General features: G+C 45.6%; 1 protein-coding gene across 1 annotated transcript; it reads left to right on the top strand.

The window, feature by feature from the left end:
• Positions 1-25508: 25508 nt before the first annotated feature.
• Positions 25509-138978, top strand: PRKCH (protein kinase C eta). The gene is made up of 14 exons (XM_058827789.1): positions 25509-26072; positions 52520-52583; positions 71636-71786; positions 72598-72632; positions 73579-73667; positions 75274-75403; positions 76285-76412; positions 78553-78696; positions 79445-79618; positions 93886-94040; positions 119056-119194; positions 120177-120365; positions 136431-136574; positions 137981-138978. Exons 1-14 carry the CDS (start codon positions 25713-25715, stop codon positions 138125-138127), a joined length of 2049 nt encoding a protein of 682 aa, XP_058683772.1. The 5' UTR covers positions 25509-25712; the 3' UTR covers positions 138128-138978.
• The last annotated feature ends 3945 nt before the right edge of the window (positions 138979-142923 follow it).

Genomic DNA, 142923 nt, shown 5'->3' with positions numbered 1-142923 from the left:
GGTCTGGATTCCCAGTGGGTCTGAGTCAAAAGCTCAGAAAATCATTCTGAGCTTTCCCTGTGACTCCAGTTATCCTTGGCTCTTGTTCAGTGAATGGGGAGTCAGTTGACTTGTAATTCTGACCCCAACTTATTTTTATTTATGATGAGTGGACACCAGCTGCTTCTTTGTTGTCTGAAATATACTGTGTGCCCTTGAACTTTGACATCTTCCTTCCAAGAGGATGATTTAGGCTTTGTCCAGGGTTTGCCAAACCAGCAGGCTACCCCATACTTTTGGACTTCAGGCAGACCACGAGGGACCAATCCCCCGCCTACCTTTGGAGTGATACATAAAGTGAAATAAGGAAAACATTAACGAGGCCTTATGAAATGGAAGTATTGATCGACGGGGCCACAGCTTGCGTGCTACCTTTGCTGATATGTTCAATTAACAGTCCTGTCAAGGAGAACCTGGCTTTGGTCACTCAACCTTACTTCATTTAAGTTGATAACCCTCGATATCCAACAGTGGGATAAACCAGATTCCTCAGCTTTGTTTGTTTTGGCCTACCGTGTCTCTTTATGAGGAAAATGGTCAAAGTAAAGTGCTTCCTCTGTGTATTTTGACAGGAAACAGTACTAATATGCTTTCCTTTTGTCGTATGCCTTGCTCTTTTCTCCCAGTGTTGTTTAAATATTTTCAGTCCAATGACATATTTATTAACCCACCACTCTCTGCAGGGGGTAAGACTTTGATTGGCCCATCTGTAAAGACTCTCGATTAAGGTGGTTTTTTCAGCGAGAGTTAATAATATTACTACTATTCACGTAAAACTCTGAGACAATCTCTTTAAAAATGGAGCACATTTATCTAAAACAGCTGGTTCAGAGAGCATGAGGGCCCAGCTAGAGTCGGCAAGGTCGGGGGTCAGGGTTAACACCAATCTCTGTGGAACTTTGAAGCTGACATTTTACAGATTATATGTGTCTCAGTGCACAGTGGGCATGGCATATAAATTGGTCTTAGAGGCCCCTATTTGTTCTCTGCATTTTTATGAGCCCACAGAGTTGTTCTTTGAAGCAGCACACACAGAAAATAAAAACTCATTTTAATGTTGTGGAACTATTTGCAGTAAATCATGTTAACATCCTGGCTTTTCTTTAGAGAGATGCAGGGTGTTTTTCCATGTTCTTGGGTGCTGTGATTGCCTCTGATTTAATCCTGTATTTTTCCTTCTAATCTCACTTCATAGATCTTGTCCCCTCTCCTGTCCCCAGTTTGGTGTTTGCACAATTCTCCTGCGTGCCTGGCTGATTTTAAACTCCAAGGACACCTTAATTTTGCTTCATGCAGTGACTTAGTTATTGTAAGTGCTTACCCCCTCCTCTATCAAAAATCCCCTGGCACTATAAATCCCTTGCTATTGTAAGGCACTGCAGCCTTAGAAGAAAGCATCTGATTTCAAAGAGACCAAGTTCCACTCTGGAACTAATTATATCATTTATTTTATGATTTTTTTTTTTTTTTAATTGCTAGGTGTTTTAACTGGAAAATGCTGAATTGTGGAGAGCCACAAGGAATAGACACTGTTAACAGAATCTGCTGGAGGTATTTTAGCCACCTAATTAATTTTCAATAAATGCTTCCAATAGGTAATTTGCTTCTGGCCAAATGTAAATCAACTGGAGACAAATAGGGTTAAAATTGGAAATGTGTGATGGGGACAATGTTTATGGACAAAATAACCTGGCACTCCTAGAAATAACTTGCTGACAGTAATAGAAAATTGGACCACACAGATGTTAACAAAACCTGAATGCTGTGTGTCACATGGTCCTGGCAGAGTTTCTCCAGCTGGACACACAACTGGCTCCTGAGTGTGGGTCTCACCACACGAGGCCTGCTTATCCCAGTCTTCCTTTGGAATAGATTGGGCATGAAATACTTCAGTCTTCTTGTACCTGGCATCCTTCCTAAGGTGCCTTTTCTCCATTCTCTTCTGCAAAAATTGACTTTATTGTCCTCTTGAGCCTCCACAAAACCTCAGAGACACTGCAGACAGTACAAATATCCTCTGCAGAGCTCCAAGCTTCTGTGTTCCCAAGGCTTAGAGGTCATACTTTCAGAGGTACATAACAGGTGGAACACAGACAATTGATGAATAAAATGTTCTAATTTTTAAATTAATAATGGTACTAATCTACACCATCTTCTGAGATAAACATAAAGATTGAAAAAGTATAAATGCTTCTTGCATATTTTCTTTTTTTTAAAGTTTCCTCACCCCTTTCACATATTCTTTGCTTCTTTTAATTCCATGATAAATCCTATTGTCTTCTCCAGAAAATGAAAGTCACTCTCTGTCCCTTCCCAAAGGGGCTGGTAAGAGATTAATTTTGTACTTCCCAGTATTTCCATGCCAGGTGGCCCTTGGACAAGGCTGTCTCAGGGCCAAGGTCCCCAGTGAAATAACACACTGGCCAAGTCCCTCCCTGCCCTTAAATCCAACCTGGAAAAAGTCTGACCTGAGCAGAAACAGACTCTTTACCCATGGAAACCTTCATAAGAAAAGAGAAGCATTAAGGTTTGATGCCTTTTTATTATGGATGTTAAGTCACTCACCTTTATAATTTAGAATAAGTTAGATAATTTGGTTCAGAGACAATGACAGGATTTATGTTGCTTGCCTCTGCTGTGCCTGTGGGTACTGGGAGAGACTTCAGAGCAGATGCCAGCTGCTGTATGAGCAGGGAAATCTCCCAAAGCTGGTGCTCATGGGCAGACCAGCAGCAGCCCTAACGAGATGTGGTGGAGCTGCAGTGACATTGTCATCCTGAAAAACAGGCCACAGACAACTCTGTGGCATGAGGTGTGACAAACAGGCTGCTGCCAAGTAAGGATAAGGACAAGAGACCTTTGGAGGTGTTGGACTGCCCTTCTTGCTTAAATCTTGAGCACTTTCTGAAAGCAAATCTTTTATAAACTTCTCTAAACATAAAGGTGACAAAACAAATTATGATAATTATCCTGCCATTTTCCTAATCTCTATAACTGAAAAGGCGCTCACATGGCCTCAGCATTTCCTTAATTTGAGTGGATTTAGGTCTGGTCAAAGCCTATAGGTAGGATCTGTGTCAACTTCAGGAAAACGGCTTGGCAGCAAGTTTGTTGGTTGATCTAGCAAATCTTTTAACGCTGTAGGATCATGAGGGGGTCTGGAAAATTTTGTTCATCTTTTTGAAGTCCCACAAAGTTTATTTCTGTCACTTTTATTTTTCCGTGATGGCCAGTGTATGGAAAATGGCAACGTATCAGGCTCCATTCCTGTCTCAAGCAGCCCCAAACAAGGCTGTGTGCTGGCTCCCACGCTGCTTTCCTTCTTTTTCTTGGCTGTGCTGGCAGAGGCGTTTTGCTGACACTGAGAGAGGAGTATTTATTTAGTTCTATACCAATGGAAAGTTTCTCCATCTGCAGTGCTGCTCATCAGAGATCTTAGTTTTTTGGTATTTTTTTCAAATGGCTCACTGCTGGCAGTGTCTTCAGTCGATGACATTTGCTCAGTGTCCCTTTTGCTGAGCGGGCAGATGAGTGGGTTTCATGACTGGACAGCAGGATGGGCATGTCCATCCTGCTCCTGCTTCTCTCCAGTCTGGAGAGCTTTGCTGGGTGGTAAGAATGCTGTGACAGGAGCTGCCCAGGAGATTAACCACTGCAAGCCTCTGTGTTTTGGCTGTGGCCACACCTCTGTTTCAACATTGTGAAACTAAGCAGTAATGACAATGTTTGTCAAAATGTCTGGCTCATACTGTTCCTTCCTCCTGGTAAGACACACTGTTGCTCCATCAAAACCCATCCTAAAGAGCCTCCATGCTTTGGTTTCACCTATTTGTGAGACTGTGTGCTGGGGTGAAATACCTAATACACAAATCCTTGTCTATTGACAAATTGTTCTCGTTGAAAGCAGAAAAACACCTAGAGACCTGACTATACGGCTTGAAAATTCTTAAGGAAATACTTTATGATCAACAAAACCAAACCAGCTGTTCCCATTTTGCTGGGATAATGCAAACCCAGCTGGAAAGTGAGCTGGACTGACCCCTGCCCTGAGGAGGCAGCAGCCCACAGCAGAGTGGGGTGGTGGCATAGTGCTGTAAACATCTTTGCAAGAAATCCTGAATTGTACAAAAAGAGAGCACCCTTCCTTGACTTTATAATTCTCTTTTTTCCACATCTAGCTACTCTAAAGACTTGTGCATAGCTCCAGTTTCCATTGTACCTGTCCAAGTTGGGTGTTTTCTGCACTCAGGTGTGCTGAAATCAGTGTGTTTCCCTCATTTTTGATGAGATAACAAGGAAGGCAAGTAAGAGCTGAATTCAACAGCATTGTGCAGTTTGATGCAGAATCCCATTACAAACAGATATTTTAGATGTGTTCCCCAGAGCAATATTCTAAAGTAGTTAAAAAATGGATAAAGGAAATAACTGGGCAAAAATATGTTGTAAAGACGAGGACAGATTCTCAGCTGGCCTAAATTTCTGTAGCTCTGCTGAAACCAGTGGAGCCTTTTCATACTTTGCTATGCTGGTATTTCAGCACATAAAGCTGTCATTTTATGTCCATCATTAATTATGAGCTGTATTTTTGAAATTCCTAGGCAGACAAATAATTCTGTACTTAACATTGTGGCTTAACCTGCATTTAGGGTTGCAGGAAGAGGGACCAGTTAATCCAAAGACCAATAAAAGTGCAATTCATATGAGGAAAGAGAAGCTGATTCTGCATGGCATTTTAGGAATTTTAAGAATATTTTTCTTCTGTATCATGAAGCAGATTTATTAATTAACCCTGAATTACATTTAATAATCAAGTAACCAATTATATGTTCCAGGAATTCTTATTTTATGACCCATTTCCCTATAACAGCAAATTATCTTTACTAACTGTGTTGGAGTTCTCATAAATTCTTTTGACTGCTAGAAGAACTGATGGTCATAACACCAGACAGATCGATCAGTTTTGGACAATAATCTTGAATTTTGGAGGAGGACAGTCCTTCTACTCCTAGAATTCTATTAAGATAAATGATAGCAAGTTTTCCTTAAGCCTGGTTCTACCCAGTAGTACAAGCTAGTTAATGAGGGACTTAGAAGTCACTGGAAATACTTTATTTTTGAGTTTATGGACATTTGATACAGTGCTGAATCCATATATTGCCTTTAAATCTAAAAAGCATAACAAAACTCTACATTTTCTGCATTAATCTAGATGTATTTAATTAGCAGTAAAGCACGAGGCTGGGAGCCAGGAGGTCTGGGCTGTAACTGCTGTGGGGATCCTTTGCCAGCCTTGCCTTTGCCTGTCACCTGGGAATAAAAGTCTCTCCAGGGAGCATTTGCCACAGTGGAACTTAATTTACTGATGTTTTTAAAGTGCTTTAAAGGACTGAAATGGGAGGCACAGGAGAAATGAGAATTGTGAGGATCCATTGTGCATCCCAGGACCTGGCAGCTGTTAATGATGGACACATGGCAGAAAGTTTACAGAATGCTTAGATAGCCACATTTTTGGGGACTTACCAAACACAAAGGCTGTTCCTGCTGAAATCAATGGAAGTCCTGTGCTAAACCTCATGAAAGCGAGACCAGTCCTTGTTCTCTGGGTCTGTGTCAAAAAAATGGTGCAGAGACATGATGTCAGAAAATTTTCTCACCAGGACTGCCTTCATCACATTGAACTAGAAAGTGCAAAGGAAGAGAGAAGCAAGATATGTATCTCTTTAAATTAAATAAAATTTCATTTTCAATCTTGAGACAGGCTTTTCTTGATTCCTGTGCACAAATTTGTTTTACTTTGCTATTGCCAAATTTCTTGAGCTACTGCCAGTCGTAATTCATCTGAGCTCCCATGTCATGATTACACACGTTGAGTGACTGAATGAAGATGGGAAATGCCAGTGAATATAAATCACAACAGACTGACAGTTGTTCTCCATTTGCTTCCTCCTGCTCCTCGTTGTCTCCCAACACCCATGATCAGTGCTGTTTCCTGATTGCTTCACTCACATGTGTCCTGATCCTGCCTTTCTTACAGCTTGGTTTGCAAAAACCTCTCTCTTCTTCTGCCAAGTAATCCTTGTTTCTGGGGAAAGCCCATCTGGAACACTCAGGTGAGTCAAATCCAGTGGCTTCCATTGCCACTGCAGGGATTACCACACCAGTGTGAAAAACCACCTGGAACAGCCCATTCAGTTTGACATTTCAGCCTCCAGAGAAACTCCATATCCCTCTTCTCATGGCTCTACCCCAGCAATGGTTCTCACCCCAGGCCAAAGAGTCTTTAAGCTCACAGCCAGTGGAGGAAAGTGCACAGAAAACTGGAGCTACATTTCAGCCCAGGCTGATGAAGATGATGAATCGTGCTCTGGGCTGCTGGCAGCTGTTTCTTCCTCTGGCAGAAGGTCACAAAAATGATAAGCGAAAACACTGAAAAAAAATGGTAAATCACTCCAGGAAAACTACATCTATTTTGCTTTGTCCCGAAGTGTTTCATTATAATCATAAACTATAAGGTGTTAAAGGGGTTAACAGGCTCTCAACTCATTGTCAACTAATTATCTTTAAGGTGTTGTCATCACATACTAATCGCTGGGTGAATGCCAGTCCCACCACGGGGAGGTGCCCAACCCCAGGGTGACCTTCTCTCACCTAACAGATGCTTACTTCATTAACTTCAACCATCACTTGCACGGAGAAAAAGCTTTCAGGGGCTTTCATCTTTTTAAAAGGGCAGGGAAAAAAAACCCTAATAAACTGGTAGCCTGGTTAGCAGTAGGGGACAGCTTTAGCTTCAGGCACCATGGGTGGCTAAGATGTATGAGAAACAGATGTAAGGCCTTTGGTGATAGGTCTGCACTTTCTATTTATTGACAAATGAAACAGGCAATAGAAGGCAATTAAAAGCCAATGATTGCACACAAACAGTGCAAACCACAACAGCAGAGAGGAAAGAAAAGCAACAGCACAGTGCAGCTCAGCTTGTTCAGGGCCAAGTGACATCGATTTGGGAAGCAAAAATGTGATTTCTTTGCAAAGAAAATGTTTTGAGTTTAGAGCTGAAGAGGTTTGATAGCTGTTCTTGCTTTTGTATTTTGTTTTTCACAAAAGGCTGCCCAGTTACAAGGTACCTCCCAGCTGTGTGATTCTGGTTTTCTCTCTGGTGTTCAAAGAGGAGTTTTGGTATTGGTTTAAATTGATGGAATGGATAAGAGAGAGAATCAAATGTGAACAGACAGTAAAGGGACAGTCCTCCATTGCTGTAGCTGAATGTGACAGTGTTTTGATACCAAACCTCAAGTCTGATAACCTCTTTATATCTTAATGTTCTCTTAATGGGCAGCTGAGACCTGGACACGAAAAGGTAAATTCAAATTCCTCTACTCAGGTTCTCTAGAGAGACAGATTTATCCCTTTCCATTACTAATCTTCTGTCCTCAGGAAATCAGCTTGCAAGATAGTTTATCTCTGAAAGAGCTTGAGGAGTGTGTGTTCTGCCTGTAGGCTGATCTCCCTGATCCCAGAACGTACAGATATGTAATGCAGGGAAGAGGGGATCTTCTTTGCAGGCACTTTAACAACCAGACCTGGGATAACACCTACTTTTCACTTAATACGATGAAGGTGCAAATCCATAGGCACAATTTAAGTGAGTCTTTATTCTGCAAACTATAATTTTGCACCAGAGGCAAGGAGAAAACCAGCTCACCCTCACAGGATGATATTACGGCCGAGCAGAATCTCATTAAAAATCAATTCCTCATGTCCATAAAACAAGTTTATTTTATCTTGTGGGAGCCTGCTGTTAGCACTCACACAGTCCCATTGTGTGGAATTCCTGCCCCTAGTTGTATGCCAAGCTGCACAGTGTACCATTAACAAGTTTCAATTTTATGCTAAGCTTTTCAATATTTTTGGTGTCATTAACCGCAGGTTATTTTGCCAGCATGTGGTGTCTTATAACATATGTTATTAATAGTGATGACATGTTTAGGTTCTGAAGGTTTAAACAAGACCTCCAATATTTACATTTATAAAAGAGGGAAATGATGAGAGCAGGGCTGCCATTGGCCACTGAAGGCTCCAGCTGTGCAGGTATTCATCCTAACCCTCACAGGTCAAGGCTTGCTGGCCAACTGTTACAAAAACATAATGCAAAACACATTTTATAAGCACCACAAGACAAGCCAATACATGTTAATTATCTATGAATCTGCCCTTTTTGCAGAGGGTGACAGGAGGGACATGTGTTGACCTTGTGCTTTACAGTACCCCACCCACCCAAGGGATGATGGCACCTGGGTGATATGGGTGCCATGGGCTCAGGTGTCCTAATCATTTACACTGGCTTAACACCACAGAAAGTCACAGAATAACCTGAGCTGGAAGGGATTCACAAAGATCAATGAGTCCAGCTCCTGGTCCTGCACAGGACAGCCCCAAAAATCACATCTTGTGCCTGAGAGCCTTGTCCAAACACCGGGTGAACTGTGGCAGAGCTCAAGATGCTCAGCAGCACCTCTTCACTGAGACCACGCCATGAAAGCAAGGTAAAATACACTCACATCTCAAAAAGAGAGGTCTGAGTTAATGCATTTTATGCCTTACTACAACAGGTTAAGAATATGCATGTGCTCAGTAAATAGTTTTGCTGACCTGTGATGATTTAAATTTCTGTAACTTGATTGTGTCTCTGGGCCTTTCATCTACAGGGCTTTTACATCTCTCTGTGTTCTGGTTGAAAAATGACATTTGGGATTTTTAGACACTATTGTAATTAATGAAAAATGGTTTCATAATAGTTTAGAAATCTCACTTTTGCACGCTGTGAAGAAAACAGCATATATTTAAAGTATTGCTAATATTGCCTCTGTGTGTGTTTGGGAAGAGAGAAGGAGGGAATTGCAGTCCTTAGTTCCAGACGTAATTAGGATGATTAGTCAGGGCTGACTACACTGCAAATTATAGGGAGCAAAGAATGGTGCTTGAGTGATGCTTTGTGGTGCTAGGAAATGATTCATGTCTAGGAAGGATAAACACAGAGTCTTAAATGAATTATCATATAGTGTATTTAGTTATAGTGACAAAGGGGGTCTAATTTTAATTTTTTTAAAATTTTTGGTGCACCTAAAATTGCAGGCTTAGGATTTTCAGAAGGACACATCTATTTAGACAACCAAATAATTGACTTTGTTTACTTGATTAAATTTCCCCTAGAAATTCCAGTGGCACTGGTTTAGGTTTTTGGTTCACAAAAAAAGTACAGACATGGAAAAATGCTGCTTAAAGTGGAATTTCCTGTGAACAGAGAGTTGCTGTGCTTGTAACAGGTAAGTGTAGGCAGCAAGAAGTGATGGTCACAGATGCTGAAGAGGACCTGGCATGGGCATGGGACCTCCTGGGAGAAGACATCCACTTTTCATTCTTGACATAATGATTGTGCTTTTTGTAACAGTGATGTTATTTGCTGTAATCTCAAATGCTTTAATTAAAATGCAGGTAATTAAAAATATGACATGACCTCATGCTGCTGTCTCTGAAATGAATGGTCACAGCACAGACAAGAATTTGGTGACACATCAAATGTTTGGGTCACCAGGGAGCCCAAGATCTCTGTTCCTCAAACATGTCTGGGTATAGGAGATGTCGTGATTAGTCAATTTATTTTATTTTCCTGTTATTTTCAATTGAAATTTCACAATAAATGAAGTGAGGGATAAAATAGAGCTGAAATTATCCTTATGGTTTTGTATAAGGAAACAAACAAAATTACCTAATATATCTTATGTTCCCAGACCTGTATTATTGGCTTCCACTCATCAAATAAAAGCTGAGTGACGTTTTGAGGGAATTTCAACCAAATCAGACAGAATGAAGATTTAAAGTAAGGATTCACAGGAGATTCCTACAGGTTTTATGGAAAGAGGTGTCTGTGTAAAATGAAATGAAAGCTCCTTTCAGTGCTTCAAGGGAGCTTACAAAAAAGAGTGAGAGCAACTTTATACACAAGCAGATGGAGATAGGACAAAAGGGGAATGATTTCAACTTAAAGATGAAATGCTTAGATTGAAAGAAATTCTTCCCTGTGAAGGTGGCAAGGCCCTGGCTCAGGCTGCCCAGAGAAGCTGTGGCTGCTCCATCCCTGGAAATTTTCAAGGCCAGATTGGACAGGGCTTGGAGCAACCTGGGATAGTGGAATACTTGGGATAGTTCCCCATGGCGGGGGAACGAAATAATCTTTAAGGTCCCTTCCAACTCAAGCCACTCTGTGATGATTCTGTGAAAGATGTAAATAAAATCCCCCCCTGAGAGAGAGAGGCAGCAGCACAGCTCCTGCTGTACTGACAGAAATGGGAAATACCTGTGATACAGTCACGCTGAACACCCCAAGAAGAGAAGAAGTCTGTGCTGGAGTTCATCCTGTGTTAGACACAGGGTGATCCAAGTATGAGACACAGCCACAGGTTTTAAAAGTTATGGTGTTTACAGAACCCCTTGGATTTAGACCCCCCACCCCCAAAAATTAAAGTTCTATTTGAATTCAGCATCATAAACTAGCAGCTATGAAATGGAATACTTGCAGTCTGGTCAGGACCCTGAAGAATGATTCTATTTTGTTTAAAAGGCTTGTTTTTATGAGTTCTCTCAAAGGTTACACACAGAAGAAATAATTTGTTGTTAAAGTTCTTAAAAGTCAAGAAAAATCACCCAAATTTTATATTTTCTAGTTAACGAATTTCAAAATAATATTCATTGGAGTTTCTCAAGGCAAATGGGCAAGTTAGGCATGCATCTCCTGCTGGCTTTCAGTTTCAGCAATTCACTGCCATATTTTTTCTTTAAAATTCTCCTCCACCACTATGCAACTATTCATTTGGGCAGGACTGATTTTGTATAGAAGGAGTGCCAGAACATTAACACAACTTGTAAATAACCGAGGGCTTAGCTGGGTGGTGAACTAGGTCCTGTCTCACCATGCTGCAGCCCCCTCACAACAGCTAACCCTGGATTCAGGCATTCAGCACTAGGAGTGCAAATTGAGAAATGCAGCTGGTGACTTTTTGCTTCATTTTTATGATTCTCCTCCTCTTAGAAGTCTCCAGGGCAGCTGGAATTCCACAGCAAGGCCCCCTGCAGACAGCAGGAGCAAAGTAGTTGGTGGAGTCGAAAAATTTTGGAGAACCAGAATGATCCAATTTTCATTGTTGATCCTCTTTGGTTCATATTTATTTCTGGTTTGGGAGTGTGTCACTGCCTCCCTACAGCATCTCTTAAAGGTCACCTTTTCAGAATTTTAAGAGCCCTCAAATTTCTCCAGTTCATCTGGTGACAAAAAGATGGGATGGCACAGTGCCCAGGAAGGCCTGGAAAGAAAGTGTGACCTGGACTGGGGTGTGCCAGCTGCTGCTGGGGCAGGAGGGCACTGAGCTGGCTCTCCCACATCCTTTCATTCAATGAGCTGAGTGGGGTCTCTGCCCAGCTCTTAACCTCAGCACAGGCTCTTGCCTCTTCCCTGACACAGGATTTACAGTACAGCAGCTGAACAGCCTCAGGACCAGTCATTTTCTTCCTCTTTACCTAAAACTACCCTTTCCAAGGGCTCTAACCAAGCAGGTCACTATTTCAGAGGAACACACAGAAATCTGGGTTTTGCAGCAGGTTCTAAATTCAATTATTGCTTTGAAGTCATTACAGGAATCAACACCAAAAGCACACAGATGCACTTCCCTGCTTTCCTCATTTTGGGGATCGAGGCAGAGCTCTTGCAGGTCTGGCTCATTCTCACTGTCTTGTCTTCAGGACCTGGGAGACTTTTCTGATTCTCTCTTGCAGGTTCTTTTTCTCAGCTGGTCCTGAAATCAACATTCTTCAGGAAAAAAGCAATTCCTGTTTCCTGCACATGGTGTCTTTCCCAGAACCCACAGTCTCTTTGGTCTCTTCATTTGCAATTCCCTGCCACTGTTTTCTGCTGTTCCCTCTCTTGTCAGGTGGCCTCGAGCAGAGTTATCCAAGTCCCCACCTGATGATCAGCAGCTGAGTCTTCTTCCCTCCCAGTCCCTGAGATGTTCATCATATTAAGAAGTGAGGTAGCAGCTTTCTCCTTATCCATGGCTGTTGCAGAGGAACAGACTTTTGGCAGCATTTAGTGACCCCCTTTTTTAATAGCCCTGTGAAAAGGCACTAAAGTTTCTCTCATCACCTCCTGTGGATTCTGTGACACTCTAAGCCTAAGGGAGCCAAGAAAGAAAAAGATTCCCTGCTCAGAGTAGGTTTTGTAGCCCCTCAGACATGCAGAGAGAGTCCCAGAGAGCAGCAGAATTCACAAGCTGTGTGTGGAGAGATTGCCCAACTTGTCACTTAACATGAGATTTTACAGTCTTTCCCTAGGAACGTATATTACTTTAACAAAATAAAAAAGATTTTCCCCTTATCAAGTATTATTCTTTTACATTTACAGTTTGCCTGACATACAGGAGTAATATTCCATGGTTTGCTACAACTTGTAAGTTTATGACCCTTCTGTGGCAGATCAGACTAAACATAATTCATTCACAGCTACTTAGTGTTCTGGGAAATAAACCCCTGAACTTAAATAACTATAGTGTGACCTCTGTAAAATATTATTTATGGGTTAAGAACTGTTATTATGTACATATCAAGATATGCCAAAGGTTATAAAACAAACACTAGTCAGCAAACTGCACTGTTTACTGGCCGTGTCACTCGTGGCTTGCTTTCTGGTTATAGTCCTACAAATTCTGTAAATGGAGAAAAAATATGACTTGGCTGCCTTGGTAATTAGAATGAAGTTGAAGCTATTGACCACTAAGGATTTCATAACAAATAATTCTCTGTCATAAACAGAATGCCAAAATATAACCAAGCAATCCAATGGAAACACCTGGTGTTTTCCATTAAAAGAGCATTGATTGCCACGAGAGTGCAGCCACCGTCCCGATCAGCAGGGAAATGCCAGCCCTTCCTCCGCTACTCATTTTGCAAATCAGTCAGGAGAAAGCTCCAAGCACGTAAGTAAAGCCTCCAGAAGGGGATTTCAGGTTCTGGTTTTGATATCTGCCATCCCACAGGGAGCTTGGGGAGCACGTGGGGGTGTATTCATTGCTCTTGTTCGTGTGTAATTTACCTTTGTCAGAGCACATCTTGTGCACAAAGCTCCTGAAATGTTTTACAGGCAGGGCTGTACAGACACATAGATCAGAAATGTTCATATCAGTCAAAACCACATCATATAATTTTATGTGAGAAATCTGTCATGGTTTATTTCCCCTTCCCCTTACTCTCCCCTTCCTCCCCCACCAAATAATGATAATGACAATAAAAGAAAAAAAAGACAAAAAAGGTTTGAATGAAACATTGATCACCAACTTTATCTGGACAAGTCTTATAACAGTCACATTTAATGTCATAGGACAGACTCTTCTATCCCTTTTTCAGACAGAGAAGTTCCCCAGGAATGTCAAAGGGAATTCAGTAATTTCTGCAGGAAGGACAGACCTGCACACAGGTTTTCCTGGCTCTCACATCAAATCCAGTAGTGCTCAGCTCACAAAGATTCCTTTCAGCTTGCTCTTTAGACATCAGGGAGGGTTTTAGGCATGTCAAGTAAATTAGTATGAGGAAACCAAAAATTTTTAGCCCTCTGAAGAGAAATTTTTTCTGTTATTAACTCAGGGAACTTTTTCTTTCCTTGTTTTACTACAAAACTACCATATAAAAGAGCTGGTACCATAATAGCCAACAGCCCTGTGGTTAGGACAACCCTTAGAGATGGTGAAGACTGAAATTCATATTCTTTTGCAAACTTTAGATTTGCACCTTGGTGTGCCACATCCCATGAGAGTGCCCAGCCTGCTGACCCTTCTCTGCTGACCAAAATCCCATTCTGGGCTGAGCCAGCTTTTCCCCTGGGAGCCAGGAGGGAATCAGCACCTTTCACTGGAATGTTTCAACCCATTTTGTCCAACAGTTCTCTTCTGCCCTTCTACTTAATGCTTCTTCCATAATGTTTGCTGTGAGGGACCTCAGTCTGTTCCACATCCTAACATTTTCTTCCTGACTCGATCCCATTAGAGCAGTGACACCCTGGCAGTGACTCTGAGTGTTCACATAAACACCATTTTCATTGGATTGAGGCTGTGGACAGATCCCAGTTTAATAGAAAGGAGAAGCCAGGTCTTGCACCAATATGATGTAGAATGGGAGGAGTGAGTTTGCTGCTGTACTGTCACTTCTAGATGGAGTTGCATGAATTCCAGGATGATATCCCTGATCTGGATGGAAAACTGGGTGTTAGCATGTGAACCAAACTCCTCACTAAATCCCTCTGAGCTTCCCTTAGAATATGGTAGGGGCAGACTTAGTGCAGTCTCTGGGGATATGGGAGGTGCTGGAACAGGCAGAGTTTGAAGTGCTGGGTGTATTTTTTTTTTTTTTTTTTTAATTGAAAAATGGCATTTCCAAATATTTGGTTATTTTTGCTAGGTCACAGTTTAGGTTAATGTTTACTCATGCTCAGCCTTTCCTGTGACCTGCTTTAGTTGAGCTGAAGCAGAACTGGGGGGCCTGGCTTTCAGGAGAGCTGTGCATCCATGTCTGTATCCTAGGAGGGAAAACCCAAACCATGGCACACTGTGAGCACAGAGCATCTGAGACAGTGTGAGCCAAGCACAGGGACCCTGGCAGGGGAACTGTGTCCCAGTCCTGGCTCTGTCCCATCTACAGGGTGTCTCAGGCCACCACTCTTCCCCTCTTTGGTCTGTTTTCCTTCTTCCCTTATGCACTGACTGTTTTGATGGCAAGCTGTGTGTTTCTTCCTAGGTGTTCACCCAGGTCCTAGTACAGGGCAATCCTATGCTTATTTCACTCCCCTAAGGCACCACTAAAAAGCAAATAACATGAGAGGTCTGAACATTTTTCCTGTTAAGTATTTAATAAGATTAAATATGTATTTTTAATGTGAGTTCCTGTGGGTCTCCTGGGTTTTCTTTCATTTACACCCCAGAGTAATTTTCGTGTTTGATTGCACAGGAGGCTGTAATGTTTATGTCCTTGGAAGAGGCTGGAGCTGGTAGTTGAAAGCACAGCCCTGTGCTGCTCAGTGCAGTCCCAGCCTGCCCAGGGGGCTGGTCTAACTAACCAGAATCAAATTAAAGCGCATCATAAAATTACAGCATGCTTTTCTGTAAAGTTTTATTTTTACTTTCCTGGGCCTGGCCTTCAGGTTTCATTAGGAGCAGTGCTCAGCAGAGCTCCCTGTGGGCTGAGGGTACCCTCTAGAGGAACAGGCACTGGCAGCAGTGAAACACAGGGATGCTCTGTCTTCCCAGGGGCTTTTTTAAGGCTGATGAGAAATTAGGGAATATGAAATTCTGACTCTGGATCCTGCCCATTTGTGCTGCTCACTCTGTGCAAGGGTGACAGGGTGCAGGTGGTTTTAGGGTCATGTTTAAAGGGAGATGTGTGCTTCTTCAGTCCTCCCAAAATCAGGGGATTGTGGCTCCCCGGCCTGGTGGGAATAGTGCAGGGCAAAGAGGGACAAAACACCTGGTGTTTCCTCCTGTGCATAGCACAGTGCTGGCAGAGAATCACTTAGGTTGGAAAGGACCTTTTAGGTCATCAAATCCAGCCATTGTCCCACCACTGATCCATGTCCCCAAGTGCCACATCTAAAAGGTTTTTGAACGCTTCCAGGGACTGTTATTATTATTCCTCCACTTCCCCAAACAGCCTGTTTAGGGCAGTTTAACCACCCTTTCAGTGAAGAAATTGTTCCTAATATCCAATCTAAACTTCCTCTGGTGAGGCCACTTCCTTTTGTCCTATATTTTGTTCTCTGGGAGCAGAGCCTGACCCCCACCTGGCTCCACCCTTATGACAGGGAGCTGTGGAGAGCCAGAAGGTTCCCCCTGAGCCTCCTTTTCTCCAGAGAAAGAAAACCCTCCAGCTCCCTCAGCTGTTCCTCATCAGACTTGTGCTCCAGATCCTTCCCCAGCTCCATTCCCTTCTCTGCACCAGCCCCTCAATGTCTTTCTTGTGAGGATCCCAAAACTGACCCCAGGATTTGAGGTGTGGCCATGGTGGTCCCCTCAAAGTTTGTTCTCTAGGCTTATGGGATCATGCAGGCTGAACAGGCTGTCAGTTCTCTTCAGTCTGCCCAGCCCTGCTGGGAAAATTGCTTCCACTGTCCATGGAATGGGGCAGGTCTTACTGAAATGAAGCCCCACTTTATGGGAGGAAAAGGAGTTCTTTGTTATCCAAATTTTTGCAGCCTTTCCCTCTTCATAGGGATATTCTTCACATTCAGATCTCAGCACTCTCCAGTTGAATCTGCCTCTTCACCCCCAGTTGGAAGGAGTGACTTTTCCAAGCAAGGGCATTGGCAACACAGCTGGTTTCTAAAAGAATTATAGAGAAGCTGAGAGTATCCAATGAAAGCACAACATGTATGCAAAATAATGCTTCCATTCCATTCTTCCCTTGCAAATGCCCAAGTTTTATATTCCTGCTGCCTTGCCTTATGGCAGTACCTCAGCAGCTCTTGCTTGGTTTGAAAACAAAAGAGGCAGCTCCATCTAGAGGCTTGTGACAAGGGAAGAAATCCTGGTTTTCATAGCTCTGCTCTTAGGAGCTTCTGTTGATGCAGCATTGTGTTTGTGGGAGTGCTTTGTCCCGTTCAGCATGGCTTTTCCTTCTGGTTTCTAAATGTTTTTTAAAAGTTCAAAGATTTTTGGATAAAGGTCTTGAAGTTTTAGAGCAAGCCTCAGCTATTCTTATTTCCCCATCTTATTCAGAGTGGGCTGCAGCTCAGCAAAGGCATCCCTGTGTGTAGTTTGCTCTCTGTGTGCAGAGTTTGGGACAGAAATGGGATGGTCAGGGAGGTCCTGAGAATTGTTTCTGCATGATTCTTTACAGACATCAGAGAATTTCTCCATGCAGTGTGGGAGAGAGGATTGTGCTCAAGCCTGCACTGGTATTTCCTGGCTGAGTGCACACTCTGATCCCAAAGAAGGGAAGAGAGGGCACCACCATGGAGTGGGGATGGGGACATGGAGGTAACTTTTACTCGTAGGTGTGTTATTTTTATTTTATTTTACTCAACAGAAGTGTTATTTTAAGTAATTAGGAATCTAACAGTCTGACTCAAAGGGTCCTTGGGATGGCATCCTCATATCCCAGAGCTCTTGTGCTTTACTGAGATTTTAAAGATCTCAGTAAAAGTACATGCAGAGGTTTTTTTCTTCCTCTCAGTGATGATTAAAGCAAAACCACAGAGATATCCCCTGCACAGCACATCCCAGAGTGCAGCTCTGCCACAGCACTGCAATCCTCTGCTGGGGGTTGTGTTGGGCTTTGGTTCTGAACCAAGAGGAGAGTTCTTTGTAATGGACTGAAGAATAAAAATCAATATTCCTTAGATGGAATTCAAAGGTTAATAATGCCCAATACCTCCTATGTGTTTCTTCTTCTTCCTGTCATCCAGTCCAGGTAATTGTTCCTTTCTCCCTTTGAGCATCCTTCATCATCATTATATTCTCCATAGTGTACGCTCATTAGAATGTTTTAACTCCATTTTTTCTAACCCTCTCCTGCTTCCTTTTCAACTTACATCTGTACCATAGGTAATGAAGATGATGAATCTTGTGGTTACTATAAAATGTACAGATAAATAGAAATTATTGGTCAGTGCCTGAATTTCAGTAGAACAGAGTTCAGATCTTGAAGAAAGAATATGCAGTTCTTGGCAGATGGAACTTTGTTCTAGTAAAAAAAAAAAATGCTAAGAGAGACATGACAGGAAACTGAAAGATCAGGCTCAGTCTTGACTGAAAAAAAGAACTTTGAGAGCTTGTTGATCCTTTGCCAGTGTTAAAGAAGTCAACTCAGTTAAGTATTCTTAGCTAATATAATGAGTCTGCAACATGTAGTCATAATAGCCCCATAACATTAATACATTTGGTTTTTTTTCCTCCTCTTTAGTCTGCTTTAGTGTTAAACAATGCCTACTATTGTTTTAGCTCAGCTCATAGTTCAGTCTTCGAAGAACTTAAAAATTTGCAAAGTTAAATTATTCAGGAAAAGAACAACACCCTACTTCTTAAGGAATAACATTTATATTAGATACACACTGCAGTGAGCAAGAACATCTTTAACTAGATCAGGTTGCTCAGAGCCCCATCCAACCTGACCTTGAATGTTCCAGGGATGGGACATCCACAGCTTCTCTGTCAGTGTTTAACCACCCTTGTTTAAAAAATTCTTTCTTGTATCTGATGTAAATCAACTCTCTTTCAGTTGAAAACCATTACTCTTATTGCAACAGGGTTTACCAAAAGTTTGTCCCCATCTCTCTTCCAAGCCCCCTTTAAGTATTAAAAAGTCTCCCTGGAGCCTTCTTCAGGCTGGACGCCCCCAACTCTCGCAGCAGAGGAGCTCCAGCCCTCTGAGCATCCTCATGGCCTCCTCTGGACCATCTGCAACAGTTCAATGTCCTTCCTGTGCTGGGGATCCCAGAGCTGGATGCAGCACTCCAGGCGGACAAAGACTCTGGTGCCTCTTCAGTGTTTGAACTCTCCTGCTGTTCCTCACAGAAAATCCTGGGATTTATTATGTTCCTCATGGAAAATCCCAGGATTTTTATGTTCTGAGCTGAAAGAGGCAGAGATGCTCTTTTATTCTACCCAGTTTCCAGAAGGTAAATGCACACACCTGACAGTCTGGGGCCATTCCCAGCAAGCCTCTGCTGCTTAAGAGCATAAAGTGCACATCCTTGGGCTCCTAGAGTACTTCTGAATTTCTTGTCCAACCGGTTCTGTTGCACAACATGTTAGCACGTGCTGGCTTGGGAAAGAGGGTAGGAAGGAAGTTGTTATCAGAAGCTGATAGGAGGGAAGCTGTATCCCAAGTGCCTTGTTTATAGGCAGGAGCAGATAAGCTGACTCATATCTCTGAGTCTCCAGCACTACAACATCCCCATGCTCATACCACGTGAGACACAGGCATGGGCATACACAAGAGGCTTTAACCCCTGCCCCAGGGATGACAGCAGCACTTTTTAATCCTTGGTTGTACAAACCAGCAGCGTCTTGAGCCTGTGCTTAACAAAATCTCCCACCTTTTCCCTCTAGATATTGGATCCACTGTCTGCCATAACATCTGAATGGGCTTGCAGGTGGCACTGGCCTGAGGTAATTTGACCAAATTTGAAGTCCATGCTTGTCCTCTAACCACTCTGTGTGTAGTCAGGCCATGATAAGATCCCATTTCACAAGCCAAGCGGGAGCAGGGCTGGTGAGGCATCTCCAGTGCAATACACTCAGATACTGCACCATGAATCACTGAATTTGGAGGAGCGTGACCTCTCCTCTGCAGAGTTAAGCATCACATCTGCCACCAATAGCTTGTGCTGGTTGTGGCCCAATCTGATTGACCCAAGCCTTTAGTGAACAGGCTGGGTCACCAAGACCAGGTGTGCTTTTGTAGGAGAGAACAACTTTAAAAGTACCATTAATAACTGCAGTGGGGTAGGAAAGGACCAACAGCTCAGAAATTGAGTTATCTCAATGCCATTGAATATACCCAACGACACAGAGGGAAAAGCACAGCCATTTCACACATCTCCACCTCTGAAGGGCTGATAGGTGTCTTGCAACACAGGCTGGGTCCAGCACTGATTGGAGGGAATCCAGAAGATCCTGTTCCCAAAGAGCACTAACAACGCATTTCTGGGTGTCTCCTCCCTCATTTGTGCACCATGGCACTGCAGGTTGAGGAACGCTGCTCCCACTGCTCCATGAAAGCCACTTCCATGGCAAGCTGCTGCCAGTCCTTCATGGCATTTTGACACTGGTGCTGTTTCTCCATTGTTTTGAGCTGCAAAAAGGGGAAGAAAGCAGAGAGAAAAGTGGATCAGGGGACTTCAGCATTCAAAATGTGGAAGGGAAGGCCTTTCGTATCTCAGTAATGCTTGGCAATATTCCTCATGCCCAGTCATCTGCAAGACTGTGGCTCTAAGCTTGTTTGTAAGCCACAAGACCAGAAGAGAACTGTACAATGATCTGGACTAAACGTTAATGCGGGACAGAAAGCATTCACCCTCAGTTGATGCATGAGTCCCCATGAAGAGGAAATAAAGGACGTTTTTAAACTTGAATGTTGGATTTCAGTAGATTAGAAAAAGAGAACCATGAATGAAGCAGAAGACTTTCCAGCCTCCTACGTACATGTTACTGGATCTTTTACTTAAATTCCGTTATTATGTATGTGGGTGGAAGCTGCTGCCCAACAAAAAAATACAGAAAAATCAGAAAAGCAGAGGGCACTGCAGATGCCTGGTGCCCCAGAGCTCTGTGGTTTAGAGGAGAGGTTTGTTGGGCTCAGGGGTAGGGGGCTGGCATGTGAACTGAGTGTCCACATGGATGCATTGAACCCATTTCTGAGCGTTTCCATCATGTTCGGGAATAAGTGAGAAACTAAATTATAAATAATAGAGCAAGACTGCTGGGAAAGAAATAAACTGCAGTAAACCAGAACAATCAGTTTGTTCTCCAGTGTTTCCTGTACAAGTAATAAAATCTAATAACTGAGTTGCTGTTAACAGTTAATGACTACTGCATTTGTTAATGAACCCAGACAAATGAGAGCAGTTTAATACAACAAACAGGCCATTAGCTGTATTAATGCTTGGCTTGTAGGAGTTAGTGCTCTTATAAACTATATTCTGCAGTTTATAATACCAGCACTTTATAAAATGACCTGGTGTTTTCCAAAAAATAAAAAATAATAAGGATCAGGTGAGCTACAATTTAGTAGTGGAAAATCAGTATGCATGGCAACAAGGAAAAGCTGATATTAGGCTACAATCTCTTTTTCTGTTTTGCACTGGAATAAATCAGGATCAACAGCACACATAGGAACGAGGGCTGATTCTTGTATAGCTTAAATGAGTGGCAGCTTTGCTTTTGACTTCAGCGAGTTTCGGATTGATCCTATAATTATTATCATTAGAGAGGAATTTGATCTTTTCTTTTTTTTCATTTCTCCCTAGACCACAAATGATTCCACATATGGGATATTCAGTCTTCAGCAGCTGTCATTGTTTAAAGGTTTAACAAGCAGTCTTATAGAAAGAACTATAAAAGGGAAGTGGTATAAATAGACTAAAATTAATAGAGGAACAAAATACAGTTAGTTCCTACTTCAACTGCCTCTACAGTTCTCTTAATTTTTGGATTTTTTAATAGTGTATTTAGCTGCAGTTTCAGTTACAGAAAGTGTCACTGGCACTTTTTGCAATGGTAATTGTTAAAGACAAAATTCTTCCATTACTTTACAGACTCACTGCTGAACTTAACCAGTGTCTGGCAGAAATTTAATGTGGAACAATTTAAGACTTCGCCCTTAACTTGCCAAATGAGGATGATACTAAATTATTACAGAATTATAGGTTACTGGGGAAGGGAATAACACACAGTTTGGTAGGAAAAACAAATGGAGAATTTTACAGGGTGCATGATTGGGCTCTAATTTGTGTATATCTGTAGTGTGAGATGAGGCCAGGCTTAAATCGTAATATTACAACACGACTTGGCCAAACTCTTTGGCTTTGTTTGTGGAGCTGAACTGGAAGTTTTTCAGACAGATTCCAAAAAACATAAGAGATAAGTTGCATAAACTTATCCTTAAGGTTACTGTGACCTGAAGGAGGAATGCAGGAGTAAACTTAGGGAGCTGTTCCCATCTTTGACCACCTGCAGGGAATGGTGCCTGAGCCAGCCTAAGGAGGTGTCATTCTTCAGTTTTTTACTTAAATATGGGAATTACAGTACAGGGCCAGGGTTTACCTTGTGGTTAGTAGCCACTATTAAGTCTATTCTCCATTAACACCTAGTCCTGGATAAGGCTGTTTATATTTCTGTCCTCTGTTTATTGCAATGAACTCTAAATTATAACTATGCATTCTCTGAAAACGCATTTGCTTCTGTATGTTTTTAAACCTCTGACCTTAAAACAATTGTGTCCTTTAGGTCTTGGCTGGGAAAAAATTAAAAATCCTTTCCCATTCATACAGCTCATGTGGTTTATGATTGTACAAATCTTGCTCATATTTTCCTTTTCATTCATTCATTCCTTCCCAGATTTAGAAATATCACTCTCTTTCGCTTCACTACTCTGCTTCCTGCCTTTCATCACCTTTGTCATCTTTTTCCGTGCCTTTCCTAGATTGATTCTGCATGTTTTAAGATGGAGGTAGAAGCAGGTTTACACACAATAAATGGTATGTCATTTATACAGTGCCTGGGTGACAGTTTTGGCATTGCTGTCAGTTGTTTCAAACAATTGCCAATAGTCTGCTTGTCTTTTTTATTGTTGGTGAGCTCTAAGCTGGTTTTTTTTAACAGGTGGTTTTCCACTACTACACTAAAACCTTCTCCTAGAGTGGCAGCTTAATTAGATTGCCTGTAACCTGGCTTGTTTATCCTGTAATTTACCCATAATTCAGATTGCACTGCCTTTCTGCTTTATTTCCTACTTGTTGCCACTGCACGGCTCCCACCACTGCTGCTCTGGCACATCAGGAGATCTGTTCACTCTTCTCAGTGGGTTCTTGAACAGCTCTGTGTCACAGGCTGACTGCTCAGGGAACCATCCAGCTTGGCAGGAAGTTCTGGGAAGAGCTCAGCCCCCCTGAGCACCCGAGGGCACAGAATGAATCAGCCTGCCATGCCTGGAGCCTGGTCTCCAAGGTCCTGCTGGGGAAAGGAAGAGAATCCACACTCCTGCAGACCTGACTGGCCCCCAGAGCTGTGCAAGGAGGATCAATGCAGCCATCACCAGATGGTGCTGCTGCATTCAGCCTTGCAAGGTCATGGTGTGCAGGGATGTTCTGATTCTTGGAAGAAAATACCTAACTGGGGATGTTTTTCCACTGCACGGATGTCTGGAGAGTAGGCAGGGTATGTTCTGACTTCTTGTCGCTGCTCAGTTCTCTTTGAGAACAGGACATTTGGGCTTTGGCTGGGAGTTCAGAATAGGGGTGTGTTCAGATGCTGTTTGAGATGATCTGTTCCAGACTGGTTTGAGTGGATAAACAAAATTAATTAGATTCACATCATATGAGTCCACGGGATTGATTTTTTCCTCCAGCAGAAAACTGGCTTGCACTGCTGTTCACCAGCAATACAACTGTGGCTCACCTGCTTTTTTCCATGAGTTTTACAATCCCTGTTAGGTTTTTTTTTCAGATCTGGGTAGTCATGTTATCACATGAGATTCCAATGAACCACTGTATAGAAAAAGTTCTTTAAGTCCTCGTTCCTATTGCTATTATAGATGAAACTCCAGCATGGCAAAGTACTTCACCTTGTGTGACTAAGTAGAGGAGATGGCTTTGTCTGAGCCTTTAACCAGCAGATTTTTGTCTTCTCACTGTTTCTGACAGCAAATATGTGAAGCAATCATTACTTCTAACAAGTCCTGCTTGGGATGACTTTCATCTCTGCCTGCTCAGGAAACTGAGGGAAAGGCAAAGAGAAATTTTGACAGTACTATGGTAGCCTGTGATTGTAATTCATGTTTACCTTTTAATTATAGTCTCCTAGTGCTGAACATTTTTCACTGTTATTGTACTGAGCCCTTTGAAAGGGCTCTAAGTAAAGTAAAATCTATATTTGATGATTTGGAATTTAGAGAGTGAGTGCTCCAGCCTTTATAAGGCCTTCAGCCTTACACTTTGGGCACCCATGCTGGTGCTTTAAAGTTTAGGCTGTCTTTGAACCTTGTCTGCAGCCCTGAGTGAATCCTGGTGAAGTCTTCTAAGAACTCTGGGTTGCCCATGATGGTCAGCATAGATTCTGCCCTGGCTTCAAGGGACAACTCATAACTAGGAAGGACAGAAGTGGTGAAAGTACAAAATTATAGATACTGGTGCTCTTGCAAAGGTAAATGAGGGGCTTTTTTATTTTACGGTATCATAAAAGAAGAAGTGGTGAATCCAGACACTAAAGCAGTAGCAGATATACAGCTGATAAAAGGAAATATTTATTTCTGACCAGGTCAAGGCTGTGGGATACCAGAATCCAAGAAGGTATGAAGATTAAAACCAGGGAAAATAAAATTACCTCATATGATCACAGCTAATGTGAAAATGCATTTCAGAAGGAACATCAATACAAAAATCCTAAATCTACAAGTCTTTGATGAGAAGAGAGTACTCTGTGTTTACTTGGCCATACCTGCTGTTAAAAGATTTGGAACTAATCACTCCTGGAAACAAAACCCCAGAACCTGGGATGGCAATTTCTAAAACTAAGCCTGTATTCCTCCTCAGGATGAGCTGTCCTAACCAATCTCAAAAAAATCTTAAACACTTGTCTTCTCCAGTTAATAGTGACAGAGCGAGGAACTTAAAAGCCTTGAAAGGAGACCTGTCAGAAGCCTCATTTAAGAGTCTACAAGTTTTTCTGGGAGAACAGTTGCTTCCATGTGAGGAGTGATCACATTAGTGAACCTGTTCCACCTGCTCTGTCCAGAGGAGGCAGAGACAACCTGCTCTGTCTGAGGCTTGGAAGGAGCCTTGGCTTGGTGCTCCTGTCAAACTTGGGAGTTCTAGAAGAAACCAACGTGGAGAAATGGGCAAGGGAGGAAAGGGGATGGGAGAAAACAGAGACAGTCCGCTAGGGAATGTGAAAGATGGCAGAGCAGAGGTGAGAGCAGGGGTCTGGAAAACAAAAAAAAAAAGGAAAAAAAAAAAAAAAAAAGAAAAAAAAAAAAAAAAGAAAAAAGAAACACACCAAAATAAGAGGCTGCAAGCTGTCAGCCAGTCCTGGCACCATCCAGTTGTGGTGGGGTCACTCAAAGGACCTCATCTTCGGGAACGCAGCCTAATTCAGATGATGCCGGCTGAACAGTGCCACCGGGAAGGCAGGATTTCATTGTTCCCAACGCAGCTCACGCCGCTTATGCTGTGAAATCTGCAAAGCAATTAAAACTAATTAAATGCCGGCTTTATTAAGTGCGATCAAACCCCCGAAGAAATCCACCCTAAAACCAACCCTGCACGCCGAGCGCCGGGCAGGTTAATGACCCTCAATTAACCCGCACACGGCGGGGTTGTTACAGCACGGCAAAGGCAGCACATCCCTGTGTTCTCCGCGCGTTCTCTCCCGCCTGAGCCGTGAGGGGAGCGCCGCCTGCCCAGGGCGCTGCTCTGCCCCAGCCCTTCCCGGGAGGAGCCGAGCAGGGGCTCGGAGCTCCCCACACCCGGGGGTGTCTCGGGGCTCGCCCGCGGAGCCGGGTCCGCTCTCGGGGCCGGGCAGGGCCGCACCTGAGCAGCGGCGGGACTGGCAGAGCCGTGCGCTCACCGCCCATCCATCCCCGCCCTCGCTCCGCGGCTCCTCCCCGCCCGCCGCCCCACGCCCAGGTGTCCCCGAGCCGGCTCCCCGCGGCAGGAGCGGCCGGGCCGGGCCGGGCCGGGCGGCGGAGCGGCGGGCGGGGCGGTGCCGGAGCGGTGCCGGAGCCCCGGGGGCGGTGCCGCCGGCCGGGCCCCTCAGGAGGCGCGGCGGGGCTGCGCCGGCCCGGCAGGAGGGGCTGGGTGCCTCTCCCGGCGGGAGCGGGCTCTGGCTCTCCTCCCGGCTCCCGGGAGCCCCGGGGGCGCGGCCATGTCCGGAGCCATGAAGTTCAGCGGGTACCTGAAGGTGCGGATCGGGGAGGCGGTGGGGCTGCAGCCCACCCGCTGGTCCCTCCGCCACTCGCTCTTCCGCAAGGGCTACCAGCTCCTGGATCCCTATGTCACCGTCAGCGTGGACCAGGTGCGCGTGGGGCAGACCAGCACCAAGCAGAAGACCAACAAGCCCACGTACAACGAGGAGTTCTCGGCCACGGTCACCGACGGCCATCAGATCGAGCTCTCCGTCTTCCACGACACCCCCATCGGCTACGATGACTTCGTGGCCAACTGCACCTTGCACTTCCAGGACCTGCTGCGCTCCGCCGCCCCCAGCGACACCTTCGAGGGCTGGGTGAGTACCCGTCCAGAGGAGAAGCCGGGAGAGCTCCTCTGGGAATGAATGAAGGGCACCGGCGGAGCCGGGGCTTGTCCCTGCATGCCTGTGCCGCAGACACGCAGCCCGGTGTGTGTCTGCAGGTACACAGGTGTGTTCCTTCACGCATCTGTTTGTGTCCCTCTGCTTCCCATCTGCTGTTCCCTAGGGATTCTAAAGACCCTCAGCCGTCGTAGCTTGAGGGTGAGAACGCTGCAGTGGAGGGCTGTGAAGTCTCTCCTCCTCTTTGTAAATGAACAGTGAGAAGACCTGTAATACATAACTTGCAAACTATGCCAGCAAATTCACACAAAGATGTTCCTTCCTCCTTTTGTTCGGCATACACACAGAGGCGCGCTTGGAGACTCGGATACCTGGGCTGGATGTATTTCTGCCCAGCTCTACACATGCTTGCACAATAGTTTGATGTGTGCATGCGTATTTCTTTGACTTCTTAGCAGAATGGCAGGACTAGTCTTGTGTCTGTTATGTACACCGCTGCTCTGGGTCAATGCAGTTTCACTCTGAGCTAATTCTAGGTTATATCCAGGTAAATGTCACTTGTGTGCAGCCCAGAGAAACTCATGGATTAGTCCCGATGGTGAGAGAAACGGTACAGGCTCTAAAGGTGTACCTTTGCTTCACGTCTTGTAAAGGAGGAGGAGGTGACTGCACAGATCCAGACAGTTTGCTGGTAAGAGTTAGGTTAATAAAAAAAGGCATTTATTCTGGGTAGAGAAGGTGTAGAAGAGCAGAGAATGTTCAAGGCTATGATGGGTATAAACTTTTTGAGGCCAAGAAGTTCAGGATGTGCGGTCAGATAACCACCACAATAAAACCAGATGTTGAGGAAGGAGAGCTGACGGTGTAGAGAACAGATAGACATCTTGATCCTATCACTGGGGAGAATGCTGGGACTTTCTGCTCTCAGTGTCTGTGTCTGTGGCTGAGCTGTGGTGCTACACCTTTGGGGTGATTACAGGCAATGATTAATAAATGTATACTGGGGCTATTTTACTTAGGGACCTTGTGGATAGGTGTGAGGTTCGTGCACTGGAGGTGTTCTCTCTCAGACAGTCCCTAGTGCGATTTCTGTGTTGGACAGAAGGGTCCCAGCCAGTCTCCAGTGGCTTGGCTGAGGTGCTGCTCCTGACAGCCCAGCCAGAGCTGAGGTTGCAGGCTTTGCCTGGTGGATGTATGCCCAGCTTCCCAAGCTACCTGTGCCCCTGGAAAAGTATCTGCTCCTGGGATTTGTGCTAAACCAGTTTCAAATACAGAACAGACCCCTATGAGCAAGGCAAAGGTGTGACAGAGAGCTGGGATAGAGCACTGTGGTTTTGAGGGTTTTCATGATGTTTGAGTTGCTGGGGATGTTTGCTGTTGAGAGAGGCCCTGTCCTCCAGCGAGGCTGGAGCCCTGGTCACACTGGAGCTGGCTACACATGGGGTGGGACTGCTGCAGAATGGCCTTATTTACATTACTAAAATACTTACCTAATACAATACTAAAATACCTGTCATGATACTGCTGCTGGTGTGGATGCACACACATTTCTTTCATTTAGTCCATTCTGCAGTGCTGATTTTTAGAGTAGATGCAGACTGTGGCCTGAAATCCTCATCTGGCCTTTGGTGAGGGCAAAGTTTCTAGTCCTTGCAGGGTAGACATGTGTTTTATGAACTCCTGTACCTGTGAGCTGGTGGGTGCAATGGGGTGGGAAATAAGTGAATTCTTTTAGCTACGTTGATGTAAACTGATTTTATATCTGGGCATGTGGACAGAGGCTAAAAGCTGCTGCTCTTCCTTTAAATTAATGTCTGAAACTTACAGCTAGGGTGTATTTAGTGGGGAATGAGCAAATGTTTGTCTTCTGTTGCCTTTCTTTCTCCCCTCCCTTCTGATTTGCTTTGTTAGCATCTCGCATAGCGTGCAGCCTGGGTCACATGATGACAGGGAACAGCATCTTGCCCTGATAATTTAATATGTCTTGATAAATACAGCAAGGCTGTCACGGGAGTTGGTGTAATCAGAAGGATAGGAAATGCTGCTTTGTACTAACCCAAGGTCTATGAGCTGCTGGCACAATGCAAAACACCACAAGGAAATGTAGATGATTTGAAACACCTCCACTCCAAATTCCTTCATTTCTGTCCTTTTTCCATCCCCAAAATAGAAGCACAGATAGGCAACTAGGGAGTGAATCGAGTGAGAAGAAAATTGGTGAATCCTCTCAAGTTTAACCTGGCTTACTTTGCTATGCACATTTTTTCATTTTGATTTGAAATAGAACTTCTATGTTCACTTTTCAGAGACAGGGAAAACAGTATTTTCATAAAATCCAGATGATTACTAACAGTAAAACGGGGCAGTTGGCTGCTTCTGCTCCCTGAACTTTCCTCCTGAGAGGGAGCTCTCGGGATTTACCTGTGTCAGTTTTGGCATCAGCTCTCAGGCTCATGGCTGCTCTGTTTATAAACATGGATTTTATTTTCTCCCGCTAAAAAAAAAAAAAAAAAAGAGGAAAAAAAAGAAGTAATCAGTTGTAACACTGGTCAGCACCTCTTGTGAGAACTTGTAGGAAGTTTCAGCGAGAGGCAAGGCGGAGCAGTTGGTGTGTAAGAGCTGGTTCTTCCCAGATGACTTGCAGGTACATCCCTGCAATTATGACCCTGAACACTTATGCAGATGAGTAAGTGTATGGACATGAGCTGTCTCATCAGTAATGCTTGTACACCTGAGTCATCCCGCTGGGTGCTGGGACAGTGTTCTCTGTTCATGGTTTGCTTTAAAATTCATGTTTCAGGGACTTCAAAACGGCCCCTTTCTCACCATTTGGATTGTTTTCCAAAGTCTTTCTGGTAAACACGTTAGCATAGTCTGGATATCTCCTAATTTCCCTGTTAGTTGTTACACACATTTGACTAGTTTCCCACAGATCATATTTGCAAGAGCTTATTAACTTCAAGACCCTTCTTGCTGTTTCCCCTTTCTTATATTTACTTGTCAGGTTTTGGCAAGGTAGTTTGTATTAATGTTGTCAGTTGAGTGCGGTCCTGCCTTCGGTGTGCTTTAACGCAGTCAAAGCTGAGTGTGATCTCCCTGGTGCCCTGTTCTGTCTCTGGTAGGCATTTACCTGTGTGGGTGTGAGATTGTGCAAACCTGAATGGTTGCATTTTACACAGGTGTGCATGACCAGGTGCAGGGCAGGAGGCAGCTGAGCTGCCTGCTCTCTGGAGCTGTTTGCTGGGATTTTCATCAGGGCTGAAACTTGCCTCTTGAAAGTGTTTAGTTTTGCACTAGCCTGTGCTAGGATCTTTGTACTTGACAAATGCACCTTTAAACGGTTTTATCTCCTCTTTGACCATCTCTGACTGCAGTATAGAAAGCTGTCACGTATCAGTGAAACAAAAGGAATACTCAGTGTAGCTGAAATGGGAGATGTTTACAATACCTAGAATTATTCCTGTGAGTTTTATGTAGTAGTTGAAGTAATTTTTAACCTTGGGGAAACATTCTTTACAGATACTGAATGGCATTGTTACAAGGGAATTATTTAATCACAATTGTGAAAATTGTTAGTCCCTGGGTGGAGATGCCATAATTTCTAAGACTTTAACAAAGAGTAGAAATTTAAACCTTGATCTTGAAGTAGCAAATCATGAGAGTACACTGAAGGAAATCACATAACAGATGGGCTATAAGATTAATGAGCTACTAGCAACTTCCTGATGAGTTTGTTGCCATTTGCTTGTGTGCAGGAAGAGATAAAGACAATTCTTGAGCGTTCACTTCAGCTCTTTTGCCTGTACCCTTCCCTATGATTTTTTTTCTTTCTTAAGGCAGTATGGTTATATACAATTGTATTTGCTGAATTTTAAGCTCAAGAGTTAAAAGTTGAAAGAGTTTCCAGAGCATCATGGCAGAGAGGCAGGGTGCTGCAGGTCAAATATGACGTGTTTGCTGCTTCTTTTGACTCCTGCTTGGCTGAAGAGTTCTTCAGGTGAGCAAAAGTTGCTTCAGGAAGCCAAAATACTTTGCAGTTCTTGACAGAGGATTTTGTGGTGCGGTATTTTGTGTCTGGCCAGCTGTAGAGAAGAATTCAGCTTGTAGAGCTGGAATGAGTGGTGTCTCCATCCACAGGGCAGGAGCAGACTTGGGGTGAAGTTCATTTCATTTCTGCTTCCACACACATGACAGTGATGTACACAGTGCAGAACTCTGATCTGCATGAAGATCACACTGCATATTAACTAGGCTTGAGTAAAATGAGCTCCTTCTCTAACTTTTTGGAAGCTTTAAGTTGTTTCTGTAATTGTTATTGCTGATATGCAGTTATTATGTTAAATAGGACTTCTGCAGAGAAACACCCACTGCAGAAGGTGAGATGGGTTTGAAAGCTACTGGAATTTCAGCTTTTCTTTCTTTCCTTTAGCATACAGTTGTCCTTTGGCCCTGTGAACAGATCCTTCAAAATGCCAACAAAGTCCCGTGCACCACAGCTACCTGAGAGTGCCTGCAGCCTAAAACAAAGCCTGTAATAACTAAGGGAAAAATTGTTGCTATTTGTCAGGTGTTTAATAGTCTGTGGGGGGCTGTGATGCTAAAAGCAGTTGTTCTGATTGAGGCAGATGAGACAGCTGACTGTCACAAAGAGCTGCACACACACTGCCCTGTTTCAGCATCAACAGTGGAGCTGTTTGGAGTCCTGTTTCTTGCTCCTCCCCAGTAAAAGGCCTGCCTGGCAACTCTGAGAATCTTTGGAGAACATGGACATTTTGCTTGAGGGTTTGTTTGGCTGGGAAGATTTGACCCAAGCATGAGAAGAGCCAGTTTCCAGTGGTGGGGGCCATCACTGGATGGGGTGTGGGACTGGAGTTCATGTTCTGGCTTTGAACTGAGTGTAGCAAGATGTGGGTTTGGCTCTCAAGGTTTATTTGAGTTGTAATGGGGCAGCCATATGTGATGGGACAGTGTTCCTGTCCCCTTCGAAGGTGTTGTCACTGCATTCATCTGGGACTGTGGCTGAGGGGGGAAATTCTGTGCCTGGGGCAGAGCCAGAATTCCAGGAGTGCAGGACAAGGCAGGATGGAGCCCAGGCAATCAGGTGCTGCAGTGACCTGCAGGGAAATGCTCACATGGGTAACGGGCACCCTTTGGGTACTCTTGCCACCAAGAGCAGTGGCAGTCACCTCAAGGGGGCTGGAATGATGTACTGGAATACTGCATCCATCCCTGGAGCCCCCAGTAAAAGAAGAACATGGACTTTTTGTAGGGAGTCCAGAGGAAGCCACCAAAATGCTCGAAGGACTGGAGCAGCTCTGCTATGAGGACAGGCTGAGAGAGTTGGGATTTTTCAGCTTGGAGAAGGCCAAAGGGAGGCCTTATAGCATCATCCAGTGCTTAAAGAGGCTGAAATAGAGCGGAGAAGGATTTTTGACAAAGGCATGGACAGACAGCAAAAAGGTAATGGCTTTAAACTGTTAGAGGAGAGATTTAGATTTGAGGTAAAGAAGAAGTTTTTTTACAATGGGGGTGGCACCAGTTGCCCAGAGAGGTTGGAGCAGTCTGGGGTCTCATGGAAGGTGTCCCTGTGCATGGCAGAGGGTGTGGAATGAGGTGGTCTTTAAGGTCCCTCTAACCCAAACTATTCTGTGGTTCTGTCAGGCCCTTGTTGATGTGGTTGGCTGGAGTGGGAGCTGACTTTGATGCCAGGGGTACCTTGAGAGTCCTGCTGATGGCGTTGCTGCTGAACCAGTTGAAAGCTGTGGTTGGAGGGAGAAGAGGCAGCCGAGGGCTGATGCCCACGTTGCCTCTGGCAGTGTTGGACATGTTGGAAGCTTGTGAGATGTTTGCAGACCTGCAGCCCTGGAGATGCTCTCTGCAGAGAGGATGAGGAGGGGGCAGCAGGGTGACCGCAGCACCCCAGGAAACTCTGTCCCCACCCCTGCACCCTGTGGGCCTCGCCTCACCCTGTTGATGGTTTATATTTAGCTTTTTCCACAGGTCTCTTAGTAAAGCATATTTCACCCAGGCTGTCAGAGGCTTTCTGTTTGGAGTATTTTCTGAGTAATGATTTGGTTTCTGGCCATTTTGAGCTTATAGGCAATAAACTCTGCAGAATGGATTGTCAAGGGGGCCATTTGAGCTATTGAAATGCCATTAGAAAGTCTACTGATTTACAGGGTAATTCAATATGAAAAACATATCCCTTACTGAAGTGAATAAGACTCCCACCCTTTCTTCACAAACTATGAAAGCTCCTTTGATGTTTTAGGCTTTAGCTATTGTGCTTTGCTAATACAGCCAGGAAACGGGGACCTTTTGTGTAACCATGGAGAAAAAGATGAACAGCAGAGTTACCACATGAAATGAGTTACTGGCAGCTTTTATAAGGATTCTGGATCAGCCATCGCACCTTTTTGCCTCCCAGATTTCATCCTATTTAGGCATGCAGTTAAGACATGTCAGACCATGCTGCAAATTTAATTTCTTCTGGAGACAATGAGCAATCTTTGCTCTGATTGCTTGCTCCACCCCTGTGCTATTTGTGGGGCTGTGCTGGACCCAAACTGGAGTCCTGGATAACTAACCTGGCGCCGTGTCCTGGTGGAGATCACCACGTGGTTGTTCCTCTCCCAAGCCATGCCCTTTTGCTGGCTGGCTGTGGGGGAAAGACCTGCTTTATAATAATGATATCAAAGATAAATGTGTATCTGAGACAAAGAGCATCCAGAAGCGTCCAATTAACATTGCTAAGCCACTTAGGCTAAGCCAGACAAACGACTGTATTTCTGCAATGCCAATGATATTTTTGTATGCTTTGATATCATGAGATGTTCTCATCACTTAGGGAGGTCAATTGCTGAGGAAACCATCCTGCTTTAATTTAGAAGCCGGCACCACGAGCAGATGTGAGCCAGCTTTTGTCGCGTTAGCGCGATGCCGTGTGGGAACAAGCATCCCTCAGCAGCTCCTGTGCTCTTGATATTCAGCGTCCGTCCTGGGCTCAAGGTGATGGAAAAAATTGCTTTTTCACTGCCCCTGCCGGACCTTTTGTGCCCTTGTTGTGCTAGAGCAGAGGCATTTAATCAATGTCCAGATCTATCCCGCAGGCTGCCAGAGCAGTCTGACCGGCCGATGGCCCCGCTCCCTGCACTGCTCTGTCCTGGGGCTCCTCCAGTCAGTCCCACGTGGGGCAGGTTGCAGGCAGAAGGGTTATTCTGGTAACTGCCAGGGTTTTTTTTGGCTGGTCTTCCTTGTGAGACACACTGCATCTCCAGAAAGCCTCGTGCTCTGCAGCCCACCAGTGCTCTGTGTCCTGATGGAGAGATGCAGCCCCCAAACTAGGCAGAGAGGCAGGGGATGCCTGTGTCCTGTCAGATGGATGTTACACCCCAGGCTGTCTCCTCTGAGTGCCACATTGCAAAGCAATTAAGCCCATCCTGGGGAAGATTGCAATGCTGGGCTGCAAAGCCACAGGGTGTTTGGGATATCGGGTCTGGGATAAGATTTTCTCTTGTCAGCTGGACCTCCGTGGCTCTGGATGGGAATTTCTGTGCTCCATCATGTGGTGTGGACCTGCCCTTTGTGTCAGCACAGCTCACACTGCACCGAAACCCAGCTGCTGTGACTGTGCTTACCCAGGAGCTTTGCCAGTACAAAAAAAAATGTTGGCAGGGAAGGAGGGAGGGAGGTATGAATCTGTTAGATGACATTACATAAGGGCTTTTTCTTGGTGTTCACCTGCCCAGTTTTGTAAGTGTTGAGTTTTGAGAGTTGGTTGTATTTGTATCAGTGATACAGTGGTAGCTCTCCAGACTCCTTCCAGGAGGGATCTCCTTTCTGTGGAACAGGCAGGAGATAAAGTACTGGCGCAAAAACACAAGTTGGGCAGCTATGGTAGCTGCCTTCAGTTTGTGAAATGGGAGATAGAATAAATAATCTATTTTTTTAACCAACATGAGAATGCTATTTTGGCCCTAGTGGAATTTCTTTCTTATTTTTATTTTTTTTTACTTTTTATTGCAGTACAAATATTTCTGTTAAAATGGGGAGAGGAGGAAAATGCACCCATGCAAGACACATTTCTAAATGTGTGATTTGCTGTATGAGTGTTACATGCCTGCTGTATGTTGAGAAAAAGATCAGTACAATCATTTGCAGTGTGAAATCACTTAACAGATCAGTAGAGCCCAGTAATTTCTCAGAATGAGGCAAGTGAGGGACAGGATGTGAGAAACAGGCTGTGTGTCTCTGCTGTCCCTGGACTTCACATCTAATAGAATCACAGTGCCAGGCTGTTTGATGATGTGCATCCAGGGGCTGAGGAGAGGTTTGAGGTGGTGCCTCCTTATCTGACACTGTGGTGTTTTTCCTGCCTTTCTCTCATAAATGTTCTGTATCAGCCATTCTCAAAGACAGGATTTGGACTTGCCAGCTGGTCTCATTTGGTGTGAAAAAGCAGCTCACACCTCTCTGTAGCACCTCTGGTTTCTAGCTCTTTCTTGCTCTCTGGCCTGCTCTGTGGTTTCTGTCTTGCCTTTGCTTGTGTCTTTTCTTTAAAAATTTTAATTCCTTGTCATTAGTCTCCATTTTAGCATAGCATGGTCTTGTGCATTTTTTCTCATGAGTACATTTAATTTTATTCTGTTACATAAGCAAGACATCCCTTGGAAATTAGTCTTCATGTGCACCTCTACTTGCTAAATTTAGTGTCTTAAGCCTCCTATGACAGCAGTGGCATCTTAGTTTGGGAATCCTTTTATCAGTTTTGGCTAGAAGAATGTTTGCCATCATTCACAGCTTTGTAGATGCTGTACTGGGTTCAAGCAGGACCAGTTGTAGTGGTGCTGAGTGCTGTGGGTGTGAGTCAGAGGGAGAAGTGCACTGTCAGAGGGATCATTTGGGGTTGTGGCAGCTCTCTGGTGCTGGCTGGCTCCACAGTCAGGATGGGAAAGAGGATGATAGTTTAACTGTGACAGTAAAAGTCAGCATGGGATGTCTGTGCTTCAAAGTGCATTTGTCTGACAAAATAGTTGCAAATCAGTGCTGTAATAGCACTGGAGCTGGCTTGTCAATGTGTGTTAGTTCCTAGAGGGATTCTCTCCACCTAGACTGGTCAGTGTGCTCATCCCATACTAAATGTATTCAGTTCTGGGCTTTGCTCCTTCAGAATAAAAAAGGTTGTCTAAATCAGGAACGACTAATGAAAGACTAGCTTATCCTGTTTCAATTCCTACTTTGTCCTGCATTTACTTTCTTGGTAAAAAAGGACATAGAGCTTGTCAGCTTTGTCCCCAGGACTGAAGAGCAGAAGAAAAACAGAGTTCCAAGTAGTGAAATTTGGGATTGATTTACTGCATGTTTTCTTCTATCTCATATCCTTCAATTCTTTTAAATTTTACATGTTTTAAATGTTATCCTTCCCTCACATGTAAACTGGCACACACATGAAGCTCTCCATACCTCACTTCTTTCTGGCATCAATTTTTAATAACTTCAATATGAAAGTTGCCTTCCTCCTTTCTTACTTGTTCTTAAAAAGTTTGCCTGTGTGTTCTGTGAGATTCCAGCAGAACAGGAGCCTGGTGTTTGCTTCTGCTGTTGCTTGTGAGGTTTACGTCAGTGAATTCCCATGGCTTCGATGGAATTATGCTGCCAGCTTTGCACTGGCTAACTGGGAGAAGAACTGGACATGTTTCCTTCCCCCTTCTTGCATGCAACAAGAGTTGATAATGATGGCTGGGTTGTACATTATTTATTGCGCACGGCGAGTGCCCATGGTGCTCTGAGAAAGAGGAAGGAATTGGCTTCCATCAATGAGTTTATTATCTAGGTCATTCACAGACTGAGGCATCTCACATTAATGTATTCAATGAAAATTTATTCTCTGAGGCAGTTTGCTCCTGTGCCTGGCAGAAAATATAAAACCGTGTGAGGAAAGTGTTCCCGTGTGATCCAAAGTGAGTCAAAGTTACTCATCGGAACACGCTGTTAATACAAAAGCTACAGTGGTGCTGAATGTGTAGGGTGAGCCTCCATCTCCTAATAGGGCTTGGTGGGATTATTGTTGCCGATAATCAGTTTTCTACACAGAGCCCCACACTTAATCACTTCGTTATCTGTTTACTCAGTAGCAGTAAAAAGTCCAGCTTTGGGTACTTCCCAAGAGCTGCTCCCAAGACTGGCTTGTGAGGGAGGGCAATTTACTGGAGATTATTGAAAATGACCCTGCAATCAGTCTCCTTATTTATAGGTTTCTGTCCCTTGTTCCTGATGTGGCAGCTAGGAAGAAATGCTGCTTTATTTATTTAGTCTTCTTGAACGTAATGGGATGTAACTGTGGTCATTTAGTAGCTACTCTACAAGCAACTAAGCTGTTCTCAGCTTAGAGTGGAACTGGGTGGAAAAGATAAGCCATCTTCCTCTCAAAAATTAGCCTCTGTTACAATAATCCTGTCAGTACCTAATGATAGTAACTCATTTTGACCACGATTTCAAATAATTACCTTGAGTAACATCTAGCCTGTCTTGCCAATAGAGAAGATGTTTTCCCCTGTTTGCTTGATTCTAGAAAGGAACGTGTTCTGCTTTCCTCTTGCTGAACGGTTTGTCAAAACCTGGATCTGCAAACTAGTCTTGCTCATGTCCAAGAAAGGAGCAAGGTCTAGAGCTGTTCTAATGAGCCTAGACAGTTGGGCTTTCTTCTTTCCCTTTGAGGGACAAAAAGTGTATGGTGTAGGCAAAATAAATGGTACAGGAATAGATAAAAGTTTATTTGGCATATTCCATCACGTTGAGACATCTCCAGCTCTACCTGAAGGACAGTGGAACCCCCCATATTTACTGTTAAGGAGCTGTCTCTGCAGCCCAAGACTCACTGTATCCACATCCTTAGGGCTTGTCATCCTCTTGGAGTGACAGTGCTGAAATGAAGAGCAGACTCCTGGACTCTGGAGGATCAGGAGTAAAGTATCAAAAATCCAGGCTGTGCTGCACATCCTCACAGAATGTTTTTCAGCCTGTTGTAGACAAAACAGGTTCACGTACTAGTATGACCCTTTCCATCTGGGCTAATACAATAGTTACAAAGTCATCCAGTGCAGGAATGAGTTTTGTGTTTAAATGTGATGTGATGGAGCACTTTTTCAGCAGGCCTGACTTGTGGGCTCTGGAGTTTGTACAGGGCAGATCTAGGAGGGCACCCAGCAGGATTTTGCCCTCTGTGCCACTGACAGTGGCTGTGCAGCAGGAGAGGTGGAGAGCTTCCTGCTTCTCACCTAACCCATTTCACAGCTGAGCTTGCTAAATAAACCCTCAGTCAAAGGCCAGGCAGCTGTGGGGGGCTGTCTGCTGTGGTTTTGAGTCGTGTGAAAGCAGCCGTCCATTGTGCTGCCTTTGCAGAGGAGTGGTGGCGGCCTGAAGAAGCGGTGGGGGTGGAATTTTGGGGCAGCTGGTGTCCTTAATCTGCTTTTGGGCAAAGATTGATGTCAGGATGGCTTTTCCCTGTATTTTGTATCTACCAAAGAACTTGGTTAATGATTTATCAGTTCATTGAATCACAGAATGGTTTGGATTGGAAGGGACCTTAAAGCCCATCAAAGTTCCAACCCCTGCCATGGTCAGGGACACCTTCCACCAGGCCAGGTTGCTTCAATCCCTGTCCAACCTAGTCTGGAACACTTCCAGGAATGGGGCAGCCACAGCTTCTCTGGGTAACCTGTGCCAGTGTCTCGTGCTCTCACAGGGAAGAATTTCTTCCTAATCTCTAATTTTTACCTTCCTTCATCTCAAACCATCATCAACCCTGTGCTTTCCCAGCAGTTTCCGATGACCACTGTTGGACATGTACCAAGCCCCGCTCTGAGGTTACCTGTGCTCTGCTGAAGGGGTGTTGGGAGCCTTGGCCCCTCTCCTCTCTCTGCACATCTGCAGGAGAGCAGGATGTTCATGCTGTGGTGTGCAGCTGCCTGTGAGTGTCTGTGTGCTGTGGCACACAGAGGACACGTCACACACTCATTTCGGTTCTTGCTTGGCGCTCTGTCTAGCAAAGAGAAACCCTTTTGGCTGGTTATGTTCTTCCTGGTTAGTGCTATCTTTGTTATAATTCCTAGAATTAAAAGCTTCAGAAATTTGGAGAAGGAGCTTGGAACAGAGAATTGAAGCTGTATCTAAAAACATCACTTGATTCATTTTAGAATTGCATGATTCTGATCTTGTCAAGAATAATGGTGCAGGATCTGAATGGATTTGTTCAAAGAGGGGCAAAGATCATTCGAGTTGTCACATGTTTTGGCTTATGTGGATGTGATCTCAGAAGGTTTCTGGTGTGCCCTTGCAAGTTTGTCATTTCCCTTTGTCATGGAGAAAGCTGTGTCTGTGATTAATGCGAGGTCACTGGTGTTATTTCTATATATAAATAAGCTTAGTGCAAAGAGACTTGCCTCAGCAATGCATATGCAGTACTCATTGTTTTTAAGCAATGCACTTCTTATTTTAGTAACATTTTTGAAGTGCCTGTTCCTGTTTTGAATATGAACATTAGGTGAGAAAAGAGTAACTGAGCTTGAAGGTTTTAAGCAGCCCTTGGTGTCCCTGTGTTTGGCTTCTGAAAGATTGCTCTGAAAACATCTTTGTGGCCTCAAAAAGCTCATCAGCATTTTCTCAATATAAGTTTTGTGGTTCAATTCTAGGCTGACTAAACTGTGTTTTTATGTCAATAGTTCATAAGAAATTCCATTTGCAGAAAAATTTGCAGATCTCATTTCTGGAAGTGTTCAAGGCCAGGTTGGATGGGGTTTGGAGCAACCTGGTTTAGGTAAAGTGTCCCTGGCAGTGGCAGTGGGGTAGGAATGAGATGATCTTTAAGGCTGGTTCCAAGCCAAACCATTCTATGATTCTATAGCATTTGGGTTTGCTGTTTATGTTTGGCTTTCTTTTGCTTACTCCAGCTGCACAAAAATATGCAGCTTCAGTGCCTGATAATGTTTTTCACTGTCAACAATAAGAACAATAATAAGAACAACAATAAGAAAAGGATTTTTTTTTCTTTTGAAAAATATATTAGCCAGTAAAAGGGTAATTGCAGAATTCTGTACACTTAGAGCATTTCTTCTTACTCCATTTCTGACAACATTAAGCAAGTGTTTCCACAGGAACAGTGCTCTTTACAATAGACAGTATTGTGGCTTGCTTCAAAGCCACAGCCAGAACATGTAGGTGTTTGAAGAGTACCAGATCTTTCCATCTCTCACTGTGAATTTTCCAGTGGGTCAGTACTTGTTCAGACTTTCTATCTCAGTATCTGAACCCATCCTCCTGTTTCATGTTGCTCTGTGGTGCCCCAGAAGCCTTTCAAACTCTGCTGGGCTGCAAGAGGAGTTTTTCAGAATCGTGAAAAGTCGCAGTTTGTGGTGCAGCCGAGATCCAGTCAGCAGCTCCAGTTCAGGATCAATTGTTTAAGGCCAGTCTGGACAGGGCTTGGAGCAGCCTGGTCTAGTGGAAGATGTTCCTTCCCATGGCAGGAGGGTTGGAACTGGATGATCTTTAAGGTTCCTTCCAAACAAAACCATTTTAAGATTTATTTTATGGTTCCATCAAACTCCTTGCTACTATAATCTTATCTCAGGCTCTTTCAATATAATGTGGACTGGGAGTTGAACAGTGTTAGGTGTTTTATTGTCTTCCTTCGGGAACTGTGTTTGTGATATTTCCCTTCACTGAATGTGGGTCAGTCATTAAAAGGGACTGTATCTCTTCATTTACTTCCCTCCAAGGTGGTTGCTGAGGGGACAGGAACTGAGTGGCTTCCTGGCTTTGTATTATAAGGCTTGATAAATCTTAAAGGAGGCAAGTGATTTGACTTTATTTTCAGAGGAGACAAATGCTGTCCAAGGGATTCCTGTCCTCAGCTGGTGAGAATTAAGGTAGAAGACTAAAACTGATGTGACTTTTCCCAGAGTGAATAAAATCTTGTTTTGGGAATTATGGGAATGTGTCCCCCCACACACAGCAAGGGCTGTTTGTCAGCAGGAAGAGGAGCATGAGATCCACATTAGCAGTGCCACCCAGGTGGGGATGTGCTTTTCTCCTGGAGGGTATTTATACTTGAAACACATTAGTGTGCTGGAGTTAAAAGCATGTGTGTTTGTATATAAAACACATGCAACACTCTGGCACAGATAAAATGCCAGGCCTTCCATTCACAAAGAAACTAAACATTTGTCAAGGAGGGAACGTGACAACAGTTGTCCTAAATATGACTGGCTTTGTAAGTGAGCCTGTCCTGTTCTTGGCTTACCCAGGATTGCCATGTGCTGGGGCTTGTGGCAATCCTCAGCAAAAGCTTTGTTTGAAGAGCAGAAGGTTTATCTGCAGGTTTGTGGGTGATGCTGAGTTTTGAATGGGAAATGTGGTTAGCACCAAGGTATGTTCTTGATTGACCTGTGAGCAAAACCACTCCCACCATGTTCTGACCTTTTCCTCTAAATGCCCTTTCTGGGTGTTTCCACCCTCTGATTTATTTAATCCAAGGTAAATCTTGGCCACATTGGTTCCTCATCTTGAAACCACACTTTGGAAAGGGAAAAAGAAATACTAAAAAGGGGAAATACGTGACAGTGTGCTGCTGGTAGGTGCCAGCAAGCTGCCTGTGAGCTTGCAGTTGTACAAAAAAGCTCTGGAGAGCTTCCTGTCCTTCAGAGGGAGGTGGGTGGCTGGGTCAGCTGAGCAGCAGATCCCAGTGACGAGGCACCTCGTCACCATCCGGTGGCTTGGGGAGGCTGGAGGCTGGTGCTGTCCAGCTCCTTCCTGGTTCAGCCTAATTGCTGGAGTCACAGCTGTGACTTGATGGTCACAAGTGGGTAGTGAGATCATCTCTCTCATGAGGTAGATCAGGAAAACTGTAATCACAGACTTGATGGGATTAAAAATCGCTTGGTCTTGGACAGTCTGTCTCTTATTGCAATGCTTGGCCTCAGGGTTTCAGGACTTTTTTCTTTTTTTCCTTATTGTTTTTCATACTGATATCCAACCCACCGTCCTTCCCCGTGAAGAACCTCACCTCTGCACCCTTTTTTCTAACTGCTGTTTCACAGAAATATTTTGACTGTACTCTTCCATCATCCCCACCAAAAAGAAAAAAAACAACCCCAAACAGAAAACCAAACCCATAAACAAAACCCACTCTACAGATAGGATATGATCTAACTTGGCAAACCAAATGTTGGCAGTGGTGTGTCCTTTCTGGGTGTTGTCAGCTACAACCTACATTCTTTTTGCTGCCTGAAGACTTGATTGTGGCTCCCAGCACTGGACCTCGTGGGATTGGAGTAGAGACGTGAGCAGTAACATCTGGACACCAGGAGCAAGCATCATACCTTCAGGAATGCTGGGGGAGTGCATGCCTTGGCACTCCTTTTTTTTTTTTCTTTTTTTTCCTACCTTTGGAAACATCTAATTGGCTATGCAGCCAGAAACTGCTGCTGCTTTTACATGATGTTCTGGGATGTGTGTACCAGGGATATGGAGTAATCCCATAAATGGTTGGCAGGGAATGGGAGAGGGAGTATGTGGGCTAAAGTACTTTAAAACCTTTCTTTTCTTTCTTTTCATCTTTCCCTGTGTCCCAAGCAAGATCTCTCCTGTGAGATGCCACTCATCTCACAGGAGAGATCATCACATCATCATATTTGATAGTTTTGCTTTTCATCCTACTGCCCCAAATCATTGGGCAGATCATTTTGCAACATAGAGATGGGATGTGGTGGATTAAGACTGGCTGGATATAAATGTTAGTCCTTAATAATTTCAGTGCTAAGAAACTGCCAGGTGAGGAAGTGAGAGGAGGAAGAAGGAAGTCACTGTGATTAATTCCAGATCTGGGAAGAATTATCAGAGTTGAAGTGCTCAGGCTTCTCCATGGTGTTACAGCCCATTGCTAAGGTTGAAAGTTGCTGGATTTAATCTCTCCTTTTTGCATCCTCACTAAGGATGAGTTATGGGATTAACACTTTAAATGGGAATGTGAGCTGTGTTGGGAGCTGTACTTCTAAAGACCGGCATACCCCTGAGACATGCCATTTGAAATCTTAGGTTTTGCCAGGAATATTGCTGATAGCTTGATCCTGCACATAAATTAATTCATGGTGATGCTGACAGGGGAGGTGCTGTGTGCCCCTCAGTGCACTTAGCTCAAGGCTTTAAAGTCACTGAAAAGACTGAGAGTTCTGGTGCTTTGGAGCAATTGACTCTTCTTGATGTCTGGACTTCTGTGGAGTCCAGGTTGCTTTTGTGGGTTTTGCCGAGTTTCCCTTGCAGTTTCCCAAGCAGTGTGGCTGCTGTGCAGGGGGTTAGGTCTGTTTTTTGAAGACCCAAAGCCCTGTTTCCACCTCTGCTCCTGCCATCCCCGTAGGTTCTTTCCATTTCCGTCAAACTGATGCTGTAAGATGCGCTCGACACCCAGAGGGGCTTTGCTGTCTCTGTTTGGAAAGGTGGAGCTGTGTGGGATGTGTTTGATGTGGGTGAAGTGTTGGGAGTGCACAATCTCGTGTGCAGCTCCTTCCCTGTCACGTTGGTTTTGGGACAGATACGGCAGCAGCTGTAGGAATGTCACACCAGGATGGTGGCCTGGTGACAGCCAGCACTGTGGGCCTTCCTGAAGCTTCTGCCATCCACGTTTTAGGGTTCCAGCTGTCTCCAGTGCAGTAAAGATAATAAAGATCTTTTCAAGATTTGATGTTGAAGGGAAGGAAGAAGGAAGGTGCCTGTAAATCAAGCCCTCTGCAGAGCTGTTGCTTTGTGTCTGTGCCTCTGTGTCGTGGAACCCCACCTTCCTGGCATCGAGATGCTGAGCACATCTCACTCCAGAATCCTTCCTTTTTAGTTTTACAGTGCTCATTATTAGTGATCAAGCATCATAAATAACTGAACTTTTCCATCAGATTGCCTTTTGCTGGCACCACCAGGACTTAACTTTTAACTGCTGTTGAAAGGAGGGTATTTGGCTCTTCAGTATCTGACAGAAATGGAGCAGGAGAAAGTTGTGACCTTTCCCCTTTCTACCTGAGGTGTTGAGAAATTTGATGGATTTTATCTGTAGGACTAATGGATTTTAATGGTTCATGATCTCATCTGCTGTGGCCTGGTTTTAGAAAGAAGAAAGAGCTATTGGATAAAAATGGAAAAGCAGCAGTACACCAAATGAATTACATGTAGTAGGAAGATATTTTAAAAATTGTGACACACCTAATGGAGACTCAAATGAGAATAATTTCTTAGAAGTTTAGGATTATGCAATAAAACTTATGAATAATGAAAAAATATTTCCCAGCACTGAATAATGGAGAACAACACAAGTAGGTGAGTGAGCAAAGTTTTGGGGAGACAGCTGCGGAGGGGGTCTCTGCATAGTGATGCAGCTGGTTTAGAGGTCCCTGCTCCTTGGGTTGGATCCATGAACAGGGTATTGGGGGCTCTGCCTGATGCTGTACAACCCAGTGGATTGCCCCTAAGTTACCCCTGAGTGCTGTCCTGCTGTAGCTGTGCAGTGATGGTCCCTGGGCAAGCAGGAAGGGAGCCCTGGACACAGAACCTCAGACCGTGTACAGACTGTGCTGCTTAATGTAAAGTCATAAATGATTCATAAAGTCTGCCTAGAGTTGTTAGGGAGGTTAATTAAAGCTGAAGGTGAATGCTGTGCCTTGGAAGACTTCTTAAGATTGAGAGAACTGTTGTTTCTCTGCCCAATCTTTTTGTTTCTCCTGTGTTCCTGCCTGGTGCCTTTTCTGTTCCTCTCTGGGCCAAACCCAGTTCTCTGGTGTGCACTGTGGTACCTGGGCTTGCATTTTCACTGCCCCTTCCTTCCTGGGAGCATGTTGCCTCTGTTCTAAGCTCAGCTATATCATTGCTTTACCGTGAGGAAGCTCTGCTCAGCACCTCATTGTGGTGGCCCTTGGAACATTTCCATGTGGAAGTGCCACCAATTTGCCTACTTGGCACCAGTCAGTGAATTTATTTCTTTATAACTGTGAACAGCAAAAGTGGCACAATTTCCTGGGTTTTCTGCCAATTTATATTGGGTTCATGCAGGAGACAGAAAATCCTCTAGTTGATAATCTCCAGATCCTGGAGATAAAGAGGGCAATCCCTGTATTGTGTGCTCAGTGATAGACCTATAATGTGAGCTGTCAGGATCATCTGTTTGCAGCTCCAGCTCTACAGCTATTGAAAGACTTTTGTTTTGCTGGTAATAACTGGTTGCAGAAGTTTATTGATATGCTGTCACTGTTAATTGCATGGAAATAGAAGATTTTTGTTGTTTGTTTGCTGGTCAATGCTCCAAAATCCCCTCAAGAGCAGAGACCCTGTCCCACTTTTAGCCTCTTTCACCTGCAGTTGCACACACAGGTGTCTGCAGGCAGATTTCCATACCTTGCATATGCAAAGCTGATAGCCTGATAGCAGCTACTGAATGTGAACATGGGTGTATTTGCTGTAATCAAGTGTTCAAACAGCTGAAAATGAAGCCCTGCATTTGCCATCCTTTAATTTAGTGGTCCTGCATTGATGCCAGTATTTGCCTTTGGGAAATTAAAGTAATCTGTGATTTTCCTTCCCATCCCTTTAAAAAAACGAGCTGTAGGAGGAGGACAAGAGGAGTTGGAAGGAAAATACAGTGATGGACTGGACATGGTGGTATTTGGCATGGTGCTACAAAGATGTATGCTGGATAATTAAGGTTTAATTGTGCTCAGCAGAGCTAAAGCTCTGCTTGGTATTCTTGTGGTAGGGAAAGGCAGCATCCGTCCTGCCCACGCGATTCTGGTTTCTCACGGGCTGTGGGAGGGAGCTGGGGGGGTTCCTGCCCCTTCTCTCTGCAGGGGCTGCTCAGGGAGGCTCAGAGCAGCCTTTTCTCTCTGCCTGGCATCTCTCCTGGCCACCACGTGCTGTCACTGGGGTGGCTGGAGCAGCTTTGCTGTTTGTGGCAGTGCACAGCCTCATCCCACACTTCTGTGCCCTCAGGAAATGGACCCTCACTGGTAGGGTCTGCTCACCTTTCACATTCTCTTCTCAGCCTAGTAATTTCTTCCCCCACACTTATAAGAGATTCTGGATGAAAGCTGTCCTCTGTTGCAGACTCCAGTGTGTGCATGACATTCTTAGACTCTCCCATGTCCCCCCCCCCATTTTGTTTTGAATTTCACTCAAATTTCTTAAGAAGTGGGTTCTTACTCAGTGGTGGTACTGTTGGGGTCAGGGCCTTGTTCTCTAGAAACTTCAGTACCATGGGATTCATAAACAGGCAATTGGATCCTCCCCCCCTGCCACATAACTTGGGAAAAAAGGTAAAAATCCCTCTGGAGAGTTGTTGTTCTTGTTTTTCTTTGAAAATATAAGGAGTACAAAAACATAATGGTTCCTGAACCATTCATGTCTGTGTTTCTCTTTTTTTAACTTTATAACATTAATTGTTTTTTCAAATATGCTGAAGAGCATCTTCTTACAACCATTACTTGTAAATCATTCATTGCTGTAGAGGTATTTCTCAAAAGCAATATAAATTGCTCTAACACCACAGGAGCAGGCTCTAGCTCCTGCTTTTGAAAGTTTTGGTTTTTTTTCAAGATTTGAAACATCATTTCTTTATCTGTATTATATTTGTAGCTCTTCATGCAGATTTGCTTCGCAGAAATTTTCACAGGATAAATAAATCTTGCTCCTACCTCAGCAAATCTCCTGTAGAGATGGGTAATCTCTTGGATGAAACCAGACTAAAATTGATTAAAGAGTCCAGGATTGGCTAAGACTCATTAGTTATGCATGCTTGTTCATGGCTGGTGCACATCTTATAATTAGGCAGCTTGAACGAAAACAAAAGTAATATTTTAAGCAGCTGTCCTGAAACAAAAAATTAGAATGACAATATTACAGTAATAGCTGGAATAACTGGTTATAGGAGTTTTGAGAGAGACTGACTTTCCACCCATGTGTGAGTTTAGCTGCAGAGCACGAAGCTTTGTTCAGGTGTGCTCAGGGTCTGTGGAGCTGCTGATTGCAGGTGGGATTTGCAATATTTTCCCAGTGCTGTCCATGTCTGCCCTGGCACCTCTGGTGGGAATTACTGCCCTGAGCAATTGCCAGCCTTTGCAGCAATAAGAAGATACTTGGTACCCTGTTGTTTGTGTCTTTGCTGTTTTTTTTTTTTTCTTTAGGCACCCTAATTTGAATCCTAAAAAGTGCATGCTGTGCATTTGTAGGAAAAACACTTTAATGTGTTGGTTTGGAAATGCAAAATCCCCTTTGTACTAGACAGCCCTGAGGATTTTAAAAGGTGTCTGACTTGACAGACAGGTGTCTGTCAGCCTCAAAAAGTATAAGAGGGACTGATTAATCCAGACACTGTGTGCTTGGCTGAGAAAATTGCCATTTGACCTGTCCAAGGAGGTGCTACCTTATTAAAATACAGAAAGATCTGACATTCCATAAGCGTGATCTGGTAAGAGCTTAAACAAGAAAGATGACAAGAAATAACTAGAGGCATGTGAAAAACCAGCTTTAGCCTAACCCAGATTTTCAGCTCTTTGGACTGAACAGAGCCTTGGGAATTGCCTCTGCAAATGACTGATTACATATGCAGTTCTGTTAATTAAAATTAAAAATTATGTAGGAAGTCAAAAGATATAGCTACTTGTTTAATTAAGCTAATGAAGTCCCTAGGTAGCTTTTATATTTGCTTTACTCACTGCAAGTGTCTGGCCTGTTCTGTTTTTGAAGGCATGTCAGCATGGACATGCCATAGAAAAAGGCTGTACTTCTAGGATGCTTCTGGATTGTGCCTGTGGGGAAGGAAGGACAAGGCAGCAATGGGAGAAAGGAAGTTCTAGGCTCCAGGGTAAACACAGTCATCTTTTGTGTCTGATCCAAACACAATAAAAAGATTCCCACTGATTCTGATGTGCTTGAGATCAGACTTTGCAGACTGGATTATCTCTTGTGGGGGTGGGAGGGGGAAAAAAAAATAATCTTGTAAACGTGTGTTTGTGAGATTGAATGCTCTTGCCAGGTGCAGTGTTGAAGACACATTTTCATCCTGGAGTCCCACCTTATCTACCTCATCCAGATTTTGGAGAGTGAGCGGCTTGCAGGCAGGCACCCTTTGGATCTGCCTCTTCCCATCCTTTCCCAGGGGCAGGCTGGGCTCTCTCAGAGGCCAGCTCACTATACCTGCTCTTCAAGTTCACTGGATGCTTCAGCTGGGTGTTGATATGTTGCCTGAGAGATTACCCTCCTTCTGAATTTGTTTTCCAAACCTCTTCCATTGATGAATCATGCACGACCAGTTTTTATTATATGTGTGAAGGCATGTGATTAAGGAGCCCTGTTTTGGTCTCCCTGCATCTGTTCTGCTCCTGAACTGGCTTATTTTTTTATAATGTGGAGAAGGGGAGTAAATAACACCTGCCCTGTTGTTGGGAGCGATGTCAGCACAGCCCTTTTCTGGGGAAGGTGTGTGAGGTGGTTCACTGGGGCCCCTCCTTGTGGGAAGCCAGTCCCTGGCAGCTCCCTTTGAAGTCATGTGGAGCAGCCCCATCCCAATCCCGGCAAGTTCAGGCACGGGGCACCATGTGAGTGGTTTGGGTTAGGAGTGGAGTTCCTAACTCCCAGCACACTGTCCTGGCAAAGGTTTGTGCCTCGCAGTGGAAGTGTAATGAAACCATGGCTGAACTCATCATCCTTGCCTGCCAAAATCCTCCAGCACTTGTTTTTCCTGGTATGGCTGTGAAGTTCAACAGAAGTTAAAGTGTGTGCTTAGCTCTGGGCCAAAATCCTGGGCTGTTCTTACAGATACACCTGAGCTCCAGCAGTTGATCTTTTCCACCCCTTGTGCTGTGGACAAATGTGCTGCCTTCATTTCCTTGAGGGTGACTAAAGGATTTACTACACTGATAAGCACACTCTCCTCTCCCAGTGAGCTAAAACTTGGCCAAGTTACCTCTAAACCAGCCAGAAAGTCTGTTTTTCCTCCTGGTTCTTCCCTGGGGGGCCAGGCTGAGGATGAAAGTCCTGGAAAGAGGGCTGGGTGATGATTGTTTACAGGTCTACCTGCCAGTGGTGTGATGCTGCATGCCACCAGTTTAGTTTGATTTATTCTGAGATCACTGCACCTCACAGCATTCCCAGTACCAGGCATGCATAGAATTTCATACTTCTCCTTTGGTTCCAATACAACAGGACTTTCCTTTGGCTTTGATACTAAACCTTCCAGGCATAAGCCTGTGATTCCCTAAAATAAGTTATCCCATGCCAGATAGATCTTGGCATTAGGAAAGCTTTCTCTGTGTGTATTACTCTTTGATGATTGTGTCAAATACATATGGATGGTTACATTCTTGTATCACTTATCTCTTATATTATGGTGTAGGAGTTCCCCCTGAGCATCACCTGTGCTGCCTTCAGGCTGTTGAGTTTCTCTGAGCCTCTCCTGCTTTCTTTAAGAAGGAATATCAGCTGTTTTGTTGACCCAAGCTGATTTCATGGTCTGCTTTGGACTTCATTAACTCTGTCAAGATTAATACTGTGCCACCCTGTTTGTCTGTAAAAATGTAGGGGTTTTGCCTTTAATGTCAATGCTGGGAAATGAAAACCAGAAAGGAAGCGAGGAGCAAAACTTGGCATCTGCGTGGTGCTTGTGTTACACCCACGCTGCTGTTGGGAGGCTGGATCCCGGGGGTGTTTGCTGGTGCTGCGAGGTACTGGCATCACTGGAGCTGTGCCAGCATGGAGCCAGGGCTTGGGCTGCCAGCCCAGGTAGGGTTATCCCTTCCATGGCTGGAGGGCCAGTCCTTTGGAAGCTGCTTCCTTTTGAAGTGCTCAGGTCTTATTAAGTAACAGAACATGGCGAGAAGCCCTCTCCATCTGTGAAAGTAGGTGCTGGTGGTGGAAGTGCTTTGGAGACTGGAAAGATTGAAGGAGGGCTGATATCAGGAGTTCCTCCTTTTGTGGAAGCAGTGGGGTACCAGATTCCTGATCTGTGGGTGTCTGTTTTCAGATGGTTCTGGGTAATTCCTGCGTGCCCAGCTCTGGCTGCAGTCGCTGGGTCAGTGGAGTTTCCCAAAGCGTGTGCTACGGCTACGGCTGCACCGCAAGGGTGAAGGTGATGCTGAAGGCACGAATGTGGTGCTGAGGGTGTGAAGCAGGGTGAGGAGCACGAAGGGGCTGAGCTGCAGGGCTGTCTGGGGTCACCCCCAGGGCCTGAGCGAGGCTCTTGCTGTTCACACCCAGCTCAGCACGTGGGGCTGCACCAGAACCGCGGGTCCAGTAAGTGCGAGCAGCTCGCAGGCGTCAGCGCTGCCAGCACGAGGCCGCTCCGGTGCTGTGGCTGTGGCTCAGGGCGTCCCCACGATGGTGGGAAACACATCCTGTCAGGCAGGTGCTGCTCTTGGGGAGCTGCTGATGTTTCTCAGGGCGGCTCAGGTCTGTGGTCAGACATTTCCCTTTCAGTTTTTTAGGTCAGGTGTTATTTTCTGTTTCGGGCACATTCCACATGTCTGAGAGTTATGTCAGGTACTGAGTTGGCTGCTGCTTAGCTGGTCAAATTCATCCTTAAAGGAGATCACAGCGAGTCCAAAAGCCAGACTTTTCCCTGTGGTCTGTTATTATTTCACTTAATTTAATTTCATTGTATGTTATCTTTTGTTGTTCTGTTGCTATCAATTTAAGGCTAGAGAAGCCCTTAAGACTGTCTGGTTTAAACTCTTGTCTAGGACAAGAATTCCCCATTGGAACTGCACCCATCAGTGTTGGTGTGCCAAAGTTTCAGTAGCTCCTGGTATGCTGGGGCTTCAGCCTTGTTTTGGAGCCTCTCAGCTGTAATTTTGAATTAGATCCCCCTTAAGTGTTCTGTAAGAAGATACTGGGTGTAACTCAATGGCTGAGTTTCATGCTCTGTGGTACAACATGAGCTGCTTAGTTGGTGTAGGGGATTTGACTGGTCTTTAATCTTGGAGTCTGGAGGGGAGAGAGATTATTTTATAACCCTCATAAATCTCCTGCTATTGCTTTCTGAATTAGTTTGTCTCTGTTTTGTAAGAGTGCTGTAGGCAGAGGACTGTGCTGTGCTAGGGGCAGAGGAATCCTCTTCGCAGGGATGGAGAGCAAGGTGTGTCAGGACTTTGGGCCAGTTTTGGTCTGTACCCTGTGTCGAAGGTGGGTGATGCTTTTGTTGCATCTCCTGGCCTCATCCCAGATGTTTGAGTCCTGACAATCCCTTGCTTTTAAGACTGAACAAGGAGTACAGGATTTACTCCACATCCCACCAGAGATACTGTGTGTCAGAAGGGAGGAAGGATCCTCTTTGTCACTGTGGAAGCAGGAGTCTGACATATCCTTTATGGAGACTGGCAGGAAAATGATAAGCACTGAAGAATGATTTTGGAAACCTAAGTAAGTAAGGATTTTTCCATAAAACCTGAATTCTTGGTATCACATAAATCAATGTGCATGATTGTATATTATTGTATATTATTATATATTTTAGAAAGAACCATTTATTTACAAAGCTGAGCATCTCTCCAGGGAACTGGAATTTAGGGAAAAATGATGCATAATATTGCTGAAGTTGGAATCTGTTTGGGGAATGTCTTCAATATTAATGAAAACAGAGGGCTGTTCAAACACAGCTTCCTAAAACCAGTGTAATATGCAGTGCAAACAAGCACAAAGTTTAATATTGAGTCAAGGCTAAATATTTGCTTTAAATTTTCCCTGTGAGACTGATTAAAATTATTATTTTTTTATTTTTTTTTTTAGTGGAGAATGTAGTGTCCATAAAATCAGCATTTTGGTAGGATTTTCCCAAGCAGTTGTGGCTTCCCTATTTTATGTCCCACTGATAAAAGTGCGTGCGTGGCACCTCGGAACAGCAGCTGGAATCATGTAAATGAGATGTTTGCTCATTCTTTTTCCTGAAAATACTTCTTCTGCAACAAACTGTAGGCTGGAGAAACGTATGGCTGTCCGTGCTTCCCCTTCACTTACCCCAGAAAGATGTTTTTTCTGGGTTGTGTCAGCATTCTGTACCTTAACCCTGCAGAGTCAGCCCAGCTCAGACACCTCCTCCCACCTACAGCTGTGCAGGTGCTTTCCTTCCTTTTTTAGCTTGGCTGTTTGGCTCCTCTTTGGGGTTCACCTTGCTGTTTTTCCAGTACCTTAATATTATTGCCAGTTTGGTTGGTGGCAGCAGTGTTTTCTGGAAACCACGAGCAAATGTCTGGGTTGGGGGTGGTCCATAGCCCTTGTTGTGGGGCACAGGTTGATGCTGGGGGTTTATTTCAGTGATGGGCTGTGTGTTTACAATGGACAGGGATCAAAGAACTCACAAGGTACATTGTGTGCTACCCCAGAAAGGGAGGCAGCCTGAGCTCAGCATCCTGTGCCTGTGCAGGAGGAGCAGGGGGGGTTTGGATGAGAAACCTTTATTCACCCCCTGGAGAGAGCTCCATTTTCAAAATTCCTGTTCTGCACAGGTGATTGATACCCACAAGGTGTGAAGCTCCTCTTTGCTAATTTTAACCTTGAAAATTGTGGGAAGTTTGGGAGGTGCCTTGTTACTTCTTTCTTTGTTTTCGTTCTTTAAGAGATTTCTGTGTGACAGCCTTACTCAAACATCCGGAATATTTAGCTGTGATTTTAGCTGGTAAAAAAAAAAAAACCAAACCAAAACAACACCAAAAGCAAGACCTTTATTAAAAATGCATCTCAAAATGAAAAATCTACTCACCAAAAAATAAATGTTTTTTTTCAAGGACAGGCTGACAGCGGGATTGAATCTCTGATCCCTAAAATTATGTTCTCTATCTCTGTCTAATTTAGATTAAACGACAAGAAGTCCTTAGGTAACAGCACTAACAGTTTTCTATTTCCTATGGTTTAAGGCTAAAAGGTGATTTATGTAAGAAATCAGCATTTGCCTCAGTACTGATGGTATTTTGAGAGACTGAAACCATTTCACTGAGATAAAATATAATAGAGAGGAAATATCCATATAATTCTTGAAACAGATTGCACATTGATCTTTTCAGAGAATTTAGTGTTAGTCCTGCTTCATTTATCTCACAAATTGGAACAGTATAAACTGTATTTTATTTTTTTTAAACTTCTGTTTCCTCTAACAAGGTTGAAACTGTTCAGCACTTCCAGGAAAAAGGAGCACTCAAGTTCTTTATTTTTTATGGAGCCCTGAATGCTAAACAGTTTGGGTACCAGATGCCTGATTTTATTTTTTATTTTTTCGATTAAGGTGTGCATGAGAATATATACATGTTCAAATATTATCAAAGGTTGGCAGGATTAGTCGGGCAAAATCCTGAGAAGGATTTCTGCCTCAAAAAAGCCAATCTTCTAACATTTCCTTTCCTTTTTTTTTTCAGGTGGATTTGGAGCCAGAAGGCAAAGTGTTTGTTGTGATAACTCTTACAGGAAGCTTCACAGAAGGTAAGGGAGAGTTACTCTGGCTGGTTTCCATTCCGAGCTGGACTCTGGTCTGTGTCCCTGCCATCAGTTCCAGAGCAGTGCAGATGTTTGGATGCTTCAGGGGCCACATGCTGTGGTGTGCCTGAGATTTCTTGAGTGATGGGGGAAATGTGGAAGGGGCTGCTGGTGACAGCTGGAGCTGTGTGTGCCCTCTGCTCCCATCTCAGACCTAGGGAGCCGCTTTGTGCTCGTCTGCTTTTTCTCCCTGAAGCTGTACTTCAGACAGATTGCTTTTGTCACTCGTGCTTTTCACCTGGCTGCCTCTTGAAGGGCAAGCTGAGGAGAAAGAAGAGTGTGTTTAAAACAGAGCATGTTTAAAACATCTGGATGATTTTTGTTCTGTGATGGTTCGCATCTACTTCACGAGCATTTCTTCTTCCCGGGCTCACTTCGCACAGGAAGCTTGCAAGTTTTCAGTGTGGCACCTGCCCCAAAAAAGTATCTGGGCAGCCTTTTTTTGGTGACTATATTTTATAGTGTGATGGTTTTGATGTCGCTGTTCTTTACTGTGATACCATTTATGAGCGTGGATGTAAGCTGTGCTGCAGCAACCCAGGAAATCTTTCTATTTGTATCCAGAGAACAGGGAGAATGCCAAGGTGTGCTGGGGAGTCCTGGAGGAATATCTTGCTGGGATGAAAGGAATGTTAGAAATTGGCTTTAATTTCCTATGACAGGACCAGGGATGGAAAGAGAAGAAACTGGAGGGCTTTGACTGACTTACATCCCAGTTTGTATCCACATGCAGGAGTGCCATGCTTGGCCATTTAAAGCAGGGTTGAGCAGGGATGGAAGGCATGAGCATAAATCCAGAGTGTGTTTCAGATCTGTGCTGGTGGCTAAGCGTGTTGCCAGCAAGGTCTCAGAGATGAGGAATGAAGAACTCAGATGTTTGTACAGCTACTGCTTTCCAAGGGAAATGGGAAATGTTAGAAACAATTTACTTCTCTTTCCTCTGTTGTTCTTGAGGATGTGTAGAGTTACAGAGCAAGAAGATCAAAGATGGCTGTTGGGTTTTTTCTTGTCTGGTTGTTCCCATGTATGGTCACATTTAGAGTTTCCAAGAAAAGACTTAATCCAGGGCAAGCCTGATTTGCAGATACTGACTTTTCCCAGTCATTGGGTAACAGAGATACTCATGAAGAAGGGGTTTCCCTCTGATACACAGAGAGGTCTTGTTCATAACACCATATTTAATTCTACTTTTGTCCCTTTTGCTGGAAATGTGGAGGCTCTGAATTGTATTTGAAATTTTAAGGGTTGTTTTAAGAAGTCTGAGAATAATTCACTACTTGAAAGCTCAAATAGCAGCTTCCCAGTTGTTCCCCTGATCTGGAGGGCAGCCACTGCCACATCCTCCTGCTCCCTATGACTTCCTATGCTGAGCTAGTTGTTTAGTTTATGGAAATAGCCAGAGTCACAAGGTCTCAGGCACCATCTACCCCCAGTAAAGTAAAAGCTGAAAAAGTGAGCAAAGAGAGGGAGGAAATAGGGAGGATAAGAAGAAAAATTAGAAAAACCCAAAAAACCCTGACAAAACAATCGACACTGGGGTTTAGTCCCACCTGAGACTGCCCTATTTTCTTTGTCCTATTTTGTTTGCCCTGTTTTGCTTGCTCAAAACAGGCAGTCCTGGTGGTGCTCGGACTTTACCTTTAGGAGTGGTGGTTTTTTGGTTTGACCAAAAGTTCCTCTGACCAAAATCTTCATTTGGTTCAGCAGGGGTGGGGGAGCAGGGTGTCACTCCTGCAAGTCTGACAGAGGCATTTGAGTCCTGTCAGGATGTGAGGGCAGGAGAGGAAACACACAGCTGGAAGGAGGTTAGTCCTTTGCAGGTTCCCACATGGTTCCTCTGCCCATCAGTGCTGCCCTGCTGTTTTGAGGCAGGGAGACATGCCTGTTTGATGTGCTAAAAACACATGTAGTTTTTCAGAAAAAGGAACAGAGCAATAGGAAGTGAGGGAGGCCTAGAGAAATTATACCTGCCTCTCTTTATTTTCTCTGCTTGGATATACTTGCTGTGCTAAGCTGTATCTGATTATATTAACTACTCTCATTCAGCTGACGTTTCCTGTGTAAAAAGCAACCAGTGCAAAATTAAAATGAGAATCTCCTTACCTTGTGAGGAGATTACCTCTCACAGAATACTCTAGGGAACCCTCAATGATCAGCAAAGTCCAATTCCTGAACTCCCCAAGGGTGACACATCCCTGGTGGCCCTGGCACCCAGCTGGTGTGGAGGGAAGCACATTCTTCCCCAGCCATCTCCCTCACTGACCCAAGAGCTGTTTCAGTCCAGGCTGTTTTATAGAGAAGGTGAGGACTGACTTCTGCCTGCCAGATTTCAGACATTGCTTAGGGTTTGATTTCCCACCCCTTCTCAAATGAATCTATTTACTCTTTTCTGGATTTTCTTTATTTCACCCTATTAGGATTACTTTTTCAAGTCATCAAGTGTTTTTCAAGTCATACAGTTCCTTTTGAAAACTTTCTTATTCTTTTTACTCTGGATTATAAATAACATTATAAATGTTTTCCCCCCTGAGGAGCTGGGAACTGGAGCAGGGTGCAGTGTGTGGGACCACACCAAGCTCTGCCCAGCCCTGGGGACTGCAGGAGCTGTGGTTTAACAGAACCCAGAGTCCTGCTTCCTCCCCTCCCTGTGATCCCATGTGCGTGCCAGGAACTCTGAGATAATCCACAGGACCTTTGAGATAATCCATGAGATCTCAACACTTGCAGGCCCTTGTAAAGGAAAAAAAAAAATCTGCTTTATTGCTCTTTTACACACGTAGGTGCTCTTGAGGTGCCCCAGAGGGCATTGCTCAGCTGGTGACACGAATTCAGAGCTGCTCTCCAGTGCTCTCCCACTCAACATTGGTTCCAGCTGTGAAAGAGCAGACCCTGAATTAGCTCTTCTTGGGCAGGAGATGATTGATTTGAAATAAAAAGCCTTGCAGTGAGTGTGGGTGAACCACTGCTGCTGTTTGTGCCTCTGGACCCCTGGGAGAAGTCAGAAGAGATTCCCCAGGGCTGGTGATGGTGCCTGGGCCAGGCTGTTTGGTCAGGCTGGACACAGAGAGGCCCCAGGTGTGTGCCTGGATGGACTGAACCTCTCCCCTTGCAGCTCTGGAGTCCCAGAGCCAGCCCTGTCCCCTCGCAGCTTTGCCTGCAAGGTGTGCTGAGCGCCCTCAGTTTGCCACCTCTCTGTTTGCTCTATTTAATTCTGAGCAAAGCTAATTAAATTAATACTAATGAAGGATTTGACTGAATTAATGAATGAAGCAAGCCCTGTAGAAAATAGTGTTTCTATTTTTACCCCTGGAATTTGCCTTTTTTTTTTTAATTTTATTTTTTCATGTTGTCACTCAAAGTGATAATTCTGACTTGAAGTTCAGTTTTAATTTCATCGTTCTGAGGTAGGTAATAGCTGTTTCTTTTCTTTCAGTGTCAGCAAAGACAATGACAAATTTGAGTTCTGGGCAAGAAACAGAATGACAAGAATATTGAAAGGCCTAGTGAGTTGGTAGTGCAGATATAGCACCTGTTACTAAATATTTCATGTTGGTAGGGTTTGCAGCAGCAAGGAATCATATTGGAAGGGACCTTTAGGAGCGTCTAGTTCCATCCCCCAAGGGGGAAGCTGAACCTGCTTACCTGCAGGTAACCTGAAGCAGGTTCAGGAAGGCCAAACCTGCTTCTGGACCAGGAAATGCTTCTTTGATTTGCAACTGGCACATTAAAATAGTTTGTCCTCAGACACAGAGACTCTTGGTATTTTGGTGTCATTTTTCTTAGAGTACATTTTTCTAACATTAAATTTTTTTAAAGAAATAATATTTTCTCTGACAGGTACCACTAAAGATCTGCAGCCTTAAAAGTGGGACATAGGTATTGTGCCAACAAGATCCTTGCTCTGCACTATAATGTAGCCCTTCAGCCCCATAAAGTTTCTATTGACAGATCTGTTATCAGCTTCTTGCACAACAGGGAGGAAAAAGAGTTTTACCAGTCCTCTGTAAACTGCAGTAATGACCGCTTTCAGCCCATCTTTTATAGTTAAGGGAATAAATACTGGAAACTAGGAACCAAGTAATAAAAAAATTCCCTGTTCTCATCCCCTGGTTCTTGGGCCACTCTTCTCTTTTGGTTTACTGGCTCTAGCAGAGTTTTAAAGCTTGAGGTAGACACCACCCAGAAAACCTGCTGGTCCAAACAGGCCATATCAGTGCAGAAAGTTCTGCTGCCTTTGGTTCACAGTCTGGAAGGACATGGAAGTCTTTAATGTCTAGCCCAAAGCCTTGTGTGGCAGAGACCAGCAGGAGACATGCATTTCTTCTCTTGTATTGCTTTTTTTTCCAATGTCTACACTTTTTTCAGTGCTTTACACTTGTCACACATGCTGCAGGCAAGGGATTTCCAGATCCACTCCATGTTGGTTCAGCTCTGCATTTTCAGATGGAGATAGGTCAGCACAGTGTTGAGTTCATGGGAGAGAAAATGCACCCAAAGTGTGCCCTGAGAAGATTGAGCTCTTGCAGGGACCAGGAATGTAATCCACAAATGCTGTGCATCTCTGTGTGGCAGGCAGGTGAGCTTCAGTGGATCCCCAGCCTTGCTGAAAGATGTCAGTCAGGTGAAAAAATAAAATGCCAGGTTAAGAAATAAAGGGTTCCAGAGGCTGATCTTGAAGTCCTGAGCAGGTGTTGGTCTCCTGGAGGTCACACCCACACCCTGCACACCCCAGCAGAGGTTTGTCAGCCAAGCCAGGGGGAGCAGGAGCAACTCTGTCCTTGTCCCAAAGCCTCCATGAGTTCCTTTTTTTTGCATTTCAGAGTGAAACTTCCAAAATGTGCACGTTGCATTTCATGTGTAAATATTGCCGAGAGAACCCGAGTATTCTTGCACCCTGGAGTGCTGATATCTCACATATGTCATCTCTCTGCCATTAAATAAAAGAAAACAAGGCAAGTTTGTTAAATTCTGAAATTTCACAGAGAAGAAATATTTCAACAGGAAAACAAACAAACAAAGCTGTTTATTCCTGGTAGCAGGAAGAGCCAGACCCTGGGAAATGTGATTTGCTTGATGTTTATGGAGGGACTGTAATGCAGAGGCAGGAGGAGAGCAGCACCCCAGCCTGACACATACCCACAAGACTACTTTTATTTCTCAGAAAATGGTCCATGTGAGCCCTACAGCTATTGCAGTGTGTCTGATGCCAAGAGGTTTTTGTCAGTAATTTGTGACTTGCCAAGATCTGCCAACTGCAGAGGTACCCAGGCAGTGTAAAAATGCAACAAACAGCAATATCAGGGTTAACTTCACTTCCTCAGTGGGCTGTGTTTTGTCTGAGCTCTGAAACCTAGAGATAAATATTCAAGCTTGCAGTCAGCCCTGGGATTTCAGTGTTCCTGGCTGTAATGAGGAACAGAGGTTTCTTTGCTTTATTTGCATGTGATTCCTGGAAGAGGTGACGGTGGTTCCCAGAGGAGCTGAAACCTCCTTGGCCTTGGAGGACAGGGCTCTGCTGGAGCTGGTGTTTGTGCTGCAGTGGGGCAGGATGGGGAGTGTGGGATGGAAGGAGAGGAGCATGAAGCTATAGGAGGTGAGTGCTGGGATCCAGGGGTGATGGCACAGCCCTGGTTGCTGCTCCCTGAGGCTGTTTCATGGCCATCCCTCTCTGGAGCCAGTGTGGGTAAGGCACCTGGATGATACCCTGGACTGGGATGAAGGAGGTGCCCCGACAGTAGCACACCTCAGGCTGTGCCTGAATTTCTCTAGAACACAGTTTGTGAGGTGTCTGACAGAGATGAAAATAGGGTAATAGGTGAGATGAGATAGGTCAATGGCTGTCCAAAAGCCTCAGAGAGTCACTCTGTAAATAGGTGCCAGAACCTGCAGGAAAAAAAATACCAACAAAACCATGCTGTTTGTTTCATTATATGTGTATATATATATATATATATATATATATATATATATATAAATATGTAAAACTTGGTCTCCAGCAACTATCAAATTAGGCTGTATCCCATTTAGTATCTGAGTCTCTCAACTCTAGCTGCTGGAGGAGACTCCTGATTTAGGTGGTACTGCCACAGTCAAGGATTTTCCTTGTGTCTGGAAGATGCTGTTGTGCTGCGGTGTTTAATGACCTCAGTTTACCTGGGGGCTATTCGGGCATCCTTAGTGCTCATGGGGAGAGCCAAGGCTCCCTCTGGCTCCACAGACATCAGGAGGATCAGCAGCATCAGTCTGCTGCATGGTGAGGGTGTTGAGCAGTTCAGTCCTGCAGGGGGGAACACCTCCCAAACAGCCAAGGGCAGAACTGGATCTTCAGCATTAGGTGAGCTGCCATGGAGCTGGAGGAAGCAGAACTAATCTTCTAGTGATGCTTTAGGAGGTGAATACTCACACTTGTAATTTATACACCTCTGTTTTAGGTTGTTCCAGACAATGCCCAGCAGAAAATAATGAGTTTCCTGCTCTTCAGTGCCAGCTGTTTTTGTTTCCTGGAGTGCTTCAGCAGCAATGGTTCTGTTTGTTTTCCAGAATGAAATGCTGAATCAAAATAGAGCTTTGAGCAAAGAGATCCTGATGTTGTTTGGCCAGGGTGACCTCAAGCTTGGCAGAGGCAAGAGAGGGAGGGATGAAAGCTTCTGCTGTCCCTGTCTGCTGTCTTTGGGGAAAACTTAATCATTTGTGATGTGGGATAAACTGCATGCCATCAGCGTGGCTCGGAGTGCTGTGGACACCACCTGCCCTGAGCTGCCTCAGTGGCTGCTCCCCCTGGCACTGCCAGCGCTGCTGGTGGTTGCAGATGAGGGAATGAGGCAGTTTCATAATTAAGGGTGAATCTGTCTGTCTGAAAAGGATGCTCTTGGGTTTTCCTGGGGCTCTTTGAGTGAAGCCAGTTCTGTACCAGCTGTCTGGACTGGGAAATTGGAGCAGGGCTGTGGTTGGTTTTTGGGCCAGAATTCTCCTTGACTGAGCTCAGCCCTGCCCTGGGTGCTGCAGTGAGGCAGGAGGGGGAACCACAGAACCACAACAACACTGATGCAGAGGAGGGAGGGAGGGAGGCAGGAGGTCTGGCTGAGCAGGTGTCCTGCTCTCCTTGCTCCATCTGCTGAGACAAGGGGAAAGGGCAGTGAATGGTGAAAACACTGGGAAAAGTTGCTTGGAGAAGAAATAGAGCTATAAGGGTCTGGAAGAAGGGCAGAGATAAGAAATATAAGGAGAGATAGAAGGAAGTAGGGGACTGGTCTGGGGAGTGGTGATGGATGGATATGGGCAGGAGTAGTCTGGAAAAAGCAGTTTAAAGAAGCCCAAAGGGTTAAAGGAGGTGGGAGGAGGAGAATATGGACAGAGAGATTGTAGAGGAGCTGCAGGGGACAGGGAATGGCTGCAGCAGCAACATAGCTGTGACCATCAAAGCCTGTTTCTTGTTGGAGTCTGGAACTGTTTTTAATCCCAGAATCTCAGCTCTTTTCTGCCGTCTAGCTGCCAGACCTGTTGAGCATGTGTGTCTGCCACTACACTGATCCACACAGCAAAGCACAGTCCTTTCCTGGGAAGTGTGTGTTCCCCTTTCCTCTCTCCCTGGAGCTGTGTGCTCAAAACCACAGCTTTGCTGCTGAGCCAGGACCGAGGAGACTGCTGCAGTTCCAGCAGATGAACTTGCTTCCAACAATAATTTTCTTTGTTTATGAAATGTAGGAAATTGCCTTAAAGCCAGAAACCTTTTCATTTGAAGGATATCACTAGAAAATCAAACTCTGAAAAGTCAGGCAGCGCCAAATTTTTGTGTCTAAGATGTGTCCTTCCTGTATGTTCACAGTACAGAATTGCAGATCACACTTGCAAGTCAGCAAGGATAAAGGCAGAAAAATATTTCTTGTCCAGCCTGCCCTGCTCAGAGTTCTTAGGTGCTGAGTGAGGAATCCTTACTGAGTGATGGCCTCAGTCTAGTCCTACACCTGTTTTTACTTGCATTGACTGTGGTTCTGTAGTTCACTTGTGAATGGGGGGCAAAGTAGGAAGAACAAGCCCTTCAAGGGAAGGGTCCAGTTGCATCCAGAAGGGCTGGTGACAACTTGCACATGAAGGCCATGGCAGAGAAATCCCTGTGTCCCATGATCTGGCTGGGAAATGGCTGTGTGGGAAGGCAGTGCTGGAAAGAAGACAGGACGCTGTGTGGGGGGAGAACTCCTTAAACCTGTGTGAGGGCAGTTGTGACCATCAAACCATGGGCTGGCTTTCATCTCCTGTCATTTGAGCCTAAAAAAATTTCCTCCTTAAGTGTTCCTTCCCCAGTGAAGGTCTGGGAAAGAAGATGAAGCAAGGTACAGGTTTTAGGTGTCTCTCACAAGCTGTTGGGGAAAGTGACTTTCTTCTGCTCGCCCACCTCTGCTTGTTTATTACTTGAGAGAAGTGAGATGGGAGAGCCTGCAGGAGGCAGAATATTGATTTACTGCTGCTGTTCTTACACCTGCTGGAAAGGGTCACCTATTTGGGAGAATGAAATTGGTGGGTGTCACATTATGGAGCTGCTGACACCAGACTCCCAAGCAGTGTGATGGTGAGTTGCCATCCCTGGAAGTGTTCAAGGAACAGCTGGACGTGGCACTCAGTGCTGTGGTTTTGCTGACAGTGTGATGTTTGGTCAAAGGTTGGACTCAATGATCTTGGAGGTCTTTTCCAGACTTTATGATTCTATGATGCTGAGCCGAGGCAAGCAACACCCTGTCCATGTGGCAGCCAGCGTTTTTAAAGCTGTATTTGTTTGGATTCGGGACATCTGCTTTTGAAATCCCAGAGACATATTTCAGAAGTGGAGAAATATGTATTTCAGGGTGAAAACCATGTTTGGGAGGAGATGGGGAAGGAGGAAAGAATCAGGTCCGGCTGTGTTAGCTACTGGGAAGCTGTTGGGGACAACTGCGTTTATTGAAGGCACCGCTCCTGGCCCGCAGCCCTTGGGAAATCCCTCTGGGAAATCACAACAATCCCCTGGCACTGGGAGGGACACAGAACTCATGGTCTCTGCCATCTGCAGGAGTTTCAGGATGGATTGTGTGATCCCAGCCTGTGCACTGAGTACTTCCTTGCTGCATTGCCAAGGTGGGATGTGTTGAGAAGAGGTGTTATTTCTCGGCAGAGCTCTTCCCAATGAGCTGGGAATACAAGAGGCTGAATTTGTTTTTCTTGACAGATGCTTTGCTGCAGCAGTGTGTTACTCAGCCCATGGTGTGTGGGAGCCTGCGTGGGAGAGCGACATGGTAAACAACCTGCTTTTTGAGGCTGTTGAAATTAGAGGACTCATTGGCAAGCTGCCACATGGAAATCTCAGAAGTTCCCAGGTCAGCTGTGTGATCAGAGCTCAGCTTGCTGCCAGCCCACTTGGGCTCCACAGCTGTGCGGTGACCAGTCCACCAGGAGAATCCAGGTGGTGATTCAGGTGCTGATCATCCTGCCCAGTGAGCCCCAGTGCACCTCCAGGGGAAAAGCTGAGGCCTCTCATGACAGCAGTTGGAGGCCCCAGTGGCAGAAAAAGGGGAATATTTACCTTGTCCTGTTAAATTAGCTTTCCCAGTTACTTTGTTCCTGACTAGATTCCAGCCGTGCTTTGGGGTACAGTTTGCTTTCTCATGGAGATGTGTAGTGCCCTTGGTGAGGAAGGTCTAGATTTCGTCTTGGGGATGGCTGCTGCATTGAGGGATGTGGTTGCTTACTTGTGGAGATGCTGCAAAACTTTGAGACCCTCTGGACACAAGCTGCTTGATATTCCCATCTCAACTGGATTTTTTGTTCATCCTGGTTTCTTTGTGTGTTTTGTCTTTGTGTTCCATAAAAAGTGTTCTCCTGCTTCTCCTTCTTCTGGGGTTGATGTTAAACCTGTGTCTCTAGCAAATTGCACTGCCTGGACATAAATGTGTGAGTTTTAAGCAGATTTAGTTGATTGTCAGGCATTGTGTGGACACCTTTGTTTCAGTACCAAAGCAGCCAGCTTCTGAAGCTGATCCTGTGCCCCAAAAGGGGGATGTCCCCAGAGCATCCACTTTAAAAATAGCTTTAAACTGCACTGGGTTAAAAATAGGTTTGACTTGGATCTCGTGCTCGCCTGTGTGGGCTGGGCCTCCCAAAAGTGTGTTGTGATCCCTGCTATGGAGCCACCCACGAGCATATGAGCTGCTGGTGGTTGTGACTTGCAGGAGCCCCCAGGCAGGGGCAGCAGGGAGGGTTCAGGATCTCCCTGCTACCAGTTCTGCTTTTCTGGAGGATTCTGCACGAGTGATGGGAGCTTTGACTTACAAATGCTGTCACTCTGTTACTGCTGATTCCGCTCTGTAGTCAGCGTGGTTTGAGATCTTCTAAATCAGAGGGCTTCTGGCATATGAATTAATCATGGCGAAGATCAAAGTTGCTTTGGTAGTTTTATTTTCCTGTTTTTAATGAATAATGTATCAAAATAGTTTCCTTCCCTAGTAAATCACATCTCAACGTTTTTCTCTTGAGTTTAGTAAGTGGGAAGGACTAACAGGAGGTTTTACAATGGAAATTTGCTTGCCTCAGCACAAGGAAATAGTAATGATTGTGAGGGGAGGAGGGAGAGGAATCGGTTTGTTAAGGCTCTAATGAGCCATGCACTAAGAAGTCTTTTGGGTTTTGTTGGGTTTTTTTTCCTTTCTTATATAGGTCAGTGTGACAGGAGTGGGTTATGGAGCATTTCAGTAGATCTGAGATGGCAGGGAGGGGGCTTCATTGTGAGGAGAGAACAGTGGGGCTGGGGTGACTTTTAGATTCTACTTCTGCTGGAAGACCATGTTCAGCTACAGCCAGAGGGAAGCACCTGTCTGGGATATGACCAGACTAATTTATTTTGCTTTTTGAAACTGTGTCTTGCTGGGTAGGGGACAGATAGGAGGTGGCATTCTGGTCACAGTGCCAGTCTGGGGCTCTGATGGCCTCAGTTCAGTGCCCAGGTTTCTCCTGTCTCCCTCAAATCCCTCCTCTGCTTTTTAAATAAAATAATTTTCTCCTGGAGTTTCCTCTCTGTGCAAGCTGAGACAGTTCTTTGCCATTGTTGCCCAAGCCTGGTCTCTCAGGCAAACAGATATACAGTGAGGTTTTGCAAATGAATGCAAGAACTTGTAGAGATGAAACGGTAAGGTTACTCACTATAGAAATGAGTGGAAATGCTTTTCCATTTACACTTTTCAGCCTTGTGCAACATACTGTGGTGCCTTGCTTCAGAGCTGTCAACATCTGCAAGCAAAACCAACTTTTCTTAGGAAAAAACGACAACAACAACTTTTCCAAGAAAAATCATGTAATAGCAAATGTGGAAAAGCTGCTCTGTGCACATCTGAAAACCTGTGTGGCAATTAAAACTCTATGCAAAATAACCTGTATGGTGTTCTTAACTAGTTGGGAGACTTGGAGAGGCAGCAAAATACTTGCTTTAGAGGTTCTCAAGCTGCCTTCTTCCTGCTCTCTCATGTTCTCATAGAAGTTTTGCAGACAGATGAAAAGCAGCTATTCTTCTCTCAGCCCCAGCTGTACTGGGCTGTTCCCTTGGCTCTGCAGCCATCTCCCCTCCTGAAGATGTGGCTGCTCCCAGCAGCCAAACTCTGCTCACTGCATCTCTGCCGAGCTGTCCTGCTCTCCCTGGCGCTGCTACAGCCAAGCCCAAGAGGCTGAAGAAAGCTGAGCCCCCCAAAAGTTGCTCTTCTCTTACCTACTGGTACCAGCAGAGCTTTGGCATCATTGTGTAATTCTAGAAATAAGCCTGTGATGGGCTTTTGTAGCAATAGCAGAGCCACTGTCATGCTCAGCAGTGGTGTGTGAACCTCACTGATCCTGTCCTCACTGCTGCCACACTGAAACATCACCCTTCAGCTTCAGTCCTCAAATGCTGCTAACCACTGGGAGGTCAGATGAATTCATGTCCTAGATCTGGCAGGAAAACAAGGAAGATGGATCTGCCCTACTTCAGCACTTGGACAAGAAACAGAGGCCTTGCCTCCAGTGCACGGTTCTGTGTGATTTGATGCAGGGATGATTACATGTTTGCATTTCCAAGACTGCTGATAGTGCTGTTTCACACTCCTGAGTGGGGAAAACTTTTTTTGGACTCGGAGCATCATTGTTTCTTCTTACTCTTTCAGACAATATTAACAGGTTGGCATCTTAAAAGATGAGCTGCCCATTAACATGGCTTTTCTGTGAAGTCCTGGAATACAGTACAGTGCTGCCAGCCCTAGCTGGCTCTTTCTCTGATCTTCACACAAAACTTTATCCAGTTTCAGAGGGCCAAACAGCAGCTGGATCAAACACGAGTCCCAGTCTGTGTTTGATGTGCCACATGTTTGCTTTGCAAGGAGCCTCTCCTGGGATTGGAACCAGAGTGCAGAGACCAGATCGTGCACAGACTGGCAAAAGCAACAGAAGGATCAACTTCTGCTGGGAGAGAAACCCCATGTGCTTAGCATGGTCTGTGTGGAGGTGGCTCCTGGCTGATTTGTGCATCCAACTAAACTTTTGAAAAAAAGCTTTGTAGTAAAAAAGCCTAGGCTTTTACTCTGCAGCACTAATATTAGGGCAGCAGAATAGGGTATTTAAATCCTTTTCACTTTTCAGGGTCAGGCTGTCAGCTTCTTCAATGTTGTGTTGTGTTTATAACATTTTAATTAGCAAGGCTTCCCATGGTTTTGACCATACACAGGATTATGGTGATAAAACTCCTAATTAAAAGATGCAAAATGTTAGTAAGCGATTTTTGTCAAAACTTACATGTTTTGCAGCCAGGGAAGTAAACATCTTGGTTTAGCCTCAGTTTACATTCAGTAGATGTGAGGAAGCCCAGTGTTGGGTAAATATTGAGAGAACACCTACATACTGATGGCTGGAGGGTGTGGGGGGGTGAATTAATTTACTTGATCTGATTTATGTATTCTTTTCCTAAAACACCCACTACTACTCACTGTTAGGTCATGGGCTAGATGAGCATTTAGCATGATCTGAGATTGTTGTTCAGTGCTGCAGTGCTTGCAAGAGGTGAGCTGTCTCTCAATCCACTGTGGTGCTTTTTACAGTCCAGTAAGGTCAATGGTTGTCTCTCAGTTCAAAAGGAGCTTGCTTGCAGTGCTCCTTGAGGAGGATGATGTGTATACTGCTCCTGCTACTGATAAAAGAAGGCTTAATTAAGTTTTTGCCCATTAACATTATTGATTTAAGGCTCTTCACATTGCTTTTTTGAATATCTTTATTTCTTCCAAATTAAAATGCCACTGGTGCATATGGGAGTGTAAGACCAGGAACTGTCATGTGTGGGGAGGTACCTGGCTGACCTCTGCTGTGCTGGTGTTACAGCAGCAGTCAATAGCACCACGGTGAGATTGATTTCCAGTAGATGAGACCAGATGAGCTTTAACCACTTGAGTCAAATAGTTCCAAACACACCACTTCATCCTGCAGCTCTTCCTCTTGTTTTCCTGCTGTAGTTATGCTGCCACTGTAAGGATTTGCCTGACATAACCCCCTGGAACTGGGGTAGGGGGGAAAGGAGGGATCTCTGCCCAGCAAGAGCAGGATCAGGTAAGCTCAGGGGGCAGGTGGAGTGGTGTTTGAGGCTGCTGAGTGGGTGAGGATGTGCTGGTGCTTGCACATGTCCTCGAATGACTTGGTGGGTTATTTATTCTCCTCTCCCGCTGCTTGTATAATTTCCACTGCCATAAACATGTGTTCAGTGTGAGTGCAGAGGAGGAAAGAGGAAGAGGCTTTTTAGTGTTGAACTTTGTAGTTAAGTTTTGCACATAGGCAGGCACAGTAAATACCCCATAGTTACAGATGTCAGAGTTTAACCACGGATGTGGAAACTCCCTTCACTGAGCAATTACTTGTCTGCTCTTAAAGCAGTGTTTGGATATTTGAACCGTTCATGGTGGTTGTTGCTTTACCAGAAATTAGAGCATTTTAAAAGTCTGGGTCGCTTTAACTGTCTAGAATGGCTTTGTTTTGTAAAACACTCTCTGTGTCCAGAAGGAGAATATGTATTCTGTAGGAAACTGGCCAGAATGAAAAACATGAGTTGGGAAAATGTCTTTGATGGCTTTATATTCTCTGACACCAAAGATGAGAGGCATGAGGGGCTGCTGCACTGGCTGCCCTGTCGCAGAATCACAGACTGGTTTGAGTTGAAAGGAACCTTAAAGATCTCACCTCATTCCAACCCCCTTCCATGGGCAGGGACACCTTCCACCAGACCAGGCTGCTGCAAACCCCATCCAACCTGGTCTGGAACACTGCCCAGGATGGGGCAGCCACAGCTTCTCTGGGCAACCTGTGCCAGAGCCTCACCACCCTCAGAGGAAAGGATTTCTTCCCAATAACTCATCTAAATCTATTCTCTTTCAGTTTGGATCTGTTCCCCCTTGTCCTATCACTACATACCCTTGCAAACACTCCCTGTTCAGATTTCTGGTAGGCTCCCTTCAGGTGCTGCAATAAGGTCACCCCAGAACCTCCTTTTCTCCAGGCTGAGCAATCCCAATTCTTTTGACTTTTCCAGTAGCAGGCTTCAGTGCCATGTTGATGGATGATTTCTGCCCACAGCCTCTCACCCCGTGGCACTGGGACCTGTTGAACAGATGTGATGGGTGTGAGCTGAGGAACTGCTGCTGGTTGGGAGGAAGGAGGTTTTGGTAGCCATATGTTTCACCATTTCAAAATCACTTGCATCTTGTTGGAGGGCTGAACTTGCCAGCTCCATGGTGTAGTGTGTGGGATGCAAGAGCATCCAAGCCCTGAGACAGAGGGATTTATTCTGTGAGATGTGGTTGTATATGTAGATCCACTAAATCATGTGGTGGATGGTCTCCTGCAGCTGCACCTGGGCTCAGGGTATGGCTGAGGTTGTGCTGGGCTCTCCCTCTCCTTTTCACTTGAGCCAGCACCAGGAAATGGGAAGAATAGTGCCCAAAAGAGTTGATGGCATGTGGAAAGTAATCCAGGCCTTCCTGCAGCCTGCCTAGTAACACTCAGATTTGCTATGTTGTAAATTGAGGTGAACATAAGCATGGGTGAGGATCAGGTGATCCTGAAATATGTGCAGTATCAGCAGAACATTAGCAGGGTCTGGCAGCCAAGTAGTGGGAAAAAGTGTGAAATCTGAGGAGTGTTTTAAATACAAGTTGGCTTTTAGTAAAGAAAAAAAGCCCAACTTGTGGCATGTGCGTTAATGACAAGCAGGTCTGCAAGATGGAACTGTTGTGCTCTGGGATTTTGGTGTCTGGAGAATGGGGGATGGAAGCTCTAGGGAGGAGGCTTCAGGCTGGCCCTGGAGGTGATCCACCAGAGCAGGCAGCATGGAGACTCCCTCTGTTGCCCAGGAAAAAGCAAGTGCCTGTAATATTTTTGGTTTTGTGAACTTCAAAATTGCAATCTGTGTGAAGCTGGGCAAGCCACAGGGATGCACAGCAGTGTCCCATGGGTGTGTCTGCAGGCTGTCATCAAGTGCCCCTTATTCCTGATGCCAGGGATTGGTTTCCTCTTGCCATGTGTGGTCTGTTCTGCATGGGAGAGCACCAGGGAGGTGATTACCCTGTGCTGGTCCTTGGCAGAGCCATAACAAAACCAGAAGCTGCAGGAGCTAAATTTGGAATGTATTCTTTTAAACTCTGCTAAACGGGGGCTTAAAGGGCATCAGCTGTTGGGTTCCTAGTGGAGCAGCTGGCATGGAGCAAGCTGGTAACTGGATTCCTTCTTTAGGTGGTTTACTTATGTGTTCACCACCCACTCAAGCCCTGTGCTTCCCTTTCCACACCTCAGAAGTTCTCCTCTACATGCTGAACACCAACAGAGGACACTTTGCCAATTGTTTGGCCCTGATCCAGAAAGAAACACGTGTTTGCCTAAACCTACATCAAAGTGATGTTCTCTTGAATTTGAAGTTGGGCACATTCTATAATAGTATAAGAAATTTTATTTTTTTTAATTTTCACATGAAGTTGCAGGAGGCTCAGCCTCAGCAAAGCAATGTCTCTTCATCTTCCTTTCAGAGGACCTTTTGGTTGACCTCTTGAGGTTCTTCTCAGGCTTGTTTCCTATGGTAGATAACAAGGCAGTTGAACTTGTGCAGTGATGGTTGAACGTTTGAAAGGAATATTAAACCTCCACAAATCAGATCTCACTTCTGGCCATCAAAATGACATCTTGTGTGTGGGAAGGAGTTGATTATCTCCCAGCTGCAGAGTTCCTCCACCTTGCTGTCATGTGTCTCTGGTTGCCCACTGACAGGCAGGATGCTGAACTAGATGGACCAGCATTCTGATTGTCTGGCAATTCCTGTGGTCCCCTGGGTCCTGTTGACCTCAGTGGGAATTAAACACATGTTTAATCACTTCCCTACAAAGGCAGGCTCTTCTGCACCAGTCTCTGCACAGCTGCTTGGAGCTGTGCACTGAGGAAAGCAGGTTTCTGTTAAATGCTTGGATCAGCCTTACCACATTCTTTTTCTTGGTGTGTTTAAATGGGAAAATCCTAATTTATAGCATGCACTTCCATTTAAAAAATAAATGCAAGCTGTCCTAAAGTCGAACTGTGCTCCTTGTCACAGTGATGCCATCGGGCAGGAGGTTTCCATCAGTGCCTGTGGAAGGGACATGTGCAGGAATGGCTGGGAGAACTCAGCAGAAAACCCTTGAGCTTTATGGCTGGCTTTGCTTCTGAACCTGTAGCAAGAGCACCAAGAGGAATACATCCTGTGGCTCGTGGCCCCTCGAAGTGGCTGGGCTCAGTACTGACAGGATGGTTTCCCTTATCCTGACTCCTACAAAGAGGACCAGGAAATATTCCTGTGATGTGGGATTCCTACATTTCAGGCCTTGATCAGGTTGACAGCTTTTCCTCTATTTCCACCACCCCCCTGCCCCCAGTGGTTAATCAGCAAAGCCAGTTGAAAGCAGGGAATTTCTCTGCCCCTTTTATGTGGGAAGATAAGTGGGAGGATGACAGCTGTGTTTGGGTCCTGCTGCTGATCCCCTGCTCTGGGAGTTTACAGACCTGTCCCCTCCTGTGGAATTATATCCATGCAGAGGGTTTGGCAGGAGCTGGCTTTGGTCTTGCATCCTCCAGTCCACGCTCAAAACAAGAATCCTGAACAGAGAACACTGTTGCACACTCACCTCTGGCAGTCTCTGGTGTGTTATCTTCCCCCCCAAAATGCCCTTGTTTTCAGGGCCTTTACATTGCAAATTAACTAACTCAAAAACTGCAAATTTAATTTCCTCCTTCTGAAGCAAGTGTGCCCCAGATGAGGCTTTGATCTGGGAAGCTCAGCTGAGTCTGACCAGTCTGTGCAAGGATCCCAGAGACCAACTGGGTGGGATATGCAATTTCGACAGCTGCTGCCTAAATGGGAATGGCTCTCTTGATCTAGAGCTCAGTTCCTGCCTTTTGAGAGACACTTGTTTTGTGCAAATTGAGCTTTGCTAGGAAATGGTTATGTGCTTGAACTAAACTCAAAAAAGATTAAATTATATTGATAGATAATTAAATTGTGATATTAAATTGTGCCAGAGGAGTTTGGACTGGGCATTAGGAAGCATTTCTTTAATGACAGGTGATTCAGACATGGGAAGAGGCTTCCTAGAGAGGTGATCAGTGCCCACAACCTGTCATATTTAAGAAGTGTTTGAACAATGCTCTTAAAGCACATTAACTTTTGATCCATTCTGACATGGTCAGACAGTTGGACTAGATGTTTATTGTAGGTTCCTTTCAACTGAAACAGTCTACTCTGTTCTAAAATTAAATTGTATTTTGGGACAATTTGGATTTGAATTCCAGCAGTTCCTGGATCTTTGCTTTCCAGAACTATTAAATATTACCTAACCTTTGGAAAATGAACCCTTTAAGGAAAGCTGAATGTGGCACATATCAAACAACTAGCCATCATTGAAAAAGTAGCCTGTGTTTTTTAACCAACACAGGAAGTATTGGAAGCATGTAAAAATGCTGCAAATAGTGATAAAGAAAGGTAGCATGAGAATACCAAAGGTGAGTGAACACTGTTCTCAAAGAAAGACACTGCTTTCACTCAGCAAGTGTGGTGGTGGCCAGTTGGTTATGTGTAGTTGTGTTTTCAGGAGTTACTGCCCAAAAAGCTGTGAGTTATAACAACTCATTAGCTTTGAGCTTCTGGTCTATTTACAGCTTGTGAATTAATAACTTGCTAGCATGTCTCAGCACAGGAGGGGAGTGAGGGGAAGATAGCAAAAGGCAGATATTTCTGGATGAAAAATACAAATTTGAGCTAAAGGGGACATTGCAATTAAGTTCTGTAACTGTCACATATGCCATCCTTGTTCTGGACCACAGTCTCCTGATTTATAACCAGGGATGTAACCATGGCTTTTGATACCATTTTATCATAGAATAATAGAGTGGTTTGTATTGGAAGGGACCTTAAATATCTAACTTCAATCTCTTGCCATGGGCAGGGGCACCTTCCACTATCCCAGGTTGCTCCAAGCCCCATCTGGTGTGGCCTGAAACACTTCCAGGGATGGGGCAGCCACAGCTCCTCTGGGCAACCTGTGCCAGGGCCCCACCACCCTCACAGTCATTAGTTTCTTCAAAACATCCAAACTAAACCTACTGTCTTTCAGTGCAAAGCCAATCCCCCTTGTCCTGTCACTCCATGCCCTTCTCAAAAGTCCCTCTCCAGCTCTCTTGTAGCTCCCTTCAGGCACTGGAAGGGGCTCCAGGGTCTCTGCAGAGCCATCTCTTCTCCAGGCTGAGCAGTCCCAGCTCTTCCAGCCTGTCTCCACAGCAGAGGGGCTCCAGCCCTGGCATCATCTCCATGGCCACCTCTGGGTTTGCTTCAGCAGGTCCGCATCCTCCTTAGGCGAGGGCCTAAACTAAATGCTGCAGCAAAACCAGAAGCAGTAACTGTGTGTGATGATCTTAATGTTTTGCTGTCCTTTTTTCTCCTTCTCCCCCCTGCACAGGGACTCTGCAGAGGGACCGGATCTTTAAGAACCTCACTCGGAAGCGGCAGCGGGCGATGCGAAGGCGGGTGCACCAGGTGAACGGGCACAAGTTCATGGCCACCTACCTGCGGCAGCCCACCTACTGCTCTCACTGCAGGGAGTTCATCTGGTAAGAACAGCTCAAACACCCTGGCACAGAGCTCCCAGTCCTTTGTGTTCTGGGGACAGGGCACCCTCAATCCTGAATGTCACTTAGGATTTATGCAGAGCCTCGGATGTGATGCCCCTTGGCTGTCAGGTTGGGCAGGGTGCATTTATGCTGCAAACTGGAGTCTGCTGCATGGGAGGCCAGAGGTGATGTGCATCTTGGATGCTGGAAGCAAACCGGGTTGGTGTGGGGATGTGGCAGTGTCCCTCCCTTGTAACCATAAATGTTATTTCAAGGGAAAAAAGGTAATGAAACAACCTGAAGAAAGAGTCCACTCACTGGAGCGGAGCGTTGAGATTACACTGAAAAGAAAACAAGTTGCTTGAAAGTTTAGAGAAAATTCCTGGGAACAGAAAAGCCATCAGAGAGGTGTGAGGTGATGCACATGGAGGAGTAGGTAGAGCGAGGAGAAAAACGTAGATATGTCTCAAAAGAACATGGAGTGGGAGAGATAATAACAGGGTGTGGGCTGCTGGGATCAGTCTAGTATGTGTGGTGTGTGTTGTAATGAAGTGAGGTATTTGAGAAACGAGAGGAGGGGGAATATGGGGAATAGAGGCATGTTGACAGCCTGCCCTGTGAGCTATGCCTATGCAGTGCTTTCCTGCGCTCTCACACCCCTGTGCTGGATTGCACCACTACTGCTGGGCAGCTCTGCCATGGGAGCTGATAATTTGGGATCCTCCTGCATTTTGGCTCTGCCTTCTGTAAACAATCTGCAAGACGACCATCCTTCTGCCATTAAATTATGTCTGTGTTTTCTCTCGGCCAGGGGCGTGTTTGGGAAGCAAGGATACCAGTGCCAAGGTAAGGTGCTCCACTCCTGCGTGGTGTCCATGTGGGATGTGCTGCTTTGGGAGTGCTTTTCCATGCTGCTGGGACATGCTGCAGCTGTGAGCTGCTCTGGAGTCACCACTCCTCTTCCTCCCCAGGCAGCCAGACCTGTGCTTTTGAGCCCCGTCAGGTTTGCATGGCTGCCACTGACATTCCTGCGAACACCTGCGTGTCCCATTGCTGTTTCATCCTGTGCAGGTCCACTCTGTAGAGCTGTTGCTGGCTACATGCAACACCCAGCTAGGCATGGGGCACCCAGAGAACCCTCAGGACAGTGCTCAGCTGGTATTGGGACATGAAGTACCCTGCTGGAATGGCCACCCTCCTTTCTCTCCCTATGAACTTTAACAGAGTAAAATTTGGGAGTTCATGACTTTGTGGGCTGGCTCAGCACCTCTGCCTGAATGCGTGGTTTGGCTGTTGGAGATGTATGTGGTGCTTGTTTGCATTTAATTATTGTTCTGCCTTCCCCTTTTTCCCAGAACTGCCTGCTTCATGGTCATTCAGTGCAGCCTAACACAGCCTGTTCCTGTGCAGTATAATAGGGCACTAGTGTCCCATGAAAGGAACCTGCATGTAGACAAAATGGATATTGCCATGTGAAACACTCTTCACTGGATAATTATTTCAACAGCATTTTTTGAGTAGTTTGAGAAGCTCCACTGTTGTTTCTGTGTCCATCACCCATATTTGATATAGTCAAGTGTTTTCTAGGCCATAAACTATCCAGTGCAGAATTTTTGTTGCAGTAGGTTGAAGATACATCTCCAGATTTGTTGCAAATTCCAAGCCACCAGTTATTTTTTACATCTTTACTGTGTGCTGATGATGCAGCTGAGCCTTAAGGAACCCAGCTGGTAGATTGATGTGTGCTGAGTCTTCCAAGGGCTCTTTTCAGTGTGCCTCTTTTATTTCCTAGTCTGCACCTGTGTTGTACACAAGCGCTGCCATCACCTCATTGTCACAGCTTGCACGTGCCAAAACAATACTAACAAGAATGATCTCAAGGTAAAGTCATGTTGCTTATTTTGGGTCATCATACTTTGGGTTGCTGGGGTTGTCCTATAAGAGAATTTACTTCATGTTATCTTTATTCATGGGTTTAAAAGTGAGGAAGAGTGAGAGGGACCTACTTTTAAAAAGCCATGCAATGTCATCCAGTCGTTCTGTCAATGCCATTAACTGTTTGGATTAACACATGGTTTAAGAAGTCAGGATATCTTCACTGGAAGACATCAAGAAGTAGCAAATCCACTGGTTTCCTTGGTAATTTTCTTGCATGATTAACTGTGGTGCAATCAAAATTTGGTGTCTGGTTCTTAATGTGGATTTCTCTGGCCAACCACTGGTCTTTGTTTTGCCTCTTTTTTCTTTTCCGATTGCCTGAAGGGCTCATTTAGTTGTCAGTCCACACCTTTGCTTTGTGAAATACATTGTAATAAAGAAGCCTTGCATAACTTAGGTTTCTGAAGGTTTTCTTTCTTGCTGGTATTGGCTGTGTTTGATGGGAGTAACATCCCTGCCTAATGCTGCCCTGTGCACTGCATATTGCATTTCTGGAATTGGAAATGGTTCAATAACAGCTTGAGGAAGAATCAAATCAAATCTGTTTATTCATGAGGCAGCTCGGTGTTTTGTGCCACGCACAATTGCATTTATTTGTTATTTGTTGCCTCCAAACTGTTGAGCTGAACTCCTTAAAATGACCCCTTGACAAACCAGATGAAAATGAGTTAAGATGCCTAAGGGTAGAGTGCAAGTTAAATAGTGAATGTCCTCACTCCTCTCTCGGGATTATGAAGGTTTTATAACACATTTAAACTACTTTAAAAGAAGGCAAAAGTGAGCAGGCACCACTCACCTTAAACTTTTTGTTCCAGTCACACCCCTGACTTTTCTTTAATAGACTTGTGGGTTCCACCTCAGCTTTCCAGGATCTGCATGTTGAGAAACAAAGTCAGAAGTGATGAATATGCTAAATGGGGTCTGGTTTTTTCAGCCAATGGAACATTTTTTAAAAGGTGCCCTTGAGATCTGAATGGTTTACAGTTGGAAAAGAACAAGGTTAAAAAGGGGATGAGTGTAAGTGATAAAGTAAAATGTGTGCCTGAAAGGCTGTTAATTACAAGGAGGGTGAGAAGAGGAATGAGAATTTTAGAAGAACTGTGAAAGCATTTCTATATTAAAATTAATAAAATCAACAGTTTGACCTAAGTTACGTGTTTTTGCATGTAGTGTGCAAGTCAATAATTTTGAAATTGTGTGATTAAAAAAATGCTGTAGCTCACACTGCAGTGGGATTGGTTTCTTTTGAGATAATCTAATTCTAACTTGTCTTAAAGAATTTAAAATCGGCTAGGGAGCCCTTATTTTTAAATTTGCTTTGCCAGGTAGTCTGGCCTGGCCAGCAGGGAAAGCAGGGCTGAGTCACAGCAGGTGAGGCTGTTAATGCACTATTCACTTACATTAAACCTCAGTGAGGTGATGGATCAGGACATTTTCTGACTTGAAATTATTTTCTTATATTTGCATTTAAATGCCTGTATATAAATGAGTACCAGTTTATAAATATGTGTTTGAATTTTAAACCTGTGCTTTCCTTTTGGTGCTGCAGGTGACTGAGCAGAGGTTTGGGATCAACATTCCTCATAAATTCAGCGTCCACAACTACAAAGTCCCAACGTTCTGTGACCACTGTGGCTCCTTGCTCTGGGGGATCATGAGACAGGGTCTACAGTGCAAAAGTGAGTGGTTTCTCACTGTTGCCTTTTCACAAAATACATTTATTTTAGACACTTGATGCACTGTGTGGACTTGATTTGTGCAACCTTCAGGAGGAAGCTGAGCAATGAATATTTATCTTTGTAAGAGTTAAAAAAAAGGGCTGATCTCCTTTTTAATCTCTGGCTGCCAGAAGGACTCTACTTTGCACCCTCAGCACAGCTTTGCTTAACTTGCATTATTAAAAGTATTCTGCTTCCTACATTCATATTTTCCCTTTACCTGAAAGTTTTTCCTCAGCTAATGAGATAAGGCAGTGAAAAGGCATCTGAGGGGAAAAAACGGTCATTGCTTTAGGCTGACAACCCTGCCTGTTAATTGATGACTAAGCATGTTCTGGTGTAATGTTTTTGTTTCAGTGATCCAGACTGTAAAGTCCTTGCCTTCATCTCCCACAAGAGGGTGTGTGTGTGCTCATGAGTTAGAGCAAGAATGATTTTTGTTTCCCACTGAACGCTGTCTTTAAAATTAGACAGAGGAAAATGCAAGGGACGTTTGTTGCAAATTCTGTGGCATTATAAATACTAATTGTACTTCCAGACATAGCTGCAGTGGTAGTTATGCACCTCAAAAACATGTGCTTATGAAAAGCTTTAGGCAATAGTGGCATCCTGCTTGGAGAGTTTGGGGTGTGTTCCTGGTTTTCAGGAGTTTATTCTCTTACAAGAGTCCTAATTTTGCTTCTACTTAGATCAGTGGCAAAAACCCCTCTAGTTTAAAGATACAGGGTAGGTCCAGATGGGTGTATTTCCTGAAACAGAATTAGTAAATTGTTTCTCAGCAGTAAACCCCTCCAAGTTATTTTAATTTTTCCTTTGCTTTTATTTTCCATTGCTCCTGTCAGTCTGTAAAATGAACGTCCACATCCGATGCCAAGCAAATGTTGCCCCAAACTGTGGGGTGAACGCAGCAGAGCTTGCAAAAACCTTGGCCTGCATGGGTCTGCAACCAGGAAGCATTTCCCCAAATTCAGTGAGTATTTATTTTTTTTTCCCCTCCTCTATTGAAAGGATTTACAACTGAGTCTTTCTATGGGTGTAGGAGGCAGAGGGTTCCCATAGGACAGGTAATGTGGGTGGTGGAGCAGGAGTAGCTCTATGGCTTGTGGCAAAGGCCTCACCTGGAAAATGGATGTCTGGCATCCAGGTTTTAATCTATAGGTGTTAGTTTGCAATGTGCTTATGTTTCACAGTGCTGTGACTCTTCAACATGTTTTCATCTGCTTATCACAAATGAGAGCAGAGTAAGACCCTCTGACTTATTAGTGATCAATACAGTTCATCTCATGCATTTTTAATTTTTACTGCAAGGGCAAATGCTGTCTGCATGCATGGCTTGTGATAGAGCAGAAGAGCTCAAGAAGAAGCCTAGTTCTCTTCCCAGTTTTGTTACTTTTTCTTTGTGATTTTTTGGAAACCATTTCACTCTTCACTACATCCCTGGCCAAAAATCTGTGGTCCCTATCAACACAACAAAAAGAAAATATTAAAACCCAAACCATCATTTCCAGACATGGTAAATCTTCTCATACAGTTAGCCAGCTATGTTGATCAACCACACCATGCTGTAGCAGCCTAACAGACTCATTAGGCTGTGCTGCCCCTTTTGATTTCAAAGTTTGATAGCAAACTCTTATCTTTGTTCTTCCCTCTGTAGCAGTTTGGGGGACAGTTATCCTGGGAGTTACAGGGAAATCCCATACTCCCTTCTGCATTCTGCAAAAATCAGCACTTGTTAGCACTTGTTGTTTGCATCATCTGCACATCAAAAGGAGATGAAAACAGAAAAAAAAAAAAAAATAAATCTGTGCTTGGTATTTAATGATCTCTTGTTATTCATGACCTAAAGGATCTAGGAAAGTGTTCAGACTGTGCTGTAAGGGCAACCCTGAATGGCTTTAAGCTGAATGAGGGTGGGTTTAGATAATACATGAGGAAGAAATACTTTACTGTGAGTTTGGTGGGTCCCTGGCACAGGTTGCCCAGAAATGCTGTGGATGCCCCATCTCTGGAAATGTTCAAGATCAGGTTGGATGGGGTTTTGAGCAACCTGGTCTGGTGGAAGGTGTCCCTGCCTATGGCAGGGATTTGGAACTGAGTGATCTTGAGGGGACCCTTCCAACACAAACCTCTCTGTGCTGCTGTGACTGCTCTTGGTTCTCTGCCCATGGTGACGAGTCTCCTGTGCAGGAGGAGCTTTGCTGTACACCAGAGTAGTCACAAGATGGAGCTCACGAAGTCCCTGTGACTTTGTTCAGCCCGAAAAACTGAATGGAGGTGCTCGTTTGTATGCACATGCATACCTGGAGAGCTGTGAGCAGAGGGCACCCAAGGTTGGCTCCATCTTTCTGTACTTCAAAATTACAAGCTCTGGAAATGAGTGCTAATACTGGTACAACTCCTGAATATGCAGCACCTCACTGCTGCCATGGGAATGAACAGCTTTCCACAGAATTTGGAGCAGTGGAGCAAGCCTGCAGCCCAAATGTGGAAAAGAGACATGTTTTGAAGTTGGGGTCCCACTGAACTAGGCTTTGAGTAAGACTCTTCAAATCAAGTAGGAACATAAGAAATTCAGATGAGATGTGCTGGGGTTCTAAATCTTGCCACCACTTTGCCTATTGCAGAAATTATGCAGTCCTCCTTACGTTGCTGATGGAAGACTTAGATTTCCCCACTCATTCTCTTTTTTTTTTTTGTTTTTTTTGTGGGGAGTAAGGATAGAGAGAGTTAACCTTGTCTCTTGTTTCTTGAGGATAGTTCTGTGCAGGGCCTGGAGTAGGACTTGATGATCCTTGTGGGTCCCTTCCAAACTCAGCATATTCTATGATTATCTGTGATGTGCTGGGCAGTGGGTTTACAACCCAAAATGCCCACATCAGGAATCAGGAGCTGGTGTTGAGATGGCAGCACAGCCCTGAGCAGTGCTGAGTTTGGCTGGTTACATGTGGCAGCTGTGTGATTCTACCAACACAACTTTCTGTCTCGTTAGCCATAAAGTGCCCTTGGACAGGCCCCAAATGCCCTGGGTGGTGGATTGACTACCTGTGAGCACCTCTGAAGCAGAAGTGCAATTCCTCTGCAGACTAACACTTCTTTGCTTTCTTCCACAGAAACTGGTTTCTAGATCTACGCTGAAACATCAGGGAAAAGGCAGCCTGAAGGAAGGCAACAATATCAGTGAAAGTTCAGCAAGCAAACTTGGGATCAAAGACTTAACCTTCCTTCGTGTATTAGGAAAGGGAAGCTTTGGAAAGGTGAGAGTTATTCCTGGCTATTTTGTGAGCAACCACATTGCTTATTTAAGGAGCCCCAAGGTAGGTGATTTCATAACATGGTACACAGGCTGTCCAGTGGCACTCCAGAGCAAGTACTCAGTGGTAGCCTGGTAAGGCTTTGTGCAACAAAGTTGGTTACAGAGAGCAGGGAGAAAAGGGAAGAGAAAGAAAGCTGACAGCAAAGTGAAGAATTGGATATCACAAAAAAGAAGTTAGCACCTGAAGGAACAGCTGCATGCCAGGGCCCATACCAAGAGCTGCAAGTGTGTGTTAATACCCGTTTGGGCAGCATTTCTTGGAGCATGTAAAGACTTTTCCTTTAAAGGCAGCAAGGCAGAGGTTTCAAACGTGGTGAGATGGTGGTTTTGTTTCTCTGCTTTGCCAGGAAGCTGATGTGAAAGAGAGTGAGTTTTATAACTGGGGAGGGAGGTGGGATGAATGACCCCACTCAGGCAGTTTGTGCTGGCACAGTGGGTGACCTTCGGCCAGCCAGCCCTGTCCCAGACAGGAGCAGCATGTGGGTATTTCTGTCCAGAGCAGCCTGCTGCAGGCAGCAGTGTGTGTCATTGATTGTACAGTGATGCCCATGCTAACAGGCTGACTCACTTTGGTCCACAAGCCTGGTCATGAGATGACTGACCTTTCCAGCCTGGGAAGGTGCCAGAGGCTCTGTGCTGCTCAGGACAGAGGGCTCAGCCCTTGCCATTCACACTCGCTTCTGGTTTAGGTGATGCTTGCCAAGATGAAGGAGAGTGGGCAGCTGTATGCAGTGAAGGTGCTGAAGAAGGATGTCATTCTCCAGGATGACGACGTTGAGTGCACCATGACTGAGAAACGCATCCTCTCCTTAGCCAGGAACCACCCCTTCCTCACCAAGCTCTACTGTTGCTTTCAGACTCCTGTAAGTACAGCCCAGGCCGTGGCCAGCCTTCCTCCTGACACTGGCTGGCATGAGGAACCTTGCTGTGTGTTTGGCCCCTGGCCTGTTACAAATGTCCACCTCAGGCCCAGAAGCCTCTCTGCTCGAGGATGAACAGAGGACTGTGCTGTATTGCACCTCTGACATCTGCTGGGCATTTGGCAGACAAAATCCTGGCCTTTTCTAAGTTCCCTAACAAACTGGTAAGGCACAAAGCCTTTCTTTGTGTCTTCCCTAGAAACATCTCCATGCCACTGAATGTTTCCAAGTGCAAATGTCTACACACCTGCAGTGTCCTCTGGTTCCTCTGGGATCTCAGGCTCTGCTCTGTTGCTGCCTGAATTTTTAACAAGGCTGTATTTGCATTGAGTTTTCTGCAAACTTTCAGATTTGCACTTGGAACCAGAGGTAGCCTCCTGTCTCTGCCAGCCTTTGTAGACTGCTCAGAACTGAATGAAAGATCCCTCTGGGGTTCCTGGAAGGGGTCTGCCTGATGTGGGTGGGCACTGAGTCAGATCCATGTATGGTTGGTATTTCTTTTTGTGTAGTGAAGACAAATGGCAGCATTGCTGTCCCTTCTGCCCTGTGTACCCAAGTGGAGGACAGAACATGGGCTGAGTGCCTGGCTGGGAGCCTCATTTGGTGTGTGCTGGTGGCTGGGAGCCTCTTGCTGGTGGAGGGAGGAGTGGCTGAGATGGAGGCAGTGGCCACAGCCATGCATGGCAAGGTGAATTTGGGAATTCCTCAGCTAAGCTGTTATTAGGACCAAAGTATTTTCTGCATTGTAGCTCTTCAAAACCACCTGGGCTCATTTCCAGTTGCATTTTGTTCTTTGCTAAAGGGCAATATAGTTTGTTTTCCTCTTGCAAGAGGTAGGAGAAACTTGAGTTTTAATTGCAGCTTTGCTCCTCCTACATAAACCCAAAATACCTTAAAAAAACCCAAAAAAAGAGCAGACAAATATATTCAGCCACCCACCCATTTCTCTTTTCACTGGGGTGATGCAACAGCCAGCTATGGAGGTGAAGAACTGTGCTCATTTAGGGTGGAGCCTTTGTGTAGACTCATCTAATAGAAATGAGGTGGTTTGTGTTGGGTTTTATTTAATACACAGCTCACATGGTTCACAGAGCAGCTGGGTTGTATAGCAGAAATGAAACTTAAAGCTCACTGTTGTCACTGGTAACCAAAGAAACTTTTATTTTGTGATATTTCAACTTGTAATGGCTTTCCTGAAGTATCAGAAATGTCCAGTATTGATGGGTTCTGTTTGAGGTCAAATGTGGGTTTTGCCACTCGTTGCTATGGTCTTTGCTATGGCTTTGCTTACTAAATTTGCAGTGTGGATGTGAAAACAGAAAGTGTGCTCCTGGGCTGTGCAGAGTGCTTCTTATGAATTTAGGGAAGATTCAAGGTCACTGTGTGAGCGCTGTTTGTCATGTTCAGAAAATCTGAATGCAGTCTGCTGTGGGTGCAGGCAAGATCTTCTGGGCTGGTGAAGTAATTGCAGAGTCTTTTGTAAAGGGGAAGAAAAGGGGACAACTCAGCCTGTTTAGACTAGCAAATTGAAAGCAAAAAGGGGATCTGATTGATGTCTGCAGATATCAAACACTGAGGAGGGAAACAAAGCTGTCAAGATGCTGGATAAGATTAAATGAGTCTAGACTGGCCATGGGTACAGTTAGACTGGAAATTAAAAAGAGGTTGTTAAACAGTAGAGCGGCCTGAAACAGGAGTTTCTGGACCAACTTGTCATTAGAGGAGCAGAGGGAAGAACCCCTCAGCCCCTGCTGCCCTGAACACACAGCTGGTCAGTCCTTGAAATGGTGCCAAGGGAGTGGTGCTTGTGTAGCAGGACTCTGCTATTTCCAGTCTTTCCTGGGTTCCTCTTTCACTTGAATCCCACTTTGCTTCATTGTCTGGATTGTCTGCAACAGACAACCGCTTCCCCTCTGATGATAACACAAAAAACGGAAGTATTTACAAAAAAAATGCAGATTTCAAATGAAGGTGGTTCATGACGTCTTTTGCCCACAGTCTGCACTCAGTGACACCCACTTCAATCCAGAATCACCAGATTTAAATTGCTTATAGAAGCACAGTGAAACCCCTTTGCTACAGTGAAGAAATTATTGCAACACCAGGGTATTCAGTGGTCACAGTCCTTCCAGGAAGGCTTATCCAGGCTGATACAAACTTGGGGTTTCTGTTTATTCTTTGTATGGCATGGGGATATCCCATCCATTAACAAGATCTTGGCAGAAAAAGATGTCTATATATATGAACCATTATATATATATAAAAAGAGTAACCACTTGTTCAGAATGTCATCCTGCAGCCATATTTAAAAATTTATGGATTGGGGGCATGGTAGCACAAATACCTAGTTTGCAATTACATGGAAACCACATCACATGTATCACAGTTACAGCCCAGATTCTTTAAATGTGGTATTAATGGTTCATGTTATAAAAAACAAAACACAACTCCAGTCTGCCATGGAGATCCTGGATACATAATGACCTACTGGACCTGCCTTTGGGAATTTTTCTAGAACTAGACATTCTGAGGCCTCTTACCATTTGTCAAGGCCAAGTCAAAGCCTGATCCCGTAAGACCAGGACAAGCTGGGACTGACTGGCAGAGCAGTACCCAGTCGGAAGGCAGACAGGGCTTATGGTAGGTGCCAGGTTTAGTCTGAGCCAGCAGTGCAGCTCCATGGAATGTGAGCTAAATTATGGACTGGGCTGCTTCAGGAACTTGGAAAAGTCATTATCCATTCTGCCTGGCACTGGTGAGGCTTCACCTGTCACAGGGGTGTCCAGTTATGGCCTCCCCCATCCCAGTTCAAGAGGAAATCATGGAAAGTCATAAGAAAGCTCAAATCTCTTGGAAGTGCCTGAGATGCTGCTGCAGCTTGAGGACAGAGCACTCGTAGGGTCTGAGAATTTGGCTGGATCCAGAGCCATTTGAACTCTGTTTCTTTTACAATATCCCACCCAAACCAGCAAACTCTTCCCATGGCTTAAGCAGCCTGGGGGTGACTTTAACAGCCTGGGACATGTCTGTGCTGCACGGTGTGATGTTGTGTGGTGCCAGGAATGCAGCATTATTCCAGGGCTGCCCCATCCCTGGAAGTGCCCAAGGCCAGGCTGGATGAAGCTCTGAGCAACCTGATCTAGTGATAGGTGTCCCTGTAGAGGAGAGAAGGGTTGTAACTAGATGATCTTTAACATCCCTTCCAACCCAAACCATTCTGTGGGTTTATGATTAGCTGAGAGGCACAAGTACCTGAAAGAGCAATGCATTACCTGAGCTCCTCTATACTGCTGCTATTTCTGCTTGCCTATTTTAGAGCTGGCTGAGGTTCTTCTGAGCTTACATTAGCCACTGATGGTTTTCAGAAAGGTTTTCTGTTCTCTCATGCTGCCTCTGCTCAGTGTGAGCCTGCTTTAGTCTCAGCTGCAGCTTAAGTGATTCCTGCCAGCAAGGGCAGCTTTATTTGCCCAGGGTAGGTTGGGGCTGCCCGAACTCCAGGCGGCCTCTGAGCTCCATCAGGGCTGAATCCTGCAGCCACTAGGTGGTAGGAGCTGCAAGGGCTGTCTCTGCCTGTGGGTCACAGTTTCCAGTGTAAAGATGAAATATCAGCAGCTCAGCAGGCTGGCAGAGGCTGGATGTATCCATCTGTGTGCCCAGCACTGGGCTGGGCAGTTCTGGACTTGCACCTCTGGATTCCTTTCCTGTGAAAGGCAAGGAAGGAGTCCAGATGCTCCATTGCATGGGGGCAATTTAAATTCTACTTCAGCTGCATCTGTGGGTCAAGAGCAAGGAGGTCTTCCTTGCTCACCACCTTTCTGTTTTTTCAAATTTTTAATTTTTTTCAATTGAAGTCTTTGCCTTGGGAGCTTTCCACCTTGCATAAGCCATTTACCTCTGCTTTTTCTAGGGTCTTAGAATAATTCTTTAGTGTCAGAGAGGATTATGCTTCCGCTCCAGTAATCTGTGAGTTGCTGACAGGTGCTGGGACCTGTGGATAATCGTGGATCCTGCAGTAGGGGTCACAAATACCAAAAAGTGTTTGTTTCTGTTTACCTGATACTGGTGTCATCCAACACCTCAACAATACTGTCCTACAAGGGGTGAAAGGGGCTATATGTATAAATAGCTAACTCAGTAATATAATCCTGGGGAATGTGAATCCTGGAATGTTTTAATTAAAATCAGTTTGCAGTAAGTAGGTCTTTTCTTCCTTGGGGTTTAGGAGCCATCCTTCCTGCACAGGTGCTTTGCTTTTAAATCCTTTTGTCTCCACTCATATGCATGAGAATGAAAAGGGCTGGGGGAGATGGCTTCCTATGCAAACAGTGTCAAACAGCTTCTGGGTTTTATGTTCATTGCCCTTATCCCTTTTCTCATGACCAAAGGGTCCTTCCAGGGGACTGTCCCCAGGCGATGCTGTTCCCAGCACTGTCCTGTCAGCCAGCCTGATCGTTATATGGATTTGCTTTCCCTCTGGCTCTGCTGACAGTTGCTGAGGCTCAGAGCCTGCCCTGTTGTTCCAAAAATAGTGAGACACGAGAACTTGGCAGAGGGATGTGATTTTCTATAACGAGCGTCCTTCAAGAGAATAATGAGCAGGGGTGCTATTTAAGCCAGGCAGGACTGGCCTGGGACTCCAGGACAGTATAATCATGGAACTGGTCCCATTTTACGAGGGCAGCCTGCTGTTTGGCACACAGCTTTTTGTCCCCATTACTGGCTGAGGGCTGATGCCATGCTCTCAGCATGGAAAAGAAAGGATTCTCTGCATCTCCACCAGCTCTTGGGGCACTTAGGCAGTTCTGTCAGGATCATCAGCATGGTCATCTTGTCATGGGTCGTCACCCAGATGTTGCAAGAGATGAGCCTGTATTTCACCTCCTGGAAGTGTTAGAGCTGACCTAGAGCCTTCAACAGGGGCATCATTTTCAAGTGAGGGCTCACAAGCCAAAGGGGTGGGACTGAGGGATGGCAGCTCACCCATCCCTTGTCCCCAGCTGCCACAAGGGAGGTCTGAATGTCCTTGTATGTCCTGGGGAGTCCTCAGTCATGGCCCCTCAGTGTATCTCCAGCATCAGCCTGGTTATCCCCCAGCTACTCCAGTGTCACCAAAGGGGTAGAGCACAGGGCAGGGCCTGGTGTGCTGGAGGTGAGGGAGGCTGGAGAGGCAGTGACAGCCTTCCTGCAGCTCTGGGAGATGAACAAGTGCCCTGACACAGACTTTGGAGTGTGCTGGTGGGAGCTCAGCGAGGCCTCTTTGATGTTCTCTTTGAAAGGCACTGGGTGGGAACCCTTTGGGAGCAGAGCATGGCTTTGATCCACTCCCTGGCTCTGAACCCCCAGCATTTCCTCTGTGGCATGTTGTGGAGGCACATCTCCCTGTGTGCATTCACTGACAGCCAAATGTACGTCTTGGATGATTTTCTGCAGGCATTGAGACTTTTTCTCTTACTCTTGAGAGTTGACACCTGTGTTAGCCCTAAGCCACTCTGCTGGAAGGCTCTGCAAGTCAGGCTTGAAGGAGCTTGAGTTGTTCTTTACCTGGGGTGGCAGGTTGGTTTTTGGGGAGTCCTTGGACAGGGGGGTACAGGGGAATTTCCTCTCTTCGCCTTCACTCTCCTGTGCAGATCCTGCAGGTGTGTGCACCATGGAGCTGTCACAATGGCTTTGTGACCACAGCAGGGACAGCCAGTTTCTGCTTTCCTCTGGCTCCTGTCTAGCACAGAATAAGGGCAGGCTGGTTGAAAGTGCATCTTCCTGTGGTTTGAATTTGTTCACATCCACCAAAACCCCCTGATGTGTTTGCTGGCACGCTGGTTCCATTTGTCAGTAAACCTGACATGCGAGGCCTCTGCAGCCTGCTCGGAAAGTCTCCGCTTTTTCTGACATCCGCACTGACACCTTGCAGTGGTCACTTCATTGCAGGAACATTTGAGGCCAGGGTTGTTTTTTTTTGCAGGCAGGAGGTGAAACAAGATCAGACTGACATTTCTGATTCCAATCTGTGAACTTTGCTGGACGTCCACGCTTGGGCTGCGCACTGAGGCGATGCGAGCTGAGGTGAAAACATGAGCTGCAGGGTTGGAAGGGTCAGCTGCCATCGTCGTGTCGTAGCTCCCCAGTGTAACTTTCTGACCCCACATGGTTGAGAGACTTAGGATATTTGCATTTTCATGAAGCTGATATAAATGCTTGTCTCCATCTGCAGTGGCTGAGGGGAGAGACTATAGCTTGGACAAATCAAGCTCATTGCAAGGGTAGCTAAGTGTGTTGCCTATGGTTAGCCACAGGATGTGAAACTAATATTTTTTGTCCTTCAAATCAAGGAAGTTGCGGCATAAAAAGAGATCAAAATGGAAGCAGCTCTCAAGCAGCCCTGAGCAAGCAGGTGCCAGTCAGTATTGAGGAGGAAGGGGATGAAAAATACAAAGGCAATCTAAATTCAGAGAAGAGGTAACTAACTGAGGTGTGAGCCAGTGGTGATTTAGGTTTCAGTCTCTTTGAATCCATATGGCTTTCCAGGTGATGTTTAACTTGAGAAGGTGATTCTCAAATCCTCACAGCAAGCTGATTCCAAGTGGCTTTTGGGTGTTTGGGCACTCTTAATTTTTGTGCAGACCTTTGGCTGAGCTTGTAGAGGTCTCTAGCCTTCCCTAGCCCTGCCTGAGCCAGCAGATATTGAAGAGCTCAGTATTTTGTAAAACAGGAAGAGCTGTTGTAGGTTGATTATTCTAAACTGAAAAGACCAATTTCAGTAGCCTTCTTGAACTGAGGCTGTAAAAAAAGCATGGTATTTACAGGGCTATTCTGTTCTGAGACACCAAGGTGCCAGCAGCCAGCTGAGGGGTGCAGATGACCTATAAATCTTTGATTAACAGGTAATGTCTGTAGTGTCATACACTCTAGTTCCTTATTTCTCAGTTTATTCCCCTCTAAGTTCAGTCAGTCCTTTGAATTTTTTTAATCTTTCAGGTGGGAAGGAGTATTTATGTAGTTTTCTTTACCGTTTTAAAAGGTCTGGGAGGGAAGATTTTGTTCTGCTTTTTCTTTTCTTTCTTTGTATCCTTTTAATACCACATTTTAATGATGCTCAAAATGTCTTTTTTTTTTTTTTTATTGGGATTAAAAAAACAGATATTTTTTGTACATAATTGGTTGGCTTATCTGAGTTTTGGGTTTTTTTCTAATTTGGGTCTGGTCTTCTCTCAAATGAAAAAGGTACAGGTGAACAAAATAATCATCTTTTTGCACATATGCTGTGTAAAAGTTTCTAGTGAAAAAATGAGCTAATAGTGTAGCACTGCTGTGAATTAGGCTGTCTTGAAGGGTGGGGGTGAGGAGGAAGGGTGTGTGTCTGGTTCACTTGAATACCCCAGAAGATGCATTGTTCCAGACAAATGATTGAATTTGCCTGTTACAAAAACTCTCCAGCGTCTCAGCTTGAAATTTCAGCCAAGTGGTTAAGAAAATATGGGCAGGAATTTGGAGGATGCAGTTAGATTTGGGCTGGTTTGTTTTGGGTTTTTTTCCCTGGGGCAAGTGGGAACCCACAACTCCCCTCAGCTCATCCTGGTTTGTGGTTATCATCGTTGAGCTCTTCTGGAATGAATTTGGTGTTGATGCTTCACTGTGCACCCGGGTGCCAGGGCCACCTTCACCCCAAGGGACCCTGCAGAGTTTATTTATGCAAGCGCAAGAGCCAATTCATGATTCTCTGGGTGATGTGTATATGCCTCCCTGCACTGAACTCCTCAGAGAGCAGAGATGGTGGGGTGATAACCAGTGATAACTGCCTCATTTACTTGATTGTGACTGTGGTTGGTGACTTTGTTAATCGTGGGGAAATGACCTGAGATTCTCAGAAATGTGAGAATGTGTTCACCAGCTGCCCAGCCTGGAGGAGACACCACATGCACCTTATGCCCATTCTGAGTTGACTTAATTTTCACTGCACCTCCTTCTAGCTTAAAAAACCACCCAAAACCAGCAGAAGAAAGAAACCCTCCCTTTCTTAGCCTTTCAGCTGCTTCACACAGTCAGCTCTCATCTGGGTAACCCCAGGGCTGTGTGTGGCTGGTTTCCCTGAGGCAGAAGTGGTTCCTGGGGCTGGCAGGCACTTCTGCAGCCACTGAAGCAGGGAGGAAGAACAGCTCAGCAGAGCAGCACTGCTCGGTGAGCAGATGGCTGTAAAACCTGCTGTAAAACCCAAACTCTGTTTGGGAGTCCTGGGCCACGTGCATGGGGTTCTATCTGAGCCAGCATGGGGCAGGGGTGTCCCTTGGTGTAGTTGCTGTGATTTGAGATCAAAGGACCAAATCTTCACCTGACATCAGTCACTGCCTTGCTGTGTTGCAGTCAGGTGAGAGTGGCTTTGTCTGGAAATCTGGGGCTGAGCTCATTAGGTCTGCTCCTGTGCTCACACACGTGTTTGTGCAAGGGTTGTTGTGGTGAGGCTGTTCACAGGACACCTCTGATGCTCCCTGGGTTTGAAACCATGTGTAACCCGCCTGGGATAGCCTGTTCTCTTTAACCCTTGGAGCTGGGAGTAGCAGGTGGATTGTGGGGGTGCAGGGCTGCCCTGGTCCAAGGGCTGGGTATAGAGGGGGAGGCATTTCCAACAGGAGTTCATAAAATCTTTGAATTCTGTGAATGGCTGGCTATGGAATCATGGAATCACAGAATGAGCTGAGCTGGAAGGGACCCATTAGTACCACTGAGTCCAGCTCCTGGCCCTGCACAGCACCATCCCCAAGTGTCACACCCTGTCCCTGAGAGCATTGTCCAAACCCTCCTTGGGCTGTGCCAGGCTTGGTGCTGTGACCACTGCTCTGGGGAGCCTGTTCCAGTGCCCAGCTACCCTCAGGGGGAAGAACCTTTTCCTAATATCCAACCTAAACCTTCCCTGACACAACTTCAAGCCATTCCCTCAGGTCCTGTCACTGGGCACCAGAGAGATCAGTGCCTGCCCCTTTGCTTCCCTCATGAGGATGTTGAAGAACCCCAGTTAGGGAGGGGGAAAGCATTTCCAACAGGAATTCACAGGGTCTGTGAGTGCTGTGAAGGGATGGCTATGGAGGAGAGGCATTTCCAACAGGAATTCATAGGTTCTGTGGAGGCCTGGGTATGGAGGATGGGCATTTCCTCACAGAGCAGCATCTAAGAGTGGGGTATGACTGTGTTAGTCCTACAAAAATAAATATTCAGTTACAAACCTGTTTCTTACTCTTCCTCCGGGTCCTGTGCTTTGCAGTGCCTTGACCCAGATACAGATGGCCACTTGAGCTGCTGGGAGTTGGACATGTGGCTTTCTGGAGCCCAGTGCTGAGAAATCACAGTTTATTTGCTCGCTCTCAGCGAGACCTAGGGCAGATTTGCTTTGTGTGGGGGTTGTGGACCATAGAGAGAGCATTGGGAACACTGAGAGAGCCTGCCAGCTCTTGTAATTATCTTGTAATAATTTGCTTGCAAGCTCCCTAAGCCCTGCTACTCTTTTTGGAAACAATAAAGTTTCTCTGGGAAGCAGCGACACAGCTGTCTCTGTTTGGGGATGATTTGGAAAGCCTCCCTTCTGTTCTGCAAAGCATAAACTACCAAAACAGGGAAAAATGACTGTTTTCTTGGGGAAGCCCTTTGGCTTCAGTGAACTCAGATTGAGCCCAAAGCTAATTTCCTGTGGAGTTGTGTGCATGAATTATTTCCAAAAAGATAAAATGCAGACTAAGTGGAATTCCTGAGCCAGGCTGATTGTTTTTGTGTGGGAAAATTGGACCCTTGTGATGGATGGTAAGGTCCCAGAAGGTTTTTGGTCTTGTGTGGGTTGTACGTGGATATCAGCTATGACTTTTAAGCAGAAGAGGGTAGAAGCTGGCCATCACACTGTCTTTTTTGGGCACAGGGAGAAAATGGATCATCTTTAAATAAAATCTGGATTTTTTTCTTCCCCTGTGATGACAGAGAGGAAAGGTATGAGGATCCAAAACAGCTTGTAGAGCTGGTGAGGACAAAGGACTAAAGTGATGCTTGAGGTTGATTTTAGTGTTTGCAAGGGGCAATAACCAGTGTGTGAATTGTCCTTCTCGGTGGCTCTTGCATTTTGGGGACTTTCTTCAAGCCCCACAAAACCCCCTAAGAAAATGAACAAATATAATGGGTATATGTAGCTGCTGTCAACCACTGCTGTGCTGTGCTGTGCTATCAGCCCCTGCCCTGCTGTAAGGTGAACAAATAGGGATGGAAAGCTGAAATTAAAATAAATAATTTTTTAAAAAAGAAAAAAAAACAGAAAAAAAAAGAGACAGCTCTCTTGTGTGAAAATTGACAGGATTAATCTTTACATGTAGGCCAGCCTTGAAATAAACCCGCCTGATCCCATGGATTTTGTTTCCTCCAAGTGTTTTTTTCAGTTTACAGTAACAATTGCCCTGAGTTTATTCATCTTGATCCCAGTCCAGGAGTGGTGCAATGTGATTTCCTCCTGTGGCTGCCACTTGCTGTGAAGCCTTTCGTGTCACTGTTTCCTGTTGACTCAAATGCTCCTTTCTTAGTACGTCAAACAGAGATACCAGACCAGGCAGACTTCTGGGCAAAGCACAATTGAAAAATAGACATGTGAGAAGTTCAGCATTGGGCCCTGTCAAAAAACAATCCAGTTTTCAACTCCTCCTAATTCCCACTGGTAATCCCCAAGAAAGGAGGAGACACAGAATTGACTCTTAAGTCAGGTCAAATTTGCAAGTGTCTGAACTATCAGGTGTTTAAAGATTTACTTTTTCTAGCCCCTTCTTAAGTTATTTATTCAGGCTTACTCTTCCGGCTGTAAATTGCCTTCTTTTTTTCTTTTTTCCACTTTTTTTCTGTTTGTCTCTCTCCCTCCCTCTTCCCTTCTTCCCCCGGCCCATCCCTCCCTCCCTCTTCTCCCCTCTTCTCTCCTCTTCTTCCCCTTCCCTCCAGCTCCCTCCTTCTTTTCCCCTCTTTTCCTTCCCCTCTCTTTCCTTCCCCTCCTTTCTTTTTTTATTTTTAATAGGATGCCACTGTTTATTTTATTTCTTAATGATTCCTGGGATAATTGGTTGGTCTTTACAGTTTAACAAGCTGATGGTCTTCCTTAAGAGTAAAACTGGAAGGCCTTGCCTGGCTTTCAGATGCTTTTCCCCAAAGGATCGTCATTAGTGCAGGTTTTACAAATGCTTGTTGCCAGGAATGTAGCAGACCAGTGCATAAATGCTGCATTATAAACCAGTTGTAATACCTATCCTGCTCTTTTCAGCAGCCCTATGGCATTTCTAAGTGTCAGGAAACCAGGCAGACAATAAGCTGGACCTCCTTTAAAAAAATTTAAAAAAAAAAAAGAAAAAAAGAATGGAGTAACCCAAAGTTCTGTGTCTGTGCTTTACCAGTGAAATGAGCCCATGGGTGTGACCATGTAACATGTGCAATTATACTTGCTCAGGTTTGCAGTTACTCTGAAGCAAAAGCAGTTTCTAGCAAAAAGCTGCTATAATTCCATGGCAGCAATGATGTGAATATTAAAATCAGCTGTTTTGGTGCTTACCTGAGCATTTGAGAAATAAGTAGTGTCTTTCTGTAAGCATCACAGTAAAGATGAGTACAACCAGAAGTCTGAGGTGGGCCGTGGAGTTTTGCCTGTCTGGAGAAGCTGGACATACATATTTCAGTATAGGAAGTGTTGACTTTGTTTCCCTGAAGGTCACCTTTAAGGAAAGAGTAGAAAATCCATATGTGTTCACCTAAGTGCCTGTGTGTTTATACAGGCATATGTATCACTTACATAAATGCACACACTATCCCTCACCAGGCTGCTGGTAAATTAAATTGCTTCCTGTTGGGGATCTGGCAAGAGGGATTCAATTTTAAGTGTGGGCTTGAGGAGATGCCTGGACAAGCTGGGCTAGATAAGCCTGTGTCATGTGGCGAGATCAGCAAGGAAGGAGGTGGGAAAGAATAACAAGGAGATGTAAAAGCCAGCCTGACTGGGGAGGCAGAGGTGACACTTGTGCTGCAGCTGGAGGAACAGGCAGGCACAGCACAGCCTGACTGAGTTTAACCTTCTGCACTGAAGATCTGGCATTAGAGGGCTGGTGTGGGCTGAAGAGCCAGGTTGGTGATGGGTTTGCAGTCTGTGCTGCTCTGGCTCAGACTGCTGCCTAGACAAGCCAGCTCGGGTGTCTTTCAGTGCCCTCTCATAAAGACAGAGTGAAGTGATGAGGGTTTGTTGTGTATATGGACTGGAGATGGCATTCAGCACATGGCCTTGGTGCTGCAGTAGTGTTGTGAGAGTGCTGGGAGCAATGGTGACGCTGCACCTCAAATTCTGCCTTCAGGTTGGGACCCTCACTGCAAGAAGGACATTGAGGTCCTGGAGTGTGTCCAGGGAAAGACAGAGGAGCTGGGCAGGGGACTGGAGCACAAGTCTGACAAGGAGCAGCTGAGGGAGCTGGAGGGAGTGAGATTGGGGAAGAGGAGGCTCAGGAGGGACTTTCTCACTCTCTACAACTCCCTGACAGGAGAGTGGAGCAGCCAGGTGAGGGTCAGGCTCTGCTCCCAGGGAACAAGGGACAGGACAATAGGAAATGGTCTGAAGTTGCACCAGGGGAAGTTTAGGTTGGATTTTAGGAACAATTTTTTCACTGAAAGGATGAAGCTGCCTGGAACAGTCTGCCCAGGGCAATGGTGGAGTCACCATCACTGGAGATATTTAAAAGAAGTGTAGATGTATGGCACCTGGGGATATGGTTTAGTGGTGGGCTTGGCAGAGTTGGGTTAGTTGTTGATTATGTGTAAAGGTCTTTTCCATCCCAGAAGATTCTATGATTTAATGATCTTTACCTTCTGGAAAGAGCCCAGAAGGAGCTGTTGGGCAGAACCTAGGTTGGCTATGTGAAGCAAGCTGTCCTCGTGTGTTACAAACCATTTGCTTTCCTGTTCATGTCCACTGAGAAATGAGGGAATTTCTGGTTCCTTTTCTTCTGCCATGTGCATCTCAAGATGTTAATACCAGTAGTCATTTCAAGCTGGCTGGCTGCCAGAAAGTGGAGCACGACAATGCTTATCCTCTTAAACTTAGAGAGGGTTTAAAAGTAGCTTGTAGATAATTAACATCAGACCTGGGAAGAAGCTTGTGGGAAAGAAGGGCAAATATTACCATTAAAAGCCTGGCTGATCTCAGTTGAATTCTATGCCTGTTTTCCGATCTGCTTGTTCCTGATATTCAGGGAAAAACTGAAACAACAAATACCGAAAGTCCTGAAACAATTGCTGAGAGAAATTTTTGAGCTGGACTGCAACAATTCCAGGGTTTATTTTTGTGCCAAAACCTTCTGTGTCCTTCCTCTCCCAATCAAGTGAACTCAAGCGAAACCCCTACCCACTGTTAAGCACACAGCTTAAACAAGTGCCTCCCTATCTGTAGGATTTTGCAAAAGCCAGAACAAAGCCAAAAAAGAAACCTCAGAGATCAACAGCTGTGGTTAATGAACGGAACTTTATCAAACAGGTTGCTTTTCTCCTCAGCAGAAACTTTTATTTATACCTCATCCTTATCAGTTCCTCTATTGCCCAGAGGCGTCTGCAGGTTAATCAGAGGAAAGCTGGAACCTGAGGGCCCAAAAAGCCGCTGCCATGCGAGTGTATGGCAGGAAATCCCATCCTGGAAAACAGCCCACATTCTCCAGAAATAATGTTGGGATATCCTTGAGACAGTGTTGTGCTGTTGTGGTGAAGCTGCACTCTGGTTATGTACATTGTGTTATGGGGCAGTTATCCCCAGAGATCTGAGGTGTTTATGAGGGAATGAGTGATTTTTTTGCAGATTTCTCTTGTGCCACTCAGCTCAGAGAGTAGGGGTATCATTCCCTGCTGTTTGAGGCTAAGGATAATTCAGAGAAACCCAATGGGAGCTGATTACTGATGAGCACACACTTACTAACATGCCCAGTCCACATATGAATAGGAATTCATTCCACAACTGGGGTCAAAACTTTTGGGAGGAGTGCAGGGCAAGGAGGTACTAACAGGTCTTCCTGGTATCTATTTGATTTTTCCTGAAAAAATCAGCCTTTCCCCCCATGCACTATCTCACGCTTACTTAATCTGTTTTTGTTCGGGAGATAATAGTTTTACTAAGACTTTTCCAAGCCTGAGCGAGGATGTGATTAATGCTGTTCATGTTTGTTGTGTTTGCCTGTGCGTAGGATCGCCTGTTCTTCGTGATGGAGTTTGTCAACGGCGGGGACTTGATGTTCCACATCCAGAAGTCGCGGCGCTTCGACGAAGATCGGGCCCGGTTCTACGCCGCGGAAATTATTTCAGCGCTCATGTTTCTCCATGGAAGAGGCATCATTTACCGGTGAGCTCTGCATTCATTGCTTCCCTTTGTCTGAGCCCCATGGCTGAGATGAGAGCTGGAGTTTTCTGCTTGAATAAAGAAGTGTCACTTGCTGCCCACCAGGAACAAGTTGTCAGCTGGGATCACAGTACCTCCGTGTTCCCCCTGCACACTGGTCAAGGTGCACCACTTTCCAGGAGGGAGTGAAATGTCTGGGCAGGCATTAAATGAAACCTTCCCAGATTTTCTGCAAGGTGAATGTAAGGATCTGTTGCTTTTGCCACAGTGTGCCATGTTATTTCAAAGCTAAAACGTGCTGGTGACACCAAAGCCTCTGCTTCCCTGCAGTAGCTACTGGTTTTAAACCCTATCTATTTCACATTCCTATTCAGTGCCACTCATCTCAGCCACAAAAAGTGTTTTCACTCTTGCCATGGTCCTACAGCAGGAGTTTTTCCTTCCTGTCCATGTCTGGCATCTTTGTGTTTGCAGTAGGATTGGAGCATTGTTGGCTCCATGCCTCAGTCTCCACTCAAGGTCTCAAGGTTGTTCTCAGGAAGCTATTTCCCATACATAGCTCTCTTTGGTTATTTGTCATTTTTCTGTACTCAGGGGGGCAGTTTGGTTGTATTTTTTCCTTTCTGTGCTGCTGAAGTGCTCCCCTGTCAGCTCAAGCATAAAGGCACAGAGCAGCCAGCATGGATCAGAGCCAGGCTGCCGTGCAGAGCCCTCCCTGGGCCAGCATCACCGTTTGACCAGCATCCTCCCTCGTGTCCCAGAGGCAGGGAAAAGCCTCTTCTGGGATGGAGTAGGACAGCTGGAGCAGGGAGGTGTCAGCACTGAGACAGTCTGGTTGTACAGAAAAGTTTCTTTCTGCCATACCTCACAGAACACCTCTGGTGTCCTTGTGCCCAGAGTGCTGGGGAGGAGGAACAGGCTGTTGTTTTCTTTGGAATGCTGTTACCTGGAATCCTGCAGGAATTTTTGAGCGTGGTCTGCTGTAGCCCTGCTCAGCATGCCAGCACTGCAAAGAATAATGTCAAGTCTCTCTTTTTGCTGCTTGGTTATAGTTGTACTGCTGGGATCCAGAGATGGTTGCAGGATGGGACCGGTTCCAATCCCAATCCAGCTCTGTTAATGCCATTTCTGTGGCAAAAAGGGCCAAATGTCCTCTTATTTGGGACTTCACATAGTTTAACCCAGTCAGTAGGACATCCTTTCATGACAGATAAACTCAGGTCTGAACTCAAAAACCAGAATAGCTGGGGGTTAAATTGGCCAAAGGGCTGGGGGCTGTGCTGACACTGTGATGGCACTTCTCCCATCTGATGGGGAGATGATAGGATCAGTCAAGTAAAAGCAGCTTCTCTCTCTTCCTAGCTTGAGCTCCTGTAAGAAACAGATGGTCAGGTGAGGACAGAGAATATAAAAATGTTTTAAAGTATGAACTCATGTGACACAGTGAAATAGAGAAGGAGTGCCATTTTAATATTCTCCATGTCCTGAGAGCCTAAAGATGACTAGTGATACATACCCTGTGTATCAAGCTTCTAAAGCACAGTGATTGTCTGTATAGAATAGCAAATCTCCTTACTCTACAGCTGGATTTCAGTCTAATTCTTCCCTTGTGAATAATGCCAGCCGCTGAGGAGAGACCCTGCCAGATAATTACAAATGACATTATCCTTAAAATAGTGACATCCAGTAGTTATTGTCAATCATTCAGCAGCAAAACTGGGTCTGTGCATAATGTAATGCCTTGTGCTTACAGCTTGTCCTGTCTGCCCCAGCCTGCTGCCTGTCACAGGGCAGGAGTAACTGATCCCTCTGGGTTTTGGCACTCTTCAAGTGCTGCTGTAATTCATGATAGAAACTGGAGGAGTAATTGGAAAGCTGCTTGAACAACTGCACAGGCTTTGATCTTGTTGAGAAACTGGTTAAGCTGTGGAGTCAGGTAGCTTCATCTGCACAGGGTAGATCTGCAGGGGGGTGGGTGACTTGGTTTCTTATAATTACCTGGGAGTCTGGAAGATGTAAGAGGAGAGAGCTGGCTGGGGCTGTACTGAGCTGAGGTTGCTTCTGTCAGGTCACAAATACCAGGATCTGGGAGGGAGTGTGCAGGATAGAAGGGGATACTCAGAATGGAGTCACTGCACCTGTGTAAAAGAGTTTGGATCAGATTTTATGATAAGAATGTGAGTGCTTGCTTAGGGAGCAAGGAGCAGAGACACCAGAAATAGCCTGACCAGAAAGGGTTTTACCACAAGCTCTTCAAGATATTTTCTTTCTGGATTTCCAGGGTCGGTGGAGGGAGACAGCTGCTGGCCTAGTATACTCTGTGTCATTTGGTTTTCTTCTGGGCTTAATTTAAGAATGCTGTATTTTAACTTGCCCCCTTCAAGACTGAGCAGTTCAGGAAAGAATCTGCATTTACCAGTGCAGTGAGTGTTCTAGTTAGTCAAGCTGCATTTGCCACAAGTGCTGCCAAAGGAGTTTTCTTTTCTTTGAAATGCTAGAGAGGTTCATCAAAAAGTAAAGTTCATCAAGAAGTAGCTGAAGCTTGTCATTGTGGCCTGGCAGGACAGTGCTGGTGGCTGCTAAAATCAGGTGTTCATTGATTCCTTTTTTGAGCCACACAAGCAATTTGAAATAGCTGTACAGCAGTTTTTTTGCAGTTGCTACTGTAATTCCTGAGAATGGGGTTCTGAGGCAGATAATGTATTTTGGCTATATGTGATTTTTAATTTCAAAACTGGGCTTACAGCTGGATTGGTTCTCTCATGGGATGGTTTTTACGATTCAACTGAAATTTTCAGTGAGTTTGCTCCTCATTTTGAGGAAACTCTTTATTTGTTACTAAGCTGTGGCCAGAATGGGAGTCCCATAAACATACACTGTATGTATATGGGGCTCTTTAAGAGAGAGCTTTCAATTTCAAAAAGCTCTATTTTTTTCTTTTCATTTGCAGCACTACAAAGGAGAGATGGCTTTCTGGCCTTATCAAGGAAAGGTCTCTGTCTTGCCCTGAGCTGAGGTTTAGCTGTCAACTTAGCAGCACCTATTTATAGTTGCTTCCTGAAAAAACAAATCAGCAATTACAGTGGGGCTCCTTAGCCCATCATAGAGGGGACTGTATCCAGACATGAAAATAATCTTTTTATGTGTAATATCACAGAGTATTGGGCACCCCTAACCACAGAGGAGTAGGACAAGGATGTATTTGGGATCAGCTCATGCTGGATGCTGCCAGGAAAATGTTAGGTAATAATCATGGTTATTGTAAATAAAATCTTTGCTCACAGGGCGATATTTGTGCACTGCTGCTTTCTCTAAGATTATTTCTAAAGGAAATTACTGTGCTGGGCTCTGTTGCAGATAGGTAGGTTGGTTTGTCATTTTTTCTAATGGCTGTATATGTTATTTTTCTTGAGGCAGCTCTTGCCGACTTTCACTTTCCAGTTCAGCAGTTCCCAGGGTAGGGGAAGCATATTTTGCCTTCTGTGCATGCCAGAAACGAAACAAAGCAGCGTATCTGAGCAGAATTAGGTTGCACAGTGGTTTACTCAGTACAAGGGAGCTGATCCACTCACAGTCTGCTAAAAAGCAAAGAGATAGCGGACTATAAGGGTTTATTTTAAAAGCAGGACATTTCCTTCTGTGTAGCACTACAGTAAAAATGCCTGATCTGCCCTGCTGCCCTCACATTCAGACCTTGGCATAGGGTGATGTACAGCTTTGGGAGTTGGGGGATCCACATACCAGGGTCACCTACTTGTGTATTGACGGCAAATGCAAGTATTTCATTAAATTTGGTTGTTGTGGGGTTGGATTTTCTTGGAGGAGGGGGCTTTGAAGTTTACAGTAAAATACAGTAAAAACTTTCTAAAGGCAACATAAAAAAGTCAGCCCAGCCTAGTGGCATGGCCTTAATTTCTGTGACAAACCTTTCTCTCTCTCTGCAAATATGTGTCACTAGCAGGATGCTGAGAGGATCTCTTTTCAGAACACACCTCCACTACCTGCAGAGGTGATACAGCGTGCAGGGGACAGTGTCAGCTGTGCACCCTGGACTTCAGTGGTGGCTTTGCCAGCCTGAGGTGTAGAGTTGGACAACAGGGACACCTCCATGCCCCAGCTCACTGCTTGGCACAGCACGGGGGCAGATCCATCCTTAAGACTATAGGTGGTGTAACATAGGGGTAATGTAGCTGTAATGAGCCAGAGGAGCTAAAAGGCTGGTGAGAAGGACTGGTTATTGGCTGGCTGAAGAAGCTTGTTTTATCCTGAAGGCTCATGCTGGCCAGCTCATTTCACTGCCTTTGTATCTACATTGATGTCTCTAATGCAGCTGACCCCTCTGGAGGTGCTGGGGGTCTGCTGGTGCCCTATCACACATCTGGATGTGGGAGGGTGTGCAAAGAATCCCTGTGCTCTGGTGTATTGGTCCTGGGACTCAATGGTGTTTAATAGGATGCATGGTCCTTCTGGAAGGCAAAAGATAATAATGCAATTATCCAGATGAGAACATGGTCTGGCCTTGGGGCTGAACTCCAGCTCTTGAGCAAAGTAAGATAAGCACACTAACAGGCAGAGTTTACTCCTCTGTGTGTTACCTGCGAGCATCTCCTTAGTGCGTGGGGCACTTCTTACGACAGGGAAAAAACTTTCTCCTCTGGGATCTGAAAGGATTTCTGGATACTGGCCAGGTCTCTGAAATCATCACCTTTCCTTGGTGGAGGAGACCCACCAGGTCTTCAGCTGTGTGTCTCATGACTGTTGGCTTATGTAGGGAATGAGCTTTTTGCAACAGGTTCATTCCCTGCCAATTCAAACAATGAGCCTGTGACACTTGAAGGAAGCTTTACATAAGCATTTTACAGAGACCAGTTTTGCTGGAAAGACTCCTGTTAAGTGGAACAACACTAAGGTTTCTTTCAGCAAAATCAATTAAAAATTACGTGCTGAAAACAGAAGCTGAATGCCTTTCCTAATTACATACAGCCACTGTTAACAGAGCAACTTCTTTCAGTGTGCTGTTTGCTTTTTCCATGGGTCATGACAGTGTAGATAGGGATTCCTCATGTTCACTCTTTGCTGTTTTTTGGTTGCTGGTTTTCTGTTTGGTAGGTTTTTTTGCAACTGGTGATTTTGTTTATTCTCGTCTCTACCCTTTTTCACATCTGGAGCCAGATCTTGTTTGTCCTGAAGCCAAGGGGCTTTCCCCAGGGAGGTGAATGAGCAGTTGAACTGGATCTGTGACTGATAGCAGCAATGCTCTGCAAGGCAAACTGGCTGGCTGGGGGGCTACCTGGGGATTACTGGTGGTTTGCTTAGGTGCTGTGCATAGCTTTGTTTTCTTGGCAAATAAAGATAAGCCTTTGGTTCAATGAGGTGTTTTTAAGCTTTTCTGAAAGAAAAAGACCTGATAGCAGCCTTCTAATATCCAAGAGGGGTCTACAAGAAGGCTGGAGAGAGACTTTTTGCAAGGGTATGCAGTGATAAGACAAGGGGGTATGGCCTTAAGCTGAAGAAGGGTAGATTGACGTTAGATATTAAAAGAAATTTTTTACTGCGAAGGTGTTGAGAGCCAGGCACAGGTTGCCTAAAGAAGCTGTGGATGCCCCATCCCTGGAAGTGTTCAAGGGCAGATTTGGACAGGGAAGGTGTCCCTGCCCATGGCACTGGGGGTTGGAATGAGATGATCTTTAAGGTGCCTTTCAACCCAAACTGTTCTATTGCTCAGTGAAGGTTTTTGCTTGGATGTGCTACAGTCGATTCCTCTGTAGGTAATCCTTGCTGATTTGATGTATTTTATGCCTCTCTTCCCCATGGATTTGGCTGTGTGGGCAGAGCTGTCTGCATCTGAGGAAGGGGTGGGAAACAGCTCAACCAGTGCCAGAATGGGTGTGAGTCTCCATCTGTGGGATCTGCTTGATGTCACTTCAAGAACTCTGTTTGGGAGAGCTTTGAGGCTCAGTGCTGTGTGGGATTGGGGCCCCAAAGACCAGAGTGGATATAAATGTAAGCAGAGCAAAATGAAGGATGTGCTGTGTTCCGAGAGCAGCAGAAGGGATGAAATATAAGCTGATTTTCTGGTGAATGAGTGAAGCAAATCAGCTAAAAGCTGCCAGCTGACACAGAATAGCCCACCAGCAGTCCCATCCTTACAACAACTGCTTAGTGTAGAAGAGGAATTTTCATGCTGGAGTCTCTGGAACTGCCTCATTCAGCTTTAGAAAACATAAAGGGATGTTTCTGAGGGTCAGGAGTGTAGTGATGTCTGTGGCTATCTTATCTGACAGTCAACAGCTCGTGTAGACTGATTTGTGCATCTTCCACAGAGTTTCCCTCTCAGATGTGGTTGTTGCATGATGGTGAGACGGGCTCTTTTACAACCTCTGGCATGCAGTGCTTAAAGGGTTGTTTCTCTGCACTTGATCAAATGGAAAGTGCAGAGAGGAAAAAAAAAAACAGCCTCTCACGTTTCTGTGTCATGTTTAATCAGTCAGAGTGCAGGAGAGTTTAGTCCTGATTTACAGTTCTGCTTACGAAGAGCAGTCCTGTTTTGAGATCCACATATCAGATCTCTGTGCCCCATTGACTCCACTGTATATCGTCTGTGAACTTTGGTGGAACTTTCCACATGACTAAGGACTACTGAATAGCCTACAGAAGTTGTTGGCTCTGCTGGTGTCTACTTTTCCTTTATGGTTATTTAAAGGGACTGATTTGAAACCTGCAAACCCTGCACATAATGAGGTTGTATAAATCATTAAAAACTCCAGCTCGAAGGGGCCTCAAGAGTTTGTGTAGTTCATCCACCTGCCCCAAGGCTGGAGAACCTCTCCCTGAGTGCCAGTCTCTCATACTTCCACTCTTTTTTGGTGTAGCTGCTACATTTGCATATAAAAACGTGAACTCTTACAGGCACAGACTCATTTAGTGAATGCTTGCAATGAGAGCTCGGCGTTGTTTGAAAATTCTGGTGCTGGTGCAATAAAAATGAGGAGCACTGCTCATCTGTGGAGGGGATAAGTGATTAGATGTGAGTTGTGTTCTGGCATTCCTTTTGTGACTAATACATCCTCAGGGAGGCATTTCACAATTAAAGAGCATGCAGATGCAATTAAGAAATAGCTATGTGTAACAATTACAGACAAGTTCACAAAGAAAGGAGACTTAGAAACCAAAATTAGGCTCAATCTTTAAGTCCCAGGGCACCAGGGAATATCTAGATTAGAATTTTTGAAACTAAGAAACTTTTCTATAAAACTACTGGTTTTCTGTCTTTCCTGCTCTCTTAATTCTATTTTAAAGGCATAAAGGTCACCAGAAGGAGGAAACATAAAAACTGAATTACACTTCATGTAACTTAAAATTTATTTTTACAGACTTCCCCTAAATATTACTGTTACATTTTCAGCCAGAACTGCTCATCTGATTTTTAACACATTCCCTGATACCATTCAGGTATATGATTTCATGAATTTTGAAAACATTTGCTCTGAGGTCTCCAGCCCGGAGTTAATGCAGTAATTTTATTGATCTTTGTCCCCATCTCAAAACGAGGAAGCTTTCAGTGTCATTCTCTGAGAACATGAGCCCTGGGTTGGCATTAGGGAGGCTGATATATATAGCTGGGGAAAAGGTCTCTCTGTCAACCTTAATAAATGTTTTGTACAACTTATTGAAAGAAGGATTATGCTGACAAAACGCTGTTGCATCTGCTCCTCTGACTTGCTGAAATGGAAGATTTCTTGCATCACAACGTGTTGCAGTGAGGGAAGTTGCTGTATTTGTGAGGGCCACAATGAGAGACTCTGTGTTGAAATATTTGGCCTGCAGCAACAGCTGTAGTTACCCAGGGAGAATTTGACTTACTCTTTTAGCTGTGTCAAGATTGGCACCTGATGTTTCCTTGGTCAGTAATCCCAATGTTTCGATCTTGTTCTTTATGTCAGGGAGCAGGTGGGTTACTCTGCTTTTCTCCAAGCAGAGGAATTTTGTAAAGCCACCCAGCAACTTTTAATATCAGTGGTGCATCACTGTCACACCTTATCTATAGACTCTATTTCGAGCTGCCTGTAGTGATGCAGATATAAGCTAAAAATGGTAACACAATCGAAAATTTCAACTCTGACAGGGTAGTGCTGCAGTCATAAGTGTTTCACAATTCAGAATTTCTGTGGGAGAGAATTCCTTCTTCTGCCAGTGGTACCCTGGGCAGGATGGTGGGCACAGCTTTGTTTCTGCCCTCTGTGTGCCAGCTGAACTGGTGCTGGGGCTTGTCCTTAGCTGCTGGTGCAGGCCAGGATGCTCTTTATGGGGCCCATTCTCATGGAGCAGGGGGAAAGCATTGCTCATTTGGCCTCTGAGTCATGGCACCTTTGCTGTTAAAAGGATGGAGAACCTCCCCTTTTATGAGGCTGTGCCTGAGGGCACAATTTAATCTTGGAATTGTATTACCTGGTTATTATTCCACTGAAGCAGTGGCAGTATTCCAGCTGACAACAATGGAAAGGGGAGCAAGCCTTCAAGTCTCAACTGTGTACAAATGTGATATATTCAAAACCACGGAGATCCTCCATGCTCTAAGCTGATTTCTTCTGAATCAATTAAAGTTTCACAAGCACGATTTATTATTAACATCCAGAGCTGCTTTTGCAAATCTCTCAGCAGCATGGTGGGGGGAGCGTTCATGAATCAAGAAAATTACTTCCAGGTAGGGGAGGTTATTTACTAGTTAAATCCCTGATCCAGACATACTACCATGGCTAAGTCTATCCAATAGGATGTGTGCAGCCACGTCTGAAGCATTTCTGGTCTGAAACATTTTTGTCATGGTGCCTGGCCAGAGTGGGTCATGCCATCTTTGGTTGTTGTGCTGGAAAAGGAAGGGGGATGGAGGAAGGGGAAAACTGGGAAAAGCAGGTTTAGCTGTGCAAGGTAGCAGGGGGACATTATGCAATGTGCAAACCCGTGTGACAGCAGGGGCAGTAGGAAGTGCTCCCTTCGGACTCTCCCAGGACATTCCAGGCAGGCAGCCTGGGCTCTGGTAGTGAGGCTGCCGTGTGTCTCAGTGTCCAGACTCCGTGGCACTTGTGCTAAGACTCTGAGCTGCTGTGTGACATTTAGCAAGCAGGCTTTGGGTTTTCTCCTCCCTTCTCTGGATCTTGTTACGTTCCTTTTGACATTTACCTGGGCATGAAAATGTGGCAGGGTCCCATGTCCTTGTTGACTCGTGCCTAAAAGCTGAATTAATGTGCTTTGTATTTCTGTTTGTCAGTATCTCTTAACCATAAGTTGAGGAATTGTATGCTTATCTATGCTTTGGAGATTTTGACATAATCTTATCAATTTACTGTAACCTTTGACATTTCCTGCACCTTCTCTTTTATTTTTTCTTTTACTTTATAACCATTTTTCCTATCTGGAGTTCCCTATTCCAGTATTGCTCATATAATTTCTCATATATTTTAAGCAGTAGCTTGAAACTTTGTGCCCAAACAGCAGCTTTACAGCCAGAACTTTTTACCTTCAGACCCTGTTGAGCACAGAGGGAGGAAAAAACCTTGGCAGCTGACTCCTGCTTCTTGCTGCTCTATCCAACCTTGATAAATGAGAAAGCCAAGGAGAAGCTGTGGCTCCTGCCAGCTGGCCAAGCTCCCAGAGAGATAGTCCACCCACTGGGAAGGTCAGAAGGCGGCACTGCCCAGCCACTCCACCCTTGCAGCAGCACAGAGCGTGGAGCCAGAGCTGGGCCTGCCAGTCCTGCTCCTGCTGGGGTCTCTTTGGGGCCAGGGTCAACCCTACAGGAGGGTGACAGCTCTCGGTGTCTTTTGTGCTGCTTGGGATGCACCAAGCCAGGGGAGATTCAGGCAGTCAGCTCATGCCTCGCACTGCAGAGATAATTTTGAAGTTGGGGTAGCCCATGGATGGCAGCTGATCTGCTGGTGGTAGGTTTGAGATAAGACTGGTGTAACTCCCACGTGAATTGATGGTTTTTTCCCCCTATCCTTACACAGAAAAAAATGCCCAAATAAGCCTTTGTGGCTCCATATCTGTTAAATAAATATCTTTTATCAGGGACTGAGACACTTGAAACATAGTTCCCTGTCTGCTTTCAAAAAAGGCAATACTGAACTGTGCTGCTTCTTGGAACTCATGAGGTTTTGGAAATGAGCCAAAGCAAAGGGAAACCAGCTTTCAAACCCCTAAAACCACAGGTCATCTGTGGCTTGAGTGGGATGAAGTTGGATTCATGCGGGGACAGTCTATGTCATAGACCCCCCCCTACACTCTTTTGATCTTGTGAAATTGCCCTGCTCACTCAAACTGGTGACTGCCCTGACAGGGAGAGCCCTGGGGGAAGGACAGCTATTTGGTGTGATAAAATTAATGGGAAACTGTCTTGCAGCCTGCCCTATTTATTGCCCCTTATCATCTCCACTCAGAGCTGCCTTGGGGTCCTGCAGGACTGAGTTTTCCCAAGCCACAGTCAGGAGAAGTTCTGCCAGAACTGTTGGATGCTGCTTCCCAGCATCAGCCCATGGCATCTCTGGATCTCTGCTGGCCAGGAAGCGAGGCAGCAAATGCCAAATATTGCCAATAAGCTGGTATTGGAATGGGGACACATGAAGGAGAGAGGATGGTCTCTGGAGGCCTGGCTGCTACCTGTGCATGAGTGAAATGTGGCATGTAGTATTGGGAATCACACGTTCTGTCATGTGTAGGACAGGGAAATTGAAGTCCCTGTTTAATTGCCTGAGAGCCTTCCCTACTTGCTCTTCACTTTATTACAACCAGGCTTGTGCTGGAATTCTCCACCTCTTCTCCAGGGAAGCTCCTAATATTTCCAAGTCTTTACTCTGCCTGTGTCTTTCCTTGGGACCTGGCTGTGGTTTGGGGTAGTTCAGGTTGTTCTCCTGCTGCCTGGGGGATGCAGTTAAAAGACAGCTCTCCTTCAATAGAGCTGGGTTATAGAAATGAGCACATCATTCCCATTCAATCCCAATTTCCCTGAAGCCCACAGTGTGTAAGGGTGCCTGGAGCCTCTGGGTGTAGCACAGGCACTGCTTGCTCCCAGGCTTTCTTTGGGCGGTGCTGGCACAGCCACACGCAGCGCTGGCCAAGTGAGTGTCTGTCCCAGCGCTGTTATGTAAGGAGGAATTTCAGCATTAATTACCTGTCTTGGCTTTGGGTTTCATTCTGTCTCTCCAGACACCAGAATGAGCCTCAGAAGATTCAGCGTGGCTTCCGCAAACAAAACAAACAAACTTTATTTCACCGACTCTGGGCTTTGCTGTTCTCTGCCAGGAGCATCCACTCTTCTGGGATGTTTTCCCTTTGTTTCCCTGCCACTGAGGAGGGACAGCAGTTTTTCTGGAGATGCTGCCAAGCATTGCTAACGTGCTCAAGTATTTGAGCTGCAGGGAGGCTGGCACTTCCAGTCAGGCCAATTAAAAGGGAAAAATTAACATTTCCCTTTGCTTTCAGCCACCTTCCTGCATTCTGAAGGGCTGGAGGAGGGAGGAATGCCATCAGGGCTTTAGAGGTTGGTTGGGACAGAAGTGTGTGCTGGGCCAGAGGTAGCTGTGTGGATCATGTTCTCCCTAATGGCTTTCCTCCCCCATCTGAAGTCATTAATGCTCGTTAAGCCAGGATGGAAACAAACCCAAACAACAACAGTCTACAAAATAATTCCGTCACTCCAGACTGCTTCTTTTTTTTTTCCTCCAGTGAAGCAATTAGTCTCCTGTGATCCCATTTTTAGCCAGACTGGAAACAACCAGCTGGACAATAGTGAATTCCTCTTCTGGCAGAGCAGTCATCAGATCTGCTCCCTGATGGGAAAGGTGAGGTGAGTTCCCTTGCCTGTCTCTAGGGGAAGAATCTCCCTGCAGAAATTCCTGTGGGCCTTGCTGAAAGCCCTATTTTTGTGCAGCCTCTCCCAGTGAGTCACAGTCTCTGGCTCTCTGGCTGCTCTGAGAGCTCTCAGCACCATGGGTTTTCTGCCAGCCCACTGCAGGGTTAACCCCTCTGTGGTTTTGCTCTCATGCGTGTGCAGCCTGTCCCACTCGCTGGCTGATGATGCTGATTGTAGGTGCCAGAAAGTCATGAAGTAACTTGTGGTTTATACCAACAACAGACCCATGTAGGACTCGTGTGGAGGAGGGGCGAGACTTTTCCATCCTGGCTCATTTGAGTGGTTCTTGGTCCTAGGAATGGCTCAACTTGATCCTAGGAATGGCTCAGCCTGGGGGCATGTGGCTCCTAGGGGAAGTGCTGTGGAGCAGCATAGTGTGGTATGAGCAGGGTCTGGCAAAATTCGGGGTGTGTGATAGGGAAGAGAGGGGCTGGCTGCAGTCACTGAGGCTGCCACCTGAACAGGCTGCCCAGAGAAGCTGTGGCTGCCCCATCCCTGGAAGTGTACAAAGCCAGGCTGGAGGGGGCTTAGAGCAACCTGTTCTAGGGAAAGGTGTCCCTGCCCATGGCAACTGGGTTGGAATGAGATAAACTTTAGGGTCTCTTCTAACCACAAGCATTCTGTGATTCTCTTCTATGATTCCCTGAAGTCCTGTGTAGCACCACACTACTGTGTGGGGGGAGCTTGGCCAGAGCCACCCAGGAAATGTCTCCATTCCTGTAACTGCTTGTAACATGAGTAATGTGAAATGCTGTCCTCTGCCCGGGGCAGAGCCTGCAGCTGTACCACACACAGGGCCTTCCTCTTGCCTTTGGGTTTCTGTAGGGTGTGAGGAAGCACTGGGTTCCCCCTCCATCACTGCAGCTCCCTGCCAGGCGTGCAGCACCCTGACTGCCCTGAAAAGCACGGATGGGACAGGGTATGGGAGGGCAAGTACAGCTGGAGAGCACTGTGGCTGTGCTGCTGGAGGAGGAGACTTAAGTCACCAGAAAAAGGGATCTTGCTGTCTCTAGGCTCTGAAAAGCGGCCCCGATGCCACATTAGCAGCTGGACATTACTAAACCCAAACACTTCCCTTTCAATATGCAGGAAGGCTCTAAGCCCAAATCCATGTTTTACCTCATGCATACGAGGTGAAAGCCACAGGGTTTCTAGTCAGGTGCCAGGAAAAGCTTCAGCTGCCCAGAAAAGGGCAGCTGAGGACAGAGGGGAGCTCTGCTGGCTCGGCTGCTGGGATTAAGAGCGGTTCACCGCGTGTTTGAGTCATGTGTCACCAGCGCTGCAGCTCTGACTCCTGTGGAATGAAGGTGCCGTGTGGGCACCGGAGCCGGCAGGCTGGGGAGTGCTTCTGCTTGAGATGGAAAACCAGGGTGGAGAAACACTTGGCAAGGAAGTCTTCCAGGCAGGCTCATCTGGGGATGTGCGGGTGAAGTGTTTCTGCCTGGTCCCTACAGCTTGGATCAGCTCTGGGACAGAGCCTGCTGCATCCGAGCATCACTTTGGTTGGAGCTCCTGCTCCGTGCCTGCCCTGGTTGCTGTGGAGGGATGAGAGGCTGTTGATAAATGTCATCATCTTCTTGGCTGTTCTCTGTTTTGAGTCCTTCCAGCCATGGTGATGGCTGCCAGGAGTGCCAGCAAGCACTTGGGCTGGGGGCAGCAAACCAAGTGCCCAAGGGTTGAATTCCAGGTGGGTGGGATGGCTCTGGAGATGCAGGCGTGTGCAAGGGAAACTCAGGGATTCAAAACCTGCAGTGCAAAATTAAGGGATTGGCTGGAGAGGAAGCAGGATGGGTTTGTGTTTGAATCACTGTGGTGCCTCCCAAGTCACCACAGCGACAATGGGAGGTGGGAAGTGAAGTAACCCAGTGTTTAAAAGCTGATTCCAAATGCTCTTGGACATAACCTTGATGGGAAAGCAGCTGCTGTGCCATGGTGTGGTTGCTTTCCTGTTACCAGCCCAGGACAAAGCACACTGCAGCACCCACACCACCACCCCCCAAACAGTGTCCTGTGCTCTCACAGCCATGGGATCATTTCAGGTACTGTGGAATCATTCCTCATGCAAAACCACGGAGAAGTCTGCAAACCATTTGTGAAGCATTGTGGATTTTGTTGGAGAACATAGATGGAGGACGGATGAACTTAAAAGTGATGTCCCCAAAGTGTATCGAGGACAGGGGCCATCTATTGCTCCATGTCTGCAAATCCATCTAGAAAAGTTATAGGGGTTCATTAGCTTTAATATGTCTGTTGTGGGTGATGTATTTCAGCATGTTGGTGTTAAAATAATGCCCTTTTTATTCCTTTTTCTCAGGACAGTACAGTCACTGCTTTCCCTGAGCCTCCATGGTTTTCCATTAGTCCTCAATCAATTATTTATTCATGGGAAAGTATCTGAGAGCAGCAGTCCAGTCTGAGAGCAGCAGTACTTGACTGTGGAGATGAGTTTGAAGCACTTGATGGCTGAACCCGCTGGAATTGTCAATAACATTAAGAACTGCTTTCCTGCCACAAAATAAAAATACAGCCTTGTAGGTGGAGAGTGCTAAACCTTGATGAGGACATGAGCTAAAAAACAGTGCACTTTAGATGTCACCTGGGTATAACTTTAGTGAGCAGAGAGAAAGAGTTTTTTGAAAATCACCTTGCCTTCAAGTTGAGTAACTTTAGTATTGTGATAGAAAATATGAATTGTTGTGCAATTCTGGTCTGTGTTATAAACATGGGAGGTGTAAGTAGAAAATCTGTAATTCTGAATTTTGATCTGATGTCGTGCCTCAGCAAGAGGCACCAAAATTTTTGCCCAATGTTTCTTGTCTCCTCAGTCTAGAAATAAGTTTCAGTGGGGATTTGTGGTGTCTTCTTCCTGACCAAAGGGATTTATAATCAAGACATATAGTTGTGTAAGCAAGAGGGACCTCACGACTTCAGATCTTCCACAGCTAAAATATTAAAATTTTAATTTGCCAAGAGGCAGATTTCCAGATAGACACACAGTACCCTGGGTATCCTTCTCCATGGTCACGCATTGCTGAGGCCAAAGGGACTTACAGGGACTTGATGTGTGAATGTGCTAAAAATTCAAGGGCTGAGCAGTGTAAAGACAAGCTTTTCTCATTCATATCCCATTTCTATTTTTTTTTTTTCCTTGATGGGGTCAGTGGAGACAGGGCTTACTGCATTTTGTGATTCAGTTGTTTCATACATAACAGGAACAAGGCAGTGGCAGCTCCTCGTGCCTGGTAGCACGAGTGTCAGGTGAGCATCACTTGACTCCTGCTCTGAGTTACTGCTGCTTTACTGGCAATCAGGCAGCCACCTAAGACACCTAATTTGGGAACTTTGGTAGCCTTGTCAGCTGGTGAGTCAAATTTAGAGGGCCTGAGGTGGCTTGGGAAAGCATCTGTTCCCCTGTGCCAGCTGAAGAGGGAGCCCAGACCAATGAGACTCGAGGGTTAAGCACTTGATGTGATGTGAGGTTATACCAGCCAGCATTGTTGATGGGCATTTTGGGGTCTTTTTGATGCTGTGTGGCATTTGGGATGACACATGGGGTCTGATCTGTCCCTGCTGGCCTGGCACAAAGGTCAGTGACACTGGTTCCTGCACACAGGCAGCCTGGGAGGAGACAGAGTGGGACTGCAGAGAGCTCAGCATGCCCAGCTGGGAATTCCACCTGGCTCTGTCCTGCTAATCCAGGATCCTTGGGCTTCACACAGCTCTGGGTGAATCACCTGTAATGAGTGAATAACAGCAGTAATTCACATGAAATGAGAAACTAAATCTTGGGATAATGACCCATCCTCAAGGCTCCTACATCTTCCATTTTATATTTGAGTGATTGTTGTGGTTAAAAGCAGAGAGAACAGAGCAGTCAGAAAAGCACTGTGTTTGCCCAAAGGTTCCCTGGAGTCTTGGAAAAAAAAGAGCCAGTTATATCAGCGATGGTGTCAGTTTGTTTTTTTAAGAAACTGCTCTCAAGACAGCATTTCCTAGGAAATTCATTCATTTATTCCAAGGGGAACCAGGCAGAACCCCCTCCTGTGCAGCAGTGGGATGGCTGTGTGCTTTGTGCCCACAATGTGTCACTAGCAGGGAGACTGTTCTTTTGCTCTGTGCATAAAAATTCAGTGCAGATGGTGAGAATTTCAAAAGCAGCCGTGCTGGGCCTGCACGGATGCTCCCTCAAAAGTTAATAGTAAGTTTGGCAGTGGAAATCTACAGGCTAAAGCAAGGTGCTTTTAAAAATCCTGTCTAAAAATACAGTACTTCTGCCTTCAGCTTTGTTTATTCCATTATAGAAAGGAGATTAGCACCTATAGCCTTAGCTTTATAAATCTGGATCTGTAATTCAGAGCCTTAATAAGGTTAAGTTGTTGGGTTTTTTTTTCTTCTCAGGGCCTATTTCAGAATTGAGTGAACTTGACAGGAATTGGTTTTTTTCACTGATTTCCCTGGATTTAGAGTCAGGCTCAGAATACAGTGATCCTTACCTGTATCAGATGAATGTGAAGAAGTCTGCCTGACCAGATTTACAGGTTCCAGGCAGGAGTGTCCTTCCCACAGAGCCCTGCTGGCATCGCCAGTACCAGCACAGGTTGGTTTGCTGCCCAAGCCAGTGCCAGAGGCAGTCTGCACACAGCATCCTGATGGATAGGGACGCCTTTATTTTTATTTTCTTTGGTGTTTCTAAGAGCAAAATATTCCTCCTAAGACTGGAGTGTGGAGAGGGTGGATTCCATGGCAGCTGTGGGATGAGCAGGAGTGTGATGAAAAGTGTTGCTGTGTGCTGAGGGAAGGAGGAGCCTTTTCAGCAGCACAGGCCAACCCTGATGCTACCAGGTCATCTTGGAGCTGGGACAGGGCCTTCAGCAGCCCTGTGGTGGGCTCTGGGCACTGGTAATGACTAATCCTGGGTAACTCTCACTCCATCTTGTAGTGTTGAGACCATGCTGTGCTGTGGGCACAAACCTGATTTTATTTTAATTTCCATATCAGGCTTTGAATCAACATTGATCTATTTTTGTCAAGTGACACAACAGGCTTGTGCTTTTTAACCTCTCCTAGCTACATCAGTCCCCTGATTCTTGTTCCTGCATTTGGGCCTTGAGTCTGTTGTGTTCCTCCTCTGAAGACTTCGGGCAGTGGGATGCACAAAAAGAAGCATTGTGGTTGGGTTTTTTTCCTTGGTTTTTTTTTTCCTTTTTCCTTCTTTTTCTGGCAATGGTAAAATAGGAGCTCTGTTGGGAGCAACTCAGCAAGTAATGTTTCAGGGCCAGTAAATTCCAGTGTTGCTGCCCAGTGGGACTGAGGAGTCTATCACAGGACTAGGCTGGCTCATCCGGAGAGGGAACGCGTGGCATCCATACCAAAAGCCTTTTTTTGGTCCACCTCTTCCCTTCCTGCAGTAAATGGGAGGACAATTGCTCTGGGATTCAGGGAAACACTTCAAGTGTAGCTCCTCTTTCCTGATTACAGTCCCACATAAAAGTGCAGCAAGTAATACATAGATTATATATAAGTATCTATAAAAAAATGCACGCACACCAATTTGGATGTATAAATATATTATAGGGATTGTGCCGTCTTTGGGATTGCTCCAGTGTGGCAACCTCCAGCATGCCTGTGTTTCACCAGTAATGGCTCTGGCTCGTGGCTGCCCCATTTCACATGCTCCCCCCTTGTCTTTTTGCCCTTGTAAAGCTGCCTTTGGACACTGTCATCAGCCCTCTTAGAGCTGCTGTGGGTGTAATAAAGGGGAAGCTTGTAGGTGTGCCTGACCCCAGAGGGACTCAGGGACTGTGAGGTCCTGCTGGATCGGTACCACCAGCGTGGGGGAAGCTCTGTGATTATCTCTCGTGGTATGCCCAGGGTTTTTAGTCTCTGCCTTTATACCTGAGCCTACCACTCTTGTTTTAACTGGAGGATGAATCACGCCTGCTCATCTCAGTGGCGATGAAATGCTGTAATTGTGTTAAGCTTCCACAGGTGCCCTTCTCTAGTGCCCAGAGGGAGGGGAGGTGGGAATGCCGGTGCTTCAAACCCTGGAGAGGTCTTGGATGCTGGGTAATGCCATCTCCTGTGCTGTAAGAAAAGTCAGTGCCTCGGGCACTGCTTTGTCTTCAGAGCAGCAGCCTGGGGTTTAGCAGGAGAGGGCCAGGGCTCTGATGTGGGCCAGGGAGCTGTTTCCAGGGAGCCCTTGCCGGCAGGAAGGGGTCAGGTGGATGGACAGCCAGCAGCACCGGTGCCAGCCCATCTCTGCCAAAAACCCCATGGTGCTGCCTTAATGCAGGCAGATTGCTTGCAGAAACTCGTCCTTGTGCTCAAAGGGCTGCTTGACTTAATAATAACAGAGCATTTCTGGATACAGAGCTTGCCAGTCTGTTTGGTCTGGAGCCCAAGGAACAGAGCAAGAACCAGACTCATTACCCCATGAGTGTGCAAGACTGACCAAGTGCCTTTGGACATGCTGAATAGCACAGATGTGAGGATCTGTCTTGGGCTGATTCACACACTCCTGACCTTGCCCTCAGGGCAGTCCTTGGCCTTGTGCTGTGGTGAGATCTTTCAGAATATTCCAGTGCTGTGTCTGACCCTGGATTTGAGTCCATATTGCATCAGTCTGTAACATCTTGTGTTGCAAGAGAGGTGGAGCCTGCTTTGGAGGCTGAGTATCCCTAATCCATCACACCTTTATCCTAATGCATGGACGCAGAACATTCCCAAAGGGCTGTGCTCTGCATGCCAGCAGGGCGGGTTGGGTAAAGCAGAGACAAGGCAGGAGGTTCTTGGTGTATTCTGCCACATTCCCCTCCCATTCTGCTGCCACTGTGCTTCCCCCTGCTCCGAGAGGGAGGTGTAGGATGATCTCCTGTCACTGTGCCGAGCAAAGAGCATTGAGCAGCCTTCAGTGGTCACGGGAGGTCCTCTTCCAAAATTAACTGCATATAGCCAAGGGCCTGAGCAAATGAGAGCCAGAATAATGGCACATTACTGTCTGTGGAGTGTACAGGATGTACTGTGGTGGGATGAGGCTGTAAAAGCTCCCAGAATGGTGCTGGGCTCCTGGCTGGAGCACTGCTCATGTGCTGAGGTGCCTGTGGGATGGACAGCTGTCTACTGTTAAATGGCCCAGCAATGAGGGTAGATTTTCAGTGGAGTTTCACTTGTACCACTTACCTCGAGTCTGTGTTGGATCCTTGAATTATTATATCACATTTCTGCTATTGCTTTGTTTGTGAGAAACGAGAAGGTCAGCCTGGAGCCGTGGTGGCTGTATTTACAGTCCCTGAACACTTAAGTCTGGTCAGCTTTTAAAAACAACTTCTGGCTCCTAGGCCAGTGTAGAAGGGCACTTGCTATGTTTCATTCCTGCTTTCTGGTAATTACAAATTACAAATATCTGGAGAGATCTTCCCTTCACTTCTGTCCTGTTACGCTGCACTGCAGGTTGCAGTTTGCTGTAGCCAGGCTGTCTGTGCAGCTGACAGTGCTCTGGGTGGGTTTCACCTCAGAGGTTGTTTGGAAACCAAAAGAAATGTTTTCTTTACCCAAAGGAATGTTTTTCAAGGAAACAAAGAGTTGAAGTTACGTTTTGCAGTCCCTGTGTGTTTCGGCATTAGTTCCTGCAGTGCTGGGGAGGATGGGGAGCACAGACTAAACCTCAGGGGATTTTAGGGATTGTGCTGGGAAGCTGCAGGTGTGTAAAGCAACACTTTCCATCTCAGCCTGCAGTGCCCACACAGTGGTGTGTGTAAATGCCTACACACTGGTTATATGCTGGGTAACAACAGTGTCCTACCTCTTCTTATTTGGCAGCAAAGCTCAGGATTTCAGCTGTTTTTCTCCAGCTCGGTGCAGCTTGATCCTTTTCTGATCTCAGCTTTGTGGCTCCCTTTATCAAAGGCCCTGGTGTTTCATTTGTGATTTCAGTGTTTCCTCCTGCCCTAAAGATGTGCCTCAGCAAATACCAGCAACTCAGCCTGGGTTTTTATGTCTTAGCTTGGGTAGAATATGTTGCAGGTGTCAGCTTCAGACTGTATTTACTGTTGCCACTCAGCTTTACCTAGGACATGCTTAACTCTTCCTTGTGGCTGTGAGATTATGAGTTTCTGATTATAAAAGCTTACTTGATCATAGAAATAAATAATGTTTGAATGTTATTAGAAAAACGTGGGAGATGTGAACCATTTTCTGTAAAGGAATTTATAGGCAAGTTGTCTACAACCCAAGACTTAAAGTAGAAATGGCCTTAATTCCCAAAGTGGTATAAAATCTTGGACACAAAATGTGAAGATCCCTAGTCCAAAACTGGTGGGAATAGATTAATGAAAATTATTTTCTTTGAGTTTCCTAACTGAGTCTCCAAAATTTAGTATGGGAAGAAAGATAGAAAATAATTTTGTGGGGCCCAAAATAAATGTTAAGGCTTTTTTACAGTAATTATATTTGTTTTTGCAAGTCAAGAGAGCGTTGGTTTCAGGTAAAATGAAGTATTTTTGTTTGGATGTTCCTTATGAATGCAAAGGAAAATGGGAAACATTATCAGCTTCACATGAGTATTTAGGGCTTTACATAAAACTGAGACCTCCATCTGTTCTCCTCCTTATTTAATCAAAGTATGGGTTTAAATCTGTTGTCCACTGTATTTGGATCAAAGCCTCCAACTTGAAAACCACTGCCTTTTCATTAACTATTGTACCAACTGTGCTATTCTGCAGGTTGTTCATCTTTCATTCTCCTCTGTTGAAGTTGGTTCAGTAAAAAAACCTAAAAACCCACAATGATTTTGGAGCAGGAGTTGGAAATGTGTATTACTTTGACTACCAGAGCAAGCAATAGAAACACATTTTTCTGCATCATGATGGAGACTGCAGTATTTTTGTGAAGTAAAATGACTTCAGCAGAAGAGGTGGAGAAAAATGAAAGTCTCGTCCCTGTTTGCAAAGGGACTTGTATGCACATTTGCTCACCCAAAAGTGTTTCCAAGGAGTATATAAAGGGAAAGTTTTCCCCTTCAGAAAAGGCAGAGTTAGTCATTTAGCTAATTTCACATTTGGGGATTTTGTCTTTCATTGTGTATTTTTTGAAAACCGTTTGGCTGGAGTTTAATGTTAGCCACACCTTTGTGGCTGGCACCCACAGCTTTCACGACTGAGTGATTTGCATTGAGATGGGAACACCAGGCTTTAATGAGCTTTAAACTGCACCTTAGAGATTAGCAAACCTGGGATAACCTTGAGGGGCAGCAGGAAGCCAGTGTCTGCCACCCTTGCTCCTCTGGATCCTTACCACAGGGTGATGAAACCAAAATAAGGGAAAAACCTGCCAAATTTCATCCTTTCAAATACAGTTCCTACATCAGGAGTGAGATGGTCAGAGCAGAGTGAGTGGCAGGTACGTGTATAACACACATTCCCTGGCAAAACTCCCTGGTGCAGGGAAATTGCATTTGACAGATGCTTTGGAAAAGGACCAGATCATCTGCAATTGTAATTTTGGTTTTTTTACGAATGTCAAACTCGAGCAGCAGATGTGCAAAGAACACCTCTCCCACTGAGTGACACTGAAGCAGCTCATTTTGTCATTTCTTCTGGGTCTAGACTAAACAAGGCCATTGAGCCAGGGTGCCATAGCTGAAGGTGAGGACAAAGACAGCCTTTTCTGAGTCAGGATGAAGCCTGTTTTCCAGGGAAGGTTTGCCAGCGAAAGGCAGAACCTCAGCCGGACCTTAGAAACGCAGCCTCAGAAAACCTCTCTGCCGTTACTGCTTCATGGAACTGCTAAAAATATTGAATGGAAAATGCAAGTATTAAGGAAATGAGGTAGATTTGGCCTTTCTGAGCTGGATGGCTTCCAGTTTCATCAGCTTCCCGGAATCCTTGCTGCAAAAATGAAGAGCTCCTTGTAAATCTCAGAGAACTGTCAGTGTTTTTCCTCTCATGTAGCCGTGCTGGCTTACGGGGTTTGGTGCATGGGGAGACCTGTCAGCATCAAGCAGTTGTGAGTTCAGAGCTCACAACTGCTGGGGTGGCTTGGGGCAAATGCTCAAACCACAGCTTTCCCAGGGTATTCTTTCACAGGGCAGCCAGAGAGAGCAGGCTCCAGAGGAGTCCATGGCTGAGGCTGCCACTGTGCTGGCCCACGAGACCTGCCCAGAGAGGGAAGTGTAGGATGATCTCCTGTCACTGTGCCGAGCAAAGAGCATTGAGCAGCCTTCTGTGGTCATGGGAGGTCCTCTTCTGAGATGATCTGCATGTAGCCAAGGGTCTGAGCAAGTGAGAGCCAGAATAACGTCACATTACAGGTTACGTGAAAATAGAAAATGTGAGTGTTGGGTTTCACGCTGCTGGACAGAAGTCAGGAGGAGACAACAGACACTGTTAATGGGTTTAACGTGCAGTGTGGAGAAGCCAAGGGCTGGAGCTTTGCCTCGTGTGGTTAAAACTATGCTTACCCAGCGAGAGGCAGACAGTTTAAATTTAATGGCAATTACAGAGATAGAGGCTCTCTGGGAGGACACTGCCAGCGCAGCGCTCTCGCACCTGCAGCACTCCTGCCATCTCAGAGCTGGGATGAGCATGGTGCACTGTGCAGCTAGCAGGGATTTGGGAGTTCTGCAGCATGTCCTGTGGGGCAGAGGCTGGGAAGTGGCAGCGTGCCCTGGTGACGTGGTCAGCAGAGCTGGCCCAGCCCCGTAGCTGTCTCTTGCTTCTGCTCTTCCATGCTTGTGACTGTGTTTCTGCTGGCTCAGATGTAAGGATGGTGTATTTTGAGGTGCTCCCAAAGCCTTCCAGGACGTGGTGGATGTTTCAGGGAACAGGAGAAGGTTTGCTAGGGGGATCTCCAAGTGAGTCCACCAAAATTCCCCTTCCAGCTGTATCTTTAGGGGCACACCACAACAGTCATCACTGTCCAGGACCAAGAAGGTGTTTGCTGCATTTAAACACGAGCCAAGAATAAACTGTGCGTTCTAGCCACATCGTGGCAGATTCCTGAAAACAAGGCCTGCTTTTATGCTTGGAGGGCTTCCTTGCCTTGCCAGGAACCACAGGGAAGAGCAACAGGAGCTTTGGCTGTAAACTACTGCTGAAGATGAGCTGTCAGGGGCAACCACGCACAAGCCTCTCCCTGTGCTCGCCTAAAGCCTTTCCAGGACGAGCCTTTGCCCACATGCCACAGCCATCATTTGTGATTCTCAGAAAGGAAAAAATAAGTGTCTCCTGCTGAGCATCCCGCCCAGAGCAAACACTGCAGTGTGAGACAGGCATGGGCACTGTCCTTGGCATCCAAATTTCACTGGCCACTGGGTAGCTCATGGGCCTGCCAGGAAGGGCAGCAGCATTGCAGAAGGCTTTTTGCTGGCTTGTGTTGCCAAACCATCTTGAAGAGAGAGGATGTGTGATCTTGTGATTAAATCTGAGCTGGAATTCAGGAAGCTGGTGTTCAGCCTTTTCTCAGGGGGACAGGGGAGAATTTCTTAACTTCTATCCTTCGATTTGCCATCCATTCAAAAGAGGCTAATAATACTTTTCCTTATCTCTTTAGAAGAGGATGTGGCTCTGATTGTCTTACACAATGTGTCCTTGATCTTTCCAGTGCAGCAGTGTGGCTGAGGGAGGGCTGTCTGGAGTCCTGTGGCCTGTGGAAATGCCAGTGCACTACAGAGCCATCAACCCCCTGGTTTTCACTTTAGGATCATAGATGGAGGATGAACAGGATCAAGCTAGATTCAGATTTCAGCTCAGCCATAGGTTTTTATATTGACAGGGAGATGTCACCACCTACATTACCACTCTCCCTACTGTTCCCCCTTCCCAGAGAAATAAATATCCAACCACAGGGCAAGATCCAGCATGAAGGGGCTCTGAGACCCTAAAATGTATTTAGTTTTTTGATCCTGATGTGGGTATCAGAATGACTTTGAAGGTGGCTTTGTCAAGGTCTCACCTGTCACAGTGCTGCTGTGACGGCTCTGGACAGCTCATGGGCCAGCACCCAAGACAGTTCAGAAAATGAACTGTGACCTGTTTGTGCTGCTCAGAGCTCCATCAGAGCTCCTCTCCTGCATCTGCAGTGGTGCCTGGACCTTGTCTGGCAGCTGCAAAGCAGAGGTACTACAAGCTGGTGTATTTTTAGGCAGGCGTTGCCCAAGTCTGCAGATGACCCCATTCTTTCTAGCCGTGTTCCTGGCTGCAGGCTATTCCCTGGGCAATCTCAAGGGCAGGCAAGCTGATAAGCTTTGTTAGGGCTCTGTCATTTTGGCAGCTCTGCTTTCGATGAGGAGCTCCCAGGCTGTTAGAGGTGATGTATTGGAAAACTGTCCCCCTGCAGCTTGTTGGGCTGCAGGTCTCTTGTGACAGTGACAAGGAGGTCCCCACTCCAGTGAGGGCTGTTGGGGATGTTCTCTGCTTATATTAGTGCACTGCTGGAATTGAAAAGGCTGGGAAAACTTTAAGACTTTGCCTTATGATGGAGGCATCCTGTGCTGCCTGAAGATTCCCCCTGCCCATGTGGTGTGATGTCAGTAGGGAGTTTCTTCTCTTCTCTTCTCTTCTCTTCTCAGCTTGGATAATGCTCCAGATGGGGTTTCTCAGTCAGGCTGATAACAAGGAGATCTGGGACTGAAGCCCCAGCACCTCAGGAGAATAGGGAATGTGCTTCCCCTCTGCTGAGGCCTTGTTCTGCTCCCCAGCTCCAGTGTCTGCCCCAGTGCAGCTTTGCTGAATCTGAATGTGGCCTGTGTGCAGCATTTTGCTACATCACAGCATCCTTACACAATCTGACAGCTCTGGCAACCTCTGCTCCAGTGAGTCCCAGAGTTAATGAGCAGGAGCCCTGCCAGCCAGGATTTGGTGTGCTTGGAAACCCATGTGGGCAAACTCCTGCAGCACCTGCCTGCATTAAATGCCATTGGCAGAATGATGCTTCTTTCTTCCTTTTGTAAGAGATGAAGCAAAAGAAAATCTCTCCTGCCTGCCTTTTATTTATTTTTTTATGATGATGAGGTTTGTCCAGGTTGCAGGTTGAGCTTCTGAGGCCTGGGATGGTGCCTGCTTCTGTGTGGGGTTGCTCCAAGCACATAGTGACTCTGAATGATTCTCATTTTAGGGACCTGAAGCTGGACAATGTGCTGCTGGACTACGAGGGGCACTGCAAGCTGGCAGACTTTGGGATGTGCAAAGAGGGCATTCACGATGGCATCACCACAGCCACCTTCTGTGGCACGCCGGACTACATCGCTCCAGAGGTACAGAAAACCTTTCTTTGGTCAGGAAAATGGCCACCATGTGAAAAGTCTAGGTGGGCTTTGGAAATGACAGTGTCTCTGGCTTTGCCTAATTTCATTGCTGAACTCAAGGTTTCCTCCTTAGATGCATTATCAGCTTCTAGTGAAGTAAAGTCTGAGTAAATCTTCAGGCTGCTGTATGCACCAAAATAAGCCTATATTTTTCTATTGAAAATGTGAGGTGAAAAATGGAAATACAGCTGCAAAAATCTTGAGAGGCACATACAGATGCTGTCCCAGATTGATTTGAAAGGAGGTTGAATTCTCCTTCATTATACAGTTCCTTTTTCTACCTCTTCACACTCCCTGTCATTCCCCAGTCTCACTACAAAATTAATAAACACCTCTTTAAGGCACAGCTGCCCTCCAGATGTTGCCAGATGTTCTGACAAGGTTTCACATCCTTCAACACAATTGAATTTCTGTCTGTGGTTGATGTTAGCACCATTCTCCCACACTCACACAGCTTCCCCTCTCCAGCTGAAAGCCTTGTTGCTGGAGCCAGGTAGGTGTTTTCTTCCCAAGGGCAAGGAGGAGGCGATGTCAGCTCACACATGTGGCTGCTCAGCTGCTTCTGAGGCTCAGCCAGTTGTGCTGGAGTGTCCCTTCTCCTCCATCTCAACCCCAGCATCATTCTAAGGGCTTGCTTCCCAGGTGACCCAGTGTGGTGGTTTTTAGCACTAGCTTCACACTTTTTTTCCTTAAATGCCAAACTACCACACCCAGACAAGCTAATTCAGACTTGCTTAAAGCATCTGATGAGCCTTTGTGCTGATCTGGGGGTTCCCAGAGTGAGATCACTTTATATTTGCTGGACATCCACCAGCCTAACAGAGAGCGCTGCTAGCGAGAACTTCTGTATCACTGTTTCCAAATCCTTCTTTCCTCCCCTGCTCCAATATGAAGCTTCAGGGTTGGTGTTTCTTTCCTGTCTGTGGAGCAGATCCTGCAGGAGATGCTGTATGGCCCCGATGTGGACTGGTGGGCCATGGGGGTGCTGCTGTACGAGATGCTGTGCGGCCACGCGCCCTTCGAGGCCGAGAACGAGGACGACCTCTTCGAGGCCATTCTGAATGATGAAGTCGTCTACCCAACGTGGCTCCAGCAGGATGCAGTGGCAATCCTCAAAGCAGTGAGTTCCTTTGGCTGTTTGCTCTCTGTCCTAGCTTTCTTCAGCCTAATTCCAGCAGAAGAGAGCAGGGCTGCGATATTGACACATAGAAATCACGTGAGGCCCTGACCCTGACCCTCTTCTTATCTCAGATTGAAGAGTAAACAGAAAAAACATACTGCCACACTTAAGTGTGTTTGCATAGTTATGGCCTTTGTATGGTTTAGCAGCCAACTTGGCAGGCAGTGTGAGCCTGTCTGTGTGTCTGGGCATTCCCCTGCTTGCTTAATGATTGACAGTGTGTGGTCATCTCCCAGAACAAAAGCAGCAGGTAAATACAGGGTTTAATCAGTAGCAACCATATGGCCAAGAAGTGAAGGCTTCCTGATGATCCTCCCTGGTGATGCCAGTGTCCTCCAGTGTTGCTGCCTGTCTGCATGCAAAGACAGGGGTTTGATTTTTGTGTGTGTGGGGAAAAAACGGATCTGTACAGCAAAGGGTTTGAGGAGAGCTGTTGCTGGTGACACTCCGTCCTTGTCCTGCCATATATTCCTAACTCTTTCCATTAGTTATTTTATTCACATCTTTGCCTGGGACATGAGAATTAAGCTTTTAAGATTTTGGGCTGTGTGTGAGCCTAGTGAACTGGATCTGCCTGGCTTTTCTGTAAAGAATCAAAAGGTGATTCTGTGACAAGAATGTTAAGCTATGAACTGAGAGACCTAACTTGGACTTCTTCCTGGCCCTCATCACGTCACCAGATATCTCTGAGAACCTTTTGGAAAGAGAAGGATCAGCATATTCCCTTTTTTTGAGAAAGTACTGTGGACAAAGATGCATTTAAGAGTGGATACCAGTAAATATTATGGTAATAGAGGATCTAAGAAGTAATTGGATAAGGTAGTAAATTATAGAAACTCATGGAGCACTGACCCAACAAAATGGGGTAGTCAATGATGGGACCATTTGAGGGAAAGAGGAGAGTTTTTAGTAGCTAAAATCTGGACATTTCCTGCTGAAGAGTTTCTGTTGTATGTGAGTCAAGTAGTTACTTCCTTTAGCTGAAAATACATCTGATAAATTTTACAGAAATCAACTGACAATAAAATCCACCCCTGGAGGAGTAAGAGGAGCTTTAAAATCACAAGTTGTGCTCAGAGTTGATTGTTTGTGATTCTGGAGGCTCTCTTGGGTTTTGGAAATAACTCACTACATATTTTAAATATAAACATGAACTTCAGACTCATTGCAGCTTCTGGAGCAGCGTTTATGTGGTTGAACTGGGACTCCTAAGTACCTCTTAAGTACCAATTCCTCTTCTGCAGTGACAAGTACTAGAGGAGTGGATTTGTTGCAGGTATATTGCATAATTATGAGATGGAGGTAAAATGTGGTCGTGTAGATGCTTGTTATAACAGGAACCTCAGGGTGTAATAAAATATCATTTGTGTTTGAGCCTCTTGATGAAATGAGTGTTTTCCTCATTCTGATAGGGCCTCCCAGAAACAGCCAGTGCAAGCTGCAGTCACCCCAGGCTGCTCTAGTTTGTGTTCAGAGCCTAAATTTTAACTGCTTAAGGTTCCTTCTGTGATTAGCAGACAAGGAACATGATGAGGGGAACTGGAGGAAGAGGGCCAGAATTGAGGAGGGAGCTGAGAATTTAAATAGAAAGCACTGAGCATCTCCAAAGCCCAGTCAGCTCATTAACTGCTTGTTCCTTGCCTGACAAAATTCTCTCCAGCCCCTCTGCTTGTGTGCTGTATTATGTGTTGCTGGTGACAAACAAATGCAGTCAGAACTGCCTCTCTGAAATGCACATGCACTGCTCAAGAGAAGCACTACACTGTGTCTGCTCTGGGGAAAAAGGCTGAGATTTGGGGCATTCACCAGGAGTCTTGGGATTAACTAGTGGGAATTGACAACTGAGATGTTTACTGGACCTTCAGTTCCTCAGTGTGGCTTCTACCTGGAGGTGATTGTTGCATCTGATTCCACAGCACTGGTGATAGTTGGCTACAGGCTGAATTTCTGCAGCTTCACAGTGGCTGCTGTTCACTGGAAGAGCTCCTTTCCTCCTCCTTTCCTTCTTACACTGAGTTCTAAAGAAGCATCAGAGCATGTTGGCTTTAGTGGGAAGGAAACATCCTGTTAAGAAATTGTCTGGGGCTCTAGATTAAAATGGAAGCCACACACAAAGACACTTGGATTTCTTTTGAATATAAACAAATGCTATCAATGTTACATTTTCAGTGTGGTGTTACATTTTCAGTGCACTGATAATGTTTGGTCAGTATTTTTAGGTGTTAGTATAACAGAGTGGTAAAGCTGGGGTTTTTTTGAGAAGGGCAATAGATTTTTCTAGCTGCTAAATATGTAGATTTTCTTTTACACACACTTTCTGATGCTAATATTTCTCTTAGATGCAGCATTATGACTAAATGATCATCTTCTAATTGCTATTCTGTTTCTCTCCAATAAAACATGCACTCGAGCTCTCTGATTTAGAGCTGTGACAGTGCTTCCTAACCATGATGCTAAGAGCTCTGGAAAATCAGCATCCAACTACTTCAATGACATAAATGATTGTAAGTAATTACATGGCATGGGAAGCCCGTGGACAATCAGGGAATTAAACCTGGATTCTCTTGTATTGCAAGCTAAGGCCTTGGTAGCCTTAATAACTGGATTATCCCCTCACTAAAAGTTGTGGTCTCTAACCTTGAACAGGACTAGAGAGAATTCAGCGAGTTTGAATGGTACAAAGCTCTGAATGAAAATCAAATTCTTCTGCTAGGAAGATGCACTTAGGTGTAGGTGCTTAGAGATGCTCTACAAATAGATATATCTAGGTTTAGAAAGCACTTGATCCAATTGCCTTTGTAAAGAGCTTCATTTTAAACAAGGATAGTAAGTTTCAATACTCATTTCACAGATGCTGTTGCCTCGTTTGGCTTTCATTTTGCGTAATTGCATTTCACCGATTTCCCCCATCAGAAACCAAGTGATTTCTGATGATTGCACCCTGTTCATCTTTGCAGCTTCTTGATAATAACAAAACTACGTTCTTAGGACCTCATTTACATCACTGGGTGTTCCTGGAGGGTTTGTGAACACTGGTACCAAGGAAAACAAAACTGGGACTTTGTATAGAATTGAAAGCAGAAATATTTGTGCTACAGAAAAAAAAAAGTTTTTTATCTGTTTCCCTTTTTAATGGTTTATTTATTTTTTTTTTGTCCTTGTAATTTGCCCTGAAGAGCTGGGTAGGGAGTAGGACAGAGGTAAATCAACAGGGTTTGATGGAGTCAGTATTCCCAGGGGAGGAAAGTTGAACTTCTCACTTGTGTACCCTTGCCCTGTCTGAATGTGTCACTGGGAAATTCAGGTACTGATGCTTCAGGTCAGGAGGAGGGGACTCAAGCTGAGCTCTCCTCTGCTTGTGTGGGCAAGTCAAACTGGGCATGGATTTGCTTGTAGGAGTAGTAAAAGTGCAAAAGAGGAGAATTGCTTCTGAATGGATTCAGACCACTTCAGCTTATTCTACACATAAATTTTCCTTTGATTTTAATTCCTGAAGGAAAAAGATTTCTCCATTGCCCTACCTGGATGCAGTTACAAGGAGTTCATGGCACTTACAAGGAGCTATTGGGTTTGTGTATGTCAAATAAATTCCTTCAAATACTCTTTGCCATCAGCTGACAGAGCAGTCACCAGGGTCTGATCATGGAGAGACTGAGAGGGAGAAGCTGTGAGTGTGCAGAGAGCAGAGGCTGCTGCACCAAATCTCTTACAGGGAGACTGCAGCCAGAGATAACTTTGTTACAGCATATCAATATTCTGAATTTGTTAATTGTCACCACCAAAAAGTGCTGGAGCAGAGAGGGGAGCTTTCCAGGCAGGGTGAAGCTTTGGGATTCAGCTGAGTGAAATGCAAAATGAAATACAATCCTCTTGCTTCCCATAAGCGGGCTGGGGGTTTGGCAGCATGTTTCACTCACTTTGTGCATGGCTTTCTCAAAGGCAATTCAGCCCCACTGCCTGGCTCACAGGCAGCTTAGTTTGAGGGGAGAATGGAGGGACACACTGAAAATCAGGTCTCGGAAGTCGGTGGCGTAATGTGAAGCAAATTCCCTGGGAAAGCTGCAGGGATTTTCCTTTCCAAGCATGGTTTCAGATGAGGAGAGCAGGGCTAAGCCTATTGAGTCACTCCATGGACTGGTGATCTCAAGTTGCAGTGCTTTGCCCAAAGGCTTGGAAATTTGGATGAGCAATGGCAGCTTAGATGTTTTCACCCTCAGAGCCTGGTAACAGCAGGGGCTGGGAAGCAGCATCTCCCTAGGGAAGCGTTAGCACTGCTCTGCCTTCTGCATCCTGGATTTCCAAACTCCTGTCACAGCTGGCTTTGCTAAAGCCAAGGATGTCTCTTGGCATTTTTATGCTAACCCCCAATCTTAGTGAAGCTCTGAAACACTTCTGGCCTAGCTGAAATGTTCCCTTCAAAAGTGAGGCTTAGGCACTAAGCACCTTGCCTGTAGCTTTATATTTTGGGGACACAAACGAGACTAAAGCCTGTTCTTCCTCCAGCTGGTTAAAGACATGCATTTTGAGAAAAACACTTCTGGAGTTAAGAGAGTGGGCAGAAGTGGTTATATCCACCTCCAAGTGGCTTTTGTGTGAAAAATAAACACCAGACAAGAAAAGGGGAAGGTGCAGAGGAAATTGGCTGTGGTTTTAGCAGCCTGTGCTCTCTCTCAGCACAGGTGGAACGGCACCGGGGAGCCCGAATGCCCCAGGATTAGTGTGAAGACTGAGAAGGGTGGGAAAGTGAGAGAGCTTGGCTGAGGGCAAGCATGAGAAAAATTGCATCAGCACTACAGTGCCAAGGATGCAAAAGAAAAACTTGATCTGTGTTTCTAGAGAACAGCAGCCTGGAAGTGACTGAAAAGGCAAATGGTCTGGTTGAGTGAACTCTCTCCTGCTTTGTGTCACTGAGTTCCTTTTCCCCTCCCACATACCACTGAGCCTTTGTTCTTGCAGAATTCTGTAAAATCCCCTTTGCACTGTCAGGTTAACTCCAAGAGGCTGTCCTGTCTGGGAGTGTTGTTTCAGACCCAGCTGCAGCAATGACAGTGCTCTGTGGGCCAGAAGGAGCAGGGTCCTGCTCTGATTTGTGGTCCTGGCCTGTGTTTTATGGACTTGTTTCTGGCTGTCAGACCACAGGGTGAGGGAGTTGGGATTTCCTATGTGTATCCATGTGCATACATAGAAATAACTTTGGTGGAAGTTAGGAAAGTGTATGTATGTGTATGGTTTTCTTCTTCCCTAAGTTTGCAGCTGATACTAGGTGAGGAAGAACTGTATTTGAAGGGTACTTTCTTTTGTCCATCCTTGTCATGAAAAGGAGCAGTTTTTCCCATAATTTTTCAGGAATACTAAATGATAATAAAGTGAGATAAATTTTATTACTATGTTTGTGTGTATGAGTTGAATCCAGGACTCCCTGGGAAGTACAAGTTGTCATTCCAAAGAAATACTGAGGAGCTGCTCATGTCCCACGTGGCACAGGGCAGTCCAGTTTGGCTGGATGCAGGATAACAGCTCCAGCAAAGCCCCTGGAGATTCAGGCTGTGCAGGCACTTAACATAATGGGCTGAGAAGGAAAGATTGGAGCGATCACAGAATGGTTTGGGTTGGAAGGAGCTTTAAACACCATCTAATTTCAACCCTCTGCCATGGGTGGGGAAACCTGCCACCAGACCAGGTTGCTCCAAACCCCACCCAACCTGGCCTTGAACACTTCAGGGATAATTCACACCTTTTCTGGACATCCTGTGCCAGTTCCTTACCACCCCATGGTCAAGAATTCTTCCTTACAGTTAGTCTATATCTCTTGTCTCAGTTTAAAACTGTTCCCCTTGTCCCTATCTGCCTGTGTAAAAAGTCCCTCTCCCTCTTTTTTATAAGCTCTATAAAGTTTTTATAAGCTTTAGGTACTGGAAGTGTCCACATGCAGATAAAAAAGAAAATTCCCTGGGACACTTCATCCAGGACTTACTAAAGGAGAGAAAGCAAAGGGAGCGCTGAGCTGTGCTGTGGGAGCAGTGAGCTGCCCACCCTAAGGGTGCCACCCTGAGTGCCAAAGCCTCAGTGAGGACCCCTTGTTTTCTGAAAGGCTTTGTGGATGGTGAATTCTCTGTGCAGAACCAGACTGGCCCCCACCACTGTGGGCAAATTGAAAATGCCTTGATGAGGAGAGGAGGCAAAGGGATGGAGCTCTTATGGCAGAAAGAGTTAGAGGCGGATTTTTTAATGTAATCAAAGCAAACAGCCTGCTGTGACAGAGGAGTGGAGGGCAAAGGGCTGTTTCCAAACTGCTGCCAAGGATGTCTGAACTCAGGACAGGTGTGGATGATCCCAGCTGCCTCCTTGCTGCAGCTGCTCGCCCCTGACATCAGCAGGAGGGTGAGGTCTTCTGGACTTGGGAGAAGTTTATTCTGTTCGTGCTCTGCAGTTGTTTGGGGTTGAGCACCCCTGGGTAGGGGGAGGTCAGGAGTAGCTGTCACCAGCTCAGATACCACAGGGGTGTCTGCCTCCTCCCTGAGCACATCACTCACTATAACATCTGTGCTTTCTGCTGCCATCATGCCTCACCTTTTCCCTAAGTCCTGTGCAGTCAGTTTGGCCCCTGTGTAAACTTGACCAAACCCCAGTGTTTGTGCTTCCCAGCCCTCTCCTGAACACCTCCAAGGAGTGAAAAGAGGCAGCCAGATGCTGCTGGTGTCCTTGTGTCACTCTGCACAAGTTGGGTCTCCCCTTTGCATTTGTATCCTGCTGATCTGGGTCAGGTTCTTCCTTTCCAAGTGACAGAAAAAGGCAGATAATCTGTTTCACATTCAGTGCTGGAATAGGCAGAATGAACTTGTTTCTGAATGAACCAGATGTATTTTTGAGGCAAAGTTCAAAAGGAAAAGGGACAGCACGATGGTGGACCCGCTGAAATCAAAGAGGGAGCTGGATGAGCTCATTGCTTTATCCTCAGAGCTGAGGAGCCTGCTAACAAAGGCAGATAGATATTAAAAGTGCCTTCAAATGCCAATAAATTATTCTCCTTGGCATCTCTTCAGAGCTGGCAGTCTCCATAAATTCTCTTGCACAATTTGATTAAGCTTTGGCTTTCAGAATGAAGCTGATATTTAAACCTCTCTGTGAAGCTCCGTGCTGGATCTGTGTACACATTTTTCCTTTATTTTGTTTGTCAGAAATGCTTTCATCTTGCATTTCCTGGTTGGCTCCACAGCCATTGCTGCAAAAGCAGGGCTTTAGAGCCTGTTGTTTCCCAGCTGGGGAGGAGTTCTGCAGTTTTAAATGATCTCTTGCCTAGACTTTTTCTGCCATAAACACACCGTGGTGAGGTGACAAGGCTGTGCCCCACCACAGGTTCCTTCTTACCTCATTTGCCTGCACTTGTACATCCATATCTGTAACTGCTGTCTCTCTCCTAATTCTCAAACAGCAAACAGCTTTCCCCAGTGATTTTAATCTCTTCTGTTGATTGATCATACCCCTTTCTTCAGCACTTCTCTTCCCTGCAGTGATAGTCCCAATCTTCTGAATAATTCACTCTGAAAGAAAACTACAGATATCTGTATAGAGTTTGCCAAGGCCAAATTAATCTTGAAATAGTCATTAGGTCTTTTACCATTCCCTTTCCAACAGGCTGAAATTAGCTTCTCACTTAAGTCTTCAGCGTGCAAGCTCAGATTTACTTCAGAAAAATCTCCTAAACCAGCCTATTGTAACATCAAGTGTGACTCATCCTCCTCTTTCCTGCCAGGGATGGGGGAAATGAAGGTGTATTCATAGTGCCAACATTGTCTTCCCCATCTTTTTTTTCCTCCTCACTCCCTGGTGCTCACAAGGAGTGATTCCCATGTCTGAGCATGAGACTTGTGGCCCAGGTTCCTTCCTCAGCTCTGCTGTATCTAAACTGATATTAAAGACCCACAAAAGGGGTTTGGTGAAGTCCATTAAAATCCAGCCTTGTGGTGAATCCTAAGGATTCCCTTGAGAACCTGGGTCCAACCTGGCTTGGGAATGATTGCTGTATGATGGGGCCAGCTCTGGCTGTGCAGCCCCTGGCAGAAAGGGCCAGTCCATCTAGCTGGGAGGTCTTCACACTGTGATAGAGGGAACAAAACTCTCACTGAGCTACCCAGGGCTTTAGGTCTTACTCATCCTTGCAGCTTTGAACTTTATGACATGCTGTGTCTTTTCAGGAACTTTAAAATTAAAAGAATTGAAATATAACCAGGACTACAAAAAAAACTCCTTTGAAGTATTTTTTTTTTCTTAATTGGACTTTACAGGTTTGTTCAGGGCACTTTAGTCCCCTTTGTACTTGGCCCTATGTAAATAGACCACCCAGGGTTGTGTAGCAGATTCCCAGTTCCTCTTGACAGGACTATCAGAAAAGGATTAATTGTTTTTCCCTGCAACTCAAGGGAGATTTTACTCCTGCTTAAAATGAGAGCGGGATCATGCTCCCAGTCTGTTAATAAGTGTGATGCTCATTTTTCCTTCATGTTTGTGCTACTCTGATTGATGTATTGATTTAGTAATGGACCTGCATTTCCCCATGCTGTACCTGTAGCCTGACTGTGGTAATTGAAAACCAAGAGCAGGATTTTGATATTGTCTGAGCAGCCCCTGCAGCTGGTGACCTCTGGGGGGGTGACTCCTCAGTTCCTAAAGCACAGCCTGGGTCAGTCATCCTGACTAAAACCTTTGTCAAATATTCCATATAGCCAATGACTGAAGTTAGTGTCTAATTATTACTAATTACAGAAGTACCAAGAGCAGAAATGTCAAAAATCACTAGTTATCCTCAGGGGCCAGTGCACTTGATACTTGTGGCCTTTTTATTCTACGTTAGTGTTGATGAGTTAGTTGTTGATGGGTGGGGAGAGGCAAGGAAACAGGTAGATTTTAGCACAGTGAGGAGGTTTGTAGCTATTCAGACAGCATTTCATTGTGGTAGTCAGCAAAGTCTCATCACTTTACACCACTGGGAGATCTGGAGCCAGATGTGTCTGTCCCACATGGGAGTTACTCTGTCCACCTGGGTTTATTTTGTTAGTCAGCCCACCTTGGTTTATTTTGCTATTCTCTTGCTCAGCACTGTTTTCAATCCAGCTAATCCTTCTTGCTCCCTCGAGCTGTGTCTGGGCAGCATCGAGCAGCCATTTCTGCAGCAGGGGAAAGGGAGATCAAATTCATCTGCTTAATACCCACTGCACTGACATTTTGTCCTCCTTGCCTGAGGCTGGCACACTGGACATGTGACTGCTGTCATGCTTATTGTTACAGTCTTCTGGCTTTTAGGGAGCTGGGCTGAAGACTTATTTTTACCTCCCTTCCCCTTTTTATCTGGAAAAGGAGATAACAGATATTTCACACTCTGTCTCTTCCTCCCCCCTCTCCTTAAAATGCTTTCAGGGCAGTCTTGTACTTCTGAACCTTGGCCCTGTGCTTGCTGGACCTTCTCTGCACTGAAGGATTTCACCTGCTCCCAGTTTTGTGTGGCCAGGACTGCAGTTGTGGGGGTACCCACACCCTGTGGGGTCACATCATGGCTCAGCACCACAACAGATTGCACTGGTAGCAATCAGGGCTTCCAGCAATTGATCCCTCTGTGTGCAGGAGAGGAGCAGAAACACCACGTGGGCTCTTACGTCTCCTGTCAGAGCAAATCCTCAGATGAATCAGAGGTGGCATTTGAGAGAGGCACGGTGACTCCAGGCCTGCTCTCAGCAGCACAGTGCTCAGGGAAGGTCAAGAGGATTCCAGCTTCCAAGTGCCTGGCTCACACCCACAGCCAGGCACTGGCTGAGCTGCCCAAAGTGCAAGGACTTCCATGGGACAGCTCTCTGACCACACCTCTGAGTGCAACTGGGCTGTGCTTCTCCCTCACCTCCTGTGACCCACTCATGTGTGCAAGCCTTGGGTTGCTCTTGCTTGGGGAAATGAGGCACATTTGTGAGCATCACCTGGCAGGACTGGGATGGAGGTTGACGGGAGCTTTGCCCAGGAGACCGAAAGACAATTCTGGCTCAAAATGAGCAGCTTTTTATATTAAATAAAAAATAATTAAAAAAAAATTGCTGGCTTCCAGTCATTAAAAATAATACAGGCATTAACAGACACAGCCATAGAACCATCTTTCTTCTCCTTTGTTTGAGGGCTAATGACACCCCAGACCGTGGGTTTGTTTGCCTTACATAATAGGCAGCCAAACTGTTTTCAGCAGCTGCAGCATTCAGTCAAGAGATTCATGGAGGGAAGCCTTAATTAGAGTAATTGCTCTATTTATATAATGATTCCCTTTTGTCTCAGATCAAATGAATCTTTGAGAAATCTTATTTCCTTTCCAGTTAATTTCTGCCCTGTTAGTTTAGCTCATGAATCTTAATGAAGCACCTTGGGTATCTCCTGATCTCCTCCTCTCCCTTGTTACTGGAGGAGAGGCTGTGGGGCATTAATCTCCTGTGCTGCTGCTGCTGCTCTTTACTTTGGTACCAACATGGGAGAAACACCAACAGACAAATTTTAAAACCATGAACAGGGAAATCTTCCCTTCTTTTAACAGTTTGACTTGACTATTACACAGCCACAATTTGGGTAGGGGCCCTGTGAGGCATGGGGTGTGATGCAGAGGAGGTGACACTGAGGTACTGCCATTCTCTCTGTGACAGGCTGCCCTTGGGCTCCTGGCAAAATAAAATGATGAATTTTCCTTATTCTCTGTTCCCTGCCTGTATGATGGGGAATATCCTCCCTCTCTGCTGTGTGCTTGTGTTTGAAAGATGAGTTCCTGGGACACAGGCTTTCTCTCACGGGGTAAATGCACCAGAGTCCTGGGGGGAACTGGTGTGTCTAAAAGGCTCTTTAGTACAAGAAAGAATGATTTCTTTCCTGTCCAGATGGCTGACAGTGTGAAGGGACTGGCTGAGCAGAAAGTTGTATTTCTCTTCCTAAAGTGCAGCCCTCCTGTGACAGGATGGAGCCTTGTTAATGTTTTCCTAGAATGTGATGCAAACTCACGTAATCTGTGATATTACTCATGAAATTAATTGTCCTGATGCAAATAATGCATACATCAGTTGTGTAAAGCCAATCAGGGATTCCAGTATTGAGAAAGGAGACTTGTAATTCAAGGAAATTAAAGCGAGGAAATGGCTGGTTTGTGCAAACATCCCTGCAGTGACTCCCAGGCTGTTAGACTGATTTGCAGACTCAGCCTCTGGAGACAGAGGTTGTAATGCTGCATGTGAACAGCACTGGAAGAGTCCACTACAGCCTTGTCCAGTGTCCCAGGAGTCCTGGAGCCCTTTCCAGCATGGGCTGAGCTGTGGGTGAAGGGGAGGACCAGCACAGATCCCCCCCCGATCCTGCAGGCTCAGCTCCCAGGGCTGCCCCAGATTTTCCCCAGTGGCTGGCACTGCTGTGGCAGCATTTTCTCCTTGTAACTTCACGGGCCCTCTGTGGACTAAACCCCAGCTTTCAATTTCTTGTCATGGCTTGCTGCATTTTCTCTCAGCAAAGGTTTTCAAATGATCTTGTGAAGTCATGGTTTTGGCTCGTGCCAGCTGCTGATTTTTGCTGTGATGCTGCTGGGAGGGTTAGCTGAGGTCAGGGAGAGCCTTGCTCCAGTTTGCTGCTCAGCAAACTGGTGTAGCCCAAAGGATCCCAGTCTGAGGATGCTCCCAAGGGGCTCCTTACCCTGGGAATGGGATAATTTCCCATGGCTGGATGTGGTCACAGAGCAAGGGCTTGACAGCCTGGTTCAGGTTGGAGCTTGATAGTGTTACTATTGGTTTTGCTGGGAGGCATCTTGGATTTGGGTTTGTTTTTGTTCAGGAACATCTCTGGTTTGCCTTGTTGTTGTTACTGTTAATTTTTTTTTCTTTGTCTTTCTTCATTTCTTCATTTGTGTGCCAGAGGCTGAGGCTTGTGCTGCATTCATGGTTATTGTGGAAAAATAGAGATAATTAAGCGTTAGGAGATTAGATCTTTCCACAAAAAACTTTCTGCTGAGCATCTCTCACTACCTGCCTTGGAGGGTTGTCCTTGGAAGGACATTGAGGGCTATCAGACCTGTGAAGCAAGTGTCCAACTCTGGCCTTCCCAGGAATGCCAGCAACAGCCAACACTTTGTAAGACATTTTCCAGCTGTTTCTTAGTGCAGCCAAGGGGATCACGGGGAAGAGGAACTGCACTTCTGAAAACCTTTCCCCTGTGTGTGCAGAGGACAGTGTCTGTGCAGTCTTGGCACATCACCCCTCCTGCTGCACAAGAGCCTCTCACGTGGTCAGGACAGGGGCATGGGCTGCAGGTGCTCCTTTCAGAGATGGAGGCTAAGCTTGTAATGAAGTTTATCAGAAATCCTGAGCTCTTTGCTTTGCTGAAGTGCCATCAGACAGCAGAGGCAGCATGAGATGGTCGGCCAGATGCTGCCCTGCTGCAGCAGAGAAATGTCAGTGCTGCCTCAGACAGGGAGGGAGCAGGATTCATGGGTTTTGGAGCCTTTGAGAAGTCATTGGAGTCCTTTGGTATTTTCTGCCTATTGGGCAGCACAAACTGAAAATTCATCCATTTCTGTGTCAGTGTAATAATTCCTGGTGAATTCAAATAGTGTTTGAGAGGCTTTGTTATTCATTTTAGTGGAAGCGGGCTTCAAAAATTTTTCTGTCAATTTATATACATCTTGCAGCAAAGCAGAACATCAGTGCTGTCTCTGCTGGAGTCATCATTTGCACTCCTGCTTTTCAGCCCACATAAAGACTGGAGCCTCTTCCCAGAGAAGCACAGCCCCTTCACCAGGCTGTGATGGACCTTGCCACCTCCAAAACTCACCAGGAGATTTTATGTAAGGGAGGAGCGGCCACGGCCAACCTGTGGTTTTCCATCACAGCCCCTGGGTGCAGAGGTGTGTGTGCATCCACAGGAGCTGCCATGGTGCTGCACTGCCCAGAATACAGGGCTGTGCTTCACGTGCCACATTGCTCAGATCCCCATCCAACCTGACCTTGAGTTCTTCCAGGGATGAGGCAACTCTGGGCAACCTGTGCCACATTTTTGCTGAAGAAGAGCAGCGTGAGTTTGACTGCCATGAACAGGGAGCCTCTTCACCTTGTGTTCATACTCTTGGTAGGGTGCATGGTCTTTAATTCACTTTCAAGGTCCTGCTAGCCTATGTTGGGTGCTTCCAGTATCTGGGAAACAGGCTTAGAGAGTCCTCTCCAGAGTGGTTTATGATGCTGTGGGGTCACTGCAGCCCCTTGTGCTTCACAGCCCTGTTTTTACAGAGCCAGACAGGCAGCAGCACTGAGCATCGGTCAGCTCATTCCTGTTGGAGGCAAGGAATAATTCAGAGGGGTTTTGTGGAAGCCTGGTTTCAGGAGCCATCCGGCAGTGGATGAATTTGAATCCTTCACTTTTCTCCTGCTTCCTTCAGGCATCCACTCTGGGATGGATGGTGTCTAGAGTTATCCAGCTGAGGTTTCCCAATCTCTGGGCCCAGTGGACAAACCAGAGCTGGCCACTCAAATTTGAACAGTTTTGGTTTGAATGTTGTTCTACTTTTTTAGACCTCAAAACAGCCCACCTTCAGGGATGGCCTTTGCCTAATCCCTAACAAAAAGGGTGTTTTAAGCAGCCAGGAATGAATTTATGTTGGCTTTTCACTTGTTGCATTGGATGCCTTTGCTTGGTGCAGTTTTGGCATCACATGGAATACATCAAGCAAATAGGAATGCAAACACACTTTTATATCTGAACTGCTCTGGAAATGGACAGTTGGGTTCAGGTTTTGGTCTTATATGGCTGGGCATGAATGGGAACCCAAGCAAAATGTGTTGCCAGTCCTTTTTAGAGTTTATTTGCTTTCATGATTATTTTTTCCCTTTCCATATTTAACAGAAGGTTCCTGGTGTAATGGAGGTGGTGGTAGGGCAGGAGCCAGGAGACATGTGATGTTTTCCCAGATCTTTTCTCCATTTTTTTCTTACCTTTTTGGAATGTTTTGGTCTATACCACTCCCAGCACCAGCAAGCTCTGGTCTGGTCTGTTTGAGCTTTCTAGGTGTTCCAGCAATGCAAATAAGAGCTAGTGAACTGCAGTTATCCATCTGTGGGGACAAAAAATGAATTTCTAGAGAAAGACAGGGCTGCCAGGAGGTTTCTGGTCTGTTTTCCAAAACAAAGAAACCTAGTTCAAGACTTGCAAAGGCTTGTCTGAACCAGGTCTCTCAGAGATTCTGGCTTGACCCTTTTCTTGTTTGGAAACCAAGTTATTTCTGGGGATATCACTATCCCAAAGAAATGTTGGGGAAGTCTCTTGGGAAAGAAATTGTTGAAGTTCTGCTGGTAGAAAGGGAGAACAGGCTGGAAGGGTTGGGGAGACACAGAAGTTCTCCTTGTCCTTGGGCCTACCCCTGGAAATGCTGCATCCCCAGAGGCTGAAGAGTCCAAAGGAGGATGGGAAGAGCCCAGCTGTAGCAGCTTTGTTCCTGTCCTGGTGACTCCCTGTACAAATCTGGGTGCACTCAGCAGCTCTTTCTCCTGATGTTTTGGGTGGAATGCTGGAAGATGGTTCCACTGTGGGGATTCCTGTGGCAGCACATGACCTCAAAGGGCTCAGGGGGTCAGGGTGGAGCTGGTGGATTTGTGCTGATGCCAGCAGAGTCTGGGGTCCTGCAGGGAGTCAGCTAAAGACGCCCCATTTTCTTTGTCCCTGTAGCCCCCTCAGAATGGGGTGTTGGGGAGAATTCTGTAAATCAGGCAGTCATCTTTCTCCTCCCCACCTTCTCACTGGATGGGGAATGACTAGGCCTTTTATCCACTTATCCTAGGGGAGTCTGTAGCTTGTGAAAGGCTCCTGCAGTCAGAATGAAGTTGGTCTCTGGCCGCACCTCCCCTTCTTTTCATTTCCCCAGTGCTGAGATGCAGCAGACTTGGCCATTCCCAAAACAGTGACCGATTGTCTGGTTTGGCTGGTTCAGCTGTTTGCTAAACATAATGCTCTTTCATCTTCCAGGAAATTGTCTGGACACCTCCACCGGAGTGCAGCTTGCTTTATGCTGCTGTTTCAATAGGCAAATAAAAGCAGCTATTTTCCCAGTTTAAACATAACCTGATTTCTCCAGTGAATTAGAAATACTCAAGAGAAGGGGAAAGATTGTTTATTACTGAATTTTCAAGAACTGTAATCCTAAATTAACAAGCCAACCAGCTCTTTTCCTTCCTGAGGAAAGGATTCTCCTCCTCCCCTTTAAGAATATCCACAGCACTAACACTTCATCATTTTCATCAGGACCTAAAGGCACCCACCAGGGCCCTCTCACACCATCTGTATGATGTATGGCTTTCCTCATTGCTCCCTGGCAAGTCAGGGCACTTTGGCTGAGGTTTGAGATTTCTTTTTGCCAGCAGCAGAATAAAAATGTTACAAAATGAAGTCTTTTATTGGCGTTTCAGCAGCGAGAGAGTCACCTGTCTGCTCTCATCAGCTCAGGGTCAGAGGGCTCTAAAAGCCAGAGCCTTGCCCGTTTTCCTCTGTTTCCTGAGATGACAGGAAGGGAAGCGTAGGCATCTGGCAGTGCTTCAGCAGGGAGAGGTTTGGGAAAAAGGCACAGCTCAGGACTGACTCCGGGCCAAAGCCTGGCTGGCTGCTGGGCGGCGTTTGAGAGCAAGCTGGTACTCCTGAGAAATTAACACAGAAACAAATAATGACCAAACACACTGGGCAAGATCTGTAATATTGCCAATGATGCAATTCAACTTTCTTAATGTGGTAATCAAGGATTTCACCAAAAGCAGAAGGACCAGGGGGAAATACACCCCGAATTCTTCCTCTGGGGGGCGAGTCAAGTTCCTTGCAGGCGTTTCCATTACAAGGAACTTGAGAAGTCCGGCCAGCAACTGGGTTCAACAGGAAAGCTGAGGACAAGCTTTTGTGTGCCTGCTAATGGGTCCCTCTCCCGTGGCCGCGGCGGATGGGAGGGAACAAACAGCCCTTTCTGTTTTGCAGTTCATGACAAAGAACCCCACGATGCGGCTGGGCAGCCCCGGGCTGGGCGGCGAGAGCGCGATCCTGCGGCACCCCTACTTCAAGGAGCTGGACTGGGACCTGCTGAACCAGCGGCAGATGGAGCCTCCCTTCAGGCCCCGGATTGTACGTGGGGAGGGGGGCTGGGGAAAAGGGATCCCTTGGGAATCTTTCCTCTTTTTGGCTCTATAAGCAGATTTGTTCCCGTGAGACGGGAAAGAGGTGAAGGAAGGGAAGTGAGGCCTGTGGCCCTGGCTTGGCTGCTGGCTGGCCACCTGGTTAGCCATCTCTTTTCCCCTCCATGCTGGATTTTCAAAGGCAGGTCAGTGAAAAGATGCAGATTTGTATAAGCATTTGCAGCAGGTTAGGCACTCAAGTACCCTTTGGCTTGCCCCAAAGATAAAAGAGGGTAAGTAATCCTCATCCTGCTCATTCCACCCACCCCTCCACAGCAGGGCTGTCTCTCCCTTGTCTCTGTGTCTGTTCAGTACCCAGCACAGTGCTCCCTGCTCAGGCCACCATCAGTGGGTGCTTCAAATGGCAGAGAGGCTGCAGAGGACACAGTGCTGTCCCCAGTGGTGCCACACAGCCCTAAGGATGCTCTGACAGAGGAGCACTGCTCTTCATGGCCAGCCTTTCCAGGGCTGTCGTGTGGCATCCCTGTCTTCCAAGTTATTGCCTGGGGTGGCTTGTCTCATGCTGTGGTCACTCTGCAAGCTCTCAGTGGCAATGGTCCACCCAGTCCTCCCTGAACACTGGGTGCAGGATCAGGTACCTGGGGAGGTGTGACAGCTCAAAAGTAGAATCTTGAGTTGCCCCTTAGCCTGAGTCAAAGGCTAAGGGAGCCTGCTTAGTCTGCCATGAGTTGGACAGGATCTGGGAATGTTTGACTTCAATGTCAATAAATTTTATTGACCTCAGTGTCAATAAAATATCTTGCTCTGGGTGCAGGAAAAACACATGCCTCATGAAAATGTGCCACAAACCCAGTTTGTGTGTGTGCATTCTAAACAGCCCCACTCTGTGGCACACAGCAAGGAATCCAGCACCTGGAGGCCAGCCATTTGTCTTCCCACGGCCCAGTAATTCAGTATTGTGCAAGTTTAATCGCTGGCACTAAGAGGAGTGTCCTCCACCCCCTCCCCAAAACCCAGCTGGGACACTCTGCAGATAAGGAGTCAGCCAGTTGGGAACACAGCTGATAACTGCACAGGGTCTGTGCAGCCACTTGAGGGGAAGGACTGATTTATGTGCCCTGCCCTGCCATGTCTGGCCAGGGAAGCCCCCAGAGTTGCTGTCAGTTAAATTGGAGAGGGGGTTCCCTGTCAGAGACCTTCAGAGTCTGGAAAAGGCTTTGCTGTGTGACAAGTTCTGTGGGGGCAGCTGCTCCCAGTCCAAGCCCAGAAAAGGCTCTCAGTCAGCTCAGCCTGGGTTATGGAAGGGATGGTTCAGTGCACTCAGATGCAGAGTAAGGCTCAAGCAGATGATACACACTTTTGATGTGTCTTTCCTTTGTGTTTTCCATTTGACAGAAATCCAAAGATGACGTGAGCAACTTTGATCCAGATTTTATAAAAGAGGAACCCATCCTGACCCCCATTGAAGAGGGGATCCTTCCAATGATAAACCAAGATGAATTTAGAAACTTTTCATTCACCAGCCCAGAACTGCAGCAATAGTTGTGGCTCTGGAGAAAGGTTGCTGAGAGGACTGGGAGGAAATTAAATGAAAACCAAGTTTACCAGTAATTTCATTCTCAAGGAATAGCAGTGCACTGACTTGCACGATACAGCAGCACCACTGTCAATGTTACCTTAATGTGAAATTGAAACCTTCCTGTGTTTGTAGGACTTCTGCAGCTCTTGGATCAAATATTGACAGGGGTGGAACAAACATGATATTATTGTAAATAGCTGATGCAGACAGAGCATTGGATGCTGAGCTGGTTGGCTCAGCCTGAATGTCACCGCTTGCAGTGGATTCGAGGAGTTGGCATGAGCATGAAACAAGTGTCTTGCAGCCCTGAGCCAAACAGACTTGTTACAATGCTGATTGTTTGCAAGACTCTTTTGAGGAGTCCCAGCACTGCCCAGTGTTTTGGAGACGTGATCCAACATCCCGTGGCCTGACTGAACCAGATGTTCCTACTGACTTTACCTGTTTCCTGCAGTATTTATTTCTTTCCAAAGCACAAATGGCTCTCTGACACTGGTTCCCATGTGAAATATTTCATTGTGCTGACTAGCAGAAGAAAAAAAACACAAATGCCCTGTGTCCCACACAGATTCTTCCAAATCAAAGGGAAGTCATGTGCTTGTAGTGTTTTACTCTTTGTGCGTGTTGAAGTTTTAGTGTTTGCATTCTGTGAAATGCCTTTTTACATCATGCATCTTCAATGCTCCTTTCTTTGCCTCCCAGCTATTTTCAACTATAATGTAACTTGTTGTACTGTTTATTTAGGCCCTTTCTATTTAATTATGTTACACAGAGCCCCTTTTGTGGGTTTAGTGCCTCATTAAAATTTTGATCCAAAGTGGTAGCACTTAAATGATTTGTAGCATTATTGAAATAGGAATTGCAGAGCTGGCCAGCTGCTTGAAAGCTGAGTTGTCAACCAACAGGTAACACAAAAGGACTGCTCTTCTCCCATGAGAGTGCTAAACCTTATCTAAAGATACAGAGTGACTTGGTTTGGTTTGTATTTAAGAGCTCATTACTCACAGGGCACTTCTTATCAGTTGCATCCTCAAGCTTCTGCCACAGGCAGACTGAGATGATTTTTCAGTGCAGATTTCAGAACCCAGATGCTCTGGGAGATGTTTCTGTGCTTTTTCCTGTTCTGGAAGCTGGATGATTTTTCTGTAGCTCCTTGGCATACCTTTGCACTCTTTGCTGGGCTTGAAGCTGTATGACAGGTTTGTAGCCTCTTCCTTGGGGAGATAAGAGTTCATGGAGAAGGAAAAGCATTTCTAACCACTTGCAAAACAGATGATGTTTGTATAGGGCTCCTCACATGCTTTAACTTGAGAGAAGGGTGAGGTGCAGCAGAGAGGGACAGTTCTGCACAGACCTTGCCCTACTGCATCTGTGGAGGTTGTGGAGGGGAGCAGGAGCCTTGGGCATGGAAATTACATTGATACAACCCCCATTACAGCACAGACCCCTGGTCTGTACGTGCTCACCTGCTGTGAGACCAAGTTACAAAGATGAAATCAAAGCTGAGATGTACATGCAATAATTATTCCTTCCCACTCCAGTCCCCTCTACTCGACTGAGCCACTTCTACCTCTGAAGCATCTCTGAACTGTCTGGCAGGTGGGGCAGAGGCTCAGTTACCCTTGGACTCGTCTTTGTAGCTGTGTGTTCTACCAGTTCTCCCTCCTTCTTTCCTGTGTCTCCTGTTCCAGTCAGCTTCATCCTCTGATCTCCCTGCCTTTCCATGGGCACCTTTTGGCCACATTGCAGCCCATCCCTTTGCTGGTGTGTAGATATTCAGCTCCTCAAAAGCAGGGCAAGGGAGGAAGAAGGACAGTAAGTATTGTGTAAATGAGAGAAAAGTAGCAGATTTCCAGAAAAATGATCCAAGAACCAGCCTTGCAGGCTGGCTTGAGTTGCTTTCCCAGATGGGAAGAAGCAGGACAGGGATGGATGCATTTGCATGAGGGGGCCCCTGTGGCACCTTGTTCACATATGAGTGACATGTGGTGTTCACCCATCTGCTGCAAACATGACCAGAGGGAATTCCTCACTCCAATTCCTACTTGGTTTCATGGGATTACAACTGCAGCAGTGCTTCCTTGGCAAGATGTAGGTGCAACTAAATTGGCCACCAAGGGTGGGAGCCCCAAAACTGTCTGAATTTTGTGTTAGTGGCTTTTTGGCTCTCCCACTCTCAAGGATTGTGAGCAGCTTCTCCTTCCCTGGTGGTCAGTGCTGGAGAACAGTAATGCACCTTTTTTTTTTTGCCAGCACAGTGGTATCATCCCAGGGTTTCATTGGTTGTGTTATTCCTTGGGGCTCAGGAGACCTTATGGAATAGTTCCTGCTGGAGCAGCTACTGCCACAGTGTTGTCTTCAGCATCAAAACATGATACCATTTCCATGGTGCCAGGATCTGAGAGTTTACATAGCTGACAGCATGAAGAATGTGCAGTAGTCACCTTTGGAGAGCTTTATTGGTGTGTCAGTATCATATCATATTTCATATCAATACCCACCAATCTGTGTCCTGGAAGCTTGGAGAGTGGGAACTAAGTCACCTCTGGAGGTGGTCTATTAGGATTGTTGTAAACTGCAAACCAGAAGGCTTGTACATCTCTGGAGGATCTAAGATGGTATTTTGGGGAGCAGGAAAGCTCTCACTGTGGCCAGCCAATACCTGCTGTGGCCCAGGGCTTGTTGGCTTAATGGGGCAAGGTTCAAATGACAAAGGGAGATTTTGTCTCAGCTTCACTTCTCATTGATTTGAAGTGGCATCAGGGTCACTGCACCCTCCCATCACCCTTGGTGAAAATTCATGGGCAAATCTGTGATTGGAGCCTAAGGTTCTGCTATGTAGGAATTTTATTGACTTTCAAAGTTTTCACCTGGATCCTGATTTGTAATTTAGGGTAGCTCTTCCCCTCCATTGCCTGCCTGGAACTCATATGTCTGTGTAATGCTTTCAGCCACTGGAGTCAGCAGATCCTGAGTCAGCCACATTTGGCCAAGATCCCTGAACTCTCCCATACTTTTTACGAGGAGTTGCCATTTCAGTTGTGAGACTCTGTCAGCAGCATGGATGAAGATCAGCTCAATAAAAAGTATCAATGCAATAGCTTTGCTTTTGAAAAAGCTGGATTTGTGTTTGCACTGCCATTGAATATGTAAAGAAATACTGATTTATTAAAGAAAGAAAAAATCAACCAAGGGTACCAGAAAAGTGCGAGAGTTTTCCAGGAGCTACCCTGCCAGCTTTTTTGGCTTCATTGCTTGCCTCAGTGGATGCAAGATGGTTTTAGTCTATTAATTTGCTTCTGGCTTTAGAAGTATATTAAGCTGGCAGCCACAAGTTTGTAAGGTTTAAAGAATAAAATGCTTGTATTCACTCCAGTGTGAAAACTGGCAATTGAGCAAATTGTAATTAGTTCCCTTTGCACTGCTTTTAGTGCTTGCATGAAAAAAGAAGATCCCTTTGATGTCTGTAAATTTGTGTTCGGTGCAATCCTTTCATTTTCAAAGAGGTTCATGAAATCTAGCTATAAAATTCAGTGGCCTACATCTCCTTCAAGGCCTTTGAAAGTTGAGGGTAAGAAGCAGATGGTCTGGGATGAAGAGATGAAAATCAACTTGCAACTACTCATGCTTGTTGTGCTGCCAAAGACATTGTTTTTAATACCTCTGCTTGATAGGCAGTGGAAAAAATCTCACAGACTTCCAGTGCCCAAGGGATTGCAAGGTAAAAAATTAAATTCTGACTGCTGGCTGAGGATGCTTTGAATGCATTCTCAAGGACTGGGACAGGTTCCTCACTCTTGTGAAGTCCTAAATGGTTTGCAGCAGTAGTTTTTCCATTGGAGCTGCGTGCTCCTCGTACAGAAGCTGCTCTTCCTCCAGTCAGATTGGAGAGTGGCTCCGGTGGCTGTGGTATGGCAATGGACTTGATTAGCAAAGCCCAGAGCAGTGAAGAGGAAAACATGTCTGGGATCATCTGCTCTGTCCCTTGGCCAGAAAGGAAAGAGCTGTTCACTGCTGCTTGCTCTCCCTCCGTTTGTTCAGCTGCTCAAGCGTGTAGCCAGACGGTTTCTGCTCCTCCCCAGGGAGACCATTTCACAGCTTTTACAACCCTTCCCGCTAAGTAAATGTCCTGATATTTGGAAATGACGTGAATGAGATGAAAATCTGTCTTATCATGCCATTAGGATTCTCATTGGAAGCTGCAAGTCAGGGTTTGTATTACTAAATATATACAGGGCTGCCAAACCAAAGCATTCAGAAATGATGAGTCAGGTTGTCTGAAAATCGCAGCTCACTCAGGAATCAAGAGCTTTCCAAAATAATAAATGTCAAAGTCCTTTTCTTTCTTTTTTTCTTCCCTTTATTTTTTTTTTTTTTTAACATCTGTATTACGAATATTTTGGATCCTGACTTTCGCTTCTCCACATCAATAGGAGCTGGAATGTTGTGCAATTATAATTTTTTTAGATGAAAGCTGAGGTCTGTGAATTGATGTGAAGCCAGGCATTGGAGCATGGAGAAAAATGCCAAACACCAAGAGGTGGGTGATAAAACTGTGAGCAGGCATGGGGCTTATGTATTTTTCCATCTCTTCCTATTGTTTATGTACAGTGACCACAGAGTGGTCCTTTGTCTCCAAACACACAGGGCAGGGCACGCAGAAGGCGCGGGAGCGAGGAGGGAGAAGAGGGGAAGGCTGGGGAAGGCATTTATGTGCTGTGTAGTCACTGTGTGTAGGGCTTGTCCAGCAGCATTTCTG

This window comes from Poecile atricapillus, chromosome 1 (assembly GCF_030490865.1).
Source record: "Poecile atricapillus isolate bPoeAtr1 chromosome 1, bPoeAtr1.hap1, whole genome shotgun sequence".
NCBI lineage: Eukaryota > Metazoa > Chordata > Aves > Passeriformes > Paridae > Poecile > Poecile atricapillus.
Note: the sequence above shows the minus strand (reverse complement) of the source record. Positions and strands in the feature narration are given on the sequence as shown.

What these genes read in the sequence shown, in the direction of transcription:
- PRKCH (XM_058827789.1), top strand. Translation starts at nt 25,713, where the DNA reads ATGTCCGGAGCCATGAAGTTCAGCGGGTACCTGAAGGTGCGGATCGGG. An exon ending in GCAAGGATACCAGTGCCAAG is followed by an intron (nt 72,633 to 73,578) that starts GTAAGGTGCTCC and finishes TTTATTTCCTAG; the next exon opens with TCTGCACCTGTGTTGTACAC. An exon ending in GGAAGAGGCATCATTTACCG is followed by an intron (nt 94,041 to 119,055) that starts GTGAGCTCTGCA and finishes TTCTCATTTTAG; the next exon opens with GGACCTGAAGCTGGACAATG.